Consider the following 123,670-nt stretch of genomic DNA (forward strand, 5'->3'; position numbering starts at 1 on the left):
CATATAGCTATATGGTGACTGATCCCAGCTGTCTAGGCATGTAAAGAATACTCAGGGTCTTGTGAACCTTGTGTCCAGGATTCCTGCTTCTGGATCAGCAGAGAGAAGAGATGCAAAGAGAGACCAAAGCCTGCAGTGGGCCTAAGTGAACACCCTCCCCCATCAATTTAACTCTTATGGTTTCCAATCAATATACCACGGGTATTACAGGTCCAGCCTTGTTCTATACAGATTTTTTTATACATGGATTTGACTCAACATGAATGGCCACTGCAAATGAGAAGGAATGTGTTCCCTTGGAGAAGGGAAAAAATGCACACCTTAAAAATCAGTTTTAAAAACTGAACAGTCCTTTAACGATAACCTCCTTAGTATGGGGGGGGGGGCTACTGGCTGACAATCCATCAATTCTTCTCTCTCCAGGTGACCCTACCTTCCCCCTGAGCATATGAAAGAAAGGTGATCACTTTGCATTGGTGAAGGGAGGGGCTGAGTGGAGTGCCTTTCTAAGCACTTGGAGGATGACTGATTGATGGATTGTCTTCTTAATGACTCTTAAATTATACATAAAGGTCAGCAAGGCTGTTTTTAAATCACTGGAGCAAGGGAGCTTTGTTTTTTAAATGGATTTGCTTTAGTGCTTTTTTTTTTTTGCCATCCACAGGAGTTCTGGGAATGGAACCCACACAAATAATGAAGCTCAACCTGTATAGTTTGATGAAAGTGCTGAGAATCTGGTCAGAGAACCTGGTTTGAATCTGTGTCAAACATAAGGCCCACTGGCCAGACCCTCCCCCATGATAACTGGGCTTTCCTAGCACTGCTCTTACAGCAGCACCACGTCTGCTGGGGTTCTGAGAGGGAGACATAGAAGGAGGACTTTGAAGGCAAGAAACACTGCAGGCTAATTGGCTCTCCCATATCATGAAAATATGACCAATATTTGCACATTTTCTCTTCCGCCATTTGCAGTTACTTCTATGCGAGAACAAAGCGCTTTTTACTAGCCGTCATCTGCTTAATGACATAACTTCCTGTTTAATTATGTCACTGCTGGCCTTCAGCAAGCAACATGAATGTTGTTTGATCCTATGTACAAAATGGATTTGACATGCCTGGGTTAGAGATCCCGCCCCAAAATACTACATCTCTTTGGAGTTCCAGGGGAGAGAATGACTATTAAACCTCTGTCACGGTTGTATATTCAGTTGCCCTATTTCTATATAAAAAAAAGAAAAAGGGAGAAAAGAGAAAAGTGCCTAGATCAGGGTGGGCAAACGCCAGCCCAGGGGCCATTTGCAGCCCGCGGGGACCCCCAATCTGGCCCACAGTCTCCAATGAACCTCTGGCCCATTGGAGACTGTTGGAGCCTGCACTGGCCCACGACTGCCAGCGTGACCATCAGACACAAGCTGCAGGTCGAGTTAGAGCAAGGCCTTTTATAGTTTCCATGGGTTTTCTGCTTTTCTCTGGGTGTTATTTTAACCTCCCCCCCCCCCATTGCCTCTGAACAACTTATGTCTCGATGTGTTTCTGGCTTGGTCTGTATGTTTTCACTGTGCAAGAGGTGTGTGGCAAACCGTTCATAGTTCTCATGTGGTTTGACGTGCCGGTATTGTAGTTCTCATGTGCGTTATAAATAAGCTCAGTAAAATTTGTTCATTCATATAAGTTCCGTCTCTAATATATTCATTTATGAAAATTTATTCAGATTTGAAATGTAAATTGATTCTTTTTTTTTTTTCCTGGCCCCTAATGCAAAAAATGATGTGGCACTCCTGCCAAAATGTTTGCCCACCCCTGGTATAATGGAACAGCCCAGACAGAAGGAGAGAACTTATTCTTCTCCATGTCTTTTTACTCTCCTTTGGGCATCTCCTGGTTGCCACAACATGCCTGAAAAGCCCTGACCCCTGAGTGGCCCGCAGACAAGGCGAGGAGATTATCTAAGGTTGATTTCTTGCCTTATAGGCAAGTATCTAGGGCAGGGGTGTCAAACATGTTTCATACCGAATAGCATTCATGATGCCTGCTGAGGGCCAAAAGTGATGCCATTAGGCAGGAAGTGATGTCATTAAACAGGTCATAACCAAAAATAAGCACTTTTTCTCACTTAGGAACTCATTAGCTGCAAATGACAGAACAGAAAACATATAAATCTTGATCGTATTTCAAGACATGGGAAATTTTCATGTGCTTCCTCAGCACTGCTATGTGCTGAGAGCTCGAGGGCCTGATAAAAACCTTCTGTGGGTCGCATTCGGCCCCCAGGCCTTATGTTTGTCACCCCTGATCTAGGGTATATAGAAATTGACTTTTACTGTTGGCCTATTGGTCAGTACAGACCAGTATGATCTGTTCTGACTCCAGGCAGCTGTCCTAGTCTTCATATCCAAGATCTTTGGATATGAAGGCTTTTCTAGTCTTCATATCCAAGATCTTTTAAATGAAATTGCTAGAGACCAAAACTAAGATGTTATGCATTATATCAGGTTCCTTGAGGCAATTCACCAACACAGTCTAATGGACTTAAAGGCGTTTTTATTATTCATATGAACACACACAATACCTTATAAGCAGTCCCTCTACCTTTACATAAAGCCATCATCACAAAACGGTTTTCCACCAACAGCACATATGCCAAGGTAGCAAATAAGAAATAGCATCTAAATAGCTAGAGTTGTCTCACTGGTGTGAGTGTCCTCCTCACCAACAGCAGTTCTCCAAACTTTTCAGTATGAGAGCCAAACCATATATTTTAAACAATTTTTATGAATGAAATTTAAATGAATGAATAAGTTCTACTTGGATCTTTTCTGTAATCAAGCATGATATGATTCGGAAAAATGTGACTATTATAAAGAAACAACGCCATGCTTAACTGAGAAATGATCTATAATGAGTGAAGATGTCAAACATTTGCAAAAGTTGCTGAGGGCCACAGAAAATCTTACGGTCCTTGGGTTGTAGTTTGGAGACCCCTGCATTACACAGAAGGCACACATTACTGCATAAGCACCTTGTTAATGTCTTCCAAAAAAGGGCAACCAGGCTCAGAAGCAAGCTGCAGCCAAAATTAACATTTTGGCTGAGAAAAAAGCAAGCCATAAGAACATAAGAACAGCCCCACTGGATCAGGCCATAGGCCCATCTAGTCCAGCTTCCTGTATCTCATAGCGGCCCTCCAAATGCCCCAGGGAGCACACCAGATAACAGGAGACCTGCTTCCTGGTGCCCTCCCTTGCATCTGGCATTCTGACATAGCCCACTTCTAAAATCAGGAGGTTGCGCATACACATCATGGCTTGTACCCCATAATGGATTTTTCTTCCAGAAACTTGTCCAATCCCCTTTTAAAGGCATCCAGGCCAGATGCCACCACCACATCCTGTGGCAAGGAGTTCCACATACCAACCACATGCTGAGTAAAGAAATTTTTTTTGTCTGTCCTAACTCTCCCAATGCTCCATTTTAGTGGATGTCCCCTGGTTCTGGTGTTATGTGAGAGTGTAAAGAGCATCTCTCTATCCACTTTATACTTCCCATGCATAGTTTTGTATGTCTCAATCATGTCCCCCCTCAGGCGTCTCCTTTCTAGACTGAAGAGGCCCAAACACAGTAGCCTTTCCTCATAAGGAAGGTGCCCCAGCCCAGTAGTCACTCTCTTTTGCACCTTTTCCATTTCCACTATATCCTTTTTGAGATGTGGTGACCAGAACTGGACACAATAGTCCAAGGCTGAAGCCAGGGCCCAAGGCTTCCATTTACATCAAGTGCATCTCATTCTCTTTGGCAGAATCACACCTGACCCTTCTGCATCCTCCTTCCATTTTGCAAATGTTTGGCAGAGGTCTGGTTTTTTAAACAACAGGATGACATCCTCATTTCCATCTGAAACAAAGTCTGAGGCTACAGTTCAGTGCACCATTACTTAAGAATAGCACCAATGGAAAGCAGTGGGGTCTACTTCTGAGTAAATCAGATTACAAATATGTGTAGCTGCACTTGCTCATTCCTTGTTGCTTGTCTCTCCGCTGTGAATTGAATTGCATATTCCCCCCTCAGCCACATTCAAAACTCCTGGCTAACTTGCAGAGCTTCCACTTAAAGCAAGCACATGAGATTCTGCAGTGGCTAAGTGCCATCTGCAAGCACCTGGTATTACTGAACCTCCTTGAGTTTCTTAAAAGCCCTTTCCTGCCAAATTCTAATCTCCCTACTCTCTTTACTTGTTTGTTAGGCTCTGTTATTCCCTTTTGTTAGGCTTTAAATGTTTTATTTGTTATAAATATCCCCATTTAGCTGCCTGTTAAACAGGGGAGAGCAGGAAGGGAGCATGCTAACTACCAGTCACTACTGCCTTGGATCACCTGTTAATTTGGCACACTTAAAATCAGTCAAGAAAAACTTACAGTTAAAGAGATTGAGCTGCTTAGGAATTGTCCCTGTATTTTAAAGCTGAAGTGTGGAAAAACATTAAGAATTGAGGTGCTTTGACAGTCTTCCGCTCTGTACAGCTGATTTGAGCTTTCTTTCTCACCATGGAAACAGGTTTATTGCTTGGAGCCCACCATTCTGTTTTAAAGGCACAGTACACACAATAGCTTGATTCTTCTGTATAGTTAAATCCACTTATTTTTTTTAAAAAAGGATTGTTAACTTGCTCTCAAATAAATTGCCTAAACAATGTGCTTTCCATGAAGACAAGGTTGCCCATCTGATCCCACCTTCCCACTCATACTTGTTTCATAGGGTTGAGATGATTCTGCCATCCTTTTTTGCCTACACCAGTGCATCAACAATCAAAGATGGCACAGGTGGATGGTTGTGTTGCAACTTTTCCCTGCATCACTTGGCTGCATTAAACAATCCAAATTCTTATGTTTGGAATGGTCTAAGATTGAAGTTTCCTGTAGATTCCACAATTGTACCATTGTGACCTCTTCTGTCCATTGTCTCTTGAGTTAGAACATTGTCAACCTGACTTTCTTGGGGGAAGGGGGGAAGGAATGCAGAACTCTGCCCATGTTACATTCCAGCAACTCCCTTTGCATTAAGTTAATATGGAGAAAACTTTTTCTACACCTGGTTGCATGAGACTCTTTGGCCTTGACAAAATATAGCTGGTTTTGAGAGGCCCACTGTATATTCCAGCTTCCACTCTTACTGATATGGAACAGTGTCCATTTTTTCAGGGGTGCCCATATTCCACAACTTAAGAGGGTCCTTGCTTTATCTCCCTGCAGTTTTCCTTTGCCAGCACTTGATCTGGCCAATCTCTCACATTTGCACTGTTTTACAACTCTTTTTCTTTACAGCAGGGGTCTCTAAACTTTCCAGCCAAAGGGCCACATCAAATATCTGGCATAGTGTCGAGGGCCAGGAAAAAAAAAATTAAAAATAAAGTTTAAATAAATACATTAGAGATGGAACTTAGAATGAATGGGCTCAAATGTCCAGGATTTCTCCAAGCACCAACATAGCCAAGGAAATAAAGCACACATAAGCACAACTCTGGTTCTGTTTGGTGAACTGGGCCAGAGGCTCTCAGGGGATCACAGGCTGGCTGGGGGCTGAATAGAGGCTTTCTGCGGGCCACATCTGGCCCCCAGGCCGGAGTTTGGAGACCCCTGCTTTACAGCATTGCAGCAGCAGGAAGGGAGAAAAGAGAAATTTTTTCAACTACTGTACTTTTGAATGAAAAGACACCTTTTCATATCAATAACCCATATGCATTAATTACAGCATGCTGAAAATATCCACATCCTGCCAAACCTTCATAAGTCATCAGAATCTGAATAGCAGAACCAGGCTCAGGCTGTGTCACACCTGTAGGCCTGCCCAGTTAGAGCATTGCTCTTCTATGTCCCATAGAGTCTGGAATGAAGATCCAAGTATTGCTTGTATGTGTCAATTCAACTCTTCACAAATAAAGTCCTCTGGTTCAGACTTTGTAGGGAGTCCTCTCCGACTGCCTATTCTGTAACCCTGAGACAGTTTATCCCAACCAGTCTTACACTGTTGCAGGTTTTACATGCAATGCTCATACCTGGTTTTGTGTACTTATGACAAAGATCAGTTTATAGTGAACACTATGAGTAACGTTTTTTGGAGCCTTTTGTAAACAGTTGTAAGTATTTCTGCTCTTTTTGTATGGCTCTTGCTTTAGCAAGGGCCATGTGCAATTACTCAAGGCTGTTTTTCATTTTGTTGTACAGGCACCTTTTCAATGTTAAGTTTAACTCATATGACCAGATAAATGCAAATCAATTCTGGATTATGTACACATTGTGTACCAGACAGGAATAAAGAAGCAACAGACAGGAGTAGGAACCCTGGATAATTATTTGAATAGTGCTAATTTAAGAGTAATGCATCTCAAAAAAGACATAGTGGAAATGGAAAAGGTGCAAAAGAGAGCGACAAAGGAAATTACTGGGCTGGGGCACCTTCCTTATGAGGAAAGGCTACAGCGTTTGGGCCTCTTCAGCGTAGAAAAGAGGCACCTGAGGGGGGGCATGATTGAGACATACAAAATTATGCAGGGGATGGACAGAGTGGATAGAGAGATGCTCTTTACACTCTCACATAACACCAGAACCAGGGGACATCTGCTAAAATTGAGTGTTGGGAGAGTTAGAACAGACAAAAGAAAATATTTCTTTACTCAGTGTGTGGTTGTTCTGTGGAAGTCCTTGCCACAGGAGGCCTATGGCCTGATCCAGTGGGGCTGTTCTTATGTTCTTATGTTCTGGAGTCATGTATGACCATAGTCATGTGTGTCAAATTCTATGCCAGTTATATCTTGATTGCTTATATTCAATATTTCCATTACAATTTTTTGGTCAGATACATAATTAGCAAAATTTAAACAAGCAGTACCTGGCTTTATGGCAATGGAAAGACACCATCAAATGATTCCCTACATCAACATTAGCAATGCTCGAAACAAATAACTGTACAACCATTATTGCATATAAAGAGAACTTCTATATATTTTATTATCAGACTTGCATTACACTATAAAACAAAACTTATGCAGCACCACACACCTGTCATTGATCATAAACACACGCAACCTGTTGGGAATGGCAAAAGGGATGGTATTTCAAACCTTTGCTCTTTTCTGTGTTGCTTTACATTACAGAAAATTGCCTTTCCTCACTTGAAATAAATTTCATCTTTCTGCCTGGCAACTCTGATCAGCAATAGCTTTAAGATATGTATTGGTGTAAACTCTGCAGTTTCTAGTTTAAGAAACGAAGAAATTTAAAAATTCATAAAGCATACTTATACCTAATAAGATTCGGGTAACATAGTGAGACCTCTCAATTCTGTTTATATTAAAAAGACATGCGCTACGAAGCAGAGCTTTCATTTAGATTTATACCCTGAACAGGTCAAGCGTTATCCAGTGAGAAGAGTGGCAACTATCTAATTGAGCCAGTTACATAAATGGTCATTGTTCTATACTCAGCTAAGCAGCTTTGGCTTTTATATTGCCATATATTGACAGACAGGTATGGATAGTAGTATGACTTTAATTCACATTTGGATAGAATTTTTAAAAGATCTTAGTTTTAAAATACAAAATATTCTGCACTTCAGTTAGACTTATAGGTTTTTATTTCTGGTTGTAGACAATTTGAAGGCCCCATCCTATGCAACTTCCCAGTGCTGATGCAGCTGTGCCAGTGGAGTGTGTGCTGCACACTTCTGTTGGGTGCAGCAGTCATGGAGGCCTCCTCAAGGTAAGGAATCGTTTGTTTTCTTTATCCTGGGGCTGCATTGGCACTGGAAAATTGGAAAGGGTCTTAAATCTTACATTTTGATTTAAATGATTTTGACTTACAAGATACTGTTCTGGTTGGTAAACTTTAAATCTGTGTTTTATGAAAAAGGAGTGTGTGTCTTTATGTCGATTTAGCACCCAAGTACAGTACACATTTCAAAGTATATTTGCAAGTAAAGAGAAGGCCAGTTGAATTGCTTTCTTCCTCATGATAATTATTTCTTTCAAGACATCCTACAGGTTCATTATTAATGTTGGCCAAACCAGTTCTGCATTACAACACCAAACCAATCTGGGATGTTGCATACAGTCACTTGTACTGTACCTGAACCAAGATTCACTGGTACCTATCTTTTATTAATTATCCTTGGAGTCACGTCTTAAAGAGTTTGGCACAAAAATGCTACTGCTTTCAGCTCATTTTCTTAAAAGCTGGGACTACAGTAACTCCATACAAAATGCATCAGAACAGGTATGAGCATGAACAGTTTTTTTAATTGTCATTCTATTAGAGCGCAATTCATAGCAAAAAAGTCCATCTCCTATCATGGGTTCACTTTTGTTAGACTGAACTTTCCTGATATCTTCAGATAACCTCTTGAAAGAAGCAGCAGCAAAAATTTGAAAAGAATGAACATGCATTTACTGGCACAAGTACACTTACAAAATTAATTTTTTACATGAATGTGATCTGTGGGAAGAAGGTTAGTTCACTGGGAATGCTCCTTCCACTTATAATTAGTACAATCAAAAAGCAGCTGCTTTTGCAAAGTCAGAACGTCATTCAATCGAGGTTACTATGTTTTTAAAGAATAGAGCAGAAATTTACAGATGACATATATTAGACATATATCAACTTCATTCTAGCTGATACATTGTGCTTCTCCCCATAGATACTCTTTTGGTTATCTTGGGCAAATGCTAACATTTCATTACCTGATCTTTCCCAAGTACTGTAAAAACACAGCAGGATATAGACTCCAAATTTAATGGAGAGCAAATTAAACAAAATTCCCTTTTATTTATCTTGCTAAGGGCAGCAAGGTTTTATACATTAAGGAAATGCACATTAAAAGTTATCAAAATTTTAGAATGTGCTGATAATTTAAAATAGTATTAACCCGTGTACAGTAATGTATATATACATACTTTTTTAAACCATGTGTAGGTTTTGTTTAGTCAGTTTCCACAACTAATGTTGGTACTATATTCTCATGGATGATCAGAGACAGCAGCTGAAAAGAGTACTTGGGTAACTATCTGGGCATGTTTAAAAACTTTTGCTTCCCAGAAACCATTTAAAAAATTATCAAGAATCCACAAGGGATTGATTAAGAGGAGAAAAGCCCTATAGTAAGCAACACACAATCATCATTATATTTTTATATCTGAACTATTTAAAGCTTTTAGACACATCCTGCAGGAACTGGACCTTATGGTCTCCTTGCTAACTTGCCTCATAACTAAGCACCAAGTCATATAGCACATTTGTGCTTCATTTTCATACCATGCAAACGTTTTTGTCTGCAAAGTTGAGATGTGCTCACGGCAAAGGACCTGGTTATGTGCATTAGTCCACTATAAACAAATGTTTCATCAGACAACTCACTGCAAGCATACATGACCGGGTGCAAAGATTCGCACCCCATGGTGAAATAGCAATCTAAATGCACGTAGAATTAACACACTGCAAACTCCCTTTTGAATCACACAAAAAGCATGAAAACAGGGAGGTACAAGTACTTCCTCTCTTCTTGCCTTTGTGCCATGTCCAAAATCAACTTGTTTGGAAAACTCAAAATATATATCAAAGAATTGATTTACATTACGGTTTAGAACGTCTCATATTTGAGAAGAAAGATTTTGTTCTTAGCAAAGCAATACTCGTGTCTACCACAGCTTCAAACACAGCTGCCATCTTGCTTCCCATTACCACTGGAGTTATGCACATTACTTTTGCAACTACAGAGCAGATCTTTTGGACTGTGTCCTCTATGAAAGGGCGCAGTGCAAGCCTGCTAAGAATCAGAAAAAGTGACTTGAAGTAATTTGTTGTATAAAACAGAGCTTTCCAGAGACCATGGGTCCAATCGCAAGCACAGACTTGGGTTATGTTCTAAATCCGAGATTATACCAGAACATTTCCAGCCTGTGGTTTATGTACTGAACATGTCCCAAACACAGCCAGAGATACAATGCCAAATTCACCATCAACTCTCTAGATCAAATAAATATAACCCTGTATAAAGTTATCGATTTAGCTCCCTTTTTGTAACAATATTTGCCTGAGTTTTTTGTGCAAAAGGAGATCTGTCATTGTCATTCTATACTCCTAGATATTATACATCAGAAGCATTTTCTGCACTGAACTTGTGACTTTGTTTTTAAAAAGGGAGTTCAAATAAATGTACAAACTGAAAATACAAGATACTGATGGAATATAAACTGGGGTCTCTGAAAAATAGATTTATCTGTTGTTCTAATCTAGTATGTCATAGACATTTTATTCCTTTCCTTAAAACTACATGAAGTGGTAGAATTGTTCAGATAACACCTGACAAAATACTCCCAAGGATAGAACTTACTCAAACATTTAGCAATTTCACTGGTTCCAAGACTGAATTTTGGCTCCCCATCTCTCTTAATTTACTTCTCTGTATTCCATGCAAAGTCTCCACTTTATCCCCCACTCTTTCCTCCTTCAACATATACCTGTGTCTTACAACTCTTACATCCTTTTAATCAGGGCATATATCCCAAGTTCATGCATTGCATCAACTAAAAGTCAATCACGCTAAACTACTTAGTCCTCCTTCAAAACTCCCATTTTTGATGAGGTTGCACCCACAGGACCTCCCAGTGCCCCAACCAAGACAGGAAGACTGTGATTCCTTCGCAGTCCACCCATTAGATTGCCACCTGCACTGACATACACAGTGCAGTCATGCCTTTGGAGACCAACTTTCACCCCTTGACTTTTTCTGTTGTCCCCTGCCTCAGAATGTTTGACAGCTCTGGCAATACCTAGCTTCTTTAGTCTCTCCACCAGGTTCATCTTCAGTTGCCCTGCATCAGGAGGATTAGACAATTTCTGTCCATATAGCTGCAATAATGTTTCTGCAGGCCGAGAGGCCAAAAAGTTTTCAGAAATGATTGCTCGAGATTCAAAAGGCAAGGGGGAAGGACAGGGGGAGTGCAGAGGAGAATTTGGTGGTGTTGAAGGAACAGCAAGTATCTTGGGAGACTGGATCAGAGGCACTCTTTCAAAGACTGGGCTGTTGTAGACCTTGGCTGAGATGCCCTGTTCTTGCAGAAGTTTAGCTAAGTTTGTGGTACTACTGAAAGTGGTTGTTGAGTCTCTTCTGTTAGTGAGGAATTCTCCAATACTAAGTCTGTATGACATGGCTGGAGAGCTTGTAACAGTACTGCTTATACTGCTGCTATTTCCAGAGCACAGGGAAGAATATGAAGCGCTGAAAAACAAAGGGAGAAAAAAGATGCACATTGAATACCATTAGCATCATCCCAAAAAGGAAGAGGTGTGACAGCTTCCAGGAGTCAAGGACAGGACTGCTATATCCTTAACCAACATCTAAATCGCATTCATGCGATCCTTCCCTTACATGACAATATTCCAGTATACATTACATATTCCCTTACATGACACTATTCCAGTATACCCTTTCCTCTCCTGCTCCATCCCTCTTTCAAAAATTCTAAAATATGAACATGCAATCACAGCTGTCGCATTTTATAAAGTACTGTCTGGATATTAAATTCTAGATCGCTTGAAAATGTTAGAAGTTGAGAGTATGTTGTAGGTGTGAAGAATTCTGAGAATGCCAAGAGCCTTCTTACCTGGGAGTAACTTGTGTGATATCAGATGGGTGGAGGATCCTGCAATTGGTAAAAGTAAATGTAGAGTTTGTAGAGGACAGACATTTTCCTGGATTGGAAGCTAAAATATAAACAAAATACACATAAGATCAGGATTTTAAAAATTTAAATCAATATTGTTATAAACTAACATACATACTACAATCATAATGTATGTTTCCTTTTGGAAAAGTACATCAAAAACCTGTCAACACATCCTTAAAGTCCTTTTATGTACAAAACCATATTTTAAAAGCTATACACATTAATACAATGATTCATTTTCCAGAAATTAATAAAAGTTGCCATTCATTACATAATTTGGACTTTGCTTCACACCCTTTCAAATATGTTTTGAAATGTTCAGTTAATAAGCATAACCATTTCTTTCAAACCAAATGCAGTCAAACTGAACGTAAATGCTATACACATTTTCAAGTCATCCTCAGTAAGAAATTTTGACTGGACTGACTTGAATGATGGAAACTCAGTTGAAATGGATGTAGTATGTGATCATGCAATATTACCCTCCCCCCAAATTTTTCTGCTGCCATAATTAAGGCTCATGTTGGTATCAACATTAACATAGTAAATGCTAACCAGAGTTTGTATTAGCCATTTTTTTTAAACTAGCTTGGAGCCCTAGTTAGCTTTAAGCCAAATCACAAAGGCTATAGTACTTACCAGTGAGGGGTACTATTGTTAATGTAACAGGTGGCAGAAAGATTCCAGCTACTGACTTTGGCACTGTGGGTTTCCTTTCCTCCAGAGGGGACTGCTGTACTTGAAAGGTTATTCCTTCATCCCGCTCCTCATCATCTTCTTCCAAATCAGAGAGGTGATAGACATCTTGAGACAGTGGTGTGAAACCTTTTGTGACAACACCAGGGCGTGGGTCCAGGATTGTGCCCAAGTTAGGCTGAGCCAGTTGCTGCCAGTGGAAAAGGGTCTGGGAGCCTATTGAGAAAGGAATACAAACAAATCTCAAAGAGCTGGGGCTTTTCCATACCATACTGCTTAATTCAGAAAAAAGGATAATTGGCATCTGTGAACCAAAAGGATATATCAGACCAAAAGGATTTTTACAAGGCAACAGCACACAATATAGCATGCTTTTCCCTACATGACGGCTATTTTAGACAACCTCCTTTGAAGCAGAAACCTGAAGTTGACATCAATATATATTTAAAATTAGGTAACACTTTTCCTGGGCAAAAGCTTTAAATTTCTTTGTTTTGGTCATCCCCAAAAGGGATCTGAGCTCAAGGGCAGAGGTTCCTAGTGTGTGTTGTGACACCTTAGGGCAGTGATTTTCAACCTCTCTCATATCATGGGACACTGGTAAGGCACTAAAATGGTCAAGGCACACCATCAGGTTTTTGATAATTGACAAGGCGCACTGTGCTGTCAATGGGGGCTCACATCCCTCAATGGTCCCATTGATAAATGACTCTCTCCCAAATTCCCGCGGCACACCTGGAGACCATTCGTGGCACACCAGTGTGCCACAGCAAAGTGGTTGAAAATGGCTGCCTTAGGGTGTTGCGGCAAACTCACAGTGGCGCTTAGTCGCCCCTCCTGCCTGTTCCCTAGGCAATGCTGTCTTGGGTAAAGCGAATCCAAGATGGTGGCACCCAATCCTGTGAGATTTTGGAACCACCATCTTGGATCTCTTGAGATTTTATGAGATCCAAGATGGTGGCACCTGGCCAAGCCAGCAAGAAGAGGTTGCCAGGGTATCATGACATAGGTAAGTTTGAGAATCACTGGCTTAGGGGTTTGTCCAACAGTAGATTCCAAAATGGTTGGTTTTGCACTAAACTGGGATGCTTAAGTAGACAAGGAGAAAAGAAAAAGATACGAAATGATAGGGGGTTTTCACATCTCTGTTTGCCTTTAGTCTGCTGTATGGATGAAGCCTCTCAGAGAGCAGGCTCAGTAACCGTGTGCCTTGTGAATGTCAAGATACATACTCAATATGCCTGCCAGATAGCAGAAGTACCAATCTGGAAGCAACCTTAGATACAACAACTTGTCCAAGTCCACTTAGTGGACTTGGTGGATAACATCTGAACCCAGGCCCAACTGTCAGAATAAACTGAGACAATAAACCTGACATATTAATCCCACAGCAAAGAGCTGTGTACACTGAACAGTAAGTGAAAAATGGCTGTTCTTACCTTCAAGGGGTTTGACAATTTGTAGTTTCTCTGGGAAGAGGACACGCATGTTGCTGAACACTCCAGAAAAGTCTGTAAGTTCTGAACCACTGCCCAATGAAAAGCAGCTCTCCACTGGTGTACTACAGCTGCTGGGCTCTTCCTTTTGGTCGGCCAGCAAGTGTATCCTGCGCTCCTGTTCCTCTTCAAAGAACTGCTTCTCACTTAAGTAGTTCTGTTGACGGAGGGAAAGCCTGTGCAGAGCAATGGCTAAATCTTCTCCAGAGACATGGCCCAGCTTTTGATCATTCCTACTGGAAAATACAAAAGGAAGAGTTACAGCCATACCAAATTTAGTTGCCGATAACAAGGCTCCTCCCTTTCAGTTTAAGAAGGAGTAGGGAAGAAGAAAATGGCACCATAAGATAGAGCGAGGAACACACAGCTGGTTCTCTTCACTTTTGTAGATAAATTCAAAGTCATATATAGTGTGTGGTCTAAAAAAGGTTACTGCTTTGAGTGAAGAAAGCAACATGTTATTCTAAAAGGAAAAAATGTAGACAAACTACATGCAGTCCTGATACTAATTCTACCTGCAACATGGCAATGTCCATTTTACAGAGGGAGAACAAAGCTTGTCCCAGGCTGAATAAGTTTTGAACTTAAGGATGACAGACCTATGCCATCTTTCTTAGACTACTCAGAAAGTCAGTGCAAAGACAGTAAAGCAGCACTCCTCCTTGTTGCTCATACACTTTCCAAGATTTCTCTATTCTGGTCTAATTAATTAATTTAATTATATTAATTAAGTCAAAATATCTTCCACACAGTACATAGCAATAAGGATAAATATAATCTGTATACAAAATGCCTTGCAGGGATGACAAGAAGATAAAGATTCTTTAACAGAAGTAAAATACACTCAGCAGAAAACAAAGAGATCTGTATTTTCAGTGTTTGAGTACTAGGAACTCCTACAAACTGGTGGAGTGGGAGAAGTGCAGAGTTAAACACTGTCAATGAAAGCTCCTCAGTTCATACAGTCTAATTGAATATAACCTACTTTTCATACTTGTCAATGTTCTCGGAGCTGGTCCTCTGAGACAGATGTGATCTTCCTTCCACATGTTGCAAGCCAGAATGAAAAGGCTTTGCTGTCATGACAATACTTGAACGATTTGACCCTGGAATGGGTAGCGTGGCAGGACATGAAGCAGAATGGCGTATACCATTAGCAACTCTGACGGTATCAAATACTCGTTTTTGCTGAATCCTAAAGAGAAAGGGAACAATGTATATTTAAAATGTACTGCAATTCTGTGTTGAAATATACAAATACTACATTGGCATAAACTTTGTTCCACTGCTAGAGCAACATGAGAGGCCTAGATGGGCAACTCCTCCCACCTGGTCTAATGCTTCTCATATTACTTGGTTGGTGGAAGAAGCAGCTATGCTGCAACGGTTCCCATAGCATAATGACAGAAAAGGAAGCTGTAGATGTTTGCAAAAAAGAGGAAGGAAAGAGCTGCAGATGATGACAGGTATTCAGAAATTTCCATAGCATCTAGAGTCAGGACTGCAATCAGTCAGTACACCTTATGTGTACTTATGTTGCACAGGCTTACATGGAAATGTACTTTAAAAAAAAATACAGAAGGGTGAGAAAAGTTTCAGGGGTAAGGGGTACCATTTCTAGGAGAGATAATCTGGCCTTGTAGTTACTTACAAGTAATGTTAATTCCCTTCAACACCAACATCTCTTAAAACAACCAACTACTAGAAATTACTTTGAATTAAAAATAGAAAAATGAATACAATTCTAAAGCCTTAACATACTAGTGAATAACATAACTTCAGTGAGTGTTTACTGAACACATTCTATAATTGTTCAAAAACCTGTCCTTGAAGATCTTTCTCCGAGTATATAAAGAACAGACATCCTCAAGAAAGTTCCAAGTGGTAGGGCCTGAGCATTTTGGGCATCCAGGTCCACCTACACTAAACTTGTTATCTTAGCACTTCTGAGTGTTGTGACATTTAAAAAAAAAAAAAAAGGGTTGAAAGTCAAGACTGGTGCTTACTTCTGTTTGGAGACCGTTTCTTCATCCAAACTCAGCTCCTTCCGCATTGTCCCCTCAATCTCTGCAGCCAAAGAATCCTTAAAGTAGTGAAGAACATATTAGGATTTAATGAGTTTCTTAAAATATTCAGGTAGAATCAATAAATAATTTATACTTTCTGCTTAGCCCAACATCAATGAGAAAATAACCCAAATGAACACCTGAAGTTTCAGGTACTATTCCACTGACATTTTTGCATTTTCATGACCTTCTCAGGGTTAAGTAGTAAGCTTGGATTCTTTATCTGTATTTATTGATGTGCTCACCCAGTAGCGAGTCATCACTATTTTTAATTGTCCCCAACCATTCTAAACTATTTTATAATACAAGACAATTTTAAAAAGAAACAAAAGATGTTACCAACAAGAGGCGAGGTACTCTAACCATTTTTTCTACAGAGTAATTTTTGAACTACTATAGAATTCTATATCCTCAGCTATGACAAATGAATATTCCATTATTCCAAATCAGAAACTTAATGTACACTTGTTATGAAAAATCACTGAACTTCCTTTTTAGTTTTACCCGTTTTGGACTTTTATTGTCTCAGTGACTCTTACCTCAGCATGGGACTGCTGAGTCATTCCACTAAAGTATCTATTTTTACCCTATCTTCTTTTTTCCCAACTCGGCAGTAAACAAAGGTCCTGCACTTGAGCCACCTCATTAGACTGCAAAGACCACCTGATTTCCAGGAGTGGGAAATTCATGGACTTGGTAACCCTCCAGTACCCAATCCCACAGGTCAAACTCAAGTTGTGCACATTTGCTCACACTTGAAGCATTTGAGGGGCAGCTGACCTGCTCACTTTGCTGCAAGTCTGAGTCTCAGGACCTTGGAGGAGTGTAAGAAGGATTGGGACTATACCAAGTAAGGGGCATCAGGATTTGTTTTATTTTCTGCTTTCAGAATCCTAACCAGCCTTTATCACCTCACCTTCTGTAAGATCACCTGTGCCATGTTTATTCTTGCAGCTTCTCTTTCATTGTTTTGACATATTGCATTGCCATTAAATAAGCTTCTTGCCCTTTTGGGGTTTTAAGCCTTGCTTCAGGAGAGGAACCCTGGGTTTGGGGGTTCTTGGCTCTCCAGGAGGAGGGGTTTCCCCCAGCTAACTTCCTCTTGTCTGAGGTAGTGCAAGCAATCTACTCTTCCCAGTTATTTCTACTTTGTCTCCATTTAAAGGGTGAAGCAGGGACAAGGGAGTCAGATGCCACCCACTAACTGTTTGGTGCTGCAACCAGTCTGCCCTACAATAACTGCAAAATTTCCTACTACTGCATCATGAAAAACAAAGCAACCTTCATGCGGCCACAAGAATCCACCATAAACAGAATGCCTTTTAATGCATATAAATGTCACTTCTAGTATCCACAAGAAACCAGAAGTTGCTTTTTTGTTGCCCAAAACAGGCATTCTGATGCCCAGCGGGCAGTCACACACGACCTCAGGAGGTGAATGGAGCTGTGATCCAGTCACTTTCAGAAGTTTTAAGGGGCCCCAAATCCATTGATTCAACTATCAGCAGATTTCTGCATCCACATGGGTTCAAGAATGTTCCAGTATCGCAAGGATACTGAGGGACAACCTATATCAGGTTCCATGGTAATCAGTAAGGAGTGTTTCCCAAACTGTGGGTTGGGATCCAGTAGGTGGGTCGCAAACCAATTTCAGGTGGGTCCCCATTCATTTCAATATTTTATTTTTAATATATTAGACTCGATGCTACTATGGTATGTGACTGCATTGGGGGAAATGTTACAGACCTGTACTTTTAACATGCTACTATGTATATTCTTTTATCAATGATAGTAAATGGGACTTATTCCTGGGTAAGTATGGTCAGGATTGCTAAAAATTTTCCTGCTTGATAAGGTCACTTCTGGTCATGGCATCACTTCTAGTAGGTCCTGACAGATTCTCATTCTAAAAAGTGGGTCCCTGTGCTAAATGTGTGAGAGCCACTGCAGTAAGGCATAAATCTGAGCCCCAACTATGCAGCCAAGTGGCCAACAACAACGTGTAACATGCAATGAAAACCACAAAAGAGTTCTCCAAATGTTTCATTATGCTTCCCATCAAGGTCTGCATGTCTTCCCTACCAACATCTTTTTATATGAGCTTCTAATAACTCTTTCCATAGTCTGTATGAGTCAGTGGCACTGTGGATGCACTGGGTAAAACACTCAGGGTGAGAGATGTGTGTGATACCACTATTGGCCAAAATTGTGAAATCTTGGTATTTTTGAATAAATCATGTTATATATAATTTGATGTGAAATTTAATGCGAAATGCAATGAAGCAAACCGCATTGAAATATACACATTCTAGTAAATGTTAGGGTGAAAAAAACCAGAAATGGGAAACACAACTGCTTTATGTAACAAAAGTGGGTTTTCTTAACTCAGAACTGACCAATGAGACTGATTGTTCTGACAGCCTATGAGGGAACAATGATTGTTCTCTGATAGCAGGGAACCAATAAAGTTCCCTGCTCATTGCTATGTATCAGAGCTAATATTAGAACCCTTATTCAGTTGTGTGAGTGCCATAAGTTGACCACTGGTTTTTTTGTTGGTTACCAGTTTGTTGGGTGACCTGTACCGTTATATATTTAAATAAATAAATCAAGTGAAGGGGTGACACCAACCCTAGTGATGCCACTGCATTTAGGTTGTGCTTATGATACTGTAATTTATTCTGTATGGTCTAGTATGGGAGGAGGGCCATGATAGGAGTGACGCAATGAATTCTCGCACCAGGTGACACAAACACCAGTGGTATCTCTGGTATGAGTAATACTGACTACTTATCACTAAAGACCAAACATCTTTACAGCATCTGATGACTAACTTTCCCCAATATTTCTTCCTTAAAATAGATGAACAAAAATTAAGCAACTGTTCTTTCTATGGTAGTTTCTTGACACACAAACAAGTGATTAAAGATCTATCAGGGATATCTGGTCTTGCCTCCTGGATGCAGGAAGAAAGGTAATTGATTGAGAGGTCTCCATGGAAGTTTACTATATTAAAATTAGAGTGAACACAACCCTGAACTAAACTGAGAAACCAAACTCAAAATTGCAGTTTTAGGGCTATACCAGTATACTGCTCATGCAGAACTTGAAGATAACTTGTCTAGTTAGTTACTTAATATTTAGATAACTTTTCCAAGAGACCAAAGGGGTTTGCTAAAAATATTAATGAGAACAGAAAATCAAACATTTTCAGCTTCCATCTATTTTTAGCCACCACCAAAAAAAAACCCCTGATCTCTTGGTCTCACCAACCAAACGTCTGTCAGTGGCAGGCCAGAGAGCAGGGTCTCTGATGCAGATCTCATAAGTTGGGCAGGCAAATACAAGAAAATGCAGTCCTTCAGGTAGCCTAGTACTAGATCATTAAGATTTTTAAAGGCCAAGATCAGCACTTTGAATTAGGATTGGAGGAAAACTGACAAAAACCAAAACCACATATCTGCGCGCACAATTTTATATACAAGTAGTGACTCAACACTTCTTGAATGTTGCCTGTTCTCTTCCTTCAACTGATCTGTGTCCTACGGCAATAAATACAACAAATTGGGGGACACAGGGTAAGTTTAAAAAAAACAAGAAGTTGGAAGTTAAATTGAAAAGATAGAATCACAGATGGAGTAGAAACTATTAGATCTCTTAGAAACTGCAAGTTCATTTTCTCTGAAGTTCCACAGGACAAAGACTGTCACTTCCAAGTTCTGTCCTTGACGTTTCATTTTACTTAAACCAGTTGGCATTATCAAAGATTCTGCTGAACTAGAGGGATGTGCTACATTGACAGAAAGCTCAGGTTATATTACCACAGGAAATGCTCCACATGACTGAGGGCGACAGAGAAGGGAAGCATGGCTAGCTTTGCTGCGCAGCTCCTTCACTTCTTCTTGTGACTCATGCAACATCCCCAGACACTCTGCATTCCGTTCTTGCAAGTCATGCAGCTGGAAGAGTATAGAAGGTGAATATAATTCATTAGGCAGACAGTGACAACAGTACTGATGAGATGAACTAAATGTAAACCATGGAAGCATTATTGTAGCGCACTTCAATATGTATCAGTGAAGAACAGAAGCACTAAAATGGCACTTCTGAAAAAACAAAGTGTGGTATATAAGTATTCTTCATCACCACCACAGCTACACTGTGCAGATTTATGGTCCCAACATTGTATCTCGATTTGTATACAAATATATTTCTTGTTCTCCAATTTCTACTTCTAAGGCTCAGTGTAAAGAGATAATGACTTCTCATCAAAAAGGAGAGAAATCTCCCAACTTTCAGTCAATCACTCCATCTTTGAGTGAATTGTAAGGAAAAAGTAGTTTGAGTATGATTCGCCTATTTGGTGCAAGGAGGACGTCCAAGTTTCCGTCCTTCCTTCTGTACCTTTTCTCTTCATTTTTCAAACGGATAAGATAGACTATATCAGTACCTCTGCTGTCAGCTGTCTCTGGGCATCTTTGGAAGCTTGTACATGTAGTTTCAACTCTTCTTTTTCAATTACATGCTGAGGGCACAAAGAAAATTGTTCTCTTATTCTTCCCTTCCAGAATTGCCCCTGTAGTACAACTAATTCCCTGCCCTTCCACCCTTTTCTCTCAGGGCTTCATGGACACAAACCTCTTTGATTTTATGTTGAAGATCCACAACCTGGGACAAGAGGGATGAGATCTCTTCCTGGTATTGAAGTAGTTCTTCATTCTTCCCTGTTAGCTCCTCGCTCATTCTGGCAATCTGCACATTTGTTTCCCCTAAAAAACAGAATAAAGAAATATTTAGTTCAGAAAGCAGCTGTCCAGCATGAACACTAAAAGAAAACCCAGAAACTACCTCTAAGCTTTCGCAGAATAAAGCAGTGCTAAACAAATCTAAAGGCAAAAAAATCAAATTCCAGACATCCATAATGTTTGGTGCCTTACACCAAGGCACCAACAAAAATGTGTGGCAAGCCACTATTACACAATATGGGCATTTCTGATTATTAGGGAGATTTTACTACAATAAACGGAACTTGAAAAAAAAAATACTGCAACTCCAGTATTTCAGTATGCAGTATCAAGCATAAGGGCTAGATCTGAATAATCTGCAATATCTTTATGTTTGGAATAATGAGCTTTGTCAAACTCACAGAGAAATGATAAGATGGGACAGGAAACTGTCAGCTCTAACACAGAGAAATTGCTTTAAGAAGATTGCCTCCGCTATAAAACCTACAAGCTCTCACTTTTCAGCTATTTGTTTTTTATGATTTCTTTAAAATAAAAATATTTGTACTGCAACCTGTGTTATAACTTTATTTGCAAACTCCTGGCCTCTTACATGACAGAGGGAAGGACAGCGTTTAGTGGTTAAAGTTATTAACATGCTTATTAAAGAATATACAGATGTTTGTAGCCTAAAATCTTCCAAGGAGCCCTGTGCTATTAAACTTAATGCTCATACATAGTTCTGAACACAGAATGTGTAGCTGATAAGGTTTTATTCCAAAACAAAAATATTTCTGTGTGTCCAGGGGAAGATACTGCCTGGATACTTACGAATTTCTTTGACACAGTCACTGACCAGCTGTTGCTCCTTCTCTTCATATGTCATAGTTTCAGTCTTCAGACTGCAGGCCTTCAAACATATTGATGAGCATTAATGTTCAAGATGGATGCAGTGTTAAGTAAATTCTTCCCTCCCCACCCTCAGATCAGAATTTACTATAACTTCAACATGAGATTTATAGGCCACAAACAGCCAAAATATCCATAATCAAGAGTCCTGTGCAGGCCATTTTTCTTCTGAGGCATATGCAGCCCCCCCAATACAATTAACCATGTGTGGGATAGCTGTATGTGGGCTGGGCATGGCTTAATCCAGCAGTATGAATCCCCCTCATGTGGAGTTAAATAGTACAAGGGGGAAATGATATAGCAGGGAACTTTTTCCACTCCCTGACAATTTTTTTTTAATATGGTCAAGATAATACTATCTATAGACTACCCTTAACTTGAGTCCTCTGACTGCCCCCACCACCACAGGATGCAGCACACGTCCTGTTGGCACTGGAAAGTTGGATAGGATTGGCCCTTATTCTACCAACACACTCTTTAAGTAAGGGGAATGACTCCAAAAATGAGACCAGAAGGTACCCTGGTGATTTCTGCCACTGCCTGCAGCATATAATTTGGTTCAACTTCTAGAATGATCCAGAACAATATTTTGCCTTGGATGATTTGTATTGCTATGGTTTATTAATAGTGGGTGGTTCCTGCTTGACCAGATATCTTTTTGGTCCCTTCCAACTTTATAAACCAATATGTCATGCAACACAAGGGGTCTGAATCCTTATACACCATTTCACCAAAATCTAAATTTTATAAAATTCAGGTATTTAACACAGATACCATTAGACCAGTGGGCGACCAACCCCAGCCTGTGGGCTAGATCTAGTGCCCACAACAATCCTTTCCTTGGGTGAACAGAGCTTACCATTCTGCTGGAGAATTTCCGCATTGTGCCTCAGATTGCCCACAAACTGCACCAGCCACATCCATGTTCTGTTGCCCCAGCAGGTTTTGCGCCTAGATTTCCAGGCAGACAGTGTGCCAGAACAGTAAGCTCCATTCAGTCCAGGGAATGGTTTACCAGTGTGCAGTGGTCTCTAGTTTCTAGACCACTGCATTAGACAATTCATGCAAGAGGAGATGACTTTAAAAGGAATTGAGCTCTCTGAACTGTATTTTGTATGGTGTATTCCAATTTAGAAGAGGCATTCCACAGGTGATAGCATTAACTTTCAATCTAAAATGAAGACTATTTGAGAAAGGATAAGCAACTGAATGATGTGTAGACTGTAGCACTATCCAACGAAGAAGCAGTATATAAAATTCCTAGATCTTTCCTTTACAGTTTGTTCCCCACCCCATTTCAGTGCTTTCGGCGTGTGGATGTAGGTTACCTTTGTTCGAAGGGAAAGATTCTCCTCCTCTAATTCCCTGAGTTTATCCTGCAATATATCCAACTGCAGGAGACCCTGCGACAAGTTGAAGGAGTCATTGAAGCGAAGTGGCGTAGAACAGCTAGAGTCGGTTTCACTTTCTTCAGACGCGATAGACACAACACGAAGTAGCTCATCTTTTTTTGTTAGCTCATGCTGTAGCTGGTGAACCTAATTTCAAAGAGCGTTTTGGTTACTGAACATTGCCAGCATTGTACAGCTGTGTAACCACCTCTATTGAATCGCTATACCAATGCAAAGCACAAGGTATCCCTCCCTACACTTGTCCCTTTGGTTTTGTTCTTTGCCATTACAGTTCCCGATTCATTCTTCCTTTGGAAAGTACATGATTGCAACATTTTTACAGTTATGATACTATCCGATTTGGATCTTAATATGTTAAAATGATGAGCATACCTTTCAATTCCACCAACCAGTCTCACAATAATTGTTATATGCAGATTTGCAAATATGAAAGGAAGTGTTGCTGCCCATTCCATGGTCATGGTCCACTTGTCTGAACTTCTCTCCCACCCCAATTCTATATCCACTCCTTTCCCTGGACAGGAAACTTCCTTAGTGCTGGGGGAACGCAGCAATTGCTCTGGAGAGGGTGGGTGCATGTCCCTCCCCACTGTCTGACTGTAAAAGATGGTGCTATGAAAGTTCCACATACACAGTCTCATCTCTCTTTAATAGTTCTAAAGCAAAAAAGGGGGAAAAATTAGATAATCTTGAGAACTTGCTAAATGAATGTGAAAGTGCTGGCACAACGAGGATATTCTCTCTGCACAGTGAGAAGCGAGTAACCCTTGCTGACCCTATGTTGACCCTATGTTGACCCTACTGTAACATACATGTAGTAACACTTTGTGTTGATAACTATCCACAGCAATTTCATTTATATTTCACCTGTTTTCTAGAAATCTTATGTATACCACCTTGAGATCCTAGTTAGTCTCCACTAAGGCACTGACTAGACTAAGGCCTGCTTAGATTTAGTAAGATTTCTGCATCATGTGCCATTGGAGCATGCTCTGAAACTCTTGATTTCTGAATCCTTCCACTGCTTAAGAGCAAGGCATGGAAACTGCCCTACATTTGTACTTGCTCACAGGTACACATCAATCATTACTTCCTAGATACAGAGGGACATATACCCCTGGCCATACATTCTGCACTAAATTTCAATCTGTGTAGGAAAAAATGCACACAGTCACAGTAATGTTTGAAAAGTAATGAAAGTATAAGCCTCCGTGCCCCCCCAACCAATTAGCAATATATACAGCTATTGCCCAGCTAGTGTACATACAGCAGCACACACTTTCCTATGTGGATTTCTGTGTTGTTCAAAGTCACCCTCAACCACCCTTACATCTTTCCTCCTTATATAGAGACTAGTTTTTTTAATTAGTCAGCCTGTCAGTCTGCCTTGGATTTAAAACCTGCTTTCCCTCGATCAGCAGGTTTCCATCTACAACAGAGATCTTTGGAACTCTTCACGTTGAACTGTCCTGGACTAAGCTTCTGGAGACTAAGCAAACAACTCAGTTCTGTTGTTGAACATTACTTCAATTATTACTATTACAGGCATAACCTAATTATCCACAGATTTTTCACCCATGGTTTTAGTGTGATGAGAAGGAAAAAAGTCATTTAATAAAAGCCTCATTAATGCAGGAGAGGGCAGCCTGCAGACACTCACTCTCTTAGAACAGCTTCACACAAGTGAAGTGACACCTCCCTTCCCCCTGAGCACATGAAAGAATGCAAAGGAAAGCAATTACCACCTCATTCTAACCCTGTGTTTCGCTCTTAGTGAAGGGAGGGGTCACTGCCTTGGAGAGAAGCTGTTCTAAGCATCTGGAGATAGAATGATTATCTGCTTGATGCCTTTGTCCTGCATTACAAAGGTCAGCAAGGCTGTTTTTAATCACTGAGCAGAGGGATATTATTTTTTAAATGAATTTCCTTTAACACAATTTTTTGCATCCAATTTTTTGCATTTTTTGTGAACAGAACCCTTGTGGATACAGAGACTCAAACTGCACTCCTTCTTCACCAGGATATGTTTAAGATAAACACTTCTACAGGGATTTATTCAGTTGCAGACATTCTCTAAACCAAGCACTTCTTACCACATCAGATGGTTCATGTTTAGTGTTACTCACCTTGTCAAATGCTTGGCTCAATTGTTCTTCTAGAGCTTCATTTTGCTCTGTTAGGATATGATTCCGCTTAAGAAGGGCTTGTCCAATTCGTGCTGCTAACTCCAGGTCCCGATCTTTCTGCTCAGAAATACCAAGTTAGGCTTTATTTTGTATCTCAACACTAATTGAAGGTTTCAGAAGCATCAGCTTCATTTCCTATAATACACAAACTGGAGTCAGATGTTACATTGCCCGTATGTGTTTTAAACACACTAATGAGATGGGGAAGAATGGTCAAATCATATCCACATCATATCTGAAATGTCACATGCAAGTTTAATGCCAGAAATTTGCTGTCTTTCTAAGACCAGACCAGATCAGGGAAAGCAACCTCCAAAGCTCTAACTCAAAGCAAAGCTCTGAGAATGCTAGTCTCATCCTGGGAACAGAGAAAGCAACAGAAACAGGTAAAAAGGAAGGGGCATGCTGACCCATTGCACAAACTGCATAAAGTACCCTCTAATATACTGGCATAGAATACATACATGTTTGATTAATCTTCACATGACATGTGACAATTAACACACTTCCAGCATTACACTGACTGGTAGTAAAAGTATTAGCACCCTGGTCTAATCAAGACACACTCTAGTATGTGCCAAGCAGGAGCCTGCACTCAAGGCAAACTCCTGTTTTTGGAAGAGCCTTGAGCAACCTGAGTTAAGTGAACCCCTCAAATATCCATGACTAGAGACAGAGGAACATGTGACTGAAGAGAACACCCCAGTATGCCTTGCAACTTCACAAGGGACTGTATGAGGCACTTTCATGTTGTTGGAAGTACATATTCCTTCTATCCTGGCTGAGTCCACACTGAGAAAGAACCAAGATGTGGACTGGCTCTCAGCAGGTTTGCACCTTAATAGGTCAGGGCCATCGTTCCCTCTAAAAATTGGTGCAGCTGCACCAGAGCCTTCCCATGGCTGCATAACAACATCACCCCAGCATTCAGCAATTGACAACATTATTAACTGTTGACTTCCATTTCAACTGAGTGGTGCAGCTGCACAGCTTAGGGGGAGCATCGGTCAGGGCCCCAGATACTGCAGGATGAACATGTCTGCACTTCCTCTAACAGTTATCTATACTTGTCTAAAATCTGAAGCATTCCCCTCTATTCTATTGTTTTAATGCCTTTGCCTCCCAATTAAATTTGAACACCACATCCAGGTTACTTCTTGGAAGCACAGCAGTTCATTCTTTCCTGACTTGGGATCAAGCCCCTTGTGAATTTCTGTTGAGAATCTATACATTCATAAATATACCTTGTATTCAATAGCACAGAGTTCTGAAAATAAAACCAAAACAAGGCCAAACAAAGATAATTATACCTCAGCCAGCAGATGTCTGACAACTTCAACGTCACAGCAGTTTTTTGTCACCTGCTCCTGTCTGTCGGTGCCAAGAACTGAAAACCAAAACAAGTTGTTAATGAAGTTTAAATAAGAACAGTAATATGTAGCTCCTAAAAGTGCAAAACACTTGGGAACTTACAGAAGCCTTATGAGAATTAGGGGATGGGATGGGCTGAAAGGCAAGTTAAAATGCAGTGTATAGTTGAAGTTTTCTACAACATTTTAAAAAGTGAATTTTATAATTGCCTACATCACTGTTTCTCAGACTGTGGATTCAGACCCACTAGGTGGGTCATGAGCCAATTTCAGGTGGGTCCCCATTCATTTAAATATTTTTAATATATTAAAATTAATATAAATTCAAATACATCCCCATTCATTTAAATATTTTTAATATATTAGACTGGTATGTGACTGCAATTAGGGAGATCTGTACTTTTAACAGGCGACAATGTATACACTTTTAACAATAAAAGTCAGTGGGGCTTACTCCTGGGTAAGTGTGGATGGGATTGCAGCCTAGGACTGTTAATTTTTCCTGCTTGATGATGTCACTTCTGGTTCACTTCCAGTGGATCCCGACAGATTATCATTCCAAAAAGTGGGTCCTGGGCTAAAATGTTTGAGAACCACTGGCCTACACAGCTTTACAAAGCGTTAAATGAAAGGTCTCTGACCCAAGGGGCTTACAATCTAGAAAGGAGACACAAAAGGAGACTACAGAGGAAGGAGAGGAAAACAGATAGGGAATAGGATTGTGTGCTAAAGGATTTACGGAAAAAATATTTGCCTTAACTATGAAACAACAATAGTAGGCAGAAATCAAGTTCAAAGAGAATGAGAAAACACGTTACACATTTGTTTCTGGAATCAACGATCAGCAAAGATGAAAAAGAAAGCATAACCTAGCAGAAGTTAGTAGCAATGATTAGAATCAGCTAGTAGAGATGAAGAAAGAAGAAATTTGAATTACCTTGTGCGTGTTTATGGGGTCCAACCAAAGAAGAAGGGGGAAGGTCAAAAAGAGCTAGTATAAAAGAACAGAATAAAACCAGGAGAGGAAAGAGAATCAGCAACAGTTACAAAACTGTACTATTTTTCACATGTTTATGCCACCTGTCCTCCAAGAAACTCAGGATGGTGTATATAGTTTCTCCCTTCCTTTTGTCTTCAAAACAACCCTGTGAGCACAATAGCTAAATAGAGACTCTACATTCAATGGCAGTTTATCTCCAAGTGCAGGGCAAGAAACATGGGAGTGCTGCTGCCTATTTGGGGCTTTCCAAAGATGCCTGGCTGACTGCTAATGAGGCCAGAAAGGTGGCCTGCATGGACCATAGTCCGGCCCACCGGAACGCATTCCTAAGTCCATATGAGGTGCATTCAAAGCCCTTCTGCAAGTCCAGCCCCCCTCTGCCTGTTGACCTTCTTGTCCTCAAAAATCATCCTAGCTGGGATCTCTTTGCAGTTGATTTTCCTGAAGATGGTATCTCCCAACTGGGCCACTTGGGCTTTGCTGATCTCATTGTCCATCTCTGCACAGCTACACTCAGCCCCTGCCGTCTTCCAAAGCCTGCCCCTTGCCCCCCCAGTGATCCATCAATCAGGCCTTCTTGGGTAAGTGAGTAAGTAACTGGTGAACCACCAGTTAGCAGAATGCAGCTCACTAGCATCCACCCTTTTGGCTTCCTCTCCAGTCCATCATTCTTTTCCCACCTTTCTACCATTTTCCAACCAGAGCAAATCAAGCAGAGTAAGTATGATCATCCTGAGTGTACCCACTGCAGTGTTAAAAACTTGGGGTATGCTGTGTAAGGAGTAGCAAAGAAAGCAAGCAAGCCGTAAGCTGCTGTGGTGCTTTATTATTTAAATGTTTTTCAAAAACGAATGGCCACTTTGCACGTGCCAAGTCCAACATGGAGAAAGTGTCCATGGACAACTAGTGGCAGACGTGCCATGGATTGGCCACCCCTGGTTTAGAACAACCAGTTTTTCCATTTAGTTTAAAAGTCAAATTTGAGCTTGAATCATAGATCTTTTCTGCTCTTACAATCTGGTTTTCAAGAAAATATATAAAGACAAAGGCAGCAAATAAAGATAGTTGAATGGCAACTAGCACATGTATAATCACTTCAACACTGATGTATTGTTAAAGTGGACATATCTCCTATTGAAGCCTTACACACTCAAACATTTGGTGCGCTCTTTCAAGCCATTTCTGCCCAAAGTTGCAGATATGCAACAGGAACCAAATGTGTACACCTGTGGGCCAGGCAAAAATGGGTTAAGCATACGCTTTCACTGCTGTACAGCTCCAACAAAGGAGTGTTCACCTAGTTATGTTCTATAAACAAAAAGCAAACAGCACCATCTTCCTCTTTACCATGCTACTGCGTGAGAAAACTGACAGAAAAATAACTTGGTGGAGTATTGTACAAAGGTCAAAATCTGATTTACTGCGAAGCAACACCCTGCAACCAACGGTAAATACACAGAAATGTTTTCTATACGGCTATTTGTATCCTAATGACTTTCAGCTTATTTGAGAAGACAGATCAAACCAGGGAACCAAGCAATCCACTTCCCTTAACATTTGCAGCTAAAGAACAGATGCCTCCCCTCCTCAGCTGAATTAGGAGAGACAGCATACAGACACTGAAGGGAGGAGACCCCAAACTCTCAATTTGTTTGCTGATACAGAGCTCTCAAACAGTGGTGATTATGTAGCCTTATGTAAGTTTATGTACTACTTGGGATTTATCAAATGCTTTAGAGCAGCAGTCTCCAAGTGGAGACCACTGTGAGCCGGGAAAGGTGTCCCCGGAACAGACAGAACTAACTGTTCTATCAGGGGGCCTCTCCATTCTGCCGCAGATCGCTCCCAACCTTTGTGGTGGCCAGTCACTTCCAGGGTCTTTCAATCCAGCAGGCACTGCACCTGGATTTCCAGACATTCATGGTTGGCCGTTGTGCAAGTTGGGGGTGATCTGTGGCAGAATGAAGTGGCCCCTGGTTGGAACAAAACTCTGTTCACCCAGGAGAAAGATTGTGGCAGGCACTGCAGGCTGGGGTTTGGCACCCACTGCTTTAGAGGGCTTAAATCACTTTATACATTACCTTTTTGTAATCCAGAACAATCCTATAAAGTTAGTCAGTATTATCCCCATATTTCAAAAGCACTGTATGATATTGCACCTGTATCAGACAACTCTAAATAAGATAACTCTAAATCTCAAGGAGAAAGTACAAATCCCATGTATGAATCCAAGGCTCCCGATCAGAATATATATGCTTCAATTCTGTAACTTGTTTTTTTCTGAAAAGTTGAAAGTTACTAATTCTACTTAGTGTGTTCACCGCAGAGGCAAGATTCAATCTGAAATTTATAGTTCAGTCTTAGTCTACAGGCCAGGAGTATCATCCATGATACTAAACCACCAATTGCAACCTTATTTAAAAAAAACAAAACCATGACATGGTGTGTGGGCCTGGCAGAAATGAGAAAATAAAATCAAACAGAATACCATGGTTTCTATGCCAATATTTATGCACCTACTTACCTTGCAGAGTGAAAGCTGCAAGCACCTCTTCATTTTGGTTAATGTCCCTGTTATCTAGAGCCATGTCCCAATGCCTGTTCATGTACACAGAGGTATTGAGAAAAAAATATTCCCAAGCAGTAGTGCTTGCTCCGTATGTTTTGTTCTGCAGCCCTCACGCAGTGAGCCACAATACCACAAGGACACTCGTATAAACATTTCTCCAAGTAGCACTGTCATAAAATGGGAGGGGCTAAATAGCATACTATTAACAGACCTAGGCATAGGCAGTTCAGAGAAGAAATGTGCTGCTGTAGTCACCTAGATCCAACACTATGAAGTACACATAAGAATATGCAGGACCACAGCTTAACTATAAATTTATTCTGCTACTATAGGTGTTCATAAGACACCACCAGTATATGGCCAATCCCTTCTTTTTGTTCATTCTTGGCAGCTATGAACTGATTTCAACGTATCTTAATATTGCACTGATGTGACTACGTATAGAACAGGGTTGCTAGCTGTTTAAGCAACCCAGAGCAATGGATAGTTAATTCAGCAAATCTGGATAATTTGATTTAAAAGGGAAAACAGACATCTCTGAGAAACCAGTTGGAAGTTTTGTTGCAGCTGCCTGCAAAAGTCTTTGGAAAGTGAGAGAGCTGACAGCCAGGATGATGACTGCACTATGAAGGGAAAACACCTGGAGAAACTGAAATTCTAAAACTTTGTCTCATGGAGTAATGCTTGTAAAAATCTCATAGAAAAATGGATTTATGTTCAGCCTTAGGACTATTGAGAAATGTGGTATACAAATATCATAACAATGAAATCACACAACTCACAAACCAGAGCAAGACAAGGACATAACACATCACATATACACTGATGGGGTCTGAGCCAGCAGTAACCAACCAGGAAAAAACCTTAGGACTGCAGTTGATAGCTCAATTCAAGTATCAGCAAGGGTGTGCAATAGCTGTGAAAAAGGAGCATTCCATGCTCAGGATCATAAGAAAAGGAACTGAAAATAAAACTATAATGTCTTCCTATAAATCTATAGCCCAGTAACACTTCAATTAGTGTGTACAGTTCTGATCCCTCCATCTCAAAACACAGTATAGAGCAGGAAAAGATGCAAAGGAGAACAACTAAAGAGATCAGGGGTTTGGAGCACCTTCTGTACAAGCAATGGCTAAAGCATTTGGGGCATTTTTGTTTAGAAAAAAAAAGACATCTAAAGGGGATCATGGCAGAAGCTTCTAAAATTATGCCTGGGATGGGGAGAGATGAGAAGATTTTACCCTTCTCTCATAATGCTAAAGCTTCAACTTCTTCAGGTATTATGCTGTCTGCAGACAGTAATATATCATGGAGGCAAACGGGAGCACACCAACTAGCCACGCCTCAGGTCTTGTATGAAGATACATAGAGAAAAGACTGGTTTGGGCTTTTCAACAAGGGAACTGTGTATGCATTGTCCACTGGTGTGCATATTGCCTTCTCTTGAGCTGAGACATCTATACAGACAGACCTTTTAAGTAGAGGTTAGGTTCTGAAGGTGTGTACTTAAATTGAAACATTTATGTGATGTAAACACATAACTGTGAAGAACCTTCTGCAATGGTTAAAAACAGAAAAATAGATTTATCTATAAAGTGGATAGTTCACTCCCTGTAAATGTACACTCTAGTAAACCTGGTTTTTTGTTGCGTAATGTGTGATGGGCCTTAGAGCAGCTTAGATGGGGGGGCTGCATTTGTATGAATTGCATTTTACAATATGTATTTTACCACAAAAGTTACAAATGGAAATTGTATTAGGTGGAGAGGAACACAAGTACAATTCTATTAGGTACTGTGCTTGCTCTCCTTTGTCCACCATTTCAGCATCTTCAAAATGTAGTTTCTCTGTCTCAAAAACATAGCACTATCATGACTGCATGAAAAAACTGGAGCAGAAGAACTGCATCTGCACAAAAGTGAAACATGGCTGTCCTTAAATTGGGAAGTCTGTAAGTTGGATGTTCTTAAGTCAGACTACCTGCATTTGATAGATTCCCAAATGTGCTAACATTGAAGCAGTTTTAAAACTTTGATGAACTCAGAAACCAAACCACACCCACAGTATACACAGTAATCTGTTTCATGAAGCCATTACAGATTAAATATTTTTCATCAAATACAGAGAGAAATAAAAAGCTGTATAAGTCAATGTTTAACCAGCACCAACATTGTTGTTGAGTTTTTCAGAGTATTCCAAAACAACACTTCGTGAATTCTGCACATAACCTCAGGTCAATAACCTCAGGTATAATTGCAATTTTATAGCCTATGCTTACTGCTGGATTTTTCCATGCTCTATTTATTGGTACAGGTATGGATTCACAAGCATTTCAAACAAAATGGTGAACAATAGTTTCCCACTACGCGAATGAGGTCTAGATAGTTGGGGGCTCTGCATTCCTTCTTCTCATTTCCAATACTGGCATGTAGAAAGTCTTTTAACCATGGTTCATGCAAAGGCAAGAAACTGCGGTTTAACTTTGGAGTCCAAACCAAAGTAGGCTTTGCCCAAAACTAAACCACATTCTTGATTCTGAATAGGCACTGTTTAAAGAAACTAGGATTGAAATGTCACAGTTCTGCAACGGAGTTTCTAGTTCAATGTGAGATTTATGCAAATTATCCAGCTGGTACTTGATCTGGGTTTTTTTCCAAAGAGGGTCATTTAGAGAAGTTATTCCGGTTCACACAAAGCATTCTCTACAGTCTTTTCCAATCACAGTAACTTCCATTTTGCTCAGTAAAACCCAGTCCAGTCATGGCTGAACATAGATTTAAATCTGTATCCCAGGAACAATTTCAGTAGTGTAACCAACAACTTATTCTGGTTATTCTATATCAATCCATTTAGTTCTGTCATTATAAGAGTATGGGAACCTTCACTGTGACCAGTAACACTTACTCATGTAACGGAAAGTCTCTTCAGCCAAGACTGGAGAGCTGACTTCAGGGACCTGACTGCGGTGTCCCGGACACTGGATCCAGTCTTCATTTTCAGAGAGATACAAGGAGTCCACTCGTAATTTGTACTGAGGTAGCTGTTCTTCTAGCATGCTCACAAGCTCTACTTCAGGAAGGTCTTCATTAGGACAGACATCTAAGAGATAAGTGTAGTAATTAGTGCAAAAGCACACCTTGGCTTGAGTAACATGGCAACCGGCAGGCAGGCAAACCTGCTGCCCCCCCACTCAGGCAAACCAGAGTGGGCCAGTTACGAAAGCTGAAGCCCAGTGCAAGTAAACAAGATGAGCTAGCCTTGAAGATGTTATGAAGAAGTGTTCATATCTAGAAATGTGTATTGTGGTTAGCTAGAGTCAGTCAGTCCCAGCTGGTTGTAACTAGAAGTTTTATCAGTATTGCTTCATGTGTTTGAGACTCAATAAAAAGGGCTTGTTGGGGGCTAAGCGGGAGCTTCTTCTTCAGTCCCAGCTCTCCCCCTGCATCTCCATTTTGAATCCCTGTCTGCGTCTCATTCATTGCTCTGATGCCTTGCTACTTTAGCCCCAGTCTCAACCCCCTTCAGTGCTCTCTGCACTCCCTCAAGCCACAAGGCTCTAAAAGCCATGTGTGCTTCCCAAAGCAGCAAAGAACTGCTACAGATAAGTGAGCATCAAAATACAAAACTATCAATATAATTTGTGGCTACAAATCTGTTTTGGGATGAATGCTGTGGGAACAACATCCTCTGCAAAATAATGGATTTTAAATAATGAATTTATCAGCTTTGCTATCAGTCATGAAAGGTTATCAATATTGACTTGCAGAATAGTAGGCACCTTTCCCAAACTTCTCTCATGTAATCAGACTGTGTCATGAGGCAGAACATCAAGGCCATTTCTCAACCACCCTTCATTATCTGAAAGAAACTGAAAACTCCCTCTCTTGCATTACCGTATTTTTCGCTCCATAAGACGCACTTTTTCCCCCCCAAAAAGTGGGGGGAAAGTGTGTGCGTCTTATGGAGCGAATACTGCAAAAAAAAAAAAAAACACTCTGCCCCCGGCCCCGCCCCCTGCCCACTCTGCTCTGCTCACCTTCCCAGGAAAATGTGGGTGGGATGGCAGTCTTGCTGAGCAAGCCCTCCTGTCTACTCAGAAGTAAGTCTCAGAGTCACTGGGGCTCACTCCCAGGAAAGCGTGGGTGGGGTGGCAGTCTTGCTGAGCAAGCCCCTAGAGCAGGGGTGCTCATTATGTCAATTGAGAGCTACCAGTCGATCTCCAGGCGAAATGAGTCAATCGCAGGCTTCTCTCCCGTCCAAACATCCCTAGGAGTGAGCCCCTGGCAGGCTTGTGAGCCCAGGGAGGGAGCCTAGGGAGTAAGTCCAGGGAGCCCAGGGAGTGAGCACCTGACGGTTCTGTGTGCAAGGGGTTTTGCACTGGTCTTGCTGTGATGTCTATACAGAGATCTTCCCTCCCCCACACCTTTCCCCTGCTTTTGCACTGGTATGTATGGAGATCTGCCCCCCCCCCCAACTTCCATCTGTTGGTTCTGTGTGCAAGGGGTTTTGCACTGGTCTTGCTGTGATGTCTATACAGAGATCTTCCCTTCCCCACACCTTTCCTCTGTTTTTGCACTGCTCTGTATAGAGATCTGCTTCCCCCCCCCCCTTGTATTGGAATCCAGGAAGATCTGGTGAGGAGGTAGATGTGGTGTCAGCAGTGGCCCCTTTAAGGGTAAGGCCTGGGCATCCACCAGAGTGTGCTGCACAGCTGCAGCCACTGGAAGGCAATAGGGCCCTCAAGGATATAAGGAGTACCAGAGGCAGAAAGGGTTTGTGGGTTTTGAAGGAGTGCAGGTTGGAGGTAGGAGAGGAGACTGACTGGGTTTATTGAATTTGGAATCTGACTGTGGATTGTGACTGGACTTGGATACCCTGATGGATTTGACTGACCTACCTAGAACCTGACCTTGGACTGTAATTTGGCTTATTGGCTCTGGACTCTGATTTGGTAACTCTGATTGATGGGACTGATTTATTTGGCATCTGTGGACTGGAACTGGACTCACTTTTGCTTGCTGCACTGGTGAGTTGCACAAGGGGGACTGATCAGCCTTAAGCGGGCACAAGGCCCAGTGGTTTGGAATTTGGCAGAACATCATTGTAGCAGAAAGATAATGTGATCCCCTATTTGTGTGCACCTGCTTTTGTGAGCTTCATAAATTCTGACTCTAGCGATGATGAGTTCTTGGGGTTTCTGGAAAACTAGACTACTCAAACCTTTAAGTCTCTCCATTTGTTAATGACAGTGATAATGGTTCTTAATGCCACTGTTGACTGCTGTTCACTTTACATGGTTCAAATGTTATTCTGTTATAGTTTATTAAATATTTTATTACACTATTTGGTTCAGAATATTTTTTCCTTGTTTTCCTCTAAAAACTAGGTTCGTCTTATGGTCAGGTGCGTCTTATGGAGCGAAAAATACGGTACTTTGGGAATGGTTCCCTCCATTTCTCTAGCTCTGCAATTATTCTTCTTTCACCTTATGAACCCTTAAATATCAGTTTACCATTGTGGAAACTTGTCTAAACAAAAAAACTATAGAAGGCCTTGATAGAGCTTACAAGCGCTATTCTAACTCTGAAGACTTGAGTTGTCTCAAATTTTCCCCTGCTAATTGGGTAAGAGGTACTTTTTCAAGTGGGTGCTCCTTTTTTAGCAGGGGGAGAGTAACTGGCCCACCTCACCCCAGCAGTGTCTGTTCTAGTGGCTGTCTGCTGGTATTCTTTTGCATCTTTTTAGATTGTGAGCCCTTTTCGGACAGGGAGCCATTTAGTTATTTGATTTTTCTCTGTAAACCGCTTTGCGAACTTTTAGTTGAAAAGCGGTATATAAATACTGTTTAATTTTCCAGAAGATTTTGGGAACCGCAGACTTGAATAATTTTCTGTGTAGTGCCGAGGTATTTTAACAGATACAACCAGCTAAAAGAAGTTCTGACTGTTCAACTTACCAGTGATGCTCTCTGAATCTCTGGAGTTGAAATTCATGAGGTTTGCTTCACGCTTCAGTTATCTGGAAACCACATCCTGTATTTACACATTGTGCGCTGCTTCTTCTCCTTTTGGTTGAAAATCAGAATGAGCAAGAGCCATCAACTATCCTGGCAATACGAGTCCATTTTTCTTACTTTGGTCATGTGGGTTGGATCATTTATGTCCAAGGACAACACATTTCAGGTGTGCACTTCATTTGTTACTAGGATCTTTACATCATGGTCTTGCCTGAATCTGCAATCACCTTGAAAGAAATACAGAGAAAAAATTGAACGTTAATGAGAACCAAATGCAAAAATTGCATCTCTAGAAACCCACCACTAGAGAGGCACAAACACAGCCCCAATTATACTTTAAACACACACTTGATTTGATTTACAACCCTACAGTAAGTTAATCTCAGAATAAATTAAACTGTAAGCAGCTCATGCTTAGACTCCTTCCTTGTTTAGAGAGGCCAGACAAATATCCCCAAGGATCCACCATAAGTTTGTCTAACCTCTTTGATGTAGATGGTCTCCTGTGGGATGACACGGGGTCCTTGGGGCCACTACAACCTATTTTCTTATGTTGCTTACAACCACCTATGGATTTTTACAATTGTTACCATTTGCTGGGCTAGCTTTTTACATTATGCTTCAGATCTGTGGAGATACTTAATTATTTATATTTTAGTTTGTATTTTACCTATTTTGTAAACTGCCTTGCGCTTTTAATGTTTTAAATGAAAATGAACTACCAAGGACTGGACCTGCACCAACACTTTTATGCCAGTAAACTTTTTTTTACTGATAAAAACTTTCCTAGGTACTGCAAATCAAAGGACTCCTTGTAGGCAGAAAGCAATTAACAGCTGTCTAAAGATAACTACCATTTGTCATTGACAAACCTGTCTTTCATTAACAGTTAAATTACTTCAGGTTAAGCCATTCCTGCCCAATTTGCATATATACAACAGGGACCAAATTTGTGGACTGGGCAAAAATGAAGTATGCTCCCCAATTCTGACATTTCTTTCAGAAAACATTAATGAATCACAAAGTACTACAGTACTGTTTTGAAGCTTCATAGCACATTTAAAGGGATAGTCTGCAGTTATCACTTATCAGTAATTGGAACATACCATGGGATTCCACAGTACCTCAGACAGAAAACTACAGGGTTCAACAAAGCAACTTATTTATCTGAACTTGCACATTTTTTCTAATCCACAGTACTTTCAGGACTGCAATGAGGAAACTAGGTATGATAAGCATTTATCATGTGGCAATTTTATAAAAAAACCAATGTGGCTATTTAAAACAGATAAGAACCCTCTTTAAGATAAAACAAAAAGTGAAAGTAAATTTGGAAGAACTGCTATTATTTTCAAATCTTTGTTGCTGCTATTGCAAGGCTTTCTAGGTAATTTTTATACAGCAGCTTTCCTTATCTTTTACTGATGTGTCAGGCCCCTACCCAGGAAATTACATTTTCAGTAGCAAAATGCAGAAAACATTTTAAAATGCACTGCATATTGTATATATTATATGGTACATTATGACACAGAACTTCCCAAACTAAACCATACTTTAAACACTTTTAAAACTACTTCAGTTGTGCTTATTAAGACATATGAGATTTGATAAATTTTAGTCTAAAATTTTTACACAGTTTAAACATTTATAGTTACCAAAATACATTTAATTTTTGAACACCACTTATTCTTGTTTACTTATTTTCACTGCTCTTCTGCAAAGGAGCTCAGTGTACAAGTACATCAGCTTCACAAGAACATTAAGCAGCTAGGCTGTGGAGAGTAAAAGTGATTTGTCTAAGACCATTCAGTTAAAAGGGTAGAATTTGGACTTTCTCCTTGCAAACTCAAAACTAGATAAAAATTAGAGTTTGATTTTTATCTAGCAGTGATTAGCAGACAATGCAGACTTAACATTAAATCACAGTTAACATTAAATATGAAAGAGCGAGCAAGAGCATCAGTTACATTTACACTGTGTCAGCTTGCATTAGTCAACAGTTTGGGATTGGATGTGGAAAAACCAGAAGCAAAATTCCCAATTCATCATGAAATTCCTTGATAAACTCTGAAAAGCAAAGAATTCATGCTGGAGCAAAAGAACCTAGATGATGTCCCCAATTTCTTAGCTATGGTTGAGATTGGAACATGTGACACCTGCAGTAGGCCCCGGAATGTAAAAAAAAGTTGGTCAGTTGTTTTTTTAAATTTTCTCTACACACTGTAGCAATAACAAAGCAAAAACTAAGCCCTTTAATTCACTGTTCACTCTTGCTAAGATGTTCCTAATCCAATACCCTAGAAATGCTATTAATTTTTCATCTTATATATACACCATAAATATATTGTTCAGTCTAATTTCTCCAGTGTTGTATTATTATTATTAACAGTATTTACACACTGCTTTTCAACAGAAAGTTCATAAAGCAGTTTACAGAGAAAAATCAAACAACTAACGGCTCCCTGTCCCAAAAGGGCTCACAATCTAAAAGGATGCAAAAGAACACCAGCAGACAGCAACTAGAAAGACAGTGCTGGGGGGGGGGTTATGCCAATTAACACTCCTCTTCCAAGCCACTGTATAACCATCCCATTCAATCCCCCATCCTGGCTACTACTCTTACACTACTCCTTCAACAACTGAAGATTTTTAGGCTCCTTCAAGCATGATGCTGAATATGTGCACTTTCATCTCTATCCATTCTCATCTATAAACGCACCTGTAGTTTTGTTAGCCAAGTTTTTTCCCCTGGCATTTTACTGCCCTATGTACCTTTAAATCAGGGGTGTCACTTGCCTGGTGAGGTTCAGAAGTAACATCACTGAACAGAAAGTGATGTCATTAAGCAGATAATGGCTAGAAATATACACGTTGATCTCACATAGAAATGCATTAGCTGCCAATGAAGAGAGAAAATGTGCAAATCTTGATCATATTTTCAAGATATGGGGGAACCCAATTATCACAGGGGACAGTTAAAGATCTTCCAAAGACTGCATCTGGCCTGCGGGACTTGTTTGTCACCCCTGCTTTAAATTCTGGGAAGGCTGTCCCCTGTCCTTTAGCACTATCAAATCTCTGGGATGTAAGTTGCCTGTGCACATGCTCAGTTTATTTTTTAAAACTACTGGATCCAAAAGACAAGGGAAATATACAAACTGCACTAAAGTGACATCAAGAGACAACCAGGAATAACTCAAAACAGAAGATGTGAGAAAAATAGCAGCAACAGAAAGATACTGACAGAAAAAGGATATTACTTTTCACCAAGCTGAAACACAGATAGGAAAAATCTGAACTAAATATTTTCCTATATATAAGCTCTGAACCCAAGTATTATCAGAACCACAGATATTGCGAGGTCGGTTAGAGTGAAGAAAATTCCACCAATAGTTTTGCTTCTGCACTGTAACTCTTAAATAAGAGAAGATCTTTAGATTATGGATGGACAATTAGTGATGCTCAAACTGCCACCACTAACTCTGACTATCTCTTTCAGCCTACGGATATGGGTCAAGATATAAACAAAGGAACCTTCTCTCCTTCTTCCACAGAGTGAACCCAGATGCTTTGGCAGAGCACTCCACTTATAAGACTTCCAGTCTAACAGTGGGCAAATAAGTACCATTGTGCTGAGTGGGACTTGCTCTCAAGTAGCATGCACAGGGTTGCAGCCTCAGCCACTCACACCAAGGTACAGACAAAGGGCTCTGTAATCGCCCACTGGACGCACAAGCAGCTCTGTCCAGCCTTCTTTGCCTCAGCACTTCAGTTGCTTATTCCCATTTCCTAGTGTTCGACTTACCCATGGTAGTCGGAAGCTGAAGTACATAAAGGGAAACTGCCAAACCTTCTGTCGTTTACTTTGGGAAGGAGAAGACTGGGCTAAGGATTCCTTTGTCTCCATTTGCACACAAGCAAGTCAGTAGATGTAACCAATGTTTCTGACCTTTCTCTTCTTGCTCAATTCAAAATATAGCCTCTCTTAATTATTTGCCTGCTAGGGCTTCAAATTATGAATATGTATTCTTTCATGTATAGAAATGTTTAAAAAGCAGGATTCATTGATTTTCATTTTTGTACAGTGTTAAGAAAATTGTGAATACTGTACAAACATTATCCAAGAACAAGTCCATCTGCAAATAAAGTTATTCCTGCTACAACGTTTGAAAAAGAAAACAAAGTCTGTTTTACAGAAACAGAAAAGGCACAAGTGCCGAAGAATGACAGGTTTGATGCTCAAGTCTTCAGTGCTGCAAAGAAGGCAGAGTGAAAACAGTCACCAGGTTGTAAGAAATAAAATTATACACAAAGATACCAGTAGACATGGTAGGAGTTACATATATCCATACTACAGAATATGCATATGTTGCCAACCTGAAAACATAGCTGGAAACCCCTTGTGTGGAAAATAGCGATCAAACATCTAATCACTGAATGACCTCATTTCCCCATTATCAGAAAGGTATCTATTCCAGTTGCTTATATTCTTGCCGTTTGAGAACCTCTGTAAAGGCTAGTTTAATTTTGCATTATTCTTTGTATACTAGCACTTTATTATAGCCAAAGAGAAAAAAGTGGTAGATATTACAAAGTTACAAACTGAGAACAAAAGACAGAGCCCCATAAAAGAGTAAAACAATAAGATCAATTCAAGAGTACTTGAATTCAAGAGCACTTGTTAAGTTAACTTTGTAGTCACACATTTAATTGTAAACTAATGTTTAAAAAGCTTAAATTATTAAACTTACAGTTTGAAGAATGGAAGAGTGTGTTCCAAATAAGGCATAAAAAAATGGAAATATTCTGTCTGCAAAGTTAGAGGGCACAGAAGTCAAGCATAATGCTATTCCCCTCAGCCACTGCCATCTGGTTCTCTGGCAATTCTACTTCCAAACAGCTGTTGTGACAAATCCATGGGTGCCTCTGGCTTTTTCAGTGCTATATTGTTGAAAAGCTGTCCTGAGTATGCCGCACATGCATCCTGCTTTCCAATAATTAATTTTGAGTATTTAAACGTGAGCACAATCTTCCTTCAAATCTTACAATTTAGGAACTTAGAAAAGATTTCCATTCTTCAAAAGTAAATATCTAAAGACAGATAGGAAAACAAGGACATCAATATAGCAGTACTCATATCATCAACAGAACTACGTATTACAGTATTATCAATGTGAATGAACTTAAATGGACATCAGAATCAGAAATAATTTTGTATATTTACATTACCAATTTATGACACTTTGAACAGAGTCGCCAAAGACTAAATCTTGTATGTGAATTTTCTATATACGTGTTTACATGGAAGATCACTTGCATATGCAGCCCACACCAGTCCAGGAAAAGCTTTACTACTTGATTCTGCTGTCTATACTGCCTCCAAGCAGCACAACAAGGTCTAGAATAGACAGGCTGATCAGTGAAAGAGCTAATTTCTGAAATGCCTTGACTAGTGGCACTTGTTTACTCAGTGACCTTTGGTAATCGTTTATTCTCAGGGCTAAGATATAAAGCATTATATTTTGCACCAGTTCCATCAAAACATGAGCATCAGCTGCACTGGGAGAGCCAGGGCTTATGGACAAATAAAGATAATCGAGCCTGTTTGAAAAAGCAGCTATTTGGGTTTAGCCTTCTCTTTTCCTGGCATCTACAAGCAATGCTGCCAATCCTTTAACCATAATTAAGAGATCAAACTGCATGGTTGTACTTGCCTCCTCCGTGCAGATCCTCTCTGCCAGACATAACCACAGTTAAAGTTTATAACATCATTACTTTTAATCACGGTTAAACCAACCAGGGGTCAAAATCTAGTTTCAAATTTTGGTAAACAAAAAATTCTAAATCTTGAATCATGGTTAAAATTCTGTTGAGCCAGAAGTATTCCATATTTTCTTAGGGCCCAATCCTATCCAACTTCCCAGCAACAATGCAGCCACAATGCAGCCCTGAGGTAAGAAAACATGCCCTTACCTTGGGGAGGACTCTGTGACTGCTCCCCCCACTGTAGGATGCAGCATATCCCTGCAGTGGCACAGCTGCATCAATGCTGGAAAGTTGGTTAGCATTGGGCCCTTAATGAAACACCCACTTCCATTTTGAGAACTATTACCTCAATTTTAAAAATGAACAGCAATACACCTAGAAAAAAGAATTAACAAAATGTTTCTCTGTGTGCATGTAAAAAAATACAACAATGGCAGTTTAATGAGATTTAAGGAGAGTCAATTTTAAGGATGACTATCAAGAGTCTTTCCAAGACTCATCTCAGAATTGGTGCAGAGCTAAAAATACAGGACTAAATCAAACTAGTAATGTGAAGTTGAAATAAACAGTGAGGTAAGAGTTGAGATAACGCATTCCACATAATCACCACGTTAAGACAGGAACACACTAAACTAGTGGACTTTTAGCATCAGGATCCACTTTTTAGAATGAGAATCTGTCAGGGCCCACTGGAAGTGATGTCATGACCAGAAGTGACATCATCAAGCAGGGAAAAATTTTAATAATCCTAGGCTGCAATACTACCCACACTTACCTAGGAGTAAGTTCCATTTACTATAATTGGTAGAAGCATATACATAGTAGCTTGTTAAAAGTAAGAGCTACAATATTTCCCCAGATGCAGTGACATACCATGGTAGCATCAAGTCTAATATATTAAAAATAAAATATTGAAATGAATGGGGATCCACCTGAAATTGGCTTGCGACTCACCTAGTGGGTCCAGACCCACAGTTTGAGAAACACTGCACTACACTATTTTAGGGCATAGAATAATTAATTTTTAAGTGTGAAAAGGGTATGCAATATTTCCATCTTTATTCTTTTACAATTAAAATGATCTGAGTAAATTCATCTCACTCTCTTTTTTTATAGCAAAGGGATTTTCTACAATATATTGGTTCTTACCCAGTCTGATCCCTCGTCTCAATGGAGCTGTATAATTCACTAATTCCCCTAAAACCAGCTCTACTGGTAACATATTAATTGAGCTTTTATTTTATCAATTTAAAAAATTCAGGAGGAAAAAGAAAGCTACTCATATCTTATAAATGCCACAACAAAACAATATTTAACAGTACACTACTAATGTAATTAAAAACTGTTTTAAGTTTCCTACTGAACCCAGAAGCCTTTGCCGAGTTTCTTGCAGACCTCAATTTACAAAGAAACAATACTCATTTGAGAAACATAACTTGAGAAAAAGTTCCAATCTCTTTAATAAAACACAGAATTCTGAATGCAAATACCAATGCTTGACATGGTCCACAGAAGTCAAAGTGGCCTCCAAAAATGCCTTGATAAAGTCAGATAACAAGTTGAACATAATTCACACCACAGCATTTATATGTTCTTCATCTGCCATTGCCAAACTGCACATGCGATTGGTGTTCAGAGTGAGGTGGGAAGCAGATATTCATAACATAACATTTAATAGAAGATAAGGCAACCACACTGTAGCAGATAACATTGCAAATACTGAAGCAACACCTCATCGTAATACCAGAAACATTTACTGTACAGCATGTGCCAATGTTATTTTCAGGCTTCATACCTGCTGCCAAAATCCAAAACTCAGAGTCCAATAGCAAAATCTGACTCTAAGACAGCATTTCCACTTCACATACTGGATATTCAGAAGCATAACATTGAAACGTTTACATAGCACAACATACAACATAGCCTGTGAAGATTTAAATTAAGACAAGCCCCATTGCTACTGGTCATGAAAAAGAGTATGTACACTAAGAAGTAAGTGCATGCTGGAATAATACTTGTACCAGAGATAAGTTAGATTCAATGCACTGCCACCATCGCGCGATAATTGAGGGCAACATTATTATACAGTGGTACCTCGCATAACGAATGCCCCGCGCAGCGAAAAACCCGCAGAACGAAAGCAGTGTGCGAAGTTTGGTAACTCGCATAACGAATTTTTATGACTTATGCTTCGCATAACGAATTTTTTTTTATTGTCCTGGTTTGTCTTAAGGGGGGATCTTCATGTCCCTTTATGATCCCGTCCACCCTAGTAAGGGGAGGATCTTCATGTCAGCTTGCTCCCAGGAAAGTGTGCACAGGATTACAGCCTTCAAACTCCCCACTCAAGCATCCCCCCATCGCTCATTCACCCTCTCACTGCCCCATTCCCTTCATGTTTCCCCCCATGATCACGGCAAAAGCAAGCAATTGAATGCAGCTGCTGTGTCCTCCCCAGCTTAGAGCACAATCCTGGCCGTGTCTCCTCAGAAGTAAGTCCCATTGTGCTTGCTCCCAGGAAAGTGTGCACAGGATTACAGCCTTCAAGCTCCCCACTCAGCATCCCCCCCGTTTTTGAAATCCTCTGTACAGTATGTATGCCTTTAAAGAGCACTTAATAAACACTTTGTAAACCAAATTTGACTTTGTTCTGACTTTTCTTGCCCATAGGAAGGCATTAATTAAATTTCAATGCATTCCTATGGGAAAACGAGCTTCGCAAAATGAAAAACTCGCATAACAAAAGGACTCGTGGAGGCACCACTGTATATTGCAATTGTATCTCACCTTTCCTTCAAGGAGCTGAAGCCAAGCACACATCTCCTCCCTGCCCCAGCAACTTTGTGAAGTAGGCTGACAGGTGTTGACTGCTTTAAGATTACCTAATGTACTTTATGGCTCATGGAAAATTTGGCAAACCTAGGTATTTCTCATTTAGGGCTTTCAAATACAATACAAAATTACATATCACCAAATATCACTCACAAATTATCAGAACTACATAAATAGCCAGAGAGAGAGTGAAAGCCCTCATAACATTTATTGGTGTTAAGCATTTGTACCTTGTTCTTTGGCCAACAGGTTCCCATAATTTAAATTAATCATGCAACAAATAAGCGCCTCTTGTTTACAATGTTAAACAATGACGCATATTCCACTAAATATGCTTCTTTCTAACATGTCTGAAAACAACTTCTAGTATTCTAACAGCTCTATCCCAAAATATCATTAGATAAATAGCACATAATTGGGATATAATTTTACCTAAATATCAGCTTTCTGTTCTTACAATTCTATGGAGTCCTTCAATATTTACAAAACATGCAGCAACAGGGATGGCCTAGCCAGATTTCTCAACCGTGACCTGCCCTGCTGTTGTGCATGCCCAGAAAGAGGAGTGCAGCCTCTTACCTTGCATCTTCCTGCACAATTCTTTTTGACAAAACACGAAGTGCAGAACATGCAGGGAGCTCCTAGTACATCCCATACTTTTATTGATATTTTATTGGCCACAGTGAGGGAGTGGGTTGAAATGACAGGAAGGAGGATTGGTGCTGCCTACAGAGTGTTTTCAGGCATGGACAGTGACAATCCCTGTCACTCACCTTGCTCCTTCCTTATGTGATCCCTTTAAGGGGGCTGCACAAGAAAGAAGGAAACCGGATTGATGTGGCTCCATTCACAGCAGGCTAAAGGGAGGTGCGGGAGACTCGGGATGAAAGGGCATACTGAATCTGCCACTCCTCCACCACCCATCACAGGGACCACCCATTTCATGGATGGGCCAGATTTGTGCAGTAGTAACAACTGCTCCACAAAGCCTACTTAGTTTTTTATTGTTTGCCTCTAACTGAGGTTGATGTCACCCAGAGATACATCCTATGCTGTAAGTCTATTAAACAAACAGAATGTTTGAACTTTTCTGAAAAAAAATAATTCTCCTCTGATTCAGAGGAGTATTAAACTGACAAATTAAGTTTGTAACCCCATGCACACCTGCTTGGGAATAAGTGCCACTGAAAACAATGGGACACTTCCAAATAAACATGCCTAGGATCAGGCAATCAATGACAGACATGGTATGGCTGAGTTAAACATAGCTTTTACCATGGCTTATAGCACTTATGTTCTTCCTTTTGCCGATACACATTCCAGTACTATCCTGATTATAGTACCTCTTATTCTACATTAACTTGAAATTGTCTATAGATAGAGTGGTTAAATGAACTATCATTTTTATTATTATTATTATTATTATTATTATTATTATTATTAATAAGAATAGTTTATTACTTAGTCTGCTGCATTGACTTACACAGAACAGCTCTGGAGTAAGTGGTCTGAGTGCAACCCTTGTGGTTCAATTCCTTCAAGTTACATCATTGTAGGTGTGTTTACCACTGTTGTCAGCAAGTGGCTTATGGAAGGGTGAGTACTTGCATCATTACCATAACTTAGAACAGTGCTTTTCAGTTAGTGGTATTAGGACCATTAACGTTTCTTCACAGTATAATAGGTGGTACTTAGCTCTAATGCTATGGCAAACACATAGCACTGCCCTGCCCAATTCAACTCCACCAGAAGTGGAAGTAGCTGGTGCAGTGGGCACTGGAGGGCAAGACTCCAGTGCCCTCAGGGCACTGACTTCAGGCAAGACTTCAACTGCTGGGCCCTTCAAAGAGAGACAGCTTGGGTACTTGGGGGGAAAATAGGCTGACAAGGCCTGATCTAGAACATATAAATATATTTTGGGGCTAATTTGTCACTGGAGAAAGTGATAACGGTATTTACATGTTTATATTCTCTCAAGATACTTCAACTAGTATATCTAGTCAGAAGATGACAATGAAATCCATTACACTGAAAATAAAGCCAGTACTTTATGTCCAAATTAATTTTATAATCTTCAGTCCAGTATTTGTCTGACCTTTTTCCCTGAATTTTTAAGAAACACTGATCTTTAAAATTGTTCAACAGACACAGGTTATCTATGGGGATTTACCTTTAAACAGATTAACTTTTAAGAAGAAATCTAAACAGGAAAGGGCTATCGATGGTGTGAATTGCAAAGGGACAGCAGGGTTTCTTCTCTTGCATATAATGTATTGCCCAATAGGAATCTATTTAGATTTGGGTGGGTGGCAGATACACCCTTGATATTCTGCTACCCTAAATTTCTCTTCCATCACAAATACAGTGATTTATGTGTAGAAAATTAGATATCTTTAAAATATATATTATAGACAAGTTCTTTCCCTATAAAAAGGTAAGTATTGTGGTTGCATGTGTTCTATTCTAGCACATACTCCTACCATTGATTTTTAAAAAGTCATTTAAAATCCCATATAATGAAGCACATCACCTACAAGGAATAGGTTAAGAAGCAAATTTAGAATTCAAAGGACATACACAAAACCCTGTCATATTGTAATAGCGTCCAAAACAGTTTGTCTTCTGAACAGCTAGAAACATAAATCATGGAGGTCTAACTCCAGTACAACAGTCATATTGCTGAAGAAAAGATATGGAATGCTTTAGAGTTTAAACAAATTAATCTGCCACTAGCACATGTTCTATCTTGGGGGGGGGGGGAAGAGCAGAGAAAGACACTTGCAACATCAGCTCTGTGAGCAAACCAGTAAAACCACAATAGGGGAGGAAGACGACCCAGCATCCAAATCACTGACTAACCAGTTTTCCAAAGCCCCACTAGTAAGCTACTATTACAGAAAAAGAAGCTACAACCCATTCTTGCTACGAATATACTGCAAGATCCCTGGCATTTGCTCTCAATGGGGCAAAGAGGCTAGGCTGCTTTTAAGTGGTGGTTCTCAAATTTAACAGAAGGAGTGAAACCCTTTTTACCCCAGCATAGTAGGTTTTCCAGGGGCTGTTTGCCAGTGCCTTTAAAAAGAAAAAAGATTGTGAACCCTTTGGGACACAGAACCATCCTGACATTTATTTTGGTTTGCAAGGAATGATGAATTTCTTCTGCAGAAAAGCAATATATATGTTATACTCATATTATACAGACACAGTAACCAAGACACAGTAACCCAAAAGTTAGCTAGTTAGCTTAACAGCCTCACATCCAATTAAATCCCTGCAGGCAACAAAACCACAGTCACAAATCTCTGGAACTCACAACAATTTGCCCTTATCCCTCGAGGATAATTCCACTGATGTCATTTAGAAAAGAGAAAGAGGCGATTATTTCCACAAGGGGAAGGAGCAGACAAAGAAGGAACTGAAGGAACCAGTGGTGACAGCCCAGGCAGGGTCGGTTGACAAGAGGCAAGGAATCAACACCATCAGATGCTGAGCCACTTCTGCCTGAGCCACTGCCTGCAGACATCCTTTCCACACACCACACTTCTCCAGAGAAGGACGTCCTGAATACCCTTTTCTCACCTTGGGGGTTTTAACCATGGACATTTTCCACTGCAGCAAAAGGGAGATGAGACAGAATTGGCAGCTCAGGTGAAGGAGACTTCAGGTAAGGCATCCAATGCCCCTGCCGACTGGGTGAGAGGCACTCTCTTCCAGTGGGTGCTGCTCTTTGACTTAGCAGGGGGAAAGGAACTGGCCCTCCTCACCCCAGCAGTGTCTCTTCTAGTGGCTGCCTGCTGGGGCTTCTTCTGCATCTGCTGAGCACTTTTGGGACAGGGAGCCCTTCAGTGGTCTGGCTTTGTGGACTTTGCGCTGAAAAGCGGTATACAAATCCTGACAGTGACGCCCAAGCGGTGGCGTAGCTGGAGGGGGGCGGTGCACTCAGCGTGGCAGGGAGGTGGGCGAGCGGCCCCTCCCTTCAGAGCCATTCCCGGAGGGGGGGGGCAAAACGGAGCCGTACGGGGAGGGGAGGGAAAGCCATTATAGTCACTTACTAAGTGTGGAAAGGATTGCAGCCTCAGAGCCCCATCCCATGCATGTCTACTCAGAAGTCAGCCCCATTATAGCCAATGGGGCTTACTGCTAGGTTAGTGTGGACAGAATTGGGCCCTCACTCCCTCATGCCATGGCGCCCCCGCGCTTACCAGCCTACCGCCGGTACAGGCTCGCTCCCTTCGCCCGCACTTCAGCAGCCGCTCACGCGACACTCTCCTACTCCAACCGCCTCCTCAGCTCCCTCTTCCGGAGCAACGGTCGAAGGAAAGGCGAAGCGCGAGGGAGGGGGCGGGGACGGCCGCGCGAGGTCACAAGATGGCGGCTGGGAGAGTTGCCAGGGGCGCAAAAAACAAGCGTGGAGTGCCGGACGAGTTTGAAGGTTTTTATTTTTAAAAACTACTATTCCCGTCATGCAACAGCGCGGCGTCATTCCCCACTCCATGCTCTTTCAGCGACGCGTTGCATTATGGGTGTCGTGGTTTTCCAGTCGGTGTGCGGCTCGCCTCGCAGCCGGTCCGGACTCAGCCACAGTTAACTTTTGGGGGTGGGGCTTAAAGTTTGAGGCAGCTGAGGCTGGCCGAGTGCTGTGGTCGTGAGGAAGGACCTCCTCCCCTTCTCTGTCAACGATCTGGGCTCCTTCGGCTCCCTCAGTCCCTCGCGGCCTCGGGGGCGCTGGCCCCTCCCGGCAACTGCCGCCTTGCTTTGGGGAGAGACGGAGGGCGGGCAAGGGGCGCGTGGCCCAGGTTAGTCTAACTCCACTGTGGACCTGGGGTCGAGCTGGGTTGGGCTGCAGCCCTGTCCACACTTACCTGGGAGTAAGTCCCATTGACTATAATGGGACTTACTTCTGAGTAGACAGGCATCGGATGGGGCTCTAAGGCTACAATCCTATCCACACTTTCCTGGGAGGAAGCTCCACTGACTATAATGGGACTTCCTTCTGAATAGACATGCATGGGATGGGGCTCTGAGGCTGCAATCCTTTCCACACTTACCTGGGAGTAAGTCCCATTGACTATAATGGGACTTACTTCTGAGTAGACAGGCATAGGATGGGGCTCAAGGAGGGGAGTGGGGACCGACTTATGACCACGCATGTAAGGCTACAATCCTATACCCACTTTCCTGAGAGTAAGCCCCATTAACTATAATGGGACTTACTTTTGAGTAGACAGGCATAGGATTGGGCTGTCAGTGTGGAAGGAGCCTCAGCTGCTCTGCAGGGAGGAAAAAATAGACCACTGGTCATGCAGACTTTACTTTTCCCCCTTGCCTTCCTTCCATTGAGGCCAAGCTATTTGTAACCCATCTGAGTGAGTGAGCTGTCATTCACATTGGTCACTTCCACTGGTCTGGTTTAGTCCTGCCAGCTGACAAGCCTGGGGGGTGGTGACTGGAGTGACTGGAGGCAGGCTGAGTCTCCCTTCTCCATTCATTGTGAGGCTTAGCTGGTTGAACACTGCTGCTGATGCTGTATCCACCCTTGCTTGAGAATAAACCTCCCTGATCACAGTGGGACTTGGAGCCCAACCCTATGCATGTCTTCTTGGAAGTAAGTCACATTATAATCCATGGGGCTTACTCCCAGGTAAGTGTGGCTAGGATTGTAGCCTTAGTTTGGAGTAACATGCATAAGATTGTGCTGCAATCCTGTGCACACTTATCTGAAAGTTCCCACATTTAACTGGAGTCCCAATCTGTTCAATGGGATGTACTTTCAGATACATGTGCATGTGGGACTCATTTTTGAGTAAATGTGCACTACATTTTTCCTGGGGGAAGGTGTTATGAGGCTTTTTGGTTTACCTCAAATCTATCTGCCCACAGATGGGAGCTGTCACTGTTTCTTTTAAAAATTGTTCTTGTTTCTTTTTTTTCATATGCTGCTCAGTCCTAAGCATGTTTGCTTCAAAGTTGGTTTGCTGTGTTCAGTCATACACACACTTTTTAAAAAATATTTTATTTATTTATTACAGATACAGGTAAGGAAAATGGGTTATACTTACTGCTGGTACAACACAGGTTAGACATGAAAGTATTGGCCCTAGATTACAACATGCATCATTCAATAAAAAAACACAATAATTATCAATACAAAGGCTATCATATTTATCAGTATAAAGTCATACACACACTTAGATGTACCTTCAAAAAGGATTAAAGTAGCTGCCTTGTAAATGCTTACCAAATAGTAAGTTCAAATGAAGTCAGTGGGACTTAATTTTGAATAGACATACATAGGATTGCGTTTATGTGAAGCAAGTTCCTCTTTTATGATCTGTTAGATGGCTATAGCAATGATTTGAACTCTGCTCTTAGTCACAAGACTTATTCCTGTTCCAATTGTCAAATGTGCTCCAGTTTAATTTTTGTAAAGCACAATGTGCAATTAAAGTGATAAGCATTGAACATTCTTTATTTTTTAAACCACTTCGAGGATATATGCTGTGCATGGCTACCTTCTTCAGCAAACAGGCAGAACTGGTTTCCCGAGTCCTATCCTAGACAGGGAATTGTATTCTCATCTGTAATTTGACATCAGCTTGATCAAAAAGCACAAGCCTATGCGTGTCTACTTAGAAGTAAATCCCACTGAATTCAATGAGACTTACTCTCAGATAAGTGTGTATAGAACTGCAGTCTAATGCAAAGGGTGCAGTGGGCTTACTGCTGAGCAACACACACATATGCATGGGTTCCTGTTGTTCTTCTCACAACAGTCTTCTGAGATAGGTTATTGATGTTTCTGGTATAATTTTGTTAATTTTAGTTTGATTTTGTAAGAGTATCAGGGATAACTAATTCCATTCCGGGTGGTTGTATATGTAGCTGACCGGAAAGATCCCATCTTAGGGCGCAATCCTAAACCCTTATGTCAGTGCTTTCCATCACTGGTATAGCGGTGCCAATGGGATGTGTGATGCATCCTGCAGTTGGGTGTCATTCACGGTGTCATTTGAGGGTGCCTCAAAGTAAGGGAATGTTTGTTCCCTTACCTCAGAGCTGCATTGCCCTTATGTCAGTGCTGGAAAGGATTGCGCCCTTAATGTTGTTCATGTTAGTCTTGTTCATGTGGATCTTTCCTGAATATAACATGTATTTCAATATTTTGTTTCAGGGTAAATGGGTTTGCATGACATTTCCCATGAAATAAGGCAGTTCCATGTCTTGTTTGGTAAGCATTAGTAATTTTCATGTTGTTTTTACTCTTTGAGATCCTGTCGTGTGTCCAAATTTAACATGGGTTTGGGGTAGAAATATGCTTTGTTTAAAACACGATAAACCAAAACAGTTTCCTTTTTACTGCTTTTAGGCCCAATCCTATCCAACTTTCCTGTGCTCCTGCTGCCACAATGCAGCCCCAAAGTAAGGGAACAAAACATTCCCTTACCTTGAGAAGGCCTCCGTGACTGCCCCACCACTCAGAATGTAGCATCCTGTTGGCTTGGCTGCATAGGCACTGGAAAGTTGGATAGGATTGGGCCCTTAGTTTCTTTACCTTTTGTCTAAAATGGCTAGTGTTTACAACTTCAGAGTACAGGATGTTTAAACAACAAAGAGTCTTGTAGCACGCTATTTCAGCATAGGCTTTTGTGGACCATAGTCCATTTCATCTGATGCACGAAGAGTTACCTGCCTGCTGAGGATGATGCTTCATGCAACACTTCATGCATCTTATTAAGTGGTCTACAAAAGCTTCTTCTGAAATAAATTTGTTGGTTTTGAACAAACTACAAGATTCTGTGTTGTTTTTGCTGCAACAGACTGAGGGACCAGCCCTATCCAATGTTCCAATGCCAGTGCAGCTCTGCCAAAGGGACATGTACTGCATCTTGTGGTGGGGAAGCAGTCACAGAGGCCTCCTTAAGGTATGGGAACATTTGTTCCCTTACCTTGGGGCTGCATTGCAGCTGCAGCAGTGCTGGAAAATTGGATAGGATTGGGCCCTGACCCAGCTGCGAAGTTCATGTTCTTCAAGAGTATAGAGGGCCAGAACCCAGGCTGACTTTCCTCTACTTTTATGTGGAACCTTTCTTAGGTTGTAAAAAAGGCTGCAACCAGGAAGGTATGGCTCAATGCCTACTTAGATATGTACTTAGACATGTACATTGTTGTTTATACAGTGCCACTGTCACAATAATACTGCTGAGGCTAGTCCAGAAGTGATCAAATTCCAGCCCAACCCAGCAGCCCAAGGTTCCTTGCTGAGATGAACTTAGGCTGAATGTAATGGGACTTCCTTCTGAGTAGACCTGCATAGGATTATTATTTTAGCCACCATTCCAGAATCAGACCAAAGGCACATGGTAGTGGTGTGTTGTTTTTTTTCCTTTACAAGTTATTGGAAGACAGATCCCTGCCTCAGGGGGCTCACAATTTAAAATGGATACATGGGAGATAACAGAGAGAATGGAAAAGTGGGATCTGGGACAAACTGGAGAAATGTGGTTAAAGTGGTGGTTCAAAGTCAGGCTCAGAAGCAGGTGATTGAGCATCATTCCCTTCTAATGGCATACAAAGGAGTTTTCATTCAATGTTATGTTTTATTTTATTATATTTCTTTTCCCAAACCTACTTACCATTAAAAGATACATACAGGTATTATATAGTTAGGAATGGAGGTGCGGGGAGAGAAAACAGACTTTTTTTGGCTCCTGGCAATGGATGACAAAGTCCATGTTCAAGGAACTTTCCTTGTGATTTTTTCAAAATGCAGTTAATTGTCCAATTGGCCCAGATCACCAAGCGCACCCTAAAAACCTTACTGACTCCCTTCATTTGGGTTACCAAGCATGGCTATGTTGTTACTGTTTAGGGTGGGTTTTCTTTTGGTGAGTTTCCAGCTCTGCATTGTTATCATCAACAAATAAGACTATGGCTGCAATCCTAACCACACTTCCCTGAGAGTAAGCCCCATTGAACAAAATAGGACTTACTTCTGAGTAGATCTGGTTGGGATTGTGCCCTGAGACTGGGAACAAAGCTGCAAAAACTCAGTGTATGACGCGCTTATTGTTTTGGTATTATGTATTTCAAGGACTGTTCTTGTATTCTACGGACAAGAGTTGAATCCATTGGTGCAGAAAAGCAGTCTGAAGAGGGCAGCAGTCAAGACTTGGTAAGAGGAAATGCTTATTTAACGGCCTTATCAGTAGCAGTAATCCTATTGCAATCATGCTTACATCATTATTTTCTGCTAACTTTGTCTGGTAATGTATCTGAACTGGAATGCTGACCATTTTCAATCACAGCAAGGAAGGTCTTTAGTATTGTAATGAGATATTACAACCCATACAATATATGGATCTATTGACAAAGAGCCTATACAACATTGCTATGTGTGAGTTGAGACATGCCCTATTACCAGACTTGCAGCATGGTTCAGTGTATGAGAACTTGAAATAAGTCGCTGTGAGTTCCATGCAGTTTTGCTCAGGTACATATGCCTAGAACTGTAGTCTCCTGTTCACTTGTGAAAATTATCAGGTGTAATTGCATAACAGGGTTTTCAGTGTTGTGCTGTGGAGCAAACAGTCCTTGTTCAACTCCTGAGGTAACTTCCAAATCAGTGAATGTGACAGTGGTCTGACTGGAGTATTTTAAAGCTTTATTATTTAAATAGCATATTGCCCAATCCATTCCCTGCCACATTATTGCATACAGCAGTACCAATGGAGACTGTACTGTATGCTGTGGTGGTGGGGGGCAGTTGGACAACCTGAAGGAGGTCAGTAAGAATAGTTTAAATAAATTTTTTAACATATACCTGGAAGGCTGTCTGATCGCCCATGGGTTTCCTTGTAGCTACACCAACTATATAGGTGGTGCAAGTCCAAGGAAAGCCAGGGAGCAGGTAGAAAAGAAAAGGATAAAGTCTGGCTTGTGTGACTGTAGCTGGATCCACCCCCTCCCTACTCCCGACACCCTTGAGTTCTTCTGTTAGCATGCTCTGTTACTCCCCTTCCCTGTTCATGGTCCGCCCCTGCTGCCAACTGGCTGGTATCTGTGAAGCCTTCCAGAGTTGCTGCTGTGTACACACCTCTCACCATTTGCAGCAGTGGCCGAGTGGCACGCAACGGTGGCTCAGCTTCTGTGCTGTCGTAAATGACCATGCGCTGCCAGAATTCTAGTTACAGCAGTGCAAGGCCCCAATAGGATTGGGGCCTTAATTGTAGTATTAATTGGAATTAACTTATAAGGTGTTTATTACTTATAATAATGATTACAGTGGTATTTCTTAGACTTTTACAATTAATTACAGGCCTTTGAGACATCATAGAATTGAAAAAATAAGGGTTATATTCTAAGTTCTTATTCTGTTCACACAAGGGAGACATATCTCTCCTTTCTTCTGCAGGCTCCTGTACTCTCTGAATATCAGTTTCTGAGAGATTCGGGGGCACAGCAGGCTGCAGGTAAAAGGGAAGATCAGCTAAAATCACCACCTCTTCCCTTTGTGCAAATGGAACTTCTTCTGACAACAGAAGAACTTAGGACATATGCTTAATAGTGAAACCTTTAGGGTTGTAATTTCTCATTAATTGGCACAGGACCATCATTTTGAAAAAGCAAATGAGAGAATACAATATTTGCATGCTGTCTTTTCTAGGTTAAAAAAACTTTCAAACTCTTCTGCGGCAATTTTGTCCAGGTCGAACTGTATTTTTGCTAACTTGATTTAACACTGAAATTTGAACAAATTGGATCCCCCATACTCGGCCCTTGCCATGATTGAGCTATGACTGTTGAGAAACTGAGGATTTATGTGTGTTCTGGGTAGCTCTGTATGAATCAAAAGATGTACAATTGGTGGTTATTTTATTGGTTACTTTGTTGGCTGTTTTTATAGTTTGTGTGTTTTGTTGTCTCTGATGCCTGTAAAGGTTTCTGAATCTAAAATCTTCTGCTATTCAGACAGATGGACCTGCTGTATGTTGGAGCCAATCCACTCAAAGAGGAATTGAACAAATATCAGGGTCCTCTGATGTGTCCCATTATGATCTCCAGGTGGAAATAGGTGACTAATTTTGCAATCTGAAAAATGACACGTCTTGCCTGGTTGAGAAATGCTTAATATTAGGTGGTATATTTGCATGAGATGAACAATTAGAATTCTTTCTCTCCTACCACCAACAGTTGTGAACAAAACTTTTCTCTGATCTTCCTAAGTGATTTTTTAAAACATTCCTAAAATACCATCTAGTTCCATTTGAATCCTTGTTTTCCTTGTGAATACAATGGTGGTAACTAATGTCCTCTTGATCAATGATAGCTGCAGTGCTAGATGTGATGGTTTTTACATCCTTCCACAGTGCACTGCCTCTGATCTTGCTCTACTTTTAGGCCAGAGTCCCTCCACATCCTCACTGTCACCTGAAGGGAATAAAAGTCTGGGTTGTCCTCTAGTGCCTCAATAGTCTTGTAGGATGCTGTGTGACAATGCTGTTTGCTAGTGCTAGATATGTTCCCTCGGGTGCCAGTGATAGTTCTGAAACTGGTACAGGCATGCCAGTTATGGCTTGCTGAAATACTTACTACTCCTTTCAGGTAGAATACTTTTCCTATTCATTCCCTGGTTTGTACTTCTAGTGACAGTTTTTGTTAACCACTAGTCTAAATGTTTCTTGCGCACTGTACAACATGACCTTTACTGTGTATAGTGCATTGTATTGCTTTCCCTTCACTTTTGTCATTGTGTGGTCAGTTGTGTGTGGTAAATTGTCTTAAAGCAGACTACAATTGATGAGTGTCTATAGGAGATTCTTAGCTTGTGTTAACCTAAACCCAAATCAGATTGTCAGCTGGCTTGGGGTAGCTGGCTGATTTTGCCTAGTCTCAAAACAGCTGTTTTTCATATTCTGTTGGTTTCTATGTTGACGTTTAGGATTGTTTGAATGCATAATGATGAAGCAACAACTAAGGAAAATTATTACACTGTTAAAGTGGTCAAGTTCTGTTTTACTAATAGGAAGGGGATGCAACAACTTAACTTCAGTCTACCTCGCACGGCATATCCCTACAGGAACACTGGTGGCTGTAAGGATTACAGACCTGGAAAGATGTTCTGAAGAACACTTGAAAGCTTTACAGGTAAAACCAGTATTCAGTATCTTAAGTTTTATAGAGTTAACTTGTAAAGGTGGTGGTTGTATTAAAGTTAACAGTAAAGTGACTTAAAAATTAAGGTCCTTTGAAGAGCTACTTTAGGTGCACTGCTGAATTCTGGAAGGGAAGCAACTTTAGGTTGCCAGACCACACCACAAATGTTTTACCATCCTAAAAAGTTCAGATTGCATTATTGCAGCTTTGTCAAGTGATTGAGTTTATTAGTGTCCTATGTAGAGTATCAATTATTGTTCCATAAATGATTAAAGCATCTGTTAATTCTTCTAGAATGAGTTGGTATTATCCCACTCCTTTCGACACCCCAATATCATGACTTTTTGGGCAGTGTTTACTGCTGGAAGTTGGCTTTGGATCATTTCTCCTTTCATGGCCTATAGTAAGTAGCCCTTGTGCGAAAAAACAAAACATATTGGTTGAGTTTCTCTGAATTAGCTAATTGAGTGTTTAGCTTTCACCACTATGATGGACAGAAGTATAAAATTTCAATAGCAGGCTGTATTTTTTTTCTTATTAACAGAAATATAACCAAAGATGGGGGGGGGGTAGACTTTTCAATAGCTTCCTTCCTTCCTTCCTTCCTTCCTTCCTTCCTTCCTTCCTTCCTCACTTAATCAGTGGAAACACACAAAGAGGAGAGAAGGAGAAATTGGCACTGTTTGGTAAAAATGTAGTGCCAGCAGGAATACACAGGCTTGCTTGAACTGGCATTAGCTTAGGGAAGAGTGTATAGTACAAGAAATGCACCCCATGGATTTTTTGTTATGTTCTGGGGCATCCATGCATCATGCACAGCTGTATACCAAGGCAAAAGCCCCCAAATGTCAAAGCAAAATGTTGTGAACCAACTCTGGTTCCACTGTATAAATAAAGGCATTATTGTTATGTACTAATGAGTTTCTGTTTTAGGTTCAGCCAATCATTTGCTGAGAACTTACTTCCCTGAAGGCATGAGTGAAACATTGATTGGAAATATTCTGTTTGGCGCAGTTAGTGGGTTAAGCTACATGCACCAACATGGCTACATTCACAGGTATTGCAGATAACGATATAAGAGTGTCTGATGACTGCAGTAGGAGGGCTTGTAAGCTTCAACTATTGCTTTGTCTGTTTCACTTGTCATTAGGCTCTGACCTCTGATTATGACTCGTGCTCTTTATCACAAGTCTGTTTAATTTGCTTATATCAGTGGTCTTCAACCTTTTTTGTGCCAGGACCCAAATAAATAATGAGCCTAGGGGCCTCACTGTTGAGCCACCCCTGTCGCCAGACCATGGGGCCTCGAGAATAGGAGGAGGAGGAGGTGGTGCTGGCAGCGACCCCACAGTCCAGTCACCCCACCCCCATTCCTTTTCCTCAGCCTCTAAAGAAGAAGGAATAGAGGGTGGTGGATGGATAGTTGCCAGTGCCACCTCCTTCTCTTCCAGCAGCTCCATGGTCTGGCCGTTACCCCTGTTCTTTCTCCTTTGGAAGTACTTGTTGCCACCAGAGTGGTCCTAATCTGATGAATGTAGGCCCCCCAAAGCACTTGAGAAGGATGCCCACTCTCCAAGCTGACAATGAAAATGTATTGAGCCCTGTGGAAAGTGAAAGTGAGCCAAACGTGAGCATTTATTATCAACGTGTTTCAGCTCCTTTGAAGAACAGGCAAATGGGAATGCAAGAACACCAGAATAGTACTGATCCAGTGAACCTGGAGTTCAGCAATCACTCCAGAAGGTGCTTCCTCCTGTAGTAAGAAGGATACAAACAGAGACTTGAGAAGCTAGTAATGAGAAACCTTTTTTTTCAAAAAGTCTTGTAAAACTAGGTGGGTTCTGATAGAGTTCCATTTAAAAAAGTGGGTCCCACTGATATAACGTTTGGGAACCACTGCTCTAAATTATTCTACTAAGGAAAGCTTCATTGTTTGTGTTTCAGAAGCATCAAAGCAAGCCACATACTGATTTCTGGGGATGGCCTAGTTTACCTGTCTGGCTTAAATCATCTTTACAGTTTAGTCAAAAGTGGACAAAGGTTAAAAGCTGTGTATGACTTCCCCCAGTTCAGTACATCAATGCTTCCTTGGCTGAGCCCTGAACTACTGAGACAGGTTGGTATATACCTATACTGAATTTCCCTGTGGCTCTGCAGTCTTGCTGTGTCTGTGTTTTATAGCTGTAGGCAGATATAGGCACAGATAGTTTTTTAAATTCCACATTCTCACAACTAAACTTGCTGGCTTAATGTACTTCATTGTGTTTTTTATTAGTTTGTTAAAACTTGACATCTGTTAGCATTGCATCATATTTTATTATGCACTACAATAACTTTCCAAATAATTGGAAATGCATGCTTCAGAATCAGTGCAGCTCCATAATTTCTGCTCCAACATGCAATTATTATTGAAAATGATTGGCGGCCCAGTCCTATCCTGATGCAGCCACAATGCAACCCCGAGGCAAGGGAACAAATGTTCCCTTACCTTGAGAAGTCCTCTGTGACTGCCCTCCTCAGATGCCGCACACACCCCATTGGTATGGCAGCATCTGGACTGGAAAGTTGGATAGAATTAGGCCCTCAATTTATTTGTATACATGATTGAATAGTCCTCATTAGGTTCTCTGTTTCTCCTATTGCCTTTGCTTATAGGTCGAGCAGACAGAGGCTAGGTGGAATCAAGCATCTTACCTTTATGTTCTGTTCATCTTGTTGAAGGCAAATTAGCTGGCTTTGCCTTGTCCTGCCCCGACACCTCTCCTTGCCCATCTGGCTGCTTTTCTAAGTGGGCAGATAGATAAAGACGAGGGTGAGGAGATTGTGACAGTCCTTGAAATGAAGTTCAAGTCCTGTTCCTCCAAACTTTTACAATCATTCCAGGATACCCAGAAGGCTGAACTGGAGAGCAAGACGTGCAGTTAGGGACTTCAAGACCACGAAAAGGGCTGAAACTGGGTCCATGCTAATTGCTAGAGAAAATCAGAAAATATGACATTTTAATTTGGGGGTATGAAGATTACCTCATACTATAGGTTAGCATTCCAGCTGATAATTTTTTTTTTGCAAACCAGGCAAGGGTGCTTGCAAAGTTTTTTGGTGTTTTTTTTTTTAAATGTTTCAAAAACTTTTTACAACCCACCAAAAATCGACTTGTGACCCATTGGTGAGTCCTGACCCACAGTTTGGGAAACACTGTCCTAGTCAATCTTTCTTCTTTAAGCCCTAACTTTCAAGCCCTTCTGTCACCTTTTCCAGTGTATATGATATTAAGCACAGTATTCTCTGAATCGATCACTTCCCAATCCTCAGCGTTATAAACTCTACATGTCATTTAATTGTGCATCAAGATTCATACTGTATCTAAGGACCCAATCACAACCTTCCTGTTTCAGATTTTAGACTTCAGGTATGGCATAGCATAAGAACATAAGAACAGCCCCACTGGATCAGGCCATAGGCCCATCTAGTCCAGCTTCCTGTATCTCACAGCGGCCCACCAAATGCCCCAGGGAGCACACCAGATAACAAGAGACCTCATCCTGGTGCCCTCCCTTGCATCTGGCATTCTGACATAGCCCATTTCTAAAATCAGGAGGTTGCGCATACACATCATGGCTTGTAACCCGTAATGGATTTTTCCTCCAGAAACTTTCCAATCCCCCTTTAAAGGTGTCTAGGCCAGACGCCATCACCACATCCTGTGGCAAGGAGTTCCACAGACCAACCACACACTGAGTAAAGAAATATTTTCTTTTGTCTGTCCTAACTCTCCCAACACTCAATTTTAGTGGATGCCCACTAGCAATTGGCTATTTAGATTTATAGACTAAATAAAAGTTTTTTTAGTACAGGAGACCAAACAAGAACAAAGATCCCTAGCAAAACAAATGTATGGGTGGGGCCTTGGTATCCATGGGGATCCGTTCTCAGCCCTTCCATGGATACTGAAAACCGTGAATAAGCAAATTCACCATTTTCAACCCCTTAAACCTTGTGCTCCCTTAAACCCTCTGTTGAACCAGACTTGGCCCAACCGGAACCCTCCAAGGGCAACTGGAGCTGTGCTCCAGTCATCTCTGGAGGGCTTTCTGAAGTCCACAGAGGCCACGGGCAGATGAGTGTGACCTCTGTGGACTTCAGAAAACCCTCCAGATTCAGGTTAGGCTCATAGCAGGTCCAGGGGAGCCAGAGCCACAGATGGAAAATCGGCAGATTAGTAGGCTCAACCTGTCAAACTGTTGTGTCTTGCATTCTGATCTTATATATGTGTTGCAGTAAAAATACAAAATTAGTCATTACTAGTTCCAGTTAATAAAAACTAGAAACTCTGAACTGTGTTTAGAGATTCCAATTCTAACTAGTTGACGGTAGAAGCTTTGGAGAGCCTAGTTATAACTAGACAAAACTCCTTTTGTACAATACTTTCTAGGTTATTTTCCTAGTTAGAACTAGGATCTCCTATGATGGTTAGGAGCTTCTAGTTGATTTTGGGAGCAAGAAATCAAAATGTGTCATCTGCGTACAGCAGCAGAGATATGTGCATTGAGATCAGCTTTGGCATATATAAAGACATGTACAAACGAAAGATATGTACAAGCTCCTGGTTTTTACTTGTTGGAACTAGTTCTAACTTAGCTTTTGGTTTCTTTTTTGCTTTTTTATGCATGGTGGCAGGTATTCAGCAGTTGTATTTATCCGTGTTTTCTTTCATAGGATATGTATGGCTATAATGTGAAATCTGACATCTATAGCGTGGGAATTACAGCATGTGAACTAGCTAATGGGCATGTACCATTTCAGGATATGCCTCGCACACAGGTAAGCACTAAACCCTTCACCTTGCTGGCTTAGCACATCTGTTTGCAACAACTGATACATAATACCATCATTAAAAGAAAAAGGTCAATTAATTTTTGGGTTTTGAAAAGTCTAGCTACTAATGAAGCAATAGGACTTAGGCTGCAGTCTCAGTAGTTACATTTACCTTACTTACTTGGAAAGTAGTTCCACTTAACTCACTGAGAGTTACTTCTGAGTATACATGCATAAGATTATACTGTGAATCTCCTCTGACATTATCAAACTTATTATTAGAATTGAGTATGTGAGGAATATATACATGATGCATTTGAACACTTTTTTTCAGCATTGAAATGTGCCAACCCTTCCATTTTGGTGGGGTACAAAAGTGTTCATCTTTCAGGGAGCATTGGTTTGAATAGGATTTATTTGTCCTTAGTGGACAACGTTGCATTCACTCTGTGATTCTTGATTGCAGGGGTTCATCCATGTGGCTGGTCCAGGAAGCATTACCCTTACTTTAAATTGGCTTAGTTTGTTCTCAGTGATAGCAGTGCGTAGCCAAATCTAATTGGATATGTAGCAACACGACACTTGCTGAAGCTACAGCAGACTAACAGCAATACTTAGCTTTGAAAGAAATGGTCGACATTTGCGTCTAAGGTTTATTTTGCCCTGGAAATATTTGTGCCCCTGCTGCCCCCATTACTTTTGATCTGAAAATCAAAATAGGTAAACAGCAGGGAAGGGAACTCGAGTCAGGTGACTCAAATTTGAGTTGCAAAAATCAGTGTTTTTTGCTGACTTGTTTGCACTTGAGTCTTGTGCGTGGAAGACTTTGCAAAACATTCAGATCAAGAGCCCTTTGACTCTGCATTTGTCCCCATGCATACAGACTCAAGTCTGTCTGGGTATACTTGCTTAATGTTTTCGCAACATGAAAGATCTCATGGGGCCATCATTCAGACTGGGCAAACAGCAGGGAAGTTGCAGCCAGGAGTCAGGGAAGGATTAATGCTTGCTTTTGCATGTGAGCAGGAAAACGGGAGTGGGCTCTCTTGTCCGTCTCTGATAGCAAGGAACCAATGGTCATTGAACAAAGGATGGGCAGTCTGGTTTGTTTCTTTGGTTGAGGGAGGGCAGAAGGAGGAGCCCAAGGGGGTTCTTGCCTTAGGATTGGCTGGAGAAGCGCAGGGAAGGGGGGGGAGCTTTGTAGCAATCATGCTTTTCAGTCACATGGTTGCTGTGAGCTCTGTTGTCACTTGGGGGGAGGGGAGGAAGCTCCGTTGAATGACCGGCTGCAGTGGGACTACTTCTGAGCGCAGCCACAAAGGATTGGGTGGTCCCAGTAAGCCTCACAGCTGCTCCACGTGACCTTCCTCCCTCTTACTACTTCTGTCCCTGTTCTTTTGTAGTCCGTCCAACCCCCTCCTGCCTTATTTACAGATGGGTAGGGACAGCAGGGGAATATTTACTCACACACACCTGGCAACAGCTCTGTTTTTTTTCTGTGCCTGACACATGTATCAAAAAGACTCATGATTCAAGTCTCTTTGAGTTGTGAAAAGGCAACTTGGTGACTTGGAAAAGCCCCCATTAGGACTCGTTTTCGAGATGAGTTGCAAGGGGTGGAGACACGTAACTCGACTCATCAAGCTATGCTGAATTTGCTCATCCCTGGTAAACAGTCAGCACAACCATAACGTTACTTGCCTTGTACAGGCGAAAACAATCATTGGACATTTTGTATTACCTTAACCTATCTACTAGATGCTGCTGCAGAAGCTTAAAGGTCCATCTTATTGTCCCTGGGCTATAAATACTTTTCCATGTGGTGAATCCAGAATAAAAAATTCCCGGTCAGGGGTTGACTCTGGAATTGGTGAAAGCATGACACGCACAATGACAAGTGAGAGACTGCAGACTCCACCAAAAACCTTCTCCCCAGCTTTCCATAACTTGATTGAACTCTGTTTGCAACAGGACCCTGAAAAAAGGTAATGCTGTTAGAATTTAGTGTCCAGACACTGCAATTGTAATAGTGTGGAGCTGAGGTATCTTTTGAGTATTTGTCTTTATCTCAGTCTTTTAATGAGATGAAAAATAGATGAAGATCAAGCTATAAATATTTGGGGCATGAGCCACTTGCTCCCTGTGCAATGTCTGAGCGAGAAGACTCCTGGAGTTTTTTGGTTGGAAAAAAGCACACATACTAAGATTTTGGTAACATGCAATCATACTTCAGTTTAACCAATTAATTGATTAGAAAGCAGATGATAAATTGATTTAAATTTTTTTAAACAACTCTAATTTTTAAATCTCATCTGTTCAAATATTGGGGATCTGGGGGAAAAAATTTGCAGAGTTAATATGATTTCATACACATTAAGCTACTTTAACTAGTGCATGTGGGAAGTCTGATTTAAAATGGAAAGATTTTACTTGATTTTTTTCCCCAATCAATTGACCCTGCTAATAGGCTGCAAGAGGAGGGGAAGTAATTGCCAGCTAACTCCATTTGCCAAGGTTAAATACCTAAGCTTTGTGTTTTCCTCCTGGGATCTAGGCCATCAGCAAGAGGTCTACTGTCGCACACTTTTTTCAAGCAGGTGAGTTTGTTAACAGTTTTACTCAGATTTGCTAAATTCAGCTAAATATCACAACAAAGACTATACGGTGTAGAAAACAGAGCATGCAGCCAGATTCTGTTGTTGGATGTGGGAAACCATGCAATGAGAGCATAAGCTGCTCACAGGTGGGAGATTCTTGCTTCTGTTGTGTCCACTGGCTGTGGTCAAGAAGGCCAAGTATTGGCCAAGTTTGGTTTTAATGGGAAGACCACTGTAGAGTAAGTGAGTTTTGGACCACAGCAATAAGTTCCTGGACATCGCATGGTATGTTGCAGCCTGTTTGTAATGTTAACCTCTTGCTAGGACAAGATATTCTACAGTAGTGATTGTCAAACTTTTTCATCTCTTGGCACACTGAGAAGCTAAAATTGTCAAGGCACACCATCTGTTTTTTTGATAATTGACAAGACACACCACAATATTTGCCAGGGGCTCAAGTCCCCCAATAGCACTATTAAGATATGACCCTCCCCAAAACTCCATGGCACACCTGCAGACAATTTGTGGCATACCAATGTGCTGCAACACAGTGATTAAAAATCGCTATTCTACAGTGTCCTTAATTCCATGATTTTTTTTTTTCAAACAGGCAGCAATCAGCAACAAGGAGTAAGCCAGATCTGAATTCTGCACCAGCTATAGAATAATGGCCCTATTTTAATTAATTATATTTCTGTCTAGATTTTTTTTGTCTAGGTGGGTACCAAAAATATTAGGTGGGTACCAAAAGATTGTCACTTTTAAAAGTAGGTCATGGTGCTAAAAAGTTTGGGAAGCACTGAATTAATTTGGTTTTTTTTGAGGGGGGGGTGTCAATTTGAGGGTCCAGGTTCACTATTCCAGTCAGTTTTCGTTCCTCTTTCAGATCAAAGAACAAACAAAGGGTTCATTACTTTCACTGTTGCCTCCTGCTGTTCAGCACACCCAACCACAAGCACCAGCAGTGCAATCAACAGCCACCTGGAGTGAGTCTGGATGCATTTTGCCAAATGACAGAGAAGTTTACTGGGAATTCTAGATACATGGCAAAGATATGGTTAATGTATCTCTGGGGAGGGGAAATGTGATTTCTTTACTGCTTTTGTATTTCATGGTTAGCTAATATACAAATATTAATGGTATACTTGAAACTGTAAACTCTTTTCGTACAGCTGATGTCATCTGGGAAGGAACATTTTTTCCAAAGTGATAGTATGAGAATGCCATAGGCCTTGAATTGGCGAAGTGCCCACATGCTTCCTCAAGCATCTCTGACTGTGCATAACCTGGTGTGGCACTTGCGGTACCTTTTTAAATGTTCACCTGAAGTATTGTGTCTACTGTCTCTCAGAATTGTTGTTGTTATCCTGTTAGCCTCCATATAAACAGGCTTATCAAATATATAAACATTTTTTTCAAAAAATAGTCCCTACTTCAAAAAAGTGCCAAAGTGCAAACCTTTGTGATTTCTGAGGAACCTTCTGCCACCTGCCTTCCAGCAGTTGTTGAAGGACCCATCACCATAGCATGGAAAGAACTGTGACCTCTTACTGCAAGGTATTTATTTGATCTCTTCACAAACCTGGTCTAGGAACAATAAATTGCTTAAAATATCAAAAATAGGAGCCTGGAAGGACTTGATTTTGTTCTTGGTTGCTTCTTGGTCCATGGTTTGGATGTTGTGGTCCTTGAAATAGGCAGTATTTTCAACTGAAATCTGTAGGACTTCTTAATGCAAAGAGACAGAACTACGTAGTTCCAGAAAGTAATAAGGAAAGTCTGTTGAACCGCAAAAATGGAAACGTTGAATACAAGAATTGCAGTAGTACTTGTCTATTAGAAGTACAGGGGGCCAGCATTATCCGCAGGTTCGGCATATGCAGATTTCATCATCTGTGGGTGCCAACCCCCTCAATGGGTCCATCAGGTTTTCTGAGGTCCATAGAGGCCATGCACACCCACCAATGGCCTCTGCAGGCTTTAGAATGAAGCCCGGAGTCATATAAGGCAACTACCAGTTTTTGTTCAAAACCAGAAGTTGCATTTAAACTACTATGGGCTTCATTCTGAAGCTCACAGAGGCTGTGGGAGGTTGGCTGCAGCTTCTGTGGGCCTCAGAAAACCCTCTGGACCCATTGGACTCGAAGGCGGGGGTGTTTTCAGCACCCACAGATGATGCAATCCAGAGATTTAAAGGGCCCCAAAATCTGCAAGTTTGTGGATTCTGGTATCCAGGTTCTGTTCCAGGAACCCCTGTGGTTAACGAGGACCCACCTGTATACTACTGCAAACATCACTGTAAATTAGAAGGCAATAGCTAGTGCTTGAATTATTGGGGGAAGCTAGTCGGCCCCTAAGAAGATCAAGAAGGGACACCTCCTGATGTCCACCAATTTGTGCTGGCCCTTATAAACCACACACCCCACCTCTATTCCTACAGAGTGCGCTGCTCTCTTTAAAACATCTGATTGGGGAAAAGTAGGAGTTATTTAATGGGGGGGGGAAGTAGGAGTTATTTAATGTGTCAAGAGCAACATTGTCTTATTTAATTGTATTGAAATGGCAAAATCTATTTTCATGATTGTCACAGAAAAAATCCCTTGCTGCCGTAACCCTCTTTCCTATTGCATACGGGAAGTGGAGTCCAGAAAGGAAAATAACCTGTCCCTGGGAGATTCTTCATTGGAAGAAACCAGCATTGGGGGTTTCAACTGTGAAATACGTGGCACAGGACAGTGGTGATGCACGTTGGATTTCACTGACCTCATTCCCCTTAACAAGTGAAATCTCGGCTACATATATCATTAACATAATTTATTTGTATTCTGGGCAGAGTGTAAGCAAACATGGTCAAATTCTAGGCTGTTCCACTTTGGACTGCAGATGTGGGGTTATATTTTAGATCAGTGATTTTCAACGTTTTTCATCTCGTGGCACACTGGCAAGGCACTAAAATGGTCAAGGCACACCATCAGCTTTTTGACAAGGCACACTGTGCTGTCAATGGGGGCTCCCATCCCCCAATGGTCCTACTCATAAATGACCCTCTCCCAAATTCTCACGGCACACCTGGGGACCATTCGCGGCACACCAGTGTGCCATGGCACAGTGGTTGAAAATGGCTGTTTTAGATGGTCCCCATGGAAAAACCTTGCAGTATGTAGTAAATTAACACATTGGAGGAAAGGTTTTAGCACGTAGACATTCAAGATGTTTTTGCATGCAGAATTCAAAAATATGACTTGCAGTGCAACAGTCCAGAATTCTACCACTTCACTCTGCATAAGGTAGAGATGTTTGAAACAGTGTTATTTATTTAACTCCTACCGCCCACCCCCCCAATAAGCTCATTTTGTTCAGTAAGACTTGGGCTGTAATCCTGCCTTACTTACCAGAAACAAATACAGGGCGGCCCTTATTATCTGCAAGGGTTCCATTTAATTTTAATTTTGGGTGACCTGAATGTTAGATTGGGGCCTAGTAACCTTGCCCTGGCCCGCTTTATGAACTGGGATTTGGACAACCAACTCCCCCCTTGGTTCCAGGGCGTTAGGTCTTCTAAAGATCTCGCTATTAACAGTTATGATCCCTTTCTTATCAACATGTGTCTGGAGCTTAACTTAACCATTCTCAATGGCTCCTCCGGGAGGTATATCCCAAGTGAATTCACTCATTTTGCATCTAGGGGGTCAAGTGTTATTGACTATGCTCTTGCATCTCTGGCTCTTTCGCTGTTTCTTCTGGATTTTTTTGTTAACCCTCGTTCTGATAGTGATCATTTGCCTATTCAACTATGTTTTGCTCTCCCTTCTTTTGAGATTCAATCATGGAAACCTCTAATACAGCCTCCCCCCCCCCCCCGTCTAAAATGGTCCCTGAGGACCAAGGATGCCTACCATCACTGGTCCAGGTGGGAAGAGTCTATCAATTTGAGGGGCATGCTGGCAGGGACCGATTCGCCTTCTATGGCTATTTCATCCTATGATTCCCTTTTTGAGTCTTTAATTCAGTTCCTTAGAGCTTCTCTTTCCTCTCGCTCTGTCAGCCGTGTTCCTACGTGGTTTGACTTGGAGTGTTGGCGAGCTAAGAGGTGTGTTAGGCAGGCTTTCCATCTAATACGCCTCAATCCCTCCCCCGAATCTTTAAGATCTTACTTTTTTTTGAGGAATCAGATCTTTTTGAATAGGAAAAAACACTCTTTTGCCCAACCAAAATGGCTTCAACTCTACTATGCAATTTCAACTAACAATTATAAATCCTTCTGGTCCTTAGTTACCCGTACTAATTTGCCTCCCTTTAATATTGTCCCTTCTCCCATTTCTCCGTCTGCTTGGGTTGCTCATTTTTCAGGAATTTTTTCCGCCTCTGTTTCTTGTGAACTTTTTATCCCTATTCCCTCAGATTGTCCCGAATGGCCACCTGTTACTCCTGACGAGGTTGTTGAGTTGATTAACACTTTGAAACCTGGGAAAGCTCCTGGCCCGGATGACATTTTGAGTGAAATATTAACCACCAATCCCACCTGGTGGTCAGTACCACTATCAAGACTTTTCACTCTAGTTAATCAATCTGGTCTTTTTCCAGATTCCTGGCTCTCGTCAGTTCTTGTTCCTATTTTCAAGAGGGGTGACCCATCTCTCCCGGAAAATTATAGGCCCATTAGCCTGCTTTCTGTTATAGGGAAGCTTTATTCTAAATATCTATTAGTTAGACTTTCATCATGGGCTTCCTCTAAAGCCCTACCGGGTAGAGAACAAATTGGCTTTTGCCTAGGCGCCTCTACTATTGATCATGCCTTTTTACTCTCCTTCTTGGTTGAGAAATACTCTGCCCATTATGGTGCCAAACTCTTTGCGGCTTTCATCGATCTTCACGGAGCGTTTGACTCCATTAATAGGGCTATGCTGTGGAACAAATTGGCCAGTTGTGGGATTGATCCCCGCCTCCTCCATTCAACTAACTATTGTAGGGTACGTTTTAATAGTCTGGGTTCTACAACTGAGAAAATTCCTATTAGTAAGGGAGTTCAACAAGGCTGTGTTCTCGCTCCTCTCCTCCTCAGTATTTTTTTGGCAGATTTACCTTCGCATCTAATAAGTTGTCAGAATTCCCCTCCTTCCCTCAATGGTGCACCCCTCCCTATTCTCCTTTATGCAGATGATGCAGTCCTATTGTCTGTTACCAGACTTGGCCTGCTTTGCTTGCTTTTCTGGATTATTGTTTATCCAATGACTTAATAATTAACTCCGAAAAAACCAAAATTTTGGTTTTCGCTAAGTCTTGGACTTTGTTTCCCTGGACGATTGGTACCCTTTCCTTCCAACAAGTACCATCCTTTAAATATCTAGGGATTCTTTTTCATTTTCGCCACAGTTGGTCACCTCACCGGAAAACTGCCATTTCCTCAGGTGCACCTCATTTAAATGCGATTGCACATTTTTATTTTTCTTGTGGTAATCAGTATGTCCCTGCTGCCCTTCACATTTTTAAAACTAAAATTCTTTCTCAATTATTGTATGGTGCCCCCATTTGGATAGAGGCTGCAAATCGTGATCTTGACCAAGTTGCAGCCTCTTTCCTCAGACGGATCTTGGGGGTTCCTAATTTAATCAGATTATCCACTCTCATTCTCGAATTAGGGATCCACCTTCCCTCTACTATGGCGTGGTCCCTTACATTCAAGTTCTGGCTTCATCTGCATTTAACTATCCACCCTGAATCTCTTTTAAACGATCTTTTAAAAGATTCCTATTTTTCTAAGTGGTTTCAAGGGATCGATTCTAAACTTCTATCATTGGGATTGTCCCTTGAATCTCTTGCAGACATTAGTCTTCATCGAGCCCATTCAGTTATTAAGACCAAACTATGGGAACTTGAATTTATTCAACTCTCATCCAACCTCAATCCTACCTGCTCTCCCCGGTTTTTTGGCCTTCTTCCTTCATCTGGCCGTTTACACAACTATTTTATCATGTTGATTAATCCCGTTAAGAGGAGGGCATTTATGTTGGTGAGATTTAACATCTTTCCATCAGCCATTCATTCTGGCAGATTTTCTAATATCCCATTGGAAAATAGATTGTGTCCTCTTTGCTCTTTGGAGCCGGACACAGTGGCCCACATTTTACTCTGTTGTCCGTCCCTTCAATTACTCTGAGAAATTCATTTACATTCTGTACTTTCTTCCCCTCTAAGTTCTTTGTCAGAGACCTTATCTGCACTTTTGAGTGACTCGGTTGTTGCCACCACTGGTGCTGTAGCAGAATTTCTATCTGCAGTTGCTAAGTTAAAACCTTTATCTTGACGTATCTCTGTTTCGTTGTGATCTTTTCTCGGTAGCACAGCCACTGTCTTGATTATTTTCCTGTACTGTATTTTAATGTTTTATTTAATTTTTGCTTATGCCAATAAAGGTTTTGGAATGGAATGGATTCAACTCCTTTATTGGGACTAGGCATGTCTGTTATTGGTTTATCAGGGCAATTCTGCACCTGTGGCATTCTTTTTTACAACTATGTTTCACCTTTTTGAGAGGAAACAGTGTATCACTGGTTTGAGTTTCTTTGTTACTTGTCTCCACTTCAAAAATACTGTTTTCAGGAAAGTCTAAGTTTTCAGCTCTTGACCCACCTTTTTCAGCTGCTGAAGACATTTTATTCTCTTTTGACCTATGTTTTCCTCTGTCAGACACACCTACACTAGCAGTTGTTGATGTACTTGCTTCAGCAGTTGGCAATGGTATACTATGGCATTCATCCTTTATCTCTACCACTTTGCTTATCCCGGTTTCAGCACTGTTTTGTATTGGAAGGTCCTCAAAGCTTTTCTGTAATATGGACTGTAAACCTTCTATTTCTGATTCTGAAAGACTATCTCTGTGATCTTCTCTCAGAAGTTTGCCTAAGAGAGACTTCAGGTTTTCTAATTCTTCTTCTGTAAACCTATCTTGCAGGCTTTGAGTTGAGGAAGGTATTTGCCCTTCTTCAGGTAAATCCAATCCTTTAACTTCCTTTGGTTGTGTTTCTTTGGCCATCACTAACAAGTCTTCAACTATTTTCTCTAAATAATAATAATAATAATAATAATAATAATAATAATAATAATAAACTTTATTTATACCCCACTCTTCTCCCCAAAGGGACCCTGTTTAAATAGAAAACTAAATAGAAATAGAATGTTTAAATAGAAATAATATTTAAATATGTTTAAATATGTTTAAATAATAGAATAATGAAACTGAATGCTTTCCACATGCGCTGCCTCCGATGCATCCTCGGCATCACCTGGCAGGACAAAGTTCCAAACAACACAGTCCTGAAACGAGCTGGAATCCCTAGTATGTATACACTGCTGAAACAGAGACGCCTGCGTTGGCTCGGTCATGTTATGAGAATGGATGGTGGGCGGATCCCAAAGGATCTCCTCTATGGAGAACTCGTGCAGGGAAAGCGCCCTACAGGTAGACCACAGCTGCAATACAAGGACATCTGCAAGAGGGATCTGAAGGCCTTAGGAGTGGACCTCAACAGATGGGAAACCCTGGCCTCTGAGCGGCCCACTTTGAGGCAAGCTGTGCAGCATGGCCTTTCCCAGTTTGAAGAGACACTTGGCCAATAGTCTGAGGCTAAGAGGCAAAGAAGGAAGGCCCATAGCCAGGGAGACAGAACAGGGACAGACTGCACTTGCTCCTGGTGTGGAAGGGATTGTCACTCCCGAATTGGCCTTTTAAGCCACACTAGACGCTGTTCCAGAACCACCATTCAGAGCGCGATACCATAGTCTTTCGAGACTGAAGGTTGCCAACACAACAATGTTTAAATATGAATAATAGAAATAATAATAGATAATAATTGAAATAATAGAAATAGAATAATAGAAATAATGTTTAAATGTTTAAATATGTTTAATAGAAATAATGTTTAAATAGAAATAGAGTTTAAATAGAAAACTCCTGTGGGCGGCAAGGCACAGCAGAGGAACACTGCATGCTGAACCCCCCGCTTTGCCCCCCGCCTTGAAGGAGGGAGGGGGAAGGGGAGCACTCCCTTGCCCAACCAGCTGGGGCCTGCCTTGCTGGGCAGGGCACCTGGCTGTGACATCAGGAGCCCACAACTGGACCTCCCCGAGCTGTCTGCAGAGCTACAGGACCCAGGTGGGCAGGGCCAGCCTACCCCCCAAAGATAGAGACCAGAGCAGAGGCAGCAGCCTTCCCAGCTCTCTCAGGAACAACCCTGGCAGCTCCGGGTGAGAGGAGGTGGGAGGGAAACAGAGAGAGGAAGGGAAGGAGTTGTGGTAATCCCAGGGGAGGGTAGTCCCAGAGACAGGCCCTTTTTGTTCAATCCCTGTGAGGGAAGGGGAGGGGCCAAAGGGGAGGGGTCTGCCCTACATAAACCTGGAGGCCAGGGATGACAAGGCAGTTGGGAGTCAGAAGAGCAGACAGGAGGATCTGCTGCTAGCAGCCCCTGCTCCTGACTGGCAAATGCTGCCAACCCAAAGAGGGGGAACCAGGTGACACAACCCCCCCTTCTGCTGGTGAACTGTTCTGAGGCCTTCACAAGGGGGCCCCCCTCCCCCCACAGGGAGGCCTCACATATCTATTGGATCTGATCTGGAGATCTGTCCAGGTGTTAGAATGTACATAGGTCAAAACAGCTGGCTCCTACTCACCCAGCACTATTGTGCCTGTGCAAAAACATCATAACAATAGATGCCACGTGTCATGTTGATTGTCCCATCAAAAGCCCCACCAGAGAAGTCCAGGTACAATCCCCGGGCAGCAACAGGTCACCAGCCAAGGAAGACATAGACGCAGAGACCACAATCAAACAATGCTATGTGAAATGTGGGGCAGATCAACCAGGGCTGGCACTAGTTATAGGAGTACCAGAGGGGAAGGGTACTCGTCCCTGATGGTGGTTCCTCAAAGGCCACTATAGGGCTGGCAAAAGTGGCCTGGGGACTAGCAAGGCAGTGCCAGTTGGCCTCCAAGAGGTCCTCCAGGCAGGTAAGGTTTATGACCCTGGAGAGCTGTTGGAGATACTGCACACCACCATAGACACCTTACTACCACCACCAATTTCATATAGTGATTCCATGTCACTGCAGTAGCCCTTTGTTATTTCTTACCTCAGCGGCTTTCCAAGGCCACTCTTGTGTTTCAGCAGCTGAATCTTGAAAGAATTAAGAAGGATGAAATATTAAGAGATACAAGTGCATCATCTTCACCACCACCACATTTCAAAAAGAGTTCACAAAATGGTTTAGAGCAACTACTTTGGGACCAGAGTAAGTCTTTGCGGGGGTTGGGGGATAGCAGCAATGCAATCCCCTGGATTGTGCCACTTCCAGCAACAGAAGAGTTATTTTTTTACTTACAGCAGTAAGCGCCAGCCTCTGGGGGTATGCAGGGAGCCCCCAAGGACATCTCCAGTGGGCTCCCCAAGCCTCTAAAAAGCTAAAAAATGTGATCAGAAATCACTTCCGATTTCTCGATCGCAAACTGAAAGTGGTTTCCAATAGCATTTTTTAGCTTTTTAGAGGCATGTAGAGCCCTGCAGAGGCATCTGCAGGGCTCCCTTCTCTCTCTCTCTCTCTCTCTCTCTCTCTCTCTCTCTTACACACACACACACACCACACACACGGAGGTCAGCGCCCACTGCTGTAAGTTAAAAATACGGTTGGATATGGCTTTGACTAAACAAAGGAATGCAGAACTGAGAGACTTGGTGAAGAGATGAAGGGGGGGGATGGAGGAACCCTTGAATAGAGGTGGGGGACCCAAATTATGTCCCCTAATATCTTTCTAAAACAGTAGCTAAGGGAGACATATCTAAAGTTAGCAGAGGCATAACACCCCTATCCACCCCTAATTCAACTCTAGCCTAGATTTTTTTAGATTATTTTAAACTTTGCATAAACTTTGAAATGTGTCTTGGTTGAAAGGGAAAAGTGAGCCTGGATCTAATGAGAAGCAACAACAACAAAAAACAGACTGACAGCTTTCTTTCTTTATTACTCTAGTACTGTGAATGAATAAACATGACTTTAACCAAGATTCATGCTTTCTGTACAGCAAATGATGGGGGAGGGGTTTAATATGGAGATATTTACAATATATTTTATTAATGTACATTCTCTTTGATAATGTAAAATGGATTGTTAGCTTGATTTTTTTAAGTGAAAAAAATTATAAATTATAACAGAAATGTGATGCAGTTATCACCACAAGTGTTTTTTTAATAGGAAACTACTGTACTGTACTTAAGTAAATGTCGTCATCTTTTGCCAATCCTGTTCTGACAAAAGTAAATGTGTAACTGAAATAAAATGTGCTTCTTATTGAAAGACAGTGGTTTGACTTCTGCCTCATCTCCTGCTGGTGCCAATTTTATTTCATGCTTATCAGTAAGTGAACTAATGGCCTGATATTATCCCTGAGATACACTGGCATATTGTCACATACACTGGTGTGATGATTATCCCACCGGCATAGAAGTCTGTCTGCTGGCAGATGAGCTACAGAAGACAGCACAACAGCTCTGTCAGCGGAGAGGACAGGACGAGGTGGCTTGAGGAGAGGTCAGTGCAAGCCATATCCCACCCACCCTTTTAGATGACAGACATGCCCTGGTGCTTGAAAAGTGCTATGCCAACAACAGAACTGATGTAGGTAGGAGTAAATCCATAGGGAAAAATGGGGAAGGCACAAAATAGGGAAACCACCTCCCCCCACGCTGCCTACTTCCCCATTCTGACTAGGCAGTGGTGTACAAATGGGGGGGAGCCATGGGCCCCAGGTGCCAAGCTGGAGGGGGTGACAGAGGCTGCCTCCCAATTTTTAAAAACTTGGTATTTTTTAATAATACCATCATAATATATTTTTGATGTGTAATTTCATGCAGAATGCAGTGAAACAAACCGTGTTGAAATATCTCTATTCTATCAAACATTGTAGCCAAAAAAAAGAAAACACAACTGCCTTATGGCTCAATCCTGACCTGTGCGCGCTGGCTCAGCGCCGGTGCACAGTTGCAAATGTGCCATAAGGCACACTTGCATCACAATCCACCCAGCTAATGTGGGCACTGGATCAGCCAGCACCAGGCAGAGGATGGGTGACTACTGTCCGGAGCTCTGGGCAGAGCACCGGGCAGCAGAGAGGTAAGTGGGATGTGTGTGTGGGTGTTCTGGGGTGGGGAGGTAGGGTGGGGAGAAAGCATGGCAGGGAGCAGGACCAGCAGAGCTTAGCTCCACTGGAACCAGAGCATCTCGGCCCTATGCAGGCTCCATTACTCTGTGTAGGTTAAATATTCGACATAGAGTCAAATAGTCCCATTGCGGGGCGTTTTCATTGTAATAAAAAGTGGATTACACTGGGATTACAACTGGAAATAGCTTGTTGCAAGCATTTCAGAAAAACCAAATATATTCTTCATAAATGTATGTATGTTTTGCCTTTCTTCTCTATTACAACAAAACTGCTTTTGTGTATATGATAGACCACAAGCCCATATTATCTTAATAGGCATTCTTTCCCTGTTTTGGATTATGATCTCTAATGTTCACTACATATGTGAAACCTATTATATATAAGTTCAGTAAAGGAAAATGTTCACTGTCTGTGTTTCTTCTCTGGTCATTATTATTATTCATTTTATATCATGACTTTTACTGAAAATAATTTTGTCATAGGGAAGGTGCCAAATTTTATGGGTGCAAGGTGCCAAATGATCTGTGTACACCCCTGCGACTAGGGAGGATTCACTAGGCTTTACAGCCACCTCTAGCTTTGCTCTCTTATTATTTGGAAGTAAAGTGGTATAATGTGATAGAGCTGTTCCATAAAAGCACTGTTTTACCTAACAAGTTTACTTCCATTCCCTGCTACCACAGCCCTTCAGGGAACAAATCTTGTAGCAATTGGCTCTCTATTGACGCTGATAATGCAGGTTCAGTAAAGGTGACAGCAAAGTGGTTCTGGTTGCTATAGACAACTGGTTCCCCATGTGAATGCACTGTTACCTAGTCAGAACTGAAGTGGGCTCAGTGCAGAATGTGATTTTCTGAATCCATCCTACAATCACTATTGCTTTATATTAAATGGGTTAAGGGGAGGTACATCTTGCTTTTAAATAATACAGTAAGCATTTACACGTAGGAAGCAGTTGAAAATGAAATTTCTATGCCTTCTCCACCATCTTTCACCTATTAATCTTCCCTCTTATTTCTCTGGTATTATGGTGACTGTCTTTGAAGGCAGGCTGGCAGGCAGGGTCATCTTATCCAAGAAATAGTGATTCAATAAAAATCTTGATTCAAGAAATAGTGTAGCACTATTGCAGCTGCAGAAGAGGTCTATTTTCTGTGAGAAAAATGCATCCTGCAATCACCTTAGTGTTGTACCATTTAGAACAACTAGAGTTGCTACTTCAGCTGCTAATCTTGGCTTTAAGGGCTTGAGACAGGTATCTGGGATAGCACCGCAGTCTGGGTAGCAGAGAATTAGGTCCAACCTTCTTATACATGGATTTTTTATACATGGATTTGACTCAATACAAATGGTCGCTGCAAATGAGAAGGAATGAGCTAATCCCTGGAGAAGGGGAAAAGTGCATCCCTTTAAAATCACAGTTTACAACAGTCAGAAAAGCAGTTTTTTTTAGAGAGACAGTCATGCAAGTGATCATTCCATTCTTCAGGCAGGGGGTCTTTGCATTTCTAATTGCTGACCGCCTCTCTACAACAGTAAGAGAAGCTGTTTTTAAACCACAGTTGTAAAGGGATGCACTTCTTAATTTTTTTAAACTGCTTTTATTTAACACATTTTAAGGTATCAGCAGGGAGTCCCAAAATCAAACCCCTGAGGATGCTGACCTTGTTCCATTAAGAGCAATGGAGGGGCCAGAAACCTGGAAGTGGTTCTTTAAATCTATTATTTCACTTTTTTTATCCACATATTTTTTTTATTCACTAAGGATTCTTGAATGGAACCTCAGTGGATAACGAGGGACAACCTGCACTGTATTCTCTATGCTGTATTGCTCTAATTTTTGTTAGAGTAATACTAATATTAGTAATATTGTAATATGAGTAATATTTTTGCAGCACAAACATGAATTCAACATAAAGTTCATATTTCTTAGAAGTTACCTATTCATGTTATACTAATTTGAGACAGATCACTACACTTTATAAAAATAAAAATAAAAACCAGTACTTTTCTGTTTAAGAATTCAAGCAAAATTTATAATGTCCCAGAACTAAGGAAAGTACATACAAAGAGGGTTTTATTTTTCATTACAGATGGAGGGAAAAGTAACACAAAAACTACATACATAAATGGTTTAGGGGTAGGTGGCTTCCATTCATTCACTACTATGGTATCTTGTGCTTGGTTGCAATATTATTTGAAGAGTCCTAAGTACTTCGTCCAATTGTTCAGGTGTCATTGTTGAGAGCTGTGGTGGATTCTCCAGCAAATGAGATACAGTACTTGTAAGATTTCTTGGATTCCCAGATGCAGAGTTGTTTGTGGAAAATGACCTGTCTGACTCTTGAGACATGAGAGCAGCAGTTGGAGTAGTGTGTGGTCTTGAAGAATATAGTGTCTGGCTGGAGCTTTCTCCTGGGGCTCTCCCTAAATCATGAAGAGCCCTTTCTATTGCTTTTTCAAGGTGCTTAAAGGATTCCATGTCTGTATCATCTCCAGGGTTCTAAATATTGAAATAACAGCAGTTAAAGTTGTTTTCAGCATGTATGTATCATCAGCATGATGCCGACTAACCTCTTCAGAACAATGAGGCTGCAATGCTATCTACACTTAACCAGGAGTAAGCCCCATTGACCATAATGGGACTTACTTCTGAGTAGACATGCATAGGATTGGGCTTTGAGTATTTTTCATATAGCAACTTGGGAATTGGCTTTTTGCATTACCAAATCTATTTTGTTCTTCATTACTTGGTATACTGCTGCTATTTAATCTACAGAATTTATGCCAGTGCTAAGAACAGGATCTGGCTAGTTTCAAAAAGCTGCAGTCTTAGTTCATAGGCTAAACACTGGCTATTGCCCATTGCCTGTGAGCTGCTAACCACCGAGCAGCTGTTATGTCACATAGACTGTTCACAAGCACAACAAATATTCAGAGGGTAATAAAAACCAGTGCAGTTTCTGTAAGAAAAATGAAAGATCAATTTGCCTGGAAAAAATCACAAAACTTTAAGCAGGTTCTAGGGATGAAAACAGCTGTATGTCCCTTTGGTGGGAAAGTGACATTTACAGAGGTCTTGGTGAGGCTGGGAACTAAGCTTAGAGAGATGGGACCTAAAAGTCAGAAAGCATAGAGGCAAGATTACTGAAGGAAGAGATACAATATAAATATTTATAAGTAGGAATATGAGTTGAAGATTGGTTATGAGAAAAAGAGGGACCATGGATGCATAAGATACAAGGTGGGAGTTCACATAGCAAAGGTGCAAAGAGAGCCAACTTGAGTTGCCTTCCTGTTATAGAACTTCTTCTTATTATAGACTGAATGAAGGCCAAGCACATTTCAGAAGCACGTGCAAGATCTACTCAAGCTATTTCCATCCAACGTTGCATATACCCAACAAAGAACAAATGTGTACACCTGTGGGCCAAACAAAAATGGGTTAACTAGGCTGACCTCTGGGGACAAAGGTGCAAAAAATGTATAGATTTGACTATGTTTATTTTTGTGTGTGTTTTTATTTTTGTTTCGTCAGCATCCTGGTACATATGAACAAATAAAAGATGAAGATGTACTGGAGAAAATTCTCTTATGTGAACCTAGGCATAGGAGCCTTTGTGTGCTGTTGACTGATGAGCAAGCTTTGAGGTGGTGGGGAGAATGGCAATCTGGAAACAAAATAGGAGCAAAGTTAAAAGATAACAATGGTAAAGGTGCAGGATTTTACATATGAATTTAAACTACTTAGACAAGAGGGGTTTTGATAGATTTAGAATTCACTTCTGTAATATTAAGAATGTTAACTAACACAGGACTTTGGGCATGGAAATATGACCTGGATGCAAATGCCCAATAAACTTGACAAAATATTTTTGAGTGGTATACCATGCCTGAGAGGGAGCATAAGCTTTGCATCTTCTTTTTTAAAAGAACTGCATTATTAGTAGTACTAGTATTAAGAATATTTAGATACTGCTTTTCAGCAAAAAGTTGAAAAGTTTGTGTGTGTGTGTGTGTGTGTGAGAGAGAGAGAGAGAGAATTCTTACCAACATCTTATTTTTATTTACTTAATTCAAAAAATGCTCCAGACAAGGTGTGTGGGTGTGGGCATAAACACGCCAGTCTTCATGACCATTTTCCAATAGGCAATTGCGAATGTTACACCAAAATACATACATCTTCTGTAGTAGTCCTGGGCCACGCAGTTGGGAGCTGGTTTCACCACAGAACAAGTGCACATGTTTATTGCAAGCAATGAGAGTTTTACAGAAGCATCTTCAGCTCTCTGAAAAACTATTACCCTTATACGGCCATCACTGTTCAGCAAAATCAGCTAGGACGGTGTTTCTCAAACTGTGGATCGGCACCCACTAGGTGGGTCGCAAACCAATTTCAGGTGGGTCCCCATTCATTTCAATGTGTATTTTATGTTTACTATGTTAGCCTTGGTGCTACGTTAGTCATGGTACATGACTGCATTTGGGGAAATGTTACAGATCTGACCTTTTAACAGGCTTCTCTCTCTCTCTCTCTCTCTCTACACACACACACACACACACACACACACTTTTCATAATGACAGTAAATGGAACTTATTCCTGGGTAAGCATGTGTAGGATTGCAGCCTAGGATTGTTAAAAATTTCCCACCTGATGTCACTTCTTGTAGGTCCTGACAGATTCTCATTCTAAAAAGTGGGTCCCGGTGCTAAAAATTTGAGAACCACTGCACTAGGACATTATGCAAACCACCACTTTGTGCTGGATTTTATTGGGCATAGAATAGACTTGCTGGCCTTAAACTCTTTAGGCAATATACAGGAACCCCTACTTTGAATTCTCTCATATTTCTCCAACATACAGGTTTAACATTTATTTCCCAACTGTAGCCTACAGCCCCCACCAGCTTCAAAATTATAAATGTGCTAATGAAATACCGCCCTATATGTGCTGCCTACAGTTGTATTACTTCTGGCCCTTTTCAATGGCAAGGTCAGAAAATCACTGTTCTTACCTCTGTACTTTCTTTGGCACACCCAGAAGCTGGACACTTGGTTGTAGATGATTTTTCTGCCAAAGGAGGATTTTGCTGTGGTAGATCAGACAGGGCAAAAGTCTTGCTAAGTGATTTTTTAGGACTGATCTCCTTATTTTGTTTCTTCTCAGATTTGTGCTTCAGGTTTTCCTTTCTCATGCCACCAGAGGATAGTGATATTTTTGAATCTTTCCTGTTTTCTGTCATGCTGTGCTTGGGAGAAGGTGATTCCGTATGTTTTCTGCCTTTCAAAGTCTCCTTAGATGAACTTACACCTTCTTTCTTCATTTGTGGATTGGTCACTGCTGACTGATAGCATGACACCATGTCCTTCTTAGATTTGTCGGACTTCTTCTTGCTTGACTTCTGACGAGCTTTGTTTGATGACTTTGTTTCTTCCTTAGCGTCTGAATGTAAAAGGAGAAATGTCTGAGGGTTGACTGGAAAGGGAGGCTTGGAAAGATAATGTGGAGGCTTGGATAACTCTCTGGTGTCTGCTTGGATTCCAATATCATGAGCACTCAGAAAAGATGAAGAGGCATATTCAGACATTCCCTTCAGAGATTCCTCAGGTCGCTTGCTCTTTAATATTGATTCAACTCCTTTTTTGGGACTAGGCATGTCTGTTATTGGTTTATCAGGGCAATTCTGCAACCTGTGGCATTCTTTTTTACAACTAGGCATGTCTGTTATTGGTTTATCAGGGCACTTCTGCAACCTGTGGCATTCTTTTTTACAACTATGTTTCACCTTTTTGAGAGGAAACAATGTATCACTGGTTTGAGTTTCTTTGTTACTTGTCTCCAATTCAAAAATACTGCTTTCAGGAAAGTCTAAGTTTTCTCCTCTTGACCCACCTTTTTCAGCTGCTGAAGACATTTTATTCTCTTTTGACCTATGTTTTCCTCTGTCAGACACACCTACACTAGCAGTTGTTGATGTACTTGCTTCAGCAGTTGGCAATGGTATACTATGGCATTCATCCTTTATCTCTACCACTTTGCTTATCCCGGTTTCAGCACTGTTTTGTATTGGAAGGTCCTCAAAGCTTTTCTGTAATATGGACTGTAAACCTTCTATTTCTGATTCTGAAAGACTATCTCTGTGATCTTCTCTCAGAAGTTTGCCTAAGAGAGACTTCAGGTTTTCTAATTCTTCTTCTGTAAACCTATCTTGCAGGCTTTGAGTTGAGGAAGGTATTTGCCCTTCTTCAGGTAAATCCAATCCTTTAACTTCCTTTGGTTGTGTTTCTTTGGCCATCACTAACAAGTTTTCAACTATTTTCTCTAACTCTTTCTCTGTGATCAACCCTATGTCTGAAAGTCGTTCTAAAAGATTGTCTTGGGTCTTTTCACTCAATATAGAATTTAGACTGACAATCTCATTTTCTGAAAGTGCTTCTAAGACAATGCTTTGAATATTTCCACTTAATACAGGTATCTCTTTTGTTGCAAGCACTCCAGCAAGGCCCTTCTTAGAAGAAACTTGTCCTCTCTCAGGTAAATCCTTCTCCAGTACCATTTTGGGTTCCCTCTTCATGCTTAAGAAAGACTTCTGGCTCATTGTTTTTGTGTCTTCTTTTGTTCTCAATCCAGTTTCTGGAAGTTGATTTTTAAGTTGATCTTTAACTTGACCTTGGAGCCTTTTGTTTAGACATGACTTTAGACTGATTACTTCTTCTTTTAAAAGTTTTTCTATGAGAACATCATTGCTTGATTTGGAATGCACTTCCATTTTATCTGGTGCTAACTCTGTTTCTGTGCTTAAAGGTAGCAGTACTCTTATGATTTCCAATGAGTTTTTGGAGGGTACATTTTCGGTTTCTGCTTGCATTATTTCCAGTGAACTATTATGGCTTTGAAGAGGTAAAGTAGGCTTGCTGACATCTGTTTTGCTTTCAGATAAATCTGTCTTTCTGATTACTGACTGGCCTCCTTGACTATCCTGTATGGATTCAGTTTTGGAACTGTCTCCTAATTGACTTAAAGGTTTTAGTGTCATTTCAGTCGGTGAAGTCCTTTTCTTGGGTAAATTTTTACGTCTTTTGACCAAATCACCAGAACTTGGGAAAGAAACCTTCTGGTCATTCCCAGTTAGCCCCATATCTGGGATAATCTGCTGTTCAGACAATTTCCCTATTAGCTGAGCTTGTAAATTTTGACTCACAATGTCTTTCAGATTTTTTATGTCTGGTTTCTCTCTAGAACTAAGTTTTCTTTCTTTGAGTAAACATTTCTCCCTCTCACCTCGCAAGCTTTCCACAGCATTTGGCGGGCTGTGGTCTTCTAATTCTTGAGGCATTTCTGTTTCCATTAGTTTCTCTGAAACAAGGTTTTCAAGGTTTTTGCTAAGCAGTGATTTCAGTGCTACTACTTTTACAAGACTGTCAGCAAGAACATCTTCAAGATTCCCCCTAAAAGAATTATCCACCCTTCTGACTTCGGCTTCTGATGGTTTCTCTCGTGATGGTTGCTTGATAACATCCGTTTTTACAGCCTTTGGTTCTTTGTCATTTTGCTCTGGAAGTTGCTGCTCTACTTCTTCACATTCCATGTTACTTTCAATGAGTCTTAGTATAGAAAGCTGCTCACCAGGCATTGCCAATTTAGTGTCTGAAGGACTAGTGTGCATTTCTGCTAAAGACATCTCATAAGGTGGATCCTGGTCTTCTTGTTCTTTGATATCGATAGATGAGCGGGTCTCTTCTGAACTACTGAATTCAGATACTTCATATTCTTTGCTAGGAAAAGGAGCTGGTACTCCACCAATATTTCTCAAAAAAGGCTCAAACTTGCTTCCACTAAAAACTGCTTCTTGGAACTGTAATGAGAAAAAAAAAAGATAACATAATTAAGACATTTTTTAAGGTTTCAGTTTGAACTGGAGAGATTTGTGAAATATAGGACTGCCTCTGCATGGGAAAGTTGTGCCTTTACTGGGAAAGATCATCTTATGGTCTTTAGAAGATGATTTCATTACAAATGATTTCATTTCCTACAACAAATTTTCAAGACAATACAATATAGTGAGCATAAGCAGGAAAAAATGTGTACAAACAATTCATAAAGATCAATATGTAAACTTTCTACCTGTATTACTATTCCTAATATTATTAATATAAAATATTCCTAATATTCCTATTTTGGAGTCAGGAAAAAAAACACTATATTTTCAAATTTCCCCTGAGTAGTTGATATTACAAAGAAATTTTGGTAGTAGCTCAGATGTTTTAAAAAAAGGCAAGCATGCCAATGCAACAGTTAAGGACAGAAAATACCTTAGAAAGATTTTGAAACAGGCATTTGTATAAAGCCAAGCCTGTGGAGAGAATAGCTTTTATAAGGCTGACTGTTTCTATCTTTCAGTCTGACAAAATTACATTACCACTAACATCTGACACATATGCCAGCCAAGTGAAGGATATTATCCATGTATTTGGTATATACAGGCATCAGCAAAACTTGAAGGATGCATTGGTGCATAGTAAATGAGAGGTAAGTCACAATGTCCTAACAGTACATCAGATGGGCAAAGGATTACAGCTCCTGTATGGCAATTGCTGTTTGGTCCCAGACCACAGCAAGAATAAGACCTTTATTAACCCTTAGTGAATGTAAATTTACTAAGATCCAATCTATGTATTGGATCTGATCGTGAGATCTATCCAGATGTGAGAATGTACATAGGTCAAAACAGTTGGCTCCTACTCACCCAGCACTATTGTGCCTGTGCAAAAACATCATAACAATAGATGCCACGTGTCATGTTGATTGTCCCATCAAAAGCCCCACCAGAGAAGTCCAGGTACAATCCCCGGACAGCAACAAGTCACCACCCAAGGAAGATATAGACGCAGAGACCACAATCAAACAATGCTATGTGAAATGTGGGGCAGATCAACCAGGGCTGGCACTAGTTATAGGAGTACCAGAGAGGAAGGGTACTCGTCCCTGATGGTGGTTCCTCAAAGGCCACTATAGGGCTGGCAAAAGTGGCCTGGGGACTAGCAAGGCAGTGCCAGTTGGCCTCCAAGAGGTCCTCCAGGCAGGTAAGGTTTATGACCCTGGAGTGCTGTTGGAGATACTGCACACCACCATAGACACCTTTCTACCACCACCAATTTCATATAGTGATTCCATGTCACTGCAGTAGCCCTTTGTTATTTCTTACCTCAGCGGCTTTCCAAGGCCACTCTTGTGTTTCAGCAGCTGAATCTTGAAAGAATTAAGAAGGATGAAATATTAAGAGATACAAGTGCATCATCATCACCACCACCACCACTTTTCAAAAAGAGTTCACAAAATGGTTTAGACTAGAGCAACTACTTTGGGACCAGAGTAAGTCTTTGCGGGGGCTGGGGGATAGCAGCAATGCAATCCCCAGGATCGTGCCACTTCCAGGAACATAAGAGTTATTTTTTTTACTTACAGCAGTAAGCGCCAGCCTCTGGGGGTGTGCAGGGAGCCCCCAAGGACGTCTCCAGAGGCCTTCCAAGCCTCTAAAAAGCTAAAAAATGTGATCAGAAATCACTTCCGATTTCTTGATCGCAAACTGAAAGTGGTTTCCAATAGCATTTTTTAGCTTTGTAGAGGCATGTAGAGCCCTGCAGGGGCATCTGCAGGGTTCCCCGCACACCCAGGCTTGTAGGTCGTGACCCACTGGTTTAGAGAGAAAAGCAAATAAATAATAAAATACATTTTACAGTAGAGTTCTGATAATCGAACATGTTTGAGACCTAGATTGTACTAGATTATTGGATATGCTGGACTATCAGGAGGTATCAGCAAAAGAGACATGGAAGAGGCAGAGCCACTTGGATGTGAGTTCAACACACTTTGACCCACTGCCCACAGGCAGCTGCTCTGCTGGGATACAAAGCTAAGCCAGCTGGGCTGCTGCCAACTCTGAGTGCATCCAGCACCTCTGCGACCTCATGGTGGCCAAGAAGCCTGGACAAGAGGTGGATGAAAAGGCTAGAGTGCTTGGCAAGAAGGCACTATGCTCTGTGCACCTTAGGAGGCCATGTAAATTGGGGAAGGGAAAGGGGCTCTTGGTATTTTTTAATTGGATTATCAGGTGTACCATAAAATTGGATGCTGGATTATTGGCGTTTTACTGTATTCAGATACTCATGAGGTATTTCAAAATTACAGCTGTTCAATCTGTTAGATTTTTAACTAGTAATTTTAAAGTTAAAAAAACCATAACATATGTCCGTCAACAAAACAGTCCAAAATATCTGAGTTATGATTTGTACATATTCTGTACATTGTATATATAGCTTTCAGTCAATTCTTAACTGAAAGTGTTGCTTAAACAGCAAGAATTCCGTAAAATGTAAGACACCAATACTTCCATAAATGATCAAGAGCATTTGAACCAACTCAGAATACGAAGTTCTGCTCAGCCTCAATCACTTTAAATGGAGGAAATTGCTCAGTGGTTTCACATAGTCAAGACAAATATTGAGAAGCAAATAGTGAGAACCAATTGCAACAAAGGTTACAATCTCTAGTATAATTCAACCAGCTAGTCTTCTTTCTTAACTCACTGTGATTGGGGCAGTGATACACCTTGATAAGAGCATCCCAGATTACATCCCCGATTACAATAAGGACAGCTGGCTCTACCATCAAGCAGTATGAACTTGTCTCCCTCATGCAGATTTTGTGGCAACATTAAAAGGGCCATTTATTAATTTATTGCTATCACTGCAGTAGTGCCATAAAATACACCTCTTTGAAAAAATTATTTTGAGGTCCTGAGTGACAAGGAATAGAGGGGATCAGCCACAGAAACTCAAAGGGCCTTTCTATACTTCTGAAGACAAGCGTTTCTGACTTTCTCTAGGTATTTACTACCTTTCTACATTTTTTGTGCAATCGTTTCTCATTTACAGCACCAAATCTATATGAATTCCATTAAAGGTGTATTGTTGTAAAGTTGACATTGTCCTAACACTGAAACAGCAATGCTTTGTGCATGGGAACATATAATCATTCTCTCAGATTCACTGCTTCTATTGGTATGTCTCCTGCTGCATGAAATGTGATTGCATTAAGGTCTATAAACCTGCAATACATAAGACCCAAAATCCAGCTCCAAAGCTACCCAGGTTCTTTGTCTCAAAAACTACTCCCTTTGTAAAATATGCAAATGAATATGTTTGCATGTTGCACACAATTCATTTTGTTTCAGCTAATTTTGGAGAGGGGCAAGGAATTACAGTGTGGCCCACACTGATCACCAGAAAGCTTTGCTTTGGTTTCAGAGATTTCACCAGATGTTACCCCAAAACTTTCCAGCATATCTCTGCAGCGATCTTGTCTAAAGATAAGCCTGCATGCTGGGTCACTGAACAGCTGAGTCACTGAACTGAATTTGCAGTCTCACCGAGCAGCTTTGTTAATTTCTTATCATGTTTCTGCTGCCACTGCTCAGAGTCCTGTCTTACCAGAAAGATCAAGTCGTTTTCCAATAGGTCAGGGACCAAAGTTTCCAAACAGCACTGGAACTGTCCCCCTAAGGCATCACAGGGAGCTCAATATGACAAGGCACCAGCTAGGAACCAGCTGAGCAGCAATATATAGCACTGACTTCATACTGGTGTTAGAATAACAAAAAAGTTCTGTTTCTTGTCTCCCAATTTCAGGTTATTCCAGAAATTAAAGGTAGACAGCAAATCTACCTGCAAATAGATGTTTAATCTAGTCTTTGACAAAAATATTAATTTCATTTTATGTATAGCCCTACCATTTTGGCACAGATGCCTACTATTAAAAATATTATGTCATTCACCTGATGGTTCATGCACCACAAACTCACCTGAGACACTCCCGGAAACTTTCTCACTATAACACTCCTTTGAAATTTCAGGGACAAGAATATTAGGGAGGGAAAAAACATAATTATTGTCATACATCTTCAAAACCTTTGTAATAGTAAGATTGCAATATGAATTCATAAAAATAATAAATTCAAAGCTGACAAAATTCACTGACAAAGAAATGCAAAGCAGAACATGAGAACATAGCAAGTCTCTATGTTGACATGCAGGCTATTGTCTTTTCTGACAGTTCTACTTTTATAATCCCTGCTGTGACCTTCACTCATCCATCTCCATCCTACCTGTCCAAAAGTCCCTTCTTCCCTCAATAAGTCCACTCTTTCTCCCTTGCTCCCCTTATGCCTTGTGCTGCTTCCCACAACAATCCTCTAATGTCACTTCTCTTATTTTCTTTACTGTACAGGTATTCATATTGAAATAGCATAATCAATGTATGTAATGCTTAACATAAGAGTAAAAAGATGGGTCCCTGTCCCAAGGGACTTACAGTCTGGAAACTGACACAAAGGAGCAAGAGGGAAGGAAGGAAGAAGAAGGTTGGGATAAACAGAGACTATAGAGTGCCACAGGATAAAAGAGCTGATCGTTAAGGAGGGAGGAGGCCATGGAGAACTTTCATTCTACCAAGGAGCTTATGCTGGATCCAGAAGCAGCCAGGAATCCAGTGGAAGGATTTGAGGAGGAGTGTGATGTGATCTGTACGAAATGCAAGAGGTATAGGCCGGTCAGCCTAATGTCTGCTCCAGGTAATGTCTTATCAATTATCAAAGATAAAATCTTAAAACACAGACAAACAAACCTTGCTGAGGGAGAACCAGCATCATTTCTGTAAGGGCAAGTAGGGGCTCACAAACCTTTTAGAATTCTTTGAAAAGGTCAACAGGCATGCGGATGTGGGAGAACCTATGGATATTATATATCTAGACTTTCAGAAGGCATTTGACACGGTACCTCACCAAAGGCTGCTGAGAAAACTCCACAGTCAGGGAATTAGAGGGCAGGTCATCTCAAGGATTGGGAAGTCGTTGAGGACAAGAAAACAGAGAGTGGGTGTCAATGGGCAATTTTCACAGTGGAGAGAGGTGAAAAGTGGTGTGCATCAAGGATCTGTCCTGGGGCCAGTGCTTTTCAACTTGTTCATAAATGAACTGAGACAGGGTTAAGCAGCAAGGCGGCTAGGTTTGTGGATGACACTAAACTTTTCTGAGTGGTAAAGATCAGATTGTGAAGAGCTCCAGAAGGATCTCTCCAAACTGGGAGAATGGGCTGCAAAATAGCAGATGTGTTTCAATGTAAGTAAGTGTAAAGTAATGCACATTGGGGCAAAAAGCCAAAAGTTCACACATAGGCTAATGCAGTGTTTCTCAAACTGTGGGTTCGGACCCACTAGGTGAGTCATGAGCCAATTTCAGGTGGGTCTCCATTCATTTCAATATTTTATTTTTAATATATTTGATTTGACGCCACCATGGTATGTGACTGCATTTGGCAAAATGTTACACATCTGTACTTTTAACAGGCTACTACGTATATGCTTTTAACAATTTTATTAAATGGGACTTACTCCTAGGTAAGTGTGGGTGGGATTGCAGCCTAGGATTATTAAAACTCTTCCTGCTTGTTGGTGTCACTTCTGGTCATGACATGACTTCCGGTGGGTCCTGACAGATTCTCATTCTAAAAAGTGGGTCCCAATGCTAAAAGTTTGAGAACCGCTGGGCTAATGGGCTCAGAGTTGCCTGTGACAGATTAGGAGAGAGATCTTTGGGTGGTGGTGGAAGACAGCTCAATTTAAGTGTCAACCCAATGTGCAGCAGTGGTGAAGAAGGCCAATTCTATGCTTGGGATCATTACAAAAAGGTATTGAGAACAAAATGGCTAATATTATAATGTCGTTGTACAAATCAATGGTAAGGCCACACCTGGACTATTGTGTCCAGTTCTGGTTGCCACATCTCAAAAAGGATATAGTGGAAGTGGATGCAGAAGAGAGCAACCAAAATGATTACTAAGCTGGGGCACCTCCCTTACAAGGAAAGGCTAGGGCGTTTGGGCCTCTTCAGCCTAGAAAAGAGGCGCCTGAGGGGGGACATGATTGAGACATACAAAATCATGCATGGGAAGGATAAAGAGGATAGAGAGATGCTCTTTACACTCTCACATAACACCAGAACCAGGGGACATCCACTAAAATTGAGTGTTGGGAGAGTTAGGACTAAAGTAAATATTTCTTTACTTTGTGTGTGGTTGGTCTGTGGAACGCCTTGCCACAGGATGTGGTGATGGCATCTGGCCTACATACCTTTAAAAGGGGATTGGACAAGTTTCTGGAGGAAAAATCCTTTATGGGTTACAAGCCATAATGGGTATGTGCAACCACCTGATCTTAGAAATGGGCTATGTCAGAATGCCCGATGCAAGGGAGGGCACCAGGATGCAGGTCTCTTGTCTTGTGTGCTCCCTGAGGCATTTGTTGGGCCACTGTGAGATACAGGAAGTTGGACTAGATGGGCCTATCCAGTGGGGCTTGCTCTTATGCATGTAGTTGGTCTGTGAAACTCCTTGCCACAGGATGTGGTGATGGCATTTGGCCTAGATGCCTTTGAAAGGGGATTGGACAAATTTCTGGAGGAAATGTTCATCACAGGTTACAAGTCATGATGATGAGTATGTCCAACCTCCTGATTATAGAGGTAGGCTACTTTAGAATGCCAGATATGAGGGAGGGCACCAGGATGTAGGTATCCTGTTGTCTTTTGTACTCCCTGAGGCATCTGTTGAGCTACTGTGACATACAGGAGGCTGGACTAGAGTTTTTTCCTGATCAAGCTGCGCTTTTCTTATGTTCTTATGTGCTAAGTGGAGGTGAAGGACCTAAGATGAGCCAAAGGTAGACCAGAAAAAGGAGGTTGCAATAGTCAAGACAAGAGACTAGCAGAACATGAACTACAGCTGTGGTCAAGGGAAAAAGAGGAAGTGGTGGTTTCCTGAAATGTTGTGAAGAGAGAAACGACCCTATTTGGCTACAGACTGAATATGGGGAGTGCTGAAGAGAGAGCAGAGCTCAGAGATAAATTCTCCAAATCAACCTTACCTCCTAACCTTGTTTTCTGTGAAGTTTTAGCATGACCCCTCGTTCCTATTCCCTACTGTGACTAACAGCCCGATCCTATCCTCAGCAGGGGCACTGGATGCAGTGGTGCCAAAACAGCGACCACTGTATCCAGTGGGCCCGCAGAGGCCCCAGAGGTCTCCTCAGGGAGACTTCCTTACCCCAAATAAGGGCACAGACCCTGCATTGGCGCTACTCAAGTATATGCCAGCTATTTTGCTGGTGCAGACAGGAGAACTTCTGTACTGGCTTTGCAGCCCAGCACGGAGGATAGGATCCAGCGGAGGAGGCCTCTGCCAGATCCACCCTACTCCTGGGCCAATCAGTGAAAATGTCTCTGTCATCCTGAAAACTGCAACTTACCATAGGCAGCTCCTGCAGCATCCTCCATCCAGCACTGGGCCCAGTGCCAGAACTCCCTACTTCGAGGGTGCCATAAACGTGCTTTATGGCATGCTTACAATGCCCAGCACTGGAGCTCAGTGCTGGAGCTAGGCCCAGATAGGATTGGGCCCTAAAGCCTTATGACAATTTCTGGATCGTTAGTCTTCTAGTAGCAACCCCCCCTCTCTACAGTACTTCTGTTCAGTAGATAAGTATCCACAGTAGGTAGGCACACCATATTCACAGCATTTTCCACAAGTTTTTATTAATACTTTTCTTTTGGGAAATTATTATTATTAACATATTATATATTGGCAACCTTCAGTCTCGAAAGACTATGGTATCGCGCTCTGAAAGGTGGTTCTGGCACAGCGTCTAGTGTGGCTGAAAAGGCCAATTCGGGAGTGACAATCCCTTCCACACCAGGAGCAAGTGCAGTCTGTCCCTGGTCTGTCTCCCTGGCTATGGGCCTTCCTTCTTTGCCTCTTTGCCTCAGACTGTTGACCAAGTGTCTCTTCAAACTGGGAAAGGCCATGCTGCACAGCCTGCCTCCAAGCAGGCCGCTCAGAGGCCAGGGCTTCCCACTTGTTGAGGTCCATTCCTAAGGCCTTCAGATCCCTCTTGCAGATGTCCTTGTATTGCAGCTGTGGTCTACCTGTAGGGCGCTTTCCTTGCACGAGTTCTGCATAGAGGAGATCCTTTGGGATCCAGCCATCATCCATTCTCACGACATGACCAAGCCAACGCAGGCGTCTCTGTTTCAGCAGTGAATACATGCTAGGGATTCCAGCACGTTCCAGGACTGTGTTGTTTGGAACTTTGTCCTGCCAGGTGATGCCGAGAATGCATCGGAGGCAGCACATGTGGAAAGCGTTCAGTTTCCTCTCCTGTTGTGAGTGAAGAGTCCATGACTCGCTGCAGTACAGAAGTGTACTCAGGACGCAAGCTCTGTAGACCTGGATCTTGGTATGTTCCGTCAGCTTCTTGTTGGACCAGACTCTCTCTGTGAGTCTGGAAAACATGGTAGCTGCTTTACCGACACGTTTGTTTAGCTCAGTATCGAGAGAAAGAGTGTCGGAGATTGTTGAGTCAAGGTACACAAAGTAATGGACAACTTTCAGTTCATGCGCAGAGATTGTAATGCTGGGAGGTGAGTCCACATCCTGAACCATGACCTGTGTTTTCTTTAAGCTGATCGTCAGTCCAAAATCTTGGCAGGCCTTGCTAAAACGATCCATGAGCTGCTAGAGATCTTTGGCAGAGTGGGTAGTGACAGCTGCATCGTCGGCAAAGAGGAAGTCACGCAGACATTTCAGCTGGACTTTGGACTTTGCTCTCAGTCTGGAGAGGTTGAAGAGCTTTCCGTCTGATCTGGTCCGGAGATAGATGCCTTCTGTTGCAGTTCCAAAGGCCTGCTTCAGCAGGACAGCGAAGAAAATCCCAAACAAGGTTGGTGCAAGAACACAGCCCTGCTTCATGCCACTTCGGATGTCAAAGGGGTCTGATGTGGAGCCATCAAAGACAACAGTGCCCTTCATGTCCTTGTGAAAAGATCTGATGATGCTGAGGAGCCTGGGTGGACATCCGATCTTGGGGAGAATCTTGAAGAGGCTGTCCCTGCTGACCAGGTCGAAAGCCTTCGTGAGATCTATGAAGGCTATAAAGAGTGGCTGTCGTTGTTCCCTGCATTTTTCCTGTAGTTGTCTAAGGGAGAATACCATATCAGTGGTGGACTTGTTGGCTCGGAATCCGCACTGCGATTCTGGATAGACGCTCTCTGCAAGTACCTGGAGCCTCTTTAGTGCAACTCGGGCAAACAACTTTCCTAAAACGCTAAGGAGAGAGATGCCACGGTAGTTGTTGCAGTCACCCCTGTCACCTTTGTTCTTGTACAGCGTGATGATGTTTGCATCCCTCATGTCTTGAGGTACTCCACTTTCTCTCCAGCAGAGACAGAGGATTTCATGCAGCTCAGTGACGATGATCTCTTTGCAGCACTTTAGGACTTCAGCAGTGATGCTGTCTTTTCCTAGTGCCTTGCCAAAGGCAAGGGAGTCCAGGGCCACGTGAAGTTCTTCTAGGGTTGGTTCACTGTCAAGCCCCTCCAACACAGGCAGACACTCAATGTTGTTCAGCTGTACGTGCCGTAACACGTAATTACGTAACACGTAATTGGCTGTACGAGCCGTAAGAGGAGACTAAACAGCCACCGGGTAGATGGGACTGGTCAGCCTGGGAAGGCAGCTCATCTGAGAGAAGGAAAACTCTGATCCCAAACCTCCACTGCCTTGTGGCTACATCCAGTTATTATTAACAACAACAACAACAACAACAGTATTTATATACCGCTTTTCAACGGAAAGTTCACAAAGCGGTTACAGAGAAAAACAAACAAACAACTAATGGCTCCCTGTCCCAAAAGGGCTCACAATCTAAAAGGATGCAAAAGAACACCAGCAGATAGCCACTAGAAAAGACACTGCTGGGGTGAGGAGAGCAAGTTATTCTCCCCCCGCTAAATAAAAGAACAGCACCCACTTAAAAAGTGCCTCTTACCCAGTTAGCAGGGAAATACTCCTAAATCTTGTGGCAAAAACCACAAATACCTGCCAGACAAGTAGAACTTCTTTTCCCCCCAAGGGACTGCCCAATGAATCTGGATGACAGTTTAGTGGCACATCATTATTCTATAAATGACATCATAAAAGTGTGAATAAACACTGAATAGGAATAAAGAGATAACATCTCTAAACAGTGTGGAGAGATTTACAATTGTTTTGGAAAGTGTCTCACAGAGTAATAGCTACACAATAATCTCTTTTTTTTAATCAGGTTAATTGTCATGGCTTGTTCCAGAGAACCCCAATAATGACGGTTATGTGAGAGAAGTGACAATTATCTGTTGGAGATACCTAGCCTGACTCAAAGTCCAATTCTGAGCTGCCTGGGGTGCACTGCCGCAGCGGCACCAAAAATGACTCTGCTGCATCCTGCACACCCAAGGCAGCTGCCCCTCTGGAGAAGGGGACTTTCATCCGCTCCTTCCCCCATCACACCTCCCCATCCTCTCCCCACCTCCCCATCATGCCTCCTCTCCGCCCTCTGCCCACCTCCCCCCTCCCCGTAATGCCTCCTCTCAGCCTCCTTCCATGACCCCACTTTCCTCTCCATTGCATGGTGGTCCATGTGACTGCCGCGCGGCAGAGGCCAGGCGCCCACTCAGCACTAGACCAGCACCGACCAGCACTGGGCTAGCATGGGCGCTCACCTGGCATTAGGACACTGCAAGCTGGCAGTGAGCGCAGAGCTCAGGATTGGGCTCTCACAGAGTTACAGTCCCCAGGGTAGAGGAAATTACTGTTAAACTACTTTAAATAAATTGGACGTGCATCTAGGATCTGGGAGGGTAGCTAAACACATGATGTAGCATAGTGGTATCACCATCATAGTACTATCCCACATCCCACCCAAGACTACTCTAATTAATGAAGTTACTACTTCAAAAGAGCAGGAATGGACACATCAAAGCTCTCATCAGTTTGACCATCACAGAGAGAAGGGTGAAAATATTCACTTCTGCAATAAAGAACAAAAGGGAAGAAAGGGAAGGGAAGGGGGGAGACAAAATGTTGCAAAATATTAGCAGATACCTGCATTTGTTCTGGTGGATATTCTGTGATGGATTTTTTTCTTGGCGTGACAAGTGGTTCCTCCTCTATCACTCTGACCTCAAGAGCAGGGCCTTCTGAGTCCCCAGTCTCAGTGATTCCACTTGAGAGAGAGGTTTCAGACTCATGGCGAACTTGTTGTCTTACAATTTTCCCATCCAGGATCTCTGCTCCATCTGAAGATTCTGGAGAGCAGGTAGCACTCGATGTTATAGTCAGTGTTGGAATACGACGACAGGGCTCAGTTGGCTCAATAAAGTCCTGAGTCTTTCCTAATTCTGTGTCTGACTCTGCTCCTTCTTGAGATGGCACTGGCTGAGAGGGCTCAATGTCCCTAAGAGCCAAATCACCTACATCCTGTGAACCACTCGCCCATTTCTGTAACAGCAGCAGCAGCAACAACAATAAGCATTGCTTAAAGAACATGAACATGAAATATAGCCTGAAATAAGGGTAAGCAATTTTCATAAGCATTTTGATCATAATTTTACAAATAAATAAGCATGACAGAAACATTTTTTCTCAAGTGTTACAAAGCAACTTTGCAAGAGTTTGGAATTTCCTTGTTGAATAAAAACCACAAACCAAAGTATAAATAGTCTTGTAATCTTGTCTACTGTTAGGATTTCATGAATTTTGAAACCAGTCCAACAAAACAGCATATGGTTCCCCTGATGTTTATTATAGGAAGCATGTGAACTTAGAAAAACATCACTGTAACACACGATTCATCCATACTCTGAGAAAAAGTACAGGGCTCATCTAAATGCTGCTTAAGATGGAAGGCTGGAATTTCTCTCCCTGTTGGGTGATGGCACCTCCTCATTAGGGTTATGTTATAATAGGGTGCTGTGATTGTAGTAAGTTTGGGAACCACTGCCCTAAACAACAGAGCATGGCCTAGGCTCATAATGACAGTGGTCCTGAAGTATTCACCAAGCCTTTATTTGACTTGTGTTATTTAGGGATAAAAAGGAATAAATCTGTAATCCCTAAAACTTTTGAGCCAAGTAATCTGAAGTAACCTCTTCCATACATCAGAGCTTCTCTTTATAATACAAAACAATTTACCAACTATGCCTTACCTGAACTTCATCTGGTTTTGCTTCATCAATTAGTGCTGCAGATGTGAAAAAGAATGATTAGAAATACTTTTTAACAGGTAGTAGTAGTAGAAGTAAACCTTTAATGGCATAAATACACCTGTAACAAATTCTACAAAACAATGAGACCAAAAAGCATGCAGCACAAGCGACACACATCAAGGAGAAATCTATCCACAAAGAGTAAACTATTCAGCCAACCAATACTATGACTAAGGAATCACGGCTTGGGATCAACTGTAAGGCGTTCTGGAAATACCCAAAGTAAGTAAGAAAAATAAAACAGATCACACATTTTGCAAAGACAAATTAACTTGTCTAAAGGTAGGAGTTTTTGATAGAACAAAAGCCAAGTATCTGGCATAAACCTTGAGAGAGAAGATTCACATGAAGGAGGATAATGGGAACTTTTTTTTAACAGGTTGAAAAGGAAATGCTAGTTACCCAGCATGGGCAAGAAAAATATTCATGCCATATATTCTGACCTTGCTGGGACACCAGTTTATGACAATATTCCTGCAAACTGCTTTATAGCAATTTTTAGAAAGAAACATTTGTTAAGACTTTGCATTGTGATTGTCAACATAATCTATGCCAACAAGAGAGTTTAAGCCAGTGTTTCTCAAACTGTGGGTTGGGACCCACTGAGTGGGTCACGAGCCAATTTCAGGTGGGTCCCCATTAATTTCAATATTTTATTTTTAATACATTAGACTTGATACTATCATGGTATGAGACTGCATTTGGGGAAATGTTACAGACCTGTACTTTTAACAAGCTACTATGTATATTCTTTTAACCATGATAGTAAATGGAACTTACTCCTGGGCAGGACTGCAGCCTAGGCTTGTTAAAAAATTTTCCTGCCTGATGATGTCACTTCTGAACATTACATCACTTCTGGTGGGTCCTGACAGATTCTTATTCTAAAAAGTGGGTTCCAGTGCTAAATGTGTGAGAACCATTGGTTTAAGCATATTAATAAGTCACCCTCCTTAAACCTGTTCCTTGTCAGAATTGAAGTAATCATTTTGAACCCATGTCAAAACAGTCTGTGAAATGTTTACTAGAGTTTACGGATCTTTTTGAACACACTATTTGATCTTATTCAAATATGAAGATAGTACTTTTCAGAGAAGTTACAAAATGATATAACTCCAGAATCTACACAGTCTTCCTCTATCAACAGCAATCTGAGCTGCTACTGCAGCATGCCTGACTTGTATTGCTTCATTTGACAGTTTCAGTGCTGCAATTGTAAAAGTACAAATTCACTTTCTAGGGCTACTCTAGGAATTTATTCATGTTGTTTGCTTTTCATCTTAAGTCCGCCCAATTTACAGTCTTTAAAAGGTGAACCTATACATTACATCAAAACAAGATTCATACAAATACAAACCCTGATAGCCACTTCTACTAGAATGAAGTGGGAGGCAATGACCTGGAGAAGACACACAGCAAAGAAGAAGTAGCACAAAACCCTTTCCTATCCACCTACAAGCTGTTTCTTGTCCCAATGGGGTTTCTCAGCTGCCTTTCCACACTGTTCAAGGGTAACTTAGGGCCCAATCCTATCCAACTTCCCAGAGCTAATGCAGCTGCAATGCAGCCTTAAGGTAAGGGAACAAACATTTCCTTACCTTGATGAGAACTCCATGACTGCCCCACCACCACACAATGCAGCAGATGCCTCATTGGCATAGCTACATAGCTGGGAAGTTGGATAGGATTTGGCCCTTATACAATTAAAATTCAAGTAGAAGAAAATATAGTAAAAATACAGAAAAGGTGCAAGTCAGGAAAAAAAAAAATTCCAATATATGACTACTATTAGGTACATTTTATACCACTTTCAACAAATATGTTCCTGAAGTGGGTTACACAGCAAAAGGAATTAGAACTTGGCTCCTGCTGCAAATATTAGAAAAGCAAAATTTACACACTTCTCCTTCCACCCTGTATATGAGAGAGAGGGAGAGAGAGAGAGAGATGCTCACGAACCTCCTGTGTCAAATACAATGACACTGTCTTGACCACTAGCAGAATGCATCTTCTGAACAATTTCTTTGAAGCGAGACATCTTGAAAAAAGTGAAAAAAATTAAGTGAGACCTACATTGTTTGCCAATATATAAAATTATTCCTATTGTGATAATTAGTAATTGTAGCAGGACTATTCAGTTTTTATCTTTATGCTGGATAAAAAATAAACATAAGTGAATGGAAGCTTGCTGAAGGGAACATCTCTGTCCTCATCTTCACTCCCATCCTCAACCCAACCCCGCCAGCCTGAGAAAGCATTTCTGAGGGTTGGAGGACCTCAGGGACATGACAGCATGTGGTATATGGGATTGCAGGAGGAGGAGCAGAGGCATCTTGCATGAAAGAAGCAGGTTGCTCCCAGTCTGTGTATCAGTTTAGAACAGATATCAAAACCAGGATTTTTAGTTGCACTGCTGGTCAAAACAGCACATTGTCATGCTGAGTCATGCTGCTAGGTCCCAGTTTACCAGGTACTACCTGAAGCTCAGAAGGAACCTGCAAAATCCATCTGACTAGAGACTATGGCAATTCAGAGTAAAATGAGTATATGACAACTCTGAAAGAACACCACCAACTCTCTGAAGAGCTACTACCATCTGTAGTAGCTGATGGTACAACTTCAAAATCTTTATTATTGTAAATAACTTAAGCCTGGGGTGACTGGTAAAGAAACCTTCTAGTTTCTAGCAGCAGCTAGCCAGATGGGAAGCTCATAAAGAAAACAAAATGATGGCAGCCACACACACACACACACACACACACACACACACACACACACACACACACACACACACACACTATTTGTCCCTAGCCTCTGGAAATCAGAGGACTGACTTGGAAGACAAAGTTGTGGTGTTGAAGTCTAATAAAATGGAAGTCGTTCGTGAAGGTCTCTACCGGATCAAAGAACACCTCAGTCTCATGAACTGTTTAGTGGTACTACCAGTTGACCAGTACAGAAATCAAACCATGTCAATTTGCTTAAGTCCTTCTTTTCCACAGACTGCACAGCACTTAATTTCTCCATAGTGGTGGTACATGAGTTAAGCTGGCTGGCTGACTTATGTGCTAAATGCTGTCGTGATGGAGGTGTAGAGAGGTGAGTCTGTCTCTGAACCTCACATGAATTATAAGGTGAGATACTTATGCCAGCTTTAGCCTAATTTTCTCCACTAAGCCCTGGAGGCTGGACTGAACCTGGCACTCCCATCTCTCCTTACAGGACCAATGGCACCCACACTGAGTGCATTAAGTACAAGACCTGAGGAGTGCTGGATTTGGAAATCATTCTCCCCACAGTGAGATTCCAATCCTTCCCAGTTCTACTGACTCCCAAGCAAAGGGGAGAAGTCCATTTCTGCATAGAAGAAACTGAATGCCATAACACACCAAGACTTACCTTGTGCCCCACACTGAGAAACTAGTAGGCAAGGTGTTTCAGGTCAACTTTATCACCACTCTGGACTTGACCAAGGGCTATTGGGTGACATTACACATCAGACATCATATGTTTTCAGATGCAGAGCTGATTACGAAGGTTAAAAAGTGCCAAATTGACTTCTTCACAGTAATACATTTGGGACAAGAGGTGGGACAAGATTAGGTGTGACCTCTATAAGCCAAAGTCTAGGCAATCCTAAATTGATCTACTCCTCAAACAAAACAGAAAGTCCAGGCCTACTGAAGGATACTGGGTTACCTTTGTTTGTCCTGGTACTGTTTTTGGTCCTCTTTTCAAGATCAGTTGGTCTAAATATTCTGCCTTCTCATGCCATGTCTTCAGACTCCGATACTCTTGTATCATTTTCTGCAGTCTAAGTAGCAAAAGTAGTGTTTAATAGTATTGAGATATTCATATTTCTTTGCCTTAAAAAAAAAATAACAGCATAATCCTTGACATGTTTACTTGGAAGTAAGTCTTATTTTGTTCAATGGAACTTCCTCCCAGGTTAGGGTGTTTAGGATTGTAGCCTAAGGGCCCAATCCTATCCAATTTTCCAATGCTAGTGCAACCATGCCAATGAGGTGCGCACAGCATCCTGTGGTGGGAAGGCAGTCACAGAGGCCTCCTCAAAGTATGGAAACATCTGTTCTCTTACCCTGGAGCTGTATTGCAGCTGCACCAGTGCTGGAAAGTTGAATAGGATGGGCCCTTAGGATATATTTTGATTCAATATAAAGCCCTGTTAAACTAAAATACCTGAAAGAAATTCTGCAATCCTATGCACACTTTCCTGGGAGTTAAGTTCCACTGAACACAGTGAGACTTACCGGTACTTCTGAGTAAACCTGCATAGGATTGTGCTATAAACCTCCTATGTTCCATTGGAGTTACCAGTCCAACCACCATCTTTCAATAAGCAGAGCTACTTGGATCTAGCTAAGGGCCCAATCCTATTCAATTCTCCAGAACAGGTGCACCTGCAATGCAGCCCCAAGGTAAGGGAACGAATGTTTCCATACCTTGAGGAGGCCTCTTTGACTGCCTCTCCAACACAGGAAGCACTGCATACCCCATTGGTACAGCAGCACTTGCACTGGAAAATTGGACAGGATTGGGCTCTCAGTCATTTAGGCTGCAATCCTATCCACAGTTACCTGGGAGTAAGCCCTACAATGGCTACAATGGGATTTTCTTCTGAGTAGACATGGATAGGATTTGACTCTTACATTTATCAACTGATCTACACTACTTTAAAAACAAATTGCTGTTTTTATAGTTTAATCAGAGATAAGGCAGCTGATAATTTAAGCTAAAAACCCTAGCATTCATGAGGCCGTAGAAGTGGTCAGGTGGGGGATACCCATCATTGTCCATGTATGCGTCTCCACTGCCCTTCTTTTCCTTCCATTCCATGGACTGGAAAAGGAAGAGGAGGACAGAGAGGAAGGGGAAACGTGAAGGGAGGAGAGAGCTGAGCTAGAGAGTGGGAGGAGCAGAGTCTGGCATATCACTGAGTGTAGCAACACTATGCTGCTTTGGGAAGCACACAAGGCTTAGGGCCTTGTTGCTTGATGGAGTGCAAAGTGCAGAAGCACTCTGAGGGTTGAGAGGGCAAACTTGAGCAGCAAGGAGTCAGAGCAATGAATGAGACAGCAGACAAGGATTCAAATGTAGATGCAGGGAGGAAGCCGGAAGCTGGAGTGAGGGAGCAAGAGTGACCCGTTTGCCTAGCTTTCTCCAAGCCTTTATTGTCTTTCAAACACATGAAGCAATACTGATAAGCTTCTAGTTACAACTAGCTGGGGCTCTAGCTAACCACAACACATTCCTTGATAATGACTGCTTCTCTATAACATCTTATTGTTTACAGCACTGGGCTTAGAGACTCAGCATATTTCAAGGCTTTCAGAGTGTGCTCTGAACAAGCAGGTGTGCCTGCGGTTGTTTGCCAAATACTAAAACTAAGCCCAGTGTCTATGCATATGCTACAACTGAAGGACAGCATTTCGTGTCTCAAGTTTGCCTGGATTGCCTATTGGAAATGGTGGTAAAATTCCATATTCAACACAGTGGTATAGCTAAACTGTTAAGATTCTACAGACCATTGTACTAAGGAAGTAGTTTTAGGATCCAAAGTAAAGGAGCCCAGTATTCCTTTGCATAGGAACTTATGGACAACAAGTGAAAATAATATATAAGATTTTCCTGGGAAGGGAGGCATACAAATGGGGGGGGGGCAGGAACTGGTTACCACTTTGAGGCATCACTTTGAAGTTAAAAAGGTCCTATTGGACCTTGGGGCTGTTGGGCTTAAGGGAGCAGGACTGGAACTAATCTGAAGTCTACTTCACTTGTGGCTGCTCAGCTGGTACAGATTCTCACAGACCTCCAGTCTGATGCATGGGTTATGAGAAACCATGAGTAGAACACATAGCTTCTCCAAGGCTCTGAATTTGGGTGAGATTGTCCAATTTGGATTTGGGACGACTGAATCTCACTCATCATCTTAAGGGCTACAAATACAGTGGGCACTCAGAAACTCTGCAGAGAATTAAATCAGCAGAAGGGGCCTGGTGCACTGCCACAATAACTTACCTGGGGGTCGCACCCAGCCCTCTGAAGGTCATGTGCGGCCTCCCCACTGCCTCAGAAGGTTCCAGGATGCAACCAGAAGTCACTGGTGGGAGCCAGAAGCAACTTCTAATTGCATCAAGAAGATTCTTTGAGGCTGTGTACTCAGCATCTGCAGATGCTGAGTTTGGGGATCAGGAACATAAGAACATAAGAACAGCCCCACTGGATCAGGCCATAGGCCCATCTAGTCCAGCTTCCTGTATCTCACAGCAGCCCACGAAATGCCCCAGGGAGCACAACAGATAACAAGAGATCTCATCCTGTGCCCTCCCTTGCATCTGACATAGCCCATTTCTAAAATCAGGAGGTTGCGCATACACATCATGGCTTGTACCCCGTAATGGATTTTTCCTCCAGAAACTTGTCCAATCCCCTTTTAAAGGCGTCCGGGCCAGATGGCATCACCACATCCTGTGGCAAGGAGTTTCACAGACCAACCACACACTGAGTAAAAAAAGGAGAACCCACTGTACAGTAATATCTCTCATAATGTGCACAATCCGTTCCAGAAAACCAAGCGATGCATGAAATAGTGCTATTGAATGTAGAGTCGTGTGTCACTTAATGTCAGGGATGCGTTCCCGCACCCCCATTGTCAAGTGATTCCTGACACTAAACAAAGCTGTGCTCCCCTCACCCCCGGTGGCTTTTCTGAGCTCCACAGGTATCCACATGCTGCCTCTGTGAGGCTAAGAATGGCCCTTTTGGCCAAAAAGATGCAACTTTTGGTTTCCTGAGGAAACCAGAAGTGCCTTTTTTCACCTTATAAGGTATTCAGAGGCCTGGGGATCTCTCTCAACAAGACCCCATGCTGGCCTAGCCAAAGAAGAGCAGTATCAAAATGAATCTGAACACTTGGGGAAGGGGGAGAGCCTATGTCATGATATTCAAATTGCCACAAATTGTCTTTTCAAAGCACCATGCCAAGGTCCTACTGAAAAGGCACCTCAAAACACCTGAAGCCCATCTCTTCATTCACATCGACTTCCTTTCTATTGAACAACAGGTAAACTTCCCATGCTCAAATAGCATTTAACAAACATTAGGATCTATCAGACATAAAAAGGATACACTTGTTTTGTTATTTTCTGTTGTTTAGTTTCTTGCCTTTCTCCGGGTGGCTCTTGCAAAGCCTTCTGAAGTTTTTTATATTCTTCTGTTATTTCTGCAGGAGGCTCCAGCTCAAAGTTCCCAGCAGTGACATGCAGGTCTGGAGATAAGAATGCAGGATAATCCATGCGCTGTGGCAGCATGACATTTCTGCAAAGTGAGAAAAAACAGGGTATTCAAAGGGTCACCAGTAGAAGGAGTCATATCAAAAGGGGATTTCCCCCCACATCATCTGTCTAATGAGCAACAATATGATTTTGTAAAAAAAAAATGAAATCCCATATATGCAATGGAAAAGTATTTCAAGCATATTTTTCCAGAAGTAAATAACAATGTTCAAAATACAGGTAAGGATAAGAACATGCTTGGATTTAAGATACATTGCAATACAGTGGACCCTCACTTTATAAAGGCAATCCATTCTGGAGACACCACTATATTATAAATCTATAGTAATCTGAACCCTTATCTGATTCATATTATATAGTTATGTGAACCCTTATTGCATTGTTTTTGGTAATTGCAAACCAAAAGCAAATGGTAATTGTTTTTAGTAATTTTGGTAATTCCAAATGTATAGTAATGTGAACCCATATTGCATTGATTTTGGTAATTCATTTCAAGACTTCAGAAGCTGAAGTTTCTGCTACAGAACTAAAAATCATACTGATAAAGCACAAATTACAAAGTTGTGTTCTACCACCTACACACACAGCCATGATGTTAAAAAAGTTGCAACTGGTTGAGATGCTACCTAGAAAGCTTGTGTTCTGGCTATCTCCTTCCCTCCATTCATACAGCCACGATGTTGAAATAATTCCTATTGGCTGAGGTGCTACCAAACACTTGCATTCGCATCACTGATTGTCTTATCTGTTACCCACAAAGTACTGTTGATGGCAACCATGAGCCCATTGTAAAATGAATTATTTATTATATAATGAGCCTTGTTTTACAAGGGAGAGTCCATTGCAAAGTGATTTGATTGTAAAGTGAACCCACTGTAAAGGGTCTACCCCACTGTATTTAAAAACAGGTTGGTTGGCAACGTTCAGTCTCCAAAGACTATGGTATAAGCCTACAGCACCCGGTCTTCCCAGGCGGTCTCCCATCCAAGTACTAACCAGGCCTGACCCTGCTTAGCTTCCAAGATCAGACGAGATCAGGCATGTGCAGGGAAACAGTTAATGAATTATCATGCTTTCTTAGCCAAGAAGCACAGGTAGAGTATCCAGAGAACTACACATGCATTATCTTGTTGCAATCATTGCAACAACCTTGTAACTAAGTCAGTATTATTATCCTCATATTGCACTGTGGGGGGCGAAGGGGGCTTACGTCAAGAATCAGTGACTTAACTGAGATTGCCTAGTGCAGTGGTTCTAACACATTTAGTACCAGGACCCACTTTTAAGAATGAGAATCTGTCAGGACCCACTGGAAGTGATGTCATGACCAGAAATGACATCATCAAGCAGGAACATTTTTAACAATCCTAGACTGCAATCCTACGCACACTTACCAGGAGTAAGTCCCAATGACTATCATTGTTAAAAGAATATACATAGCTTGTTAAAAATACAAGTCTGTAACATTTCCCCAAATGCAGTCACAAACCATGGTAGCATCAAGTCTAATAAATTAAAAGTAAAATATTGAAATGAATGGGGACCCACCTGGAATTGGCTCGTGATCCACCTAGTGGGTCTTGACCCACAGTTTGAGAAATACTGGCCTAGTGAGTTAACGGCAGAGGATAAGAGCCCAATCCTGAGCTCGGTGCGCCAGCTCACCGCCGATATGCATGTTGCACTGTTGTACTGTAAGGCATGTTTGCAGACCCTAGCACCGGGCCAGCGCTGGTGGTAGCCCAGCACTGGCCAGCATTGGGCTACCACTGGTTGGGCACCCGAAGGTCCACCGCTCAGCGGTCACATGGACCACTGAGCAGTGGGGAGATATGTGGGGGTGTGGGGGGAGGCAGGGAGAAAGCCTTATGGGGAGGCAGGAGGTGAGCCGGGGGGGGAGGGAGCAGGGAGGGAAGACTTGTGCATTACAGTAACACAATATAAATTTATTTAAATACAACTGCAACACAATTCTATGCATGTGTACTCTGAATTATGTCTTGCTATGTTCAGTGAGGATACTAATGCTATGATTTGGCCTAAGAGCTGCCCATACACACCTAACAACAGGAAAAAGTAGGATAGAATGGATATATTGGAATTCCATAATCCAAAATGGAACTGTATTTCCACAATGAAATGTATGCAGATAGGAAGGTCTGACAAATAATTTTGTTTTCATATCAGACTCCAGAGTTCAAAATTGTTATGTGGCTAACTGTATGAATGACAGACACTATAGGAGTCAATTGCAAATAGAAAGAAATCTAAGGTGTCAAGAATAGTCTTGCCTTATAGGATCTTTTCTGTCTTCTGGTGGTGGAACCCGTAGAAACATGGAATATTCCACAGCGCGGGCAGGATCTGTGTCTGGCAGTCTCAGCTGCAAAAGGAAATCATTTGCACTAGAATGAATAATGATGAATACTGAAGAGCTAATATAATGCAGCATAAAGAGAAACTGTGGATTGTGTAACATCTCCTGCCATGATTTCCTGACTACTACTACGGAAGAAGAGGAAGCATCCAGATACAGAGCTGAGTGTCAACAGTTTTTCTCAGACAAAAGCTTAGTATAGTTCCAATCCTGTTCACTATCTGGGAGCTGTGCTTGAACAGTAAACAATATTAGGAGCCATGATCTGGCTACCTATGCTTTAGAGAAGAGACAGAATTAACGGCAAGTGGGGAAGAGTAGAATTAGAACTCAACACAATCAACACAGCCATGAGGTGAAAAGCAAACCCTGCCTCAAACAGCAATTAGGTGGCAGAAAATTGTGCCCAACTATCACTCGTCTACCCAGTTTTGGAGTGACTAGCTTTAATCAGTACAGAATGCAATTGTTTTTGTTTAGATGTTAATGTATTATTGATTGATTGATTGATTGATTGATTGATTGATTGATTGATTGATTGATTGATTGATTGATTGATTGATTGATTGGACTTGTAATCCGCCTTTCTCCCTGAAGGGCACCCAAGGTGGCTAACAACAATTAAAAGACATAGAACATTATTTGACATCTACATTATTCGCCCTGCTTCGCCAATTTATGACCACTTTTGATTAGATCATACTCATTTTAAATTGATCTTATTTTCATCTGTGCTCTGCATAGTAAAGTTATATACCTATCAGGCAACCAAGGATAGATAACATTCCATGTATCTGAGGAGCCTTTGATTCATAAAAATTCATGCCACAATAAAATTCATTAAATACAACTGAGTACAGTCCTGTATTACTATAATGGAATTCACACTGGAAAATAAATACTTGAAACAACTATAAGTCTTCCTGTTTCTGGCTATTGAAAACAATCTCAAACGAAGCAACCACTTAATTAGTTTAGGGCCCAATCCTATCCAACCTTCCAGTGCTGATGAACACTGAACACAGCTGTATCAGTGCCTGAAAGTTGGTTAGGACTGAGCTCTTCGTAAAATAGGAAGGGCAACTGAAACTAAAACTTTTTTTTAAAAATGATAAACTTTAAGGTGCAAAGGAGGCTGATAATTAGAGTGATCGGGAATACGGAATGTGTCTTTCAATGCAGAAAAAATGATGATGTCTTTAAAAGCAAACAGCATAGTTTTTACACCATTCCCATGAAAAATCAAGCTGAAAAGCTTAGAAGGAAGCCCCTTAGATATGTCTGGAAGAACAACAGTCTTAGGCCATTTGGAAGAACTAGAAGAAATGAGGGAAGGTGAGGATAAAAAACAATGGCTTGTATAAAAAAAAAGAATTCTGAAATAAATGCGACTAGTTAGCTGTGACAGACTTAAGTCTCAGTGGTACTTACCGTAGATACTCGACTACAGTACATAAAATTTTTGCCAAGTAATCAAGCTCAAATTATCACTTCGCCTTATCTCCGGATCAATCAAAGGGCAAAGCCTTTCAACTCTGAAAAGTTTCTCAAGCGGCAGACAGGCGCCAAGTTTCTCAAGCAGCAGGCAGGCACAGCTCCTTAGAAGCAATTTGTTAACCTTTTGTTCTCCTTCCTTCTGCTGCAGCCTGGTTCTACTTTGCAAATGCTTGGGATCCGTCTTTCCATTTGAAGCAAAGTCCCAGGCTACAATTCAATGCACCATTACTTAAGAATAACACCCATGCAAAGCAGTCAGTCTACTTCTGAGTAAAAAGGGTTGCAAATATATGCAGCTGCATCTCTCTGCTGTGAATTGAATTGCACACTCCCAGTTATGTGTTATGGGTTGTATGTTGTATGTAGAGCTTCTGGCTTAACACATCAGACACCTTAAAGGTAGATTTGATTCATGGATCTCCTGAAGTGGTTCCCAACCTTTTTCACTTGCATATCCCTTGGCAGCCCATTTCCATAAACTGTACCCTTCACATCAGCAAATGTTTGTAATTAATAATACAAGCCCTGATCTCCTCTCTATGAAAGCCCAGAATTCATGTATTTATCACAGTGCTTTCTCTTTTTATCTGTTTGAAGAACAGAAGACTCTGCCTTTGCACTGTTTTGCACCAGAAGTGTGCTGAGAAATTCTGAGTGATTGATCATTTTCCATATTATGTTTCAGCTTTTTTACTGTGCTGGTTTTCAATCACTGGTGCATACATGAATTGATGACCAAAAACTAGCTATTGGTGGGGTTTTCACAGCCAGCTAGCTACCTCCCTTCCTGCCTTGCTGGTCCTTGCAAGGTATTCCTGTCTTGCAAGGCATTCTGGAGCATGACCTGCCTTTTTCTACCATTATTCCATTCTTTTTCAAGTACCCCTAAAGGTCCTGTTGAGTGTCCCTGGGAGTACATGAATACCAGGTTGGGAACCACTGTTTTACTGGTATGTTGTTTACAGTGCACTTACTCTGATAGTGCTTACAAAAAGGTGATGAAGACCAGAATTTAAAAAGAATAAAAATGTATCTTATGATCTTTTACTATGTTTTTAATAAATTAGAGACTACAGTTCTTAGGCAACAATTAGTGGTGGGTTATTTTTCAGGATCTGCCCTTGAGTAAAATCAGACAAAACTATAGTGAGACACCCCCCTAAGTTGAACCCCCAACTTATCCGAGGGTCATAGAAAATTCCATGATTGTTGGCTCAAAATCTGCCCTCGACTTATCTGTGGAATCGACTTATAGGCGAGTATCTGCGGTAATTAGGATTCACTTTCTCTAGACACACCCAATGTAACAATCAAGTAGAAACTGTTAACTCCTGAGTGGAATTAAATCTTGCCCCAAACAAGAAGAAAAAATAGTAGGAAATATTATAGTGAAACAATAAGAAATTTTTTAACTTGACTTGTTTAGCTTCTATCAGAGGAATATTGCATCCAAATACATTAGAAGATAGAACACACCAAAATAAGAGTGAATCCTTTAGGGTAAGCAAGATGAAAATGACAGGGTACAAAAACTAAGGAACATAAATTGGCCAGTAATAAATTATTATCAGAGTTAAAAACATTTCTATTAGAGGTGTAAAATCTTAGCACAGTCAACAAAGAACAGTCATGGAGAAAAGAATCTTACTGGTTTCAATCATTTGTATTCAGGTGGTTTGATTGAAATTTAAGGCTCAACAACATGTGCTGATAAATGTGTGTGTATATGGTTCATTTAAAAAAAAATTAAACATCACACATGAAATGACATGCAAACATGGCGGAAGATAGGGGCTTTGCACTTAAGTTCCCACTGTGGTTACAACTACAATGATGTACTGCTCCCACATACTTGTTTAGAAAACAAGAAGCTGCTATTCATCCATGTAACTCGAATTCAATAATTTACTTAAATAAAAAGAGATCATGACCTGATGCGAATACCCATATCCAAAACATCCATAGCAGAACATAAATTCCACATCTACTGTGCAGAAAACCTGAAAGCATAAAAATCCAATTTTCTATTACAATAACTGATATAACAAATTAATGTTAATACATTTTAAGACAAGCAATCAAAAATGGACATGCTTATCTAAATACATACCCTATTAAAAACAGTGCAGCACAGATGGACAGCATCCACATTCAGGTGTGCATCAGCTATATGCTCACTGTAATCCAATGAAGGCGATCCGTGTGCAAAAGGCACTTGCTCCCACAGATCTCCTTGTCCAGATCAGGGAAAATTCTACATCTACTCGCATTATGGAAATGTAAACTATCCACATGACTTTGCTTATGTAACATTCTTTATTTTATATCTAGCATTTGAGTTTATGGGCAATAGGTCCTGGAGTATTAGGAGAAAAAATAGGCATAATGGATAGTGCATGAGAAAAATAACATATTATGGACTAGGGCTGGCTAAGCTATGAAATGAATCATCAGGGGCCTTTCCTGAATACAGGGTCCCTATACAGTATTGTCTGTATGTTTTCAAGTCTGTCTCCAAAGCCATGAAGAACAGTAATGCTTTTTTCTTTACAAAAAGTTGGCATTCTCAGGAACTGCCACTTGATACTACATTATGCACAATGTTCTGCATGTACAGAACAAGAAAATCTTTGTTACAGCAAGGTTGGACAAATGATTGGGGGCTAGATTCAGCCTCCTTACAATTTTATTTGCCTTACTAGCCTGACCACATTTAAATTAAGTATGGGGAAAAAATATCAGTCCTTTCAAAATAATCAGGCTTATTTTTTCCTGTTTGTCAGTGTTCATAACTGTTTTTCTGATGGTTTTTTTCCTCTTTGCTCCTCCATGACTTAGTACAGTGGTTCCCAAAGTCCTACTCGCCACAGTGATCACAGTGCCACTGCGAACAAGGGGTTTTAAAAGTTATCTGGGGGGGTTGCACTGGGGGATCACAGCCCCTTCTGCAAGCCTCTGTACTGCTTCTAATTGCAAGGGTCTATAATCTGAGCCTACTTCTGGTTTTTGCATTTTCAGGGGCTGCAATCCCTCAGAACCCTCCTGAATGCCAGTGTGACCCCTCCCCTGTAAATTTTAAAATCCCTTGCTCCCGGATGTGCCGCAATAGCAGTGGTGCCATCGGGGCACCCATTTCTGGGCCACTACCTTTAAGGGTGAATGGCCCACTTCTGATTCCCCAGGTATGTCACAACCCACCAGTTTGGAAACCTCTGTCTTAGTAGGTTCTTACCCTGGGCATGCATGTTCACATGCATGTAAAGATCAGCACAGGAGATCACTAGTACAAAACTCTTTAGCCTGCCATTTACAGACTCTGTAAACAAGAAAACCTAGAGCCCAATCCTATCCACACTTCCCTGGGAGTAAGCCCCATTGACTCTAATGGGACTTACTTCTGAGTAGACATGCATAGGATTGGGCTCCTAGTCAATTACATTCATTTAAAGAGATTTTCAATTAAAAATAGTTAGGGTGTGTGCCCAGTTGGGAATGGAAACATGGTGGGGGTGAAGTACATAAGACTTGCTGCCCCCCCCAAACATTTTCAATCCAGTTCTACAGACACACACAAACACACACCCCTCATGCTATTTACTTTCAAAAACAAACATAAAAGGAGAACAGTACTGATATATATATATATATGGTTTGACTGAGTGTACCAGAGGTTGCTTCCAGGACCTGCTTGAAACATAACTGACAGACACATTGGGTAGTGCCCACAGTGGCTCTGGCACAACTGTAATAGTGCAAGCCACTTCCCTTGAGCCCGATGAGCCACAAAAACCCATTTCTGAGGATCAAAGGACATAGCATGGGATATGGTTGTGGGTGTCTGCCGGGAGGGGAGAATCCCAGAAAATGGGCAAAAGCACCTTCCATGATTAAAGCTACAAATGGAATATGCCTCTACTCAATTTGTGGGAATTCCCCACTCCTCCTGCAAATCCTTATGCTGCATTTCACACTGTTACCAAAGGTCCTCAACCCACAGGAGCAGCTTTTTAGTGAACTCTGAGGTTGCAGCAGGGTGAAGAGCAAAGAACATGGCATGCACTTGCACTGTTATATTAACACCCACTAGAGATGCAGCCCGCTCTTTGACTCCAGTCTTTGATTCACATTCTGCCTTGTTCTAGGAATTCAACATTGTAGATCTTATATCCATCCTCTCACACACATATGCATCAACAACATAAACACTTAAAGCTTTCCTTCAGTTGCACAGTTGCCATTCAGATTATATACATGTGATGTAGATAAGCTGGATTTTTAGACTGTTGTGCAATATGCATTTATTATTTTAACATTTTAGAAAAAAAAGCCTTACCATATTTCTAATTCTCATGGCACATGTTTTAGTAAAGGACTGTTTCTGATGGAAAGAAGAATACAAACATTTTAGAGTGTTTCTCCACAGCAGTCTTCACTGTAACATTACAAGTAATTCAATGCTTAAAATTTTCTTTAAATTCTAAAGAAAAGACTACGTTTGGAAAAAGCAGTGCAATTTTAAATGTCATGAAATGGTAAGGCAACTGTATAGTCCAGTGGTTCCCAAACTTACTCTTTTCATGGTGCCTCTAGTCTAGGCCAATTGTAATTGTTTCACAGCACTCCTCACTGTGTTTCCCTTTAAATATCCCATGGTGCCTTTAAACTATACTGTGGCAGTGCTGTGCCCCTTTGAGTTTGCTGTGAGCCATGGAACTCAGTTTGGAAATGACAAGCACAACCTGTATCTCTTTGTTCATTATGAATTTATAGCCACACTGCTAATTCAGGTAGTAGGAGATACATATAAGTGGTTGACTCCCACAAATTAGTGCAGATTTACACTATGTGTGATCAATATATTTGGGAATATAGGAAAGTTAGTGAGCCAGGCAAAATGTCCCCTAGCCAAGTAGTCTAACAGCCCTGTGGATATCTACTCAGAAGTAAGTCTCACAGAGTTCAGTGAGGCTTACTGCCAAGTAAATGCGTATAGGATTGCAGCCTAAGGGTGCAATCCAAACGAGCCCTTGGGCCAACACAAGTCCCTAGTGCCGGCCCAGGCCTCCTCAAGAGGAAGCCGAGCCGGTGCTCCAAGAAGTGCCAGCCTGCTGAGACTGACATAAGCCTCCTTGCCATCTTCCTCCTCCACACGTGCATCAGCCTGACTGGGCCTACGCAAGGAGAAACGATAGGTGGGGGGAGCTGTTGCTGGGCAGTGGGTAGCCATGGGGCAGGCAGGGAGCGGGAGGCGGGGCTGGGATCCAGCAGTTATGCTGGATCCCAACCCCCATTCCTGGGGAGAACAGAGCAGATTCAAGCCGCTCCATTCTCCTTGGACTTGCACCACCTCAGGAAATTGCGCAAGTCTGAGGAGACCCATAAGGGCTGGCAGCCCTTACCCAGGGGTAAGGGAAAAAGTTTCCCCTTGGCTCTGGCTGAGCCGCTTACGGCCACAATCCTGCGCTGGATACAGCGCAAGCCTTTTGGCTTGCCTGTTCTAGCGCAGGATAGGATTGTGCCCTAACAGTAGTAGGGAAGCCAGGGAGGAGGAGTAGGTTGTTGTGAGGATAAGGAGGAGGGGAGGAGCAGCTGTGTAAACCGCCCTGAGCTCTTTGGAGGGAGGGCAGTATAAAAATGTGAAAAATAAATAAATAAATAAATAGTAGGTCAGATGATTCTGCAAGCTACAAATAGGGCATGTAGGCAACAGCCTCCCTTATTCTTTGTTCCACACAGCTGGCATTTAGTGGTATGTTGTTCCTATTCGTGGAGGCAAGATTAAGTTCTAAGTACACATTTTTCTGTCTCTGCTAGGATTTAGGTACCTAAACTTTAGCATTTAAGTGGTTTTCTAGTTTAAAGCTTATAAGGCAGCTTATAAGCTGCTTATAAGAACATTTCTTTTTGTGATACCCACCTGGATGACTTCATAAAGGTGCACAGATACCTTCCCAAACAACCTTGGAAAATCTCTTGGACCTTCAAAACCAACCAACTCTAAAACAATCCTATTACGGGGATCGCTTCCCTGCTTTGGAACCTAAAAATCAAAATATGTGGTAAACACATTTACTGGAGCAGCATCATTTTATCAGAAAATATGTTCTTTTAATAGCCTTCACATCACACATTACAGCAGTGGTTCTCACACAATTAGCACCGGGACCCACTCTTTAGAATGAGAATCTGTCAGGATCCACTGGAACTGATGTCATGACCGGAAGTGACATCATCAAGCAGGAAAATTTTTAATAATCCTAATCTGCCCTCACTTACCCAGAAGTAAGTCCCATTGTTAAAAGAATATTCACAATAGCTTGTTAAAAGTACAGACCTGTAACATTTCCCCAAATGCAGTCACATACCATGGTAGCATCAAGTCTATTAAAAATAAAATATTGAAATGAATATGGACCCAGCTGAAATTGGCTCGTGACTCACCTAGTGGGTCCTGACCCACAGTTTGAAAAACACTGTATTACAGGAATGAGCTTCTACTGCCCCCAGAACAAAGAAAATGAGATCAGTTCTCTCTACCCCTCTTTTCCTAGGGGAAGAGAGAACTGATCTCATTTTCTTTGTTCTGAGGTGCCCTCTGCTTTCTCCATACTCACCAGTACTTCACCCATCACTTTTATCTTTCATCTACAGATCCATTAAATCTACCTGCCACTATTTATTTACCTTCTTCTGCTTCCCCAGGGCCAAAGAGAAGTTAGGTGGGCCCAGGGGAAGATTTTAACAGGGTCCCTTCATGGTTTGCATTCAATGACATTTTATCACATTTTAGAGGTGTTCAAGACATAGAAGATAGTTTAAATACTCCACTGTATAACTGAAAGAAAAGAATTCACTGTGGAATGGTTTAATAACAAAAGATCATTCACTGAAATATGGTTGCAACCAATGCACTAAAACGACTAACCTAGGGTACAATCAAAATGGATAATAACCACCTTTTCTGAACAAGTAATTAAAAACAAACTTTTGTTTAAATTTGCAAATTAATTTCAGCAAACATTAGCACTAAATTCACAATTACAAGTCATTATATTGTTTTCAATAAGCTGACCATAAAAACATATTGAGCTAAGGGATCAAGCAGGAAAATAGAAAGAGATTTTAACACATGGCAACTAAACATTTAACAAGCACCTTGAACAAAACAAGTATAACATAAAATGACTAGTTAAAACTGTGCTAAAACAAAACTATATATAAAATACATATGACATTGAACTATACCTGATTACACAATAAATAACTGAACAATTCACATTAACTTTGCTACACATTTTTAGATTCAAATGTACATGCTTAAATCAAATTAATTAGATTAACAATTAACTGGCAATTACTTTTTAAATTAAATGACTTCGGGTGCAATCCTAACCCCTTATGTCAGTGCTTTCCAGCACTGCCATAAGGGCAATGCAGCTCCAAGGTAAGGGAACAAACATTCCCCTACTTTGAGGAGGCCTCTGTGAGTGACACCCAACTGCAGGATGCAGCTCATGTCCCATTGGCACCACTATGCCAGTGCTGGAAAGCACTGACATAAGGGGTTAGGATTACACCCTTCTTTATATCAGTTATTTTTAAAGCAACAATTTGAACAAAAGTTATTTTTTTAAATTAACAACGCATTAAAACAAATTGAAAATTACTTTAAAATGAATGATTTTTAGGTTTAATTATCAATTTAAAAAGCAAAATAAAAGCAAAACATAAAATAAATAAATGTTAAGCCCAGATACAGCCTGAGACACAGCATAAAGTCTTAGCATCCTCTCCTGTTCTGATGGATTCTGCAAGTGCCTCTAGTCTAGGCCAACTCTAACATTTACTGTTTCTGCACTCTCTTCTCCTCCCTCCCCACCATCTTACATGAAATGAAGCAGTAGGAAAATTTCCATGCGCCCTCCCTCCTTCATTTCCCTCACATTTCTTTTTGCCATTGCCAGTCATTCACATACACACCGTGAGCTTGCCTCAAGCTATCAAAGCACAAGGAACTCTCATGTCTGGGATGATCCTGGACTTGGGGCCCCATTTAATATGAGAGCCCCATGGAATTATCCCTGGAAACCCCACCTCCTTGTAGCTCCCTAGCCCTTCTGGCACCCATGACATCATAGCAACTCAGGGCCAAATCCTATCCAACTTTCCAGCACTGGTGCAGCCGTGCCAATGGTACATGCGCTGCATCCTGTGGAAGAGCGACCGCCACAGAGGCCTCCTCCAGGTAAGGGAATTTGGATTGGATTGGGCCCTCAGTCAGTAGCTAGCAAGTCTCTCAGAAAACTGACAGCCAGAGTGTTTTTAGACCAAGACTTTGCTGATCAGAAAAGAGGAAAATAAATACCTTTACAGAAAAATATCTCACATCTCCAAAATAAATTCCTGTGTTCCTCTTGTTGGTATGGTTTGCTCTGTAAACTTGGGGATTTGTACATTTCATTATTTTGTCAATACTGATGCGAATCAGCAAGTTCATGTCATGTTTAACATTGACTGAAAGATGTCAAGCTAAGGAAGATGGAATCTTTCCGGTAGCAAGTCACAATCAAGTGAAGTGAGCATGAAGTAGTGCTGATACAGGGTAATGAAAGCCATTATGCTATATTAGTTTAAAACAAATCATTAGAACATATGTTTAAAAACCTAAGTGCTTAGCATGCTCACAAACAAATTAATAGTTTAAAGCAATTAGAACAAATCAAATGTTTAGCAGCTTTATGGGAAAATGTATGCTTAGAACTTTAAATCCACATTATAGTCTCTGACTGAAGAAGAGGCCCAAACAGCAAGCTGGCAGTTTTGGCTAAAAATAGCACAGTCTCAAAGAAATTGGCAGAATGCCTGGCAAGGAGATAGCAGGGGAACAATGCACTGCTTTGAAGTAGGGAAGGTTGCTGGAAAGCATCCAAGTCATCCTAAGCTGGAAATTCCCTGCTTGTAATTTCAAAACAAGGGGACAGATGAAAACACATGGCAAAAAAAACCATTTGCCATATTAAAATCATAATTCATTTAACCTTCCTTAAACCAGAAAAAACAGTGTTGAGTGCATGTATTGAACACTGGGACCAAAGCATTATAGAAGTTTCATAGAAATGCCAAAGGATCACAATGTTTGCATACTTGCCAAATACTCTTCAATACTTAATAGTTATTGTCTTATATATTAGCTATTAGAGTAAATTTAATTGCCTGATGTTATTGAAAGTCTGATTAAAGCATAAAACACAGAGAATAGTAAAAAGCTATTAGATTATTACTATTAAAGAGGCTTAAGCCTCAAGTCTCAAATGTATCTCAGATAAAAGCTATTTTCAGCTAAAAATCAAAAGGGTCTGACAGGGAGACAGCTCACAGACTCTGGAATGTGGGACCCTGTATCTCTGTAAGACCTTGAAGATTCAAAGTCCTGCTTGATACTTTTAGAATGTGAACAAGGGAGTCACACCTCAGATAAACTTTTGCAACAGCATACGGGCAAAAGCAAGAGGGAAAAGTTGCTTTTCAAAGATAAAACTTTTGTCTTGGCACCAGAAGTGGGGAAATTGAAAAGTTATAAAGCTGAAAACACACAACTTGCAACATTTGATGGAGATGCCTTAGCAAGGACAACTTTTATCTGCTGGCAGATGGAAATAGAATTCCTAACAAAGATGCACACACAGCTAGACAGGAACAGATAACAAAACATCCATGAACAGCCTCTGTCTGAGCTACAACAGACAGAGGGAAATGAGATTTAGTTAAAATTCAAATAAGAAAAGAGTTCTAAAAGAAATCCTGTTTTTTACAATAAGAGGTTGGTATGTCTTGTATTAAATATATGTTTACACCACTATACATCAAAGTAACAGGTCACATAAGGGATCACAGCATGGAATAGAAAAGGCTCAGCTTAGACAAGGGTTGGCAGAGAGCCCCACAGTGTCTGGTGAGAACAGACAGAAGGAATGTACGAGAGACAAGCAGGTGGCTCTTGCCAAGGTCAACCAAGTTAAGAATGCCAAAAGGTAAGTACAAAGACATGCCAAAAAGCCAGTTCTGAATAATAATTGAGGTTACAGTGCTCTCTGCTGGTACTTGCAAACAAAGTTTTTTATATGTTTAAATGTATGGTATTGCCTTATTTGAAACCTGTAGTAGTATTGGCAACCTTCAGTCTCGAAAGACTATGGTATCGCGCTCTGAAAGGTGGTTCTGGCACAGCGTCTAGTGTGGCTGAAAAGGCCAGTCCGGGAATGACAATCCCTTCCACACCGGGAGCAAGTGCAGTCTGTCCCTGGTCTGTCTCCCTGGCTATGGGCCTTCCTTCTTTGCCTCTTAGCCTCAGACTGTTGGCAAAGTGTCTCTTCAAACTGGGAAAGGCCATGCTGCACAGCCTGCCTCCAAGCGGGCCGCTCAGAGGCCAGGGTTTCCCACTTGTTGAGGTCCATCCCTAAGGCCTTCAGATCCCTCTTGCAGATGTCCTTGTATCGCAGCTGTGGTCTACCTGTAGGGCGCTTTCCTTGCACGAGTTCTGCATAGAGGAGATCCTTTGGGATCCGGCCATCATCCATTCTCACGACATGACCAAGCCAACGCAGGCGTCTCTGTTTCAGCAGTGAATACATGCTAGGGATTCCAGCACGTTCCAGGACTGTGTTGTTTGGAACTTTGTCCTGCCAGGTGATGCCGAGGATGCGTCGGAGGCAGCGCATGTGAAAAGCGCTCAGTTTCCTCTCCTGTTGTGAGCGAAGAGTCCATGACTTGCTGCAGTACAGAAGTGTACTCAGGACGCAAGCTCTGTAGACCTGGATCTTGGTATGTTCCGTCAGCTTCTTGTTGGACCAGACTCTCTTTGTGAGTCTGGAAAACGTGGTAGCTGCTTTACCGATGCGCTTGTTTAGCTCGGTATCGAGAGAAAGAGTGTCGGAGATCGTTGAGCCAAGGTACACAAAGTCATGGACAACCTCCAGTTCATGCTCAGAGATTGTAATGCAGGGAGGTGAGTCCACATCCTGAACCATGACCTGTGTTTTCTTCAGGCTGATTGTCAGTCCAAAATCTTGGCAGGCCTTGCTAAAACGATCCATGAGCTGCTGGAGATCTTTGGCAGAGTGGGTAGTGACAGCTGCATCGTCGGCAAAGAGGAAGTCACGCAGACATTTCAGCTGGACTTTGGATTTTGCTCTCAGTCTGGAGAGGTTGAAGAGCTTTCCATCTGATCTGGTCCGGAGATAGATGCCTTCTGTTGCAGTTCCAAAGGCCTGCTTCAGCATGATAGCGAAGAAAATCCCAAACAAGGTTGGTGCAAGAACACAGCCCTGCTTCACTCCACTTCGGATGTCAAAAGGGTCTGATGTGGAGCCATCGAAGACAACAGTGCCCTTCATGTCCTTGTGAAAAGATCTGATGATGCTGAGGAGCCTGGGTGGACATCCAATCTTGGGGAGAATCTTGAAGAGGCCGTCTCTGCTGACCAGGTCGAAAGCCTTTGTGAGATCTATGAAGGCTATAAAGAGTGGCTGTCGTTGTTCCCTGCATTTCTCCTGCAGTTGTCTAAGGGAGAATACCATATCAGTGGTGGACCTGTTGGCTCGGAATCCACACTGCGATTCTGGATAGACGCTCTCTGCAAGTACCTGGAGCCTCTTTAGTACAACTCGGGCAAACAGCTTTCCTACAACGCTGAGAGAGATGCCGCGGTAGTTGTTGCAGTCACCCCTGTCACCTTTGTTCTTGTACAGCGTGATGATGTTTGCATCCCTCATGTCTTGAGGTACTCCACCTTCTCTCCAGCAGAGACAGAGGATTTCATGCAGCTCAGTGACGATGATCTCTTTGCAGCATTTTAGGACTTCAGCAGGGATGCTGTCTTTTCCAGGTGCCTTGAAACCTGTAACTTGACGCTAACCAATCAAATGACTGTAATGCTATCTCTGGCCAACCCAGAGAAAGCCCCATCTATGATGTCAAACTCCAGCCAATGAAAGGTGTGAAACTCCTTAGACAAAGGAGCCAAAATGAAATATAAGGGAGAGGCTCAGACTGGAAAAATTGCTGTCATCGCTTCGGACAGGAGTCCCTTGAGGCCCGTTGCTGGCAATGAAATAAAGCTTGCAGACAATCACCACTCTTGCCTACTGAGTTTACTTTTGAACCTTGCAACACCTTGCAACAGTGCTATTATAAACATTATAAGCATCATGTTCTGAATTCTAATTAGAATCTTGTATGTGAAATGCACTACTTCATACATTATTATTATTATTATTATTATTATTATTATTATTATTATTATTATTATTATTACTATTATTATTATTATTAACAACAGTATTTATATACTGCTTTTCAACTAAAAGTTCACAAAGCAGTTTACAGAGAAAAATCAAATAACTAAATGGCTCCCTGTCCCAAAAGAGCTCACAATATAAAAAGATGCAAAAGAATACGAGCAGACAGCCACTAGAACAGACACTGCTGGGGTGAGATGGGCCAGTTACTCTCCCCCTGCTAAAAAAAAGAGCACCCACTTGAAAAAGTGCCTCTTACCTAATTAGCAGGGGTTACATGCTAAGGACATACAATTATATGTACAGTTATATCAACACTGCAAACAGATTCACTCAAAAGTTCCTCATTTGCAACATTTTTTTGTTACCCCGGCTGCCCGTACATGCCTATGTCAGCGATTTGTGACATTTTCAGTGGCCTCAGAGAAAAACTGAACAAACGCTCTTTCAACTAACTAAAGCTTTCCAGATGGGTTTATAACCCTTATTCAACCTTGTAGGCAACACAAATTACTTATTAAGTTCTGAATAAACTATTGAAAAACTAAGCAGAAGTTTGTACAGCACCCTAAGCAAAGTGAAGGCCATGTGGGATATTCACAATGAGGACCTCCCATGGCGTTTCAAAGACTGAAAAACACCTGTAGGAGAGCCAAACTGAATTTAGATTGCATTGCTGGACAAGGTTGAAGCTTTCATCCTGTCATGTAGGATACTTGTCAGTGTTTCATGGGGCATATATATCTTACCTATTTTAGACTATGGCATTTAACTTTTTATTGTGCTTTACAAGTAAACAGCTTTTAGTGGGTGGTAGGCACAGTTTAAAGTATTCTCTTTTTCTCTCTTGGTTCTGGTATGCATTTGGAAAATCAAGCTGATTGGTATTCTTATATCGATAACTCAATAAAGAAGGTTAAACAACGAATAAAGCTAACTCACTATGCAGTTTAGGTATGCATGTTGTTGACATACTGAGAGATTACTGAATAAATTGTACAGGCAGACCCTCGTTATCTGCGAGGGTTCTGTTCCCGGACCCCTCATAGATACTGAATTCCAAGTGATATCAAATCATGCGGATTTTGGGGTCCACTGAGCTCTGAATGCAACCTGAACTTTGCTCCAGTCGTGTTCAGAGCTGTTCTGAGGCCCGTGAAGGCTGTGTGCCTCTGGAGGTCCTAGAAGGACATTTCCCACTTTCAGTCAGAAGCTTTCACAGCTCTAGTCCTCCAAATGCTTCAGGTTGGGCAGAATGTGGCTCAACGGAAGTCCAGAGGACCCTCGTTGAGCCAAATTCACAGAACAAAAATCCGTGGATAAGTAGGCTCAACCTGTATTTGACAGATTTGTTATAAGGTACTGTTGTTGCTTACAGCTTTGACACAACCCTTGTTTTTTTTTATTTTGATACAGCATTTATTTTGCTTTGGAACAAAAATTTAATTGTTCATTTAAGTTTTATTTTCATACTAGTCACAAACCTACAGAACAGTAAAATGCAATATATAAAACTACAACATATATATAATATGGGGTGGGGAGGGGAAGATTCCTGAGCCATATTGTCTTGAACAGATTGCACAGATACAGCAGCTGCTATTAATTTTTCTTTTTAAGTGTGAAAATCCTAGTCATGATACTCCTATATCACATCCAATTTCATCCTAACATGGCATAGAAGAGCTCAAGAACTGGGGGGGAAAAAGGATACATTTGGCTGTGAAATCCTTGCAATGCTTCACAGAAACTCCCAGCAAGCCAACCTGTTAAAATATGCAACATCAAATTACAAGTAAATGTACTTTATTATAAAATCACATTGCACCCATTGCTCAAAATTAGTCTTATTCAACTTTTATCTCCTGCATCATTCTGGTCTGCCCCATGTATCAATTCTCTTGCCTTCTTTTCAAATATATGCATATTTTTCTTATGATACTTGCACCAGTTCAGCCAGGTAATTTGTCACTCTATGGCAGGGTCACCTTCTTCTGCTTAGGAGCCAGACATGGGTTCCATCAATAGTAAGAACACACGCACATTCAATATGAACACATAAACCTCCCGATTACACCACAGAGCTAAGGAAAAAGAGATGGGTGATGGAGTGATGTACACCCAGATAGAGAATGAGGCTCACAGGAAGCTTCTGACTTTAGTCTGCTTACACTGTAAGCCTTACAGAAACAAATCTTCAAACTGGAATTCTTTTCTAGGACCACAGCAGGCCGGGTGGATATATGGGGACTACAGGTGGAATGATTTCAGGTGGCAAGCCAGATGTGCCCCACAGGCCATAGGTTGCCTATCTCTGTTCTAGGGCAAGCAACAATTATGACCAACTGAATAAAAGAATAGAAAAAGTACTGATATCTGTTTGTGCTCTCAAAGCTTAGTTGCTCGTGCCATTTCCAGTCCGTTACGTGCTATAGGTTAGCACTATATGCGTTTCCAGATTCTGAGAAATGCAATGAAGCAATAACAGTCCAAACCTATCCTGCCCTGGAACAGGAAGGCTGATTGGTAAAGTGGCCAGCAGGTTGGTCCCAGGTAACATGGCAGCGGCCCAAATGTGGCTACTCAGATCTGCGCCAGACCACCCATGAGGGGGGTTAGGATCCAGCCTAAGTACTGGATCCTGACTCCACCCCGCTCCCAGGTCCAGTTTGCCCATGGGCCTGCCCACCTCCCACCCTCCCTCCACCCCGAAACACCCCCAGACTGCCCTCCCCCCACCCTCCCCGGATCCCTGCACCAGCCAAGGCAGGCCAGCACAAACCTAATAGGCATTGGTGCTCCAGAGGCTGAATTCAGCCTCTGGAGGCCAGCGAACGTCCATGCGCCAGCCTGCCTCCTCCCACAGAATCGCAAAAGTGCCAACCGGACCTTTGGATTGTGCCCTAAGTCTGGTGAACACTTGTCCCCTTGCCCCAGGGTAAGCCCTGGCAGCCACCATGGGGTTACTTGGATCAGAACCAGCAAATTGCTGTGCAAATTTGAGTGGCCTCGTGTTGGTGGATCAGGGCCAGGAGGGGGGATAGGATCCAGCAGTAGCTCTTGCTGCCATCCCTGCCCCCTCTTGGGCCCAATCTGCCCATCCCCCACCCCCTTCCATCTCTCCTGATAAAGTAGCTCTTGACACAGAACGTATTATGAACATATTTCATCTACCTACCACATCACCACACGGGACTAAATTATGGATATCCGTGAACTGATCGGATACAACCACATCTGCCTTCTGACCTTCAGGTTCCTTCTGACTACCCTGCAACATCTGTACAAAGTGCAAAGTGAGTAATTAGATTCTGCAATTAACTAAAAAGGAAAGACATTACAACATATAATGGTGCAATGGAACCTGAAAGAGAGGCACACATGTGGTCAAAGAACAATTATGAGCACAAGAATTGTCTTACTGGATTGGATCAAAGGTCTCTCAGGCACAACATTCAGTCTCCAAAACTGGCCTACCAGAGCCTCCAGGAAAGAACACAAGGCTGGCTTATCCATGCCAGAAACAGTGAGGCTCCTGTTGAGCAGCAGGTGGTGGAGAAGTGAAAAATGGCTAAGGTACAACGGGGCCACTCAGGAAACCGAGATGTAGCACATAAGCAGCCCAAGATGTTTTGATTACAAGAAATGACTGAAAGGGAGATTTGGTCAAATGGGAGATATTATGAAACCAAAAATAGTTACAGTACTTCCAGGTCACTCCAAAAGCTCAGTTTTGGCACCAATGTAGCCCAAGACAAATGGGAAGTGCTGGTACCAGGTTGCTGGAGGCCTGTTGGAGGCCTTTGTCTAAGCCCTGCACTGCACTTCCCCAGTTTACTGGCTGTGTATGATGGGCAGCAGCAGGCAGGAGCAGCTCCTCCCATCGTCTCTACTGGCGAATGGGGGGTAGAATTTGCTCACATTTAGTCAGACCAGCCAGAGCCCTCTGACGGATGGCTAGCACCTGACCCGGCCAACCCAAGTCCACCCCTGCAAACTGATTTTGCAGAGCTGAAAATGGGATATTTCTACTTCTACCAGTCAAAACCTGAGGCGAGAAGTTTACCTCATAAAAGAAATCAGAATTCAGTGCAGAGTAAGCCAAGTTTCATATGAGATGGAATGCTGGGCTGAAGGAGTTCAGTTCCCTCTTCAAATAAACTCTAGCCTTGCTTTTAAAATTATGTTGACTGAATTTGTGGAGAATGGGATGGGATCATGCAACTGGACTGCTCTAACCTCCTTGCATTTCAGCAGAAGGAGGGCCCTATGCTGGACTTGCCCAGCCAAGAGGCCTACTGTCATCTCAGACAGTAGGTTGGTGGGAGCACCCATCTCTGCCTACTTGTGTCCACTGCTCCTCCTCCTCTGAATTGGCAAAGGAAAAAAATGTGGAGGGGAAGAGATGCTAATTGAGAACAGTGTTCTTCAATCTTAGGGGTCACAACAAGCCTCAGAACC

The 123,670-nt window shown here is 41.6% G+C and overlaps 2 protein-coding genes and 1 pseudogene across 10 annotated transcripts; 1 reads left to right on the forward strand and 2 right to left on the reverse strand.

The window, feature by feature from the left end:
* Positions 1-6,967: 6,967 nt before the first annotated feature.
* On the reverse strand, positions 6,968-49,082 carry TRAK2 (trafficking kinesin protein 2). 8 transcript variants are annotated; one of them, XM_066621491.1, is made up of 18 exons: positions 48,958-49,082; positions 40,909-41,248; positions 36,098-36,384; positions 33,046-33,240; positions 27,510-27,563; positions 26,513-26,589; positions 25,143-25,259; positions 22,933-23,142; positions 21,527-21,605; positions 20,610-20,740; positions 20,422-20,496; positions 19,793-19,930; positions 15,912-15,988; positions 14,891-15,100; positions 13,849-14,141; positions 12,353-12,625; positions 11,651-11,750; positions 6,968-11,265 (listed from the first exon to the last, which is right to left on the reverse strand). In XM_066621491.1, the coding sequence occupies exons 3-18, from the start codon at positions 36,132-36,134 to the stop codon at positions 10,596-10,598; spliced, it is 2,736 nt and encodes a 911-aa protein (XP_066477588.1). In that variant the 5' UTR covers positions 36,135-36,384; positions 40,909-41,248; positions 48,958-49,082; the 3' UTR covers positions 6,968-10,595. The 8 variants fall into 8 exon arrangements, with proteins under 8 accessions (XP_066477588.1, XP_066477959.1, XP_066477878.1 ...); XM_066621862.1 differs by lacking the exon at positions 40,909-41,248 and having other exon boundaries at positions 13,849-14,138; positions 14,900-15,100; XM_066621781.1 differs by lacking the exon at positions 40,909-41,248 and having other exon boundaries at positions 14,900-15,100.
* Positions 48,313-74,664, forward strand: STRADB (STE20 related adaptor beta). Of its 2 annotated transcripts, none has more exons than XM_066622143.1 (12): positions 48,313-48,419; positions 51,927-51,983; positions 53,847-53,927; positions 55,724-55,826; positions 56,778-56,899; positions 57,203-57,311; positions 57,842-57,965; positions 58,853-59,024; positions 61,625-61,729; positions 63,482-63,708; positions 64,278-64,320; positions 65,207-74,664. In XM_066622143.1, exons 2-12 carry the CDS (start codon positions 51,972-51,974, stop codon positions 65,357-65,359), a joined length of 1,251 nt encoding a protein of 416 aa, XP_066478240.1. In that variant the 5' UTR covers positions 48,313-48,419; positions 51,927-51,971; the 3' UTR covers positions 65,360-74,664. The 2 variants fall into 2 exon arrangements, with proteins under 2 accessions (XP_066478240.1, XP_066478161.1); XM_066622064.1 differs by lacking the exon at positions 48,313-48,419 and adding an exon at positions 49,384-49,551.
* A 29,322-nt stretch (positions 74,665-103,986) lies between these two features.
* LOC136637793 (5S ribosomal RNA) lies at positions 103,987-104,103 on the reverse strand (annotated as a pseudogene).
* Between the last annotated feature and the right edge of the window lie 19,567 nt (positions 104,104-123,670).

The sequence above is a fragment of the Tiliqua scincoides genome, chromosome 1 (assembly GCF_035046505.1).
Source record: "Tiliqua scincoides isolate rTilSci1 chromosome 1, rTilSci1.hap2, whole genome shotgun sequence".
NCBI classification, from domain to species: Eukaryota; Metazoa; Chordata; class Lepidosauria; order Squamata; family Scincidae; genus Tiliqua; species Tiliqua scincoides.

Coding starts and splice junctions, on each gene's coding strand:
- TRAK2 (XM_066621420.1), bottom strand. CDS start 36,134: ATGAATTTCAACTCCAGAGATTCAGAGAGCATCACTG. Junction 19,931..20,421: donor AGAGACAGCTGACAGCAGAG/GTACTGATATAG, acceptor ATACTCTTCCAG/CTGCATGACTTGCAAGAACG. Junction 15,989..19,792: donor CATGTGGAGCATTTCCTGTG/GTAATATAACCT, acceptor CACTACTTTAAG/GATTCTTTGGCTGCAGAGAT.
- STRADB (XM_066622143.1), top strand. Junction 53,928..55,723: donor AGGGCAGCAGTCAAGACTTG/GTAAGAGGAAAT, acceptor TCTGCTATTCAG/ACAGATGGACCTGCTGTATG. Junction 64,321..65,206: donor CGCACACTTTTTTCAAGCAG/GTGAGTTTGTTA, acceptor TTCCTCTTTCAG/ATCAAAGAACAAACAAAGGG.